Raw genomic sequence first — 144,179 nt, forward strand, 5'->3', positions numbered from 1 at the left:
TTAATTTTTGAATAAATTAACTATTGTCCTTCTTTCTTTTTCAGTCAACTACTCACCACATTTTATACACTGCAGTGCTAGCTAGCTGTAGCTTACGCTTTCAGTACTAAAATCATTCTCTGATCTTTTGATTGAGTGGACAACATGTCAGTTCATGCTGCAAGAGCTCTGATAGGTTGGAGGATGTCCTCCGAAAGTTGTCGTAATTACTTTGTAAGTCTATGGAAGGGGGTGAGAGCCATGAGCCTCCTAGGTTTTGTATTGAAGTCACTGTACCCAGAGGAGGACAGAAGGTAGCTGTCCTCTGGCTACAACATGGTGCTACCCTACAGAGTGCTGCTGAAGCTACTGTAGACCTTCATTGTAAAACATTGTGTTTTAATCAAACATTTGGTAACATGTGAACATTTTTGTTGTATAGTTTTATCTAAAAATTAGAACTTTTTTCATTCACAGAGGAGGATGGTCCTCCTCTTCCACAACTGAGGAGCCTCCACTGACATACACACAAACACCTTCTCATGCCCTATCCAAGCCAAGTATGTAATCTAGTGAACCACTGCTGCTAGGTATCCCTATGGAGCCACTAAATTTGAGTAACAAAGTCAACATTATCATTTTAGAGCCCTATCCATTTTCATTACCTCAATCTTCCATAAGAGTCACATCCCAAATGGTACCCTATTTCCTTTATAGTGTACTAATTTTGACCAGGGCCTATTGGACTGAAAATAATGCACGCAATAAGACACAAGATACCGTTTGGGACACAAGCCAATCTTCCATTATATGTCCCAAACTCCCTTAGCCCCTTCAACAACATCACTCATTTACAGGCTCAAGGATAGATGCACAATGCATTAAAATTACATTATCCTTCATACTTTTAAGCAAATATATTAAACAATAGCTTTCCACTGCAGTGTTACGAACAGGAAAGTCCAGAGGGAGTGATGTCATGGGTTCAGCAGTGGACCTCACAGAGATGTTTGTTGGTTCATTTCCCAGACACATCAGGCATTCATTCCCACAGCTGGAATGTTTTTATTAACAATGAATACCAATTAAAACCATTTTCCCCACTCAACCCAGTGTTAGTGTTTCACTACTTTCACTAGGAATGTAAAGTATGCCTATGCAGGAAATGTATCATAAACTCTGACTGAACCATTGTCTCACTTAGATGAAGGTCAGGTATTATAATTTAAAATAAAAAAGTGAAGCCAAGAATAAAGAAATTCATTGTAAACAAGAAACTGACAAATGGGAAGAACATTGATAAAAAGCCAGGCAAAGGACCACCTACCTTGTGTCACACAAGGTGGCTCTCGCTACACATCAGAAGTGCTGAACAAAATGTTTATTTTTTCACATTTCCTAAGAATTAAACAGAACGGTATTTGTCATAAAGTAGATCGAGTAGCAGTAATTGGCTATCAGAGGGCGTATCAATCTTTCAGAAGGTTGATCGATCTATTAAAATTGAGAATAGCGCGGTGGGAGAGTCTTAATTTGGTTTAGTAGGAAGACTACGGACACATTGTTCCCAGCTAGCACATAACGTTCTGAGAACCATATGTTTCTTAGAGCGTGGTTGGCCTATGGTTATTTTGCATCAGTGGAAGCTGGTGGGAGGGGCTACAGGAGGATGGGCTTATTGTAATTGCTGGAATGGAATTAATGGAATGTTTGACTCTTCCATTTATTGCAGCCTGTCCTCTTATAGCTCCTCCACACCAGCAGCCACTGTTTTGCACACAACCGTCCTACAGCATTCTGGGAATGGTGCGGGATAGTTGCTTGGCTTTGGAACATTCTCAGCACATTTAAGGAACTTGAAATATTTTCTTTGTATTTCATTACTTTAACATAACATTTCCTAAAAGTTCAAACATGGATACATGTATTTTACATTTGGTAATGATCTAGGAATGTTTTACAACTGGTTTGACATTGGGAATGGTCTCAAATAGTTCAGAGAACATTAAGAAACAACGTTCTTGTGTGGGATTTTCAGTAGGCTACTTTCGCGTACCATTTCCTATACGTTTTCATCATGGTTCGGTTTAAAGTCATGTTCTCAATTTGCTCCAAGAACGTTAAGAAACAATGTTCTTCTGTGCGAATTTCAGTACTTTAGCAAAACGTTTCCAACAGGTTTCCTCATGGTTCTATATAAAGTCATGTCCTCAACCTGTTCTGAGAAAGTGAAGACAAGTTCCTATAAAAACCACAAGAAAAATGTTGTAACGTTCAAAGAATATTCTACAAATGTCATTTAAAAACATACATTCTGTTCTCAGTATGAACAAAACTCTCTCTGTCATCTATTTTGTTAAGTGTGTTCAGGTATGTTGGCCGCGCCCACTAATTGGCCACACCTGAGTGCATGTTTCCTCTGAAATGGGGTCTGTTTGAATAGACTAAACTCACATGGCATGCTAGCTCCATCCTGGAGCAGTGGACTAATTCCATGGTTAGAAAACTGAAAATTATAGGTTTGAATCTCACAGATACTGTGTCAAAACAAATGGGTTCGCCATTATTAATGCCTAAGGAAATGAAATTGCATGTGTTCAATCTGTGCTTGAAGTTAAAAAGAGAAAACTCAAAATAAGCTAGCAGTGTTTTTAAAAGTTTTATTGAAACATTCAGTGAAAGTTTATGGAAGTTATTTAAAAACCTTACAAATAGCTTATAATTTCCGTTATCAAACCTCCCAGGAAAACGTTCCAAGGAACCATCACTGTATTCAAAAAAAAAAAACATTCCCAGAACAGGTGAATTTTCACTTCTGTTCCCAGATTAAATTTTTTAAAATAGGTTAAAAGAAATATTCAGGTTTACCAGTCAGGAAACATATGGCTTCGTTACCACAAACAATGTAAGACCAAAAACATACGTCCCCACAACTTCTAAGGAACCAAATCTGCTAGTTGGGTAACCACATACTAAACGGTCTTTGCTGTCACCACTCCGTGAAGTCGCCAGAATTTCGCAATCGCTGCCAGTCCAGTCTAGTCTTTGCTCGTTCGGAGGAGACAGAGCCCAGGTACAGACAGACAAAACTATCAAACAGACACTGAAGCCGAATGTGGATTGCTGCTGTAGGCTACTAAATGCATACATGACAAACAGCGGATATTAAAGGTGAGATTAAGATTATATTGTTGTCGTGCATATTGTAATGTATGGTAGGCTATATTGATTCTGTAAACAATATGTCTACAAATGTTGCAATGCCTAGGCTATCAACATTCGGCTAGGTGAGACAATGTTAGAAAGAAATATCATACGCTCTGTCTCGAGCCTGCAGCGCTCTGTTGGCTTGGTGCGTTGTCCTTTCTCCGATAATAATGTTAAAGGAAATGTTAACCATACGTTATCAGACCGATTGCGAAAATAAAACATTCATTGCCCTCTGATGGACAGACATCCTTATTTTTTCCCACAAATAATTTAACCTAGATTTCAAACTTTACGTTTTTTTGCGTAGATTTCAATTTTGTTTACACATACGTTTATAATGCAATGCATTGATAGGTGAGGTCAAAATGAAACTAAATCAATCGTTTTTTTTTTAGAACGCTAACAACTTATTCGAATGTTCTACCCTGTTCATAATTTGATGTAATAATTGTGTTATGCAGTTGATTTACAGTCTTTTTGTAGTTGCTTGTAGGCTATTTGACTTCAGAGCCCACTCCGGTCTATATCCTCATTTCGCAGACAGAGAGAAAAGAGAAAGAATGTTGTCCCTTGCAATGTGTAGGCCTAAGTGTTTCTAACTTTTATCTAGTCTTTGGAGGGCAAAGAGTTTACACTCCTTTCTTTACGCACACCGGCAATGGTGCGCGGGTCAGCTGTTTGTTCACCCGCACCCACCCGCAATTGCTAATAACCCATCTGCAACCGCCTGACTAAGCCTATACAGTGTATTTGAAAAGTATTCAGACCCCTTGACTTCCACATTTTGTTATGTTACAGCCTTCTTCTAAAATGTACTAAATTGCTTTTGTCTCATCAATCTACACACAACACCCATAATACCAAAGCGAAAACAGGTTTTTAGAAATAAAAACAGAAAATATACATTTACATAAGTATTCAGACCCTTTATTCAGTACTTCTTGAAGCACTGTTGGGAGCGATTACAGCCTTGAGTCTTCTTGAGTATGAACCCTACAAGCTTGGCACACCTGTATTTGGGGAGTTTCTCCCATTCTTCTCTGCAGATCCGCTCAAGCTCTGTCAGGTTGGATGGGGAGCGTCGCTGCAGGTTGGATGGGGAGCGTCGCTGCACAGCTATGTTCAGGTCTCTCTAGAACTGTTCGATCGGGTCCAAGTTTGGGCTCTGGTTGGGCCACTCAAGGATATTCAGAGACTTGTCCCGAAGCCACTCCTGCGTTGTCTTGGCCGTGTGCTTAGGGTCATTGTCCTGTTGGAAGGTGAACCTTCGCCCCAGTCTGAGGTCCTGAGCGCTCAGGAGCAGAGTTTCATCAAGGAACTCTCTGTACTTTGCTCTGTTCATCTTTCCCCTGATCCTAACTAGTCTCCCAATCCCTGCCACTGAAAAACATCCCCACAGCATGATACTGCCACCACCATGCTTCACCATAGGGATGGAATCTTGTTTATCATGGTCTGAGAGTCCTTTAGGTGCCTTTTGGCAAACTCAAAGCGGACTGTCATGTGCCTTTTACTGATGAGTGGCTTCCGTTGAGCCACTCTACTATAAAGGCCTGATTGGATGAGTGCTGCAGAGAGGGTTGTTCTTCTGGAAGGTTCTCCCATCTCCACAGAGGAACTCTGGAGCTCTGTCAGAGTGACCATTGGGTTTTTGGTCCCCTCCCTGACAAAGGCCCTCCTCCCCCGATTGCTCAGTTTGGCCGGGAAGAGTCTTGGTGGTTCCAAACTTCTTCCATTTAAGAATTTTGGAGGCCACTGTGTTCTTGGAGACCTTCAATGCTGCAGAACATTTTTAGTACCCTACATTTCTAATACCCTCGACACAAGCCTGTCTCCGAGCTCTACGGACAATTCCTTTGACCTCATGCCCTGGTTTTTGCTCTGAAATGCACTGTCAACTGTTAGACCTGCATGTCTGTGCCTTTCCAAATCATGTCCAATCAATTGAATTTAACACAGATGGACTCCGATCAAGTTGTAGAAACATCTCAAGGATGATCAATGGAAACGGGTACCTGCGCTCAGTTTCGAGTCTCATAGCAAAGTGTTTGAATACTTATGTAAATAAGGTATTTATGTGTTTTTTATTTTTAATAAAAGTGCTAAAATGTTTAAAAACATGTTTTGATTTGTCATTGTGGGGTATTGTGTGTAGATTGATTATATATATTTTTTGTTAATACATTTTCGAATAAGGCTGCATCGTAACAAAATGTGGAAAAAGTCAAGGGGTCTGAATACTTTCCCGAATGTGATCAATTTAGATGTTTCTGCTTATAATCTCTGACATTTTTGGTAGGTTATTTGTTAGTCAACTTGTCTATAATTAGGTACATGCAGCTTCTCTTCTGTCATTATACGTTGCCCCTTCACTTGACATGCCATAGGCCTATTTGAAGTCCTGTCTTGTGACTGTCGAATTTGCATAACGCCTCACAATCGTCACACATAACATACACTCTTAGAATTTGTATTGCATTTTTTAACACGTTCTTGCGTCTAGCTTTGGATGGCATGTGCTACTTTAAACACAATCACTGTGATTTGTGTACATTTTATGTACATTTTTCAACACATTTTGTGTCGATTCCTGCAAATAATGTGTTAAAAGCTGAAAAACATACAACACACACTAGATGTCATATTATTGACCAATCGAATTGCGGATCCGAAGTCAACATGTGTCTATGCTGTGGCCTCACACCCTGGCCTTCACACATCTTGAAAAGTGAAGTGACAACTGACAACCTGCAGTGATTCTCAGCCAGCCAGCAGAAGGAATATGAAACATGAAACAATGTAAACGTATTATTTATCTGAACGGCAACAGTTTAGCCTTGATTTCTAAAAATATAATGTGTCTCAGACGAGTTTTCAAGAAGTTAGGACATTTAGGCAAATTTCTACCGTAACTGTTATCATATCATATTTCCCAGCATGTTCTACTGCAGGTTGATTTAGAAAAATAGTTTTTTATATCTGTGCTTTTGCATGTACATTGTTTGAGTCATTAATCTTATGCTACGCTAAGATAAATAACATAATTTTTTTCTAAACTAATCCAATCAGTTAGTTTTTGCATTTGTTACTGAAATCATTGTTCCAGTCTAAATGGAATGCGTAGTCTCCTCCCAATGTTCCTAACCCTGGCAGTCATTCTGAATGCAGGTTGCAGGGGAATAAAAACCCCAACTGTTGGCTGTTCTAACGCTGGCTGGATTCCAATAGGAATTATACATCACTTTGCATAATGTGACTTGCAGGCGGGTTTGCAAAAATCTGGTAATGTTCCCAAAGGTCCCAGGATTTTCACATATCCCAGTTGAAAGCTTCGTGGAAACTGGAGGGAATATTCAGGAAACCTCGACTCCTTCAACCACGTTTTCCATTAAAGATACTAGAGTTCTCCAATGCTATTTGCAGACCTGATGTGGCCTGTAAAACCAATAGTTTCAGGCCACTGTATCAGCTAATCTATTTTTAAAAGTAAGGCCTTACAAGATTTGAATGAAACCACTCACCTAGAAACTCAATTGGTGATAAGCACAGGTTTGAATAGAAACAAATTCAATAACCATGTCTGTATCACTAACATGACTAACTAGTCATGGCTGGTAATACTACAATTCCCTCGAAAAGTCAAGGCACACTGGGAAATTATATTGGAGGCGTGGCTTAGTGGGAGCTTGGCTTTCAGTTATTGCCTCTTGGCCACCTGTGAGTAGAAGTGTCGTACCAGTTTAACTGGTCTATGGTAGAGGGTTATTCAATTGGAGGTGTGGCTTAGTGGTGGCGTGCCATTCAGTTCGACATTTTTGGCCACCTGTCAGTGGAAGTGTTTTACCATTTACCTGGTGTATGATAGATTTTTAATGTTTGCCTCTGACAAGGAATAAATGGCTACCTTATCGAGTCTGTTCTCCTGTATCTCATCTATAAAATTTCCCTGGACAGCAAATCTAACTGGCACTAAAATGTTTGAAGTCTTTCATGAAGGATATTTTGCATGTACAGAATGTAAGATTTTGTATATGGAGCACTCACTGTGTTAAATTTACAGAATGTTAAAGTGGATTACAACACACTATGTGTAAAAAAAAATAATAATACATTTTTTTCACACATCCGTGTGTTTAGTTCGGGATGACATATTGTATTACTTTCACATAATCACTGTGTTGAAAAATTTACAAAAATCATGTGTTAAATGTGCCAAAACGATGATTGTGTTAAAATAACACTTGTTTTTTTTAATACATTTGTTCTTAGAGTGTAGATCCACGATGACTTCGGATCAGCAATGTGATTGGTCAATAATCTAACACATCTTGAGTGTGTTGTATGGTTGTCAGCTTTTAACATTAATTGCAGGAATTGATTCACAATGTACACAAATCATGTTCGGTCAACATGTCCTCCCTAACTAGACACGCGGATGTGTTAAAAAAAAAAAAAAAATCTCTAAGAGTGTAGGCACTGCTATCACCATCCTCATCCCTTCTCTTTATTTTCAACTCTCCATTTCGCAGCTTTTGTCTTATTGAAGTGTACGATATTGTCCTCTTTGCCTCAGTGGATCATCAGCAACTTTTTCTGCCGGTTTCCAAAAGCAATTGGTGATTGGCGTATAGGCTATTTGCCGCTTGTAAAGTTAGGCCCTAAAGTTTAGGCTTACACACTAATGGCAGATAAATGATGAGAGTAAAAAACAAAATGCAGCCTATAGATATAAATTGCACAAGAATGATACATTTATGGATTTTTAGGTATTATTTTCTCGTTAATCAACCCCTCTGGATATAGCCGTGAGGATAACTCGCACATCACCAACACACACATTTGCTTTGTTATCCTTTTGGAGACAAACATTTATTCCCATTAAAAATCCTATTTACCCTAACCCCTTAACCGAACCTTAACTCCAAACCCTAGTTGTAACCACTTCTTTGGGACCTCTGGGACCCGCAAGGATAGTACAACCACACCCACACACAAAGTTTTTATTTTCCTATCATTTATTGATATGCATACTGAGTGATATGTGCACTTTGAGGTCAAATATACTTTAACATATTATATTGTAAATAGCAGGGATACTGTGGTTTGGGATTTGTTGTAATCTAGCCTTCTGTATGGACCAGAGGGAATGTCCCATTCCCCATTTAGGCAGCCTTGAGCTTGGCTTTCATGGCTTTTAGCCTGTACTGCTTTGAAAAAATAATACTGAATAATTGAAAGCCTGTTTAAGCTAGAGATATCTGTAATTTTGTATGGGCTCAATCCACCCCATCCGCCTATGTCGGCCTTCCACATCTGCGGTGGAAAGTGGCAGAGCTACAGGGCTGTTAGTAAGACCAGGAGACATCCTGAAAATCTGTCTTTTAACGAAAACGTCTGTAGCGTCCGAACTAATATGACCCCTCTATGTAAAGATGAGACTCTCACAAACACGATGGTGTTCTCCGTTTTGTTCTACGACTTGTCTGAAAGTAACTCAGTACAGGTTTTAAAAAAAGAATGGAAGTGTGGAAGTTGTTCTGTGCCCCCCCCAAAAGGGGGTTAAATATGTGTACTATCTCCTAGATATAGGACAGACGCTTCAAAACCTTATTCCTTATTTGTGTTTCTGCCATTTATGAACGTGCTATTCAATGTGTTTTTATATTTCATCAAATCATTTTTAAATATTTTTTTGATACCTACACGGGTTCTAAAATAGAGGTTAAACAGTAAAGGATACTCCTACAAACTGTATATAAGAACCATGGAGGGAATTGACTTGTGAGCATAATCAGAAGTGACAAGGACAGCAGAACAAGAGGTGGTTTTCAAAACCAGATGTCTTAGAGACCCATACATGGCAGAGAGAGGCCACATTTTTGTGGAGAATTTCACTTTCAACATGTATTTAGCCCCATCCCTCGGCTGTTTATCAAATTAAAGGGTGTGATGAACATTTTGTTGTATTTCCCATCGCATATTGCCCCTCTAAAGATCCACTCCAGTTAGGTATTAGGTGAAGATACAGTATATGTTTCTTTAAATCTCTCCCTTTCATTTAAACCACAGTTTTCTGTGAATGATCACCCAGTAGCTTGATTAAGCTTCAACAAATTTAGCTACAGTTGTGTTTGCGTTGTGTTTTAATTCATCTGATTTGTCAATGTTCTACTATTTTAAGTAAGGTTTTGTGCTGCTTTCGGATAATGATTCTGGGGATAGCAACAAAGTAAATACATCCTTGAAGTTGAGAGGGAGAGAGGAAGAGAAAATAAGAAGAGAGACAGAGGATGAGAGAGGAGAGCTTTTGACAGATCTGAGGCTTTGAAAATTGTCATTTGGAGTTTAATGCTCTATGGCAGGTTATTTTGGGGAGGTTTTCTACCTGCTTTTAAGGTGAATGGGAGAGACATTTGAAATCAGTCTGGAAGCTGTGATTGTGGCGGCAGAAAAGGTTAAAGCTTTCCTCTAGATGTGACCGCAGCTGCATCCACCTGACAGGTGTTTGATGATCCAGTTTTGGAGGTGTCGCTGAATGTGCAAGGATGTGGAATTTTAGTTCAACCTACTTTCTTTAGGATAAACATGAATAGGTGTATAGTATGCATCTTTCTTTTAACTGTGTTTGCAAGTATTTTCCAATAAAACATTTAAAGACTGTGAGGCAAGAATGATGCTGGTCTGTATTTGTGAATGTTCACAAAAGTGGACATGGCAATTTGGTCAATATTTTTGCCTAGTGGCCTTTCTAAAGACAAGATGCAGCTATACGTTTTGCGTGAAAACATGGCAATACATAGTAGCTGAGGCAGTGGGAGTACCTTTTTGTATTTTTCTCCACTATCAATGGATCAGTGATTGACACCCACACTAATTTAATCAATGGGTTGGAAGGAGGAAATATGACTATTATAGAATACTAACTACATATGGGTTTCAAAATGAATATGCCTCTGTTGATTTTACAGTTGGATAATCTTATGAATAAATAGAGAAAGATTCAATGCCGGGAGTTATTACAATCATACATCCTTCTACGTTCACACCCTTCAGGTGTGTGTTTGTCTAAGATCTCTTGGGATCCATCCATCCTCACTTTCTCCCCTCCTCCTCTTGCTTCTCCTCTCCTGTCTTCAATACAACACTTTCAACACACCTCTCTCTTTCTCATCACCCACCCTCTCTCTCGTTCTCTCTCTCCCCCCTCTCTCGCTCTCTTTCTCTTTGTTACGTTTTCCAAAACTGCTCCTCCACCTCTGCTGTCCCCCTAATTAATTTCTACTTTCCCAAGATGGCTTTCTCAGGTCCTCTCTTTCCTCCTCTCTTCATCCCCTCCCCCCTCTATTAATTTGCATCCTGGCTCTACGCTCCATGTGGCTGGCTGCCCAAGTGTTTCTCCTGGAGTCAGCTGGCTAATTGGGTCCCATCTGTTGGGAGAGAGAGAGGTCTGTGCCGAATCCAGGCTAATTTGTGTCTGGATTTTTACCATATTGACTGAGTTCTGCTGGGCCAATGGCACCATGTTCACCGTTTCAGTGGTCTTAGACTCACAAACACCTAATAGTTTTTTTTTTGTAGTTGCTCATGGACTCTGTGCCATAGACTGACTGGGCAGAAATGTTCCAAGTATTGCTCCTTCCATATCCCATTCTGTATGCTAATATTTTGAAGGTGTAATGACGAGTTGTGTGGGTAACCTAAACCTTCAGCTTGAAATGCCTCCACCCGCTCCATGGAATTACATTTTTTTCCGGTATCATAGCTGGGCAAGACGATGTCAAGAGGGTGGTCATGCGTGTTTGCGAGGCAGAAGACGCAAGATCAATCCCAATAGTGTACTTGTGATTGTGGAAGCTATACTGTTAAACAAGCAACACGAGCCACATTACATAAGGACTAGGCTGAAGTGCATACAGATAAAGGCTTCATCACAGCTGTGTTGTTGCTATGTTATTGTTCCTGTTCTGTTCTGACCAAGTAAAAACCAAACGTACAGTACTTCCTCCCACATGCTCTCTGCACTGCCTTTAATCTCACACTGATTGCATCAAGCCTCAGCAGCTCAGTAGCAGGATGCAAACTACCCACAGTACTGAGGAAGTGGTGAGGTCTTAAGCTTGGTGATGATCTGCAGTTGGCATGCTAGCACCCTTAACAACAAGAACTTAAAAGAGGATCGCAAAAGACGCACAACACAAAGGTGCCTGTTCACACAAGCATGAGAGAAATGGCTGTCCCTTTTAACCAAAGAGTTAAAACTTCTAACAGGTAAAATAGAGGGGATAGCCTATGTCCAAAAGGGCCCTGGTCAAAAGTAGTGGGCTATAAAGGGAGTAGGGTGACATTTGGGATGCAGACGTAAAGTTGGTGCTACAGGCTACCTAGCTACGGATATTCTATTGGTAGTTCACCCAGTGCAGAGGCAGTCTATTGGATCACTGCCACTGTGCACAACTTATCACACTGCAACTCTTGAATGTTCAATAAGACCATATGCTGTGTTTGGCTTTCATTTATGTTCTGTTCTTATTAATGCGTAGTATGACTCCCTCGGGTTCTCTTGTAAAATCAAACACATCCAACCTGTTTAAAAATGTGTTTGTACCAGTCATCTGTGAATCTGCAAGATAGATAGTTTGTGTGTTCTGTTTTTTTCATGCTTTAATTATATTTAGCCTGGGTTACTATGGACCGTTACCAGTCTAGATGTTGGAGTTGACACATATACCCTGTCACTTTATCTTCCACATCATGCTGACCCATCTCTCTCTCATCTCTCTATCTTGCTCTCCCTCTCTCCCCCCTCCTTCTCTCTTTCTCTCTGTACCTGATGACTTTGTGATTCATCATGGTTCTCATCTCCTTCCCCTCTGTGAGGGCTGTTTGTAATAACTGTGTTTTATGCATATAAAAAAAAAAAATCAGACAATTGATGGGGTGCCAGCAATGACCTTCTATAATGATGGAACGTCTTTGTATCTTCCATCTGAAAAATGAGTGAAATTTATTTTGCAGAGGTAGGGTGAACAGGCGGAATGAAACAGGGTGTAAGATATTTGGCCCTGTTATGTTACTTCTCCTTTCTCAGCACAAAAATAATAAAGAGAGAAGGGAAAATGTCAATAGTGATATTGAGATGGAGAACTTTCATAGTAAGAGACCACAGGTTACCCGCCCGGTTTTGAGAATTGAGACACAAATTGAGGCTGAATGGCCCAGGGGACTGGACTGGTGTCGTTTGATGTTTTCCTTCATGTACTTTTTGGCACTTATTTGAATTTAGGTTATATTGAGGAATTTAGGGACATTTTTAGAAGTGATAGTCCAGGTCCACAACCTGTTAGTGAGCAGATATTGGTGTGTATGTGTTTGATTCTTTGAGTCTCTAACCGACATTCATTTTGTTTTCCCGCCCTATCTAAAATGAGCTTTCCATGCATACAAACACACAGGCATATTGATACACCGGGCAGCGTCCCAAATGGCACCCTATTCCCTATATAGTGCACTACTTTTAACCAGATCCCAGGCTCTAGTCACATACACCAGATAAGTGCAGTGAAATGTGTTGTTTATCAGGGTCAGACATAGTAGTACGGCACCCTTGGAAACAAATGAGGGTTAATTGCCTGGCTCAAGGGCACATTGATAGATTTTTTTCCCGAACCAGCAACCCTTCAGTTACTAGCATTTTAGATGCATAGACTAGGCCATCTATCCTTAATGACATTTTTAAATGCATTTCCGAGGCCTTCCTTGATCTCCAGTATTTAAATGCTGTTTTTCTTTCGTTCACCTACTAGTTTTGCTGCAATGTCTTCAAATTAGATCACTCACCATCTTCCAGGGGTTCCTGTTTCAGACGACATCTCTTCCTGTTGATAAATTCTGTTATTTCTAGCTTCCTGGATGTATTCTAAATTGGGGCTGTGTTTGAAATGGCACCGTATTACCTACATGGTGCACTACTTTTTGTCTAGAGCCCTATGTGAACCCAATGGGACCTGATCAAAAGTAGTGCACTACATTGGGAATATGGTGCAATTTGGGACGTAGTGTCTAATGGCGACGGTGAATGCATCCATTTTTGTCAGATGAAAGTGATTTACTATGCTTCAAACCAGCCATTAAAGTTACACTATGCAGAAATGGCTCCGCCATTTCCTGGTTGCTAAAACGCTAATAGTCTGCCTAATTTCAGTTTATGTGAGAAAATAAGCTAGTATAGTGTAGAGAATCATTGTACCATCTAATTCGCTGTGAAATATTTTTTCCATTACCAAAAATATTGTTGTTTCAGCTGTTTGAAGCTGGTGTACAAAACCGAAGGTAAAAGATGAAAAAACAAAACATGAGAACGTGACGCATAGAAATAGCGCACATAGAACAGATCTACCAATTCTTAGACTTGCTTTCAAGTAGAATGATAGATCTATAACCATATAACATATCTAGGAGAATTTGTTCAAGTCTCCCAAAAAGTTACACGTAGCCACTTGAAGACGAGAGAAGGCAGTGATTATTTTAGCATTTAGCTGCAGCTAACCCATCACAACATTGAAAGGTGAAAGAACGCATAACCACACGCACGGTTGTTTTCATAGAAAAGTTTCAGCACACAGCACAGCATGGCTTCACAGCACACGTGGTCTTCTGTTACATTTTGGTTTGTATTGAACAGACCTTGTTATTGTAGTATAGTGTGTACAACCCCCCCAGAATCAAGCCACCTAAAAGACATGTGAAGAAGAGATCATCTTCGACCTTGAGGGATTGCTGATGAGTGGGTAGTTAGCCAGTGTGTGTGAGAAAATGCGGTGGCAGTTGTGGCTGGTGAATGAATGGAATGGTTTGATAGCGTTCCATTAATTTCACTTCAGCCACTACTAGGGGCCATCTCCCCCTTACCAGCCTCTATTGTGTGTTTGGTAGATGAATGGTGATCTCCAACAGAGTGTGTAGAGGGTACAGAGGTGAACAGTGTGTGTGGTGAACTGAGTGGTTCCCTGGAGCTCTCCAGGCTCTTTCAGGGGTGACTTATTTTCCTCCTTCGTCAGACCAGACAGTCAGGCAGTCAGTCAGTCTGGCCCCTGACACGGCTCACTGTTCTTATCAATACTAAACGCCTCAGGATGGTGTTTCCTGCTTGTTTTAACACATACTCAGAAAAGTCCGGACAACTCTCAGGACAGACGGTGGTAGTTGTCCTTTCATCCCCATCTGTATTTGGGCCATATGGGAAAATCTGTGTGTACCATCATGCCAACCCATTGTCACTTATTTTCATGCCAAACAATGGAGTTGGCAAGAGAACAAACTGATCTGGGACCAGGTTAGGAAACCAGTATAAAGGACTCAAAATGGAAGGATTTTAGCGTTGATTGGGTTGCTCTAATGATCATCATCATTACCTTGAAGGAAGAGGCTTTTATTTTTGTTCGGGAAACATTATTTGTCAAATAATCCAGAAACGATTGATGGATGGAGTGTGTGATGGAAGGAGGACGGTTAACATACAACGGTTGGAGAAACAGACCTTGAAGCTAGTACGTAGCTGTCAATGAGGAATTTGTCATATGATAATTGAATGTTCATGTTGACTGGAACATATTTCACTTCTGAAGAGTCACTGTCGATTACAGCATATGCCGAAGAGAAACTGGAAAGTAAGAAGAGATATTTGAAGCCCAGAGAGAGAGAGAGAGAGATGAGCGAGAGAAATGAGAAAGACAGAGAGAGGGTGATAAATGCCTGTCAGAGTAAGATTGATGGTTACAGTGTAATATCTCTAGAGCATCAAACTATAGAATGATGTTGTGACAGAGAAGAGAGATATGACCCCTCAGAGAGCATAATTTCTGCTTCCCAAATGGCACCCTAATTCCATTATAGGTCACTATTTTTTACCAGGACTCATAGGGGTCTAGTCAAAACTAGTGCACTATAAAGGTAATAGGATGGCATTTGGCACTCATGCAGTGTCGTTTACTAGGTACAGTCGTTAATGTGACACTGCACATGTCGACCCATGCCATTTCTATTGACCAGATGATGAACTGCAGCCAATAGACTCATCAACCATGGTTCACAATGGCTTATTTTTTTTCACCCTTGCTCCTTCTCTCTTTCTCTCTTTCTAGTGCACTACGTAGGGAGTAGGGTGCCATTTTGGATGCAGCCTCAGTCTGCCTGACAGGCACTCACTCTCACATCACATCAAATCAAACGTTATTTGTCACTTGCTTCGTAGCAGTGGTGTGTTTGAGACCACCTAAACCAAGACCGATTCAAGACCAAGACAGGAACATATCGAGTCCGAGTCAAGACCGAGAACGAGATGTGGGACACGGGGTCAGAGTCAAGACCGAGACCAGAAAAATGCGAGTCCAATTCAGGACATGATTGTAATTTTGTCAAATCACCACCATTATAAAAGTAAAAACTGTTAAGTATTTCTGTCTTCACATTTCAGGACAACTTATGGATTCTTTAGACATTTAGAAAACTGAAAAAAATAATACTCTGGTAAAAATAGAGCACAGTGGGGAACAATGGGCCTTCTACTCCTTCAGAGAAGGGCTAAGGATTTATATAAATTAGGATTATATTATTATTTTATTTAAAATTATGTTCTGATTTAATCTCTTCAGTTTTTGTTGGAAAGGAAAGGGTTAACACAAAAGATTTAAAAAAGTAACCAATCAGGATTTTTCATTGCTGGTCTCAGGGGAGATAAATCTGGCTAGCAAAGTCAGCCATTGGCTAGGCCATCAGAAGCCAGATAAAGGCATCTGCTATTCAACTGTATTAGGGCAACATTTTTGGAGTGACAGTGGAATCAACCAATCACGTTTTGACTTAATGAGTGGGACCATTTTAACAGGCAACAGGTCACTGCGCAAGAGCGAGCCGTAGTTTTCCCACGGTCTAACTAGCTAGCTTTTGTTGTCGGCTAGTTTGCAGTTTGAACCTTTACACCGGGGTTCCTCAAAAGCCTTTTCTGAGGGGTTACTCAAGGATCCTTTTCAATTGGAAAGGTTCTGCCGGTGTGGCCACCCAAAAGGTTATTCCAGGCACCTTTACTTCTAAGAGTGCACGGTAAATTTAGCATATAGTCTTCTGGAGGTTAGAGGCCCTTCCAAAAATGCACACTATTCCCTATGAAGTGCTCTGCTTTTTACCAGAGCAAGTACACTACTTTTGACAAAAGAAAACAACTAGGAAATAGGATGCCAGTTGGGATGTAAATGAACTTATGCATGAAGGAGGGATTTATAAATTGGGATGTAAGTGGGGTCCTGTTTTGTTTCTCCCTCCTGCCCTCTGTTTGCTGGCCAGGTAGCTAGATATTTTATTATTTCTCTCTTTCCTCAATCTGCCTGCCTAGCCATAGGCATCTCATTTTACTTTCAGATTTGACTCGGGGAATGAATCTGAAAGTTATTTCCCCTACCGAAGAATTGTCTTGCTGTGGTGGTGGCATGGTTGTGCTGGAGTCAAACAGGGTAGGGTTTCTTGCTGGGTAGGACTGACTGAGTCTGTGAGGCTGGAAACGAGGGGTGGGGTTAGGGGAGTTGTCAACAGGTTGTTATCCCGAGAGGGAAGTGTGTGTCTGTGTGTGTGCATGCATGCATGTGTACATGTACAGTACCACTCTAAAATTTGGACATACCTACTCATTCAAGGGTTTTTCTTTTTTTTAAACTATTTTCTACACTGTAGAATATCAACTGTATGAACTGTATGAAATAGCACATATGGGAATCATGTAGTAACCCAAATCAGAAAGATTTTAGATTCTTCAAATTAGCCACCCTTTGCCTTGATGACAGCTTTGCACACCCTTGGCATTCTCTGTGTCCAAACGTTTGACTGGTACTGTATGTGAATTTGTCCCAATACTTTTGCTCCCCTAAAATGGGGGGATTATATACAAAAAGTGTTGTAATTTCTGAACGGTTAACCTGATATGGATGAAAATACCCTCATTAAAGCTGACAATCTGCTCTTAAACCTCATAGTCATTGTTTAATTTAAAATCCAAACTTTTGGAGTATAGAGTCAAAAGAAGAAAAAATGCTTAATTGTGCCAATAATTACTGAGGGCACTGTATTTTGAGCACAGAAAGGCTTCATAATTCCCAAAGGATGTTAACTGACTGATAATATCTCAAAGAATAAAACATATAAGATATCCCAAGCCTGTGTTAACCTCAGACCTTATTTTCGGCATATATCTCAAAACCCAATTATTTCCCCCATTTAATATCTCCAATAGGAATGGCCAACATAGGCAGGTAAACACACAAAAATGAATACAGCATGTACACAGCACGCATTGATTTCAAGAAATGTTGCGTCATTTTTTACGTTGTTGCGTCATATTTCTTTGCATACTTTCCGTTGAAGCTTGCGTCAAAATATTTACAACCGGAGTACGCATTCGAGAAGTGCCCTCTGTGCTCAGTTTTGTGTCTTCGGAGTACAATAGTATGCATTTTGAGAAACACCCAGTGTTTTTCACCTCCAACAAACAAAACACCAAATTATGACATTTTTGGTGGAAGAATGGTGTCGTATACTTCTAATAAAGTTCCAGACACTTGTAGAATCTATTCCAAGCTACATTGAAGCTGCTCTGGCAACTCATGGTGGCCCAACGCTCTATGAAGAGACGTTTTTCATCATGAATCTTGTTCTGGAGGCAGCTCTGCACAGTGGTCACTCGCTAGCACAGCCACAAAGTCATAAAATTTGATTTTAAACCTAACCCTAACATTAACCCTAAACTAAGCCACACTTCTAGTTGTAAAGCCTTACCCTAACCTTCAATTAAGACCAAAAAGTACATTTTTGTTTTCATGAATTTTACAATTTAGCTAATTTTGACTTTGCAATCAGCCTATCTAGCGGAAATCACTCAGTTCTGCCTCCAGGCAAAGACTCATGCCAATAAAAGTTGACATTTTGATTGTTTTTCGTTTTTTTGGGCAGTTACCTGTAGGTCGTTTATTTTTATGTAAGGCTTGTGAGCCGTGTACAAATGCATTTATAATGATTTGGACTGGAATCTAATACCTACCACAGTGTATTTGAGAGTTTACCAGCACCATCATCAAAATACCAAATTATGACATTTCTGGTGGAAGAATGATGTTGCATCCCTCCAATAGAATCCCAGACACATGTACAATGCCTTTGGAAAGAATTCAGACCACTTGACTTTTTCCTCATTTTGGTATGTCACAGCCTTATTCTAAAATGTAATAAAAAAAAAAAAACGTTTCCCTCATCAATCTACACACAATACTCCATAACGAAAAAGCAAAAACAGGTAAAAGAATTATGGAAATATAGCATTTACAGTTAAAGTTGGAAGTTTACATACACTTAGGTTGGCGTCATAAAAACAATTTTTTCAACCACTACACAAATTTTTCTTGTTAACAAACTATAGTTTTGGTTCTGTTAGGACATCTACTTTGTGCATGACACAAGTAATTTTTCCAATTGTTTACAGACAGAATATTTCACTTATAATTCACTGTATCACAATTCCAGTGGGTCAGAAGCTTACATACACGAAGAGCGACTGTGCCTTTAAACAGCTTGGAAAATTACAGAAAATTATGTCATGGCTTTAGAAGCTTCTGATAGGCTAATTGACATCATTTGAGTCAATTGGAGGTGTACCTGTGGATGTATTTCAAGGCCTACCTTCAAACTCACTGCCTCTTTGCTTGACATGCTACAAGCTTGGCACACCTGTATTTGGGGTGCTTATACCATTCTTCTCTGCAGATCCTCTTACGCTCTGTCAGGTTAGATGGACAGTGTCGCTGCACAGCTATTTGTCTCTCCAGAGATGTTCAATTGGGTTCAAGTTCGGGCTCTGGCTGGGCCACTCAAGGACATTCAGAGACTTGTCCCGAAGGCACTGCGTTGTCTTGGCTGTGTGCTTAAGGCCGTTGTCCTGTTGTAAGGTGATTCTTCTTCACAGTGTGAGGTCCTGAGCGCTCTAGAGCAGGTATTCATCAATGATCTCTCACTGCACTTTGGTCTGTTCATCTTTCCTTCGATCCTAACTAGTTTCCCAGTCCCTGTCGACGAAATACATCCCCACAGCATGATGCTGCCACCACCATGCTTCACCGTAGGGATGGTGCAACGTTTTATCCAGAAGTGACGCTTGGCATTCAGGCCAAAGAGTTCAATCTCGGTTTCATTAGACCAGAGAATCTTCTTTGTCATGTTAAGAGAGTCCTTTAGTTGCCTTTTGGCAAACTCAAAGCGGGCTGTCATGTGCCTTTTACTGAGTAGTGGCTTCCGTCTGGCCATTCTACCATAAAGGCCTGATTTGTTGATTGCTGCAGAGATGGTTGTCCTTCTGGAAGGTTCTCCCATCTCAACACAGCAATTCTGGAGAGTCTTAGAAGTTCATACTTCTTCCATTTAAAATCAATGGAGGCCACTGTGTTCTTGGGGACCTTCAATGCTGCAGAAATGTTTTGGTACGCTTCGCAGATTTGTGCCTCGTCACAATCGTGTCTCAAAGCTCTACAGTCAATTCCTTTGACCTCATGGCTTGGTTTTTGCTCCGACATGCAAAGTCATCTGTGGGACCTTATATAGACTGGTGTGTGCCTTTCCAAATCATGTCCAGTCAATTGAATTTACCACAGGTGGATGCAATCATGTTGTAGAAACATCTCAAGGATGGTCAATAGGAACAGGATGCACCTGAGCTCAATTTTGAGTCTCATAGCAAAGGTTCTGAATACATATGTAAATACGTTTTTTCAGATTTGTCTTTTTAATACTGTAACGACCCGGTATTGTGTTCTGTGTTTGTGGGTGTGTTATTGTTCTCATGGCTACTAGCAGGGGTTGAATATGTCAGGACAGATGGAAAGGTTGGGGGGGTATGATGGGTAATACCGCGGGATTTGGAAATGCATAAATAGGGATTACTGTCTCATTGTTCTCTCTCTTCTGTTCGTGCCTTGATCTGTTCCTATGAGAGTGACTCTTGACCCGACAGGGTAACATTGTGTACGTTCGGCATTTAGCGGCGTGGGTTGTGGCCGGAACAATAGCCCAGTTTATGAATAAACCTGTGTTCTGACCTGCACACCTAGAGTCCGTCTCTTTTCCCTTTATGACCCAGCCGGGTCATTACATTGGTGTCAGAAGTGCTTTCGAACTACGGGATCGTGACTAGGCGAGTTAGCTGTTCAGTATAGGCCGGGTTGGCTTTAGCGTGACTCGCATCTACGGTCATGTCGCTTGGGGCGAGGCGGAAAATTAAGGAAGAGTCGGACAAAGTGTCCGTTGTGGGCTCGGGGGTACCCGGTCGGGAGGGTCAGGCGGCGACTGCCGTAGGGAAGCTGGAGAGCCACATGGCGGGAGTTAAATTGTCAGTCAGCAAGATGGCAGAACTGGCGGGTTTTCCTTCGCATCGCTCGAGAGCTGACGTCACGGCGACGGGGATATCGACGTCACCGGGTGCGGAAATGGCTGGGCCTGCTAAGGTAAACAGAGATGGCGGCGACCTATTGCCATTAGCCACGGTAGCGGCTAAACTACCAAAGTTCAATGGACAAGGTAAATGGGAAGTTTTTTTCACTCAATTCGAGTTGTTGGCTAGAGCCGGGAGGTGGTCTGACGAGACGAAAGCGTTACAGCTTGCCCTGAGCCTGGCGGAGGAGGCGTCGGAATGCCTGCTAACGCTAGCCCCGGGCGATAGGGGCGACTACGGTGCGCTAGTGGAGGCATTGGGGGGCCGTTTCGGCAGCGACGCGCAGCCCAACATGCTGCGTATTGAACTGTGTAACAAAAAGAGACTTCAGGGGGAATCATTAAAGGCGTTGGCAAGTGGTATTCTGAGCCTGACCAGGCGGGCTTATGCAACTATGCCGATTGGGGTGCAAGACGAGCTGGCACGGGACAGTTTTATTAGAGCGCTCTCTTCCACCGAACTGGGTAAGCATGTTCAGATGGCGGACCCACCATCTCTGCAGGCTGCAGTGGAGATAGCCAGGAAGAGGGAGCTGATCTGGGGTGAGGGAGTGAGAGTGGAAGTCACCAGTCAACCAGAGGTGAGAGCAGCGGTGGCTGGGGTGCCAGGGGTCACAAAGCCAGAGTGGGTTGACGAGTTGGGCGGGCTGGTCAAGACTGCTTCGCTTGTCATGGAGAGGGGCTCAAGGCAACGTCGCAGTGTCAGCTCAACTCCTATTGTCTGCTGGGGTTGTGGCCAACCTGGCCACATTCAGCGGGAGTGTGGCAGATTCCCCCGTCACCAGGGAAACGACAACGGGTTCTCGCGCAGGGGGCAGCGCGGATCCACCCCCCCGCCCCCGAACCCACTGTAAGCAAAGGAGGTACCCAGCAGCGCAGACAAGAGGGTGGGGTCCTGCTCCCCCAGGGTGTAGCTGCCGCCGTGTTTCCTAGTCCGGTAGTTGTGGTGGGACGTACCACCGTTGGGGACTTCTGCAATGTCGTCGTCAAGGTAGAGGGGGTGGAATGTTTGGCCCTGGTCGACACGGGCTCTACAGTAACCCTGGTGAGACCAGACATACTACCTGTTGGGGTGCGGGTGGAGCCGACCCATGTCCAGCTACGGACTGTCACGGGGGAGCTAGCCCCCATGTTAGGGAAGTGTCAGCTATCTGTGACTGTGGGGGGGAGAACTGTGGGGTGTCCGGTGTGGGTAGCAGCGGTGCAGGACCCCTGTATACTGGGAATGGACTTTTTGAAAAACTGTGGGGCTCAGTTGGACTTAGCGTCAGGTACTTTGAGGCTGTCGGGGGGGCCCACAGTGGGAATGTCGCCTTCGGGAGGGCCAGCAGGGGGCAGGGCTGTTCCTCCGTCTTCCTCCAAGCTTGCAGAAACTCCACCGGTCATCCCGGCTGCTCCCTTGGTCGTTGTGCCATCCCAGCAGCTGTCTCCGGCGGCGACGGCCTTCACTCCCCATCATGGTGCAAGCACAGGCAGCCCAGTAGCCCAAAACACACTGGCCCCTTCAACCCATCAGCCCGACGGGGGGAAGGAGGAAGCTATCGACGCCGTCGAGGCTGTGTGGCTGAAGAACTGTCAGGGTCTGGATGAGGGACAACAGAGACAGTTAAAGCAGCTGCTGTTGGACTTTAAAGATAGCTTCGCTTGGGGGGAAGATGAGGTAGGACAAACGCACCTAGTTCAGCACGAAATAGACACTGGGGACGCCCGACCCATTAAAATTCGGCCCCGTCGTATTCCCCTTGCCAGGAGGGAAGCAGCAGACACAGCTATTGTTGACATGTTGCGGGCTGATTTCATTGAGCCATCAGATAGCCCATGGTCCGCGCCGGTCGTCATGGTGCCTAAGAAAGGGGGTAAACTTAGGTTTTGTGTTGACTACAGGGGCCTAAATTCTGTCACCACTAAAGACTCTTATCCCCTACCGAGGATTGATGAGTCGCTAGACCACGTGAGAGGGTCCTCGTGGTTCTCCTCCCTTGATCTGCGCAGTGGCTACTGGCAGGTGCCCCTCTCGCCAGGGGCACGTGAAAAAACGGCCTTCTCCACAGATAGGGGCCATTGGCAGTTCAAGGTGCTGTGCTTCGGGCTCTGTAATGCTCCTGCCACCTTTGAGAGGCTCATGGACAGAGTGCTGGCGGGGGTTCCGAGAGACGAGTGTGTTGTGTACCTAGACGACATATTGGTGCACGGCACATCGTTTGAGGGGGCACTGGGGGCAATTAGGCGAGTGTTGGAGAGAATCTCGGGGGCGGGGCTAAAATTACATCCGGGAAAGTGCCATTTCATGCAAAGGGAGGTGGCGTTCCTGGGGCATCAGCTGGGTGGTGAGGGCATCAGCACGATGCCAGACAAAGTAGAGGCTGTGAGGGGGTGGCCAGTTCCAGGGGGAAAAAAAGAGGTTAAGAGCTTCCTGGGACTGGCATCCTACTATCGTAGGTTTGTGAAGGGGTTTGCGGGGATAGCGGCTCCTTTGAACCAGCTACTCAAGGAGGACACTGTTTTTCAGTGGGCCGAAGAGCACCAGCGGGCGTTTGAGGCCCTCAAACGGGCCCTGATGGAGGCCCCTGTCCTGGCCTCACCAGACCCGAACCGTCCGTTCATCCTGGACACCGACGCAAGCAATGAGGGGTTGGGGGCTGTGCTGGCTCAGCGGGGTCCTGATGGGGAACACGTAGTAGCTTATTACAGCAGGACTTTTGATAAGGCTGAAAAACGCTACTGCGTGACAAGGAGAGAGCTTTTGGCTGTCGTGGCAGCAGTACGCCATTTCAAGTACTACCTGGGGGGCCTGCCGTTTGTGGTCCGGACGGATCACTCCGCCCTGCAGTGGCTTCTCTCCTTCAAAGAGCCAGAGGGTCAGATTGCCCGCTGGCTGGAGGAGCTACAACCCTACGACTTCCAGGTGGAGCACAGAGCCGGCCTTCGCCACAGCAATGCAGACGCCTTGTCCCGCCGCCCGTGTGCTGAGGATGGCTGTGGGTACTGCGCCAAACGGGTGGAGCGAGAGAGAGAACTGTGCAGGGAGGAGGGAGTCACCGCCACGGTGAGTCAGCTGAGTGTGACAGAGTGCCGGGAGCTTGAGGCTGTGGACGTTGGGGAGTGGAGGCGTCGCCAGGAGGAGGACGCAGAGCTGCGTCCTGTGCTGCGGTGGGTGGAAGAGAGAAGACGACCGCCGTGGGGGGAAGTAGCCCCTCTATCACCAGTCACCAAAGGACTGTGGGCTAAATTCACAGTCCTTAGAGTGGCTGAGGGAGTGCTCCAGAGGGGGTGGAAAAAGCCAGCGACTGGAGAAATTACGTGGCAGGTAGTGGTGCCCAAAAGGCTGCAGGGGAGCGTGTTACAGCAGCTTCATGGGGGAGTAGGCGCAGGGCATTTTGGGGTCTCCAAAACGTTAAAGCGCATGCGTAAAGGCTTCTATTGGGCAAGGCACAGGAGGGATGTTGAGGACTTTTGTAGGCAGTGCGACGAGTGCGCTGCTAAAAAAGGACCTCCAGGTCAGTCACACGCCCTCCTACAACAATTCCCAGTAGGGGAGCCCATGGAGAGACTGGGGGTAGACATAGTAGGGCCGTTTCCAATCACAGACAGCGGTAACAGGTGGATTCTAACCGCCATGGACTACTTCACCAAGTGGCCGGAGGCTTACGCTCTCCCAGACCAGGAGGCGGGGACAATAGCTGATGCGTTGGTGGGGGGAATAATCAGTCGGTTTGGGGTGCCACAGTCTATTCACAGCGACCAGGGAAGAAACTTCGAGTCACGGGTGTTCTCAGAGTTGTGTAGACGGTTGGGCGCGGAGAAGACGCGCACTACTCCGCTTCACCCGCAGAGCGATGGGTTGGTGGAAAGATTTAACAGAACATTAGCACAGCAGCTGGCCATCGTTACCTCAAAACACCAGAGAGATTGGGACACCCACTTACCGTTTATTCTTATGGCGTGTAGGTCGGCTGTTCAAGAATCGACTGCGTGCTCCCCAGCACTACTAATGTTAGGTCGTGAGTTGCGCACCCCAGCCGAACTAACGTTTGGCCACCCTCCTGATAATGACGACGGGGTTTTGCCTGGCCCGAACTATGTGTGTCGTCTGCAGAACCGGTTAGAAGCGGCTCACACCTTCGCAAGAGAGCAACTCGAAAACGCAGGGGTGCGCCAAAAGCGCCACTACGACTCGCGCGCTAGGGGGAGGCACTTTGGAGCGGGAGAATGTGTGTGGCTTCACAACCCCACGCGCAAGAAGGGGCGGTGCCCAAAGCTGGACAGTGCATGGGTGGGGCCGTGTCTGGTGATAGAGAGAGTGGGGGAGGTGACGTACCGGGTGGAGGTTCCCCCACGGAGCAGGAAGGTGGTGGTCCACCGGGATCGATTGGCACCCTACAGAGGGAGGAAAACGGTAGGGAATGGGAGTGAGGGCTCTGATGTGAGCCCACGGGAACAGTCTAACGAGGAGACTCTAGCACAACCTGAGCCTGGGGAGGGGGCTGCTTCTTCGGAGGGCGCTGGAAATGACATTGGGGCAGAGGAGCGTTCTGGGGGGCCACCGCTGAGAGTCACGGGGAGGCCCAAGAGACTGATGCGACCTCCGGGTCGTTTTAAGGATTTTGTTGTGTAACCCTAGGGGCTAGGGTTTAGAAAGGGGGGGGGCTATGTAACGACCCGGTATTGTGTTCTGTGTTTGTGGGTGTGTTATTGTTCTCATGGCTACTAGCAGGGGTTGAATATGTCAGGACAGATGGAAAGGTTGGGGGGGTATGATGGGTAATACCGCGGGATTTGGAAATGCATAAATAGGGATTACTGTCTCATTGTTCTCTCTCTTCTGTTCGTGCCTTGATCTGTTCCTATGAGAGTGACTCTTGACCCGACAGGGTAACATTGTGTACGTTCGGCATTTAGCGGCGTGGGTTGTGGCCGGAACAATAGCCCAGTTTATGAATAAACCTGTGTTCTGACCTGCACACCTAGAGTCCGTCTCTTTTCCCTTTATGACCCAGCCGGGTCATTACAATACATTTGCAAAAAAATGGCTTCATCATTATGGGGTATTGTGTGTAGATTGATTAGGAAAACATTTAATTTAATACATTTTAGGATAAGGCTGTAATGTAACAAAATGTGGAAAAGTCAAGGGGTCTGAATACTTTCCCAATGTGCTGTATAATCTATGCCAAGGCGCATTGAAGCTATTCTGTTCTGTTGGCTCGTGGTGGACCAACGCCCGATTTAAAGATACTTTATGGTGCTGTTTCCTTTATTTGTATGTACACTCTTGGAAAGATATTGCCATCTAAAACCTAAAAGGGTTCTCCGGCTATCCTCTTAGGAGAAGCCTTTGAAGATCCCTTTATTGGCTCGAGGTAAAACCCTTTTGGGTTCTTTGGAAAAAAATCTTTCCCCAGAGGGTTCTACATGGAACCCAAAAGAGTTCTATCTGGAACCAAAAAGGGAACCCTTTTTCTAAGAGTGTATAGTAAAGCTTGTGAGCCATGCACACACGCAATTAGAATTAATTGGACTGTAATCTAATAACTAACACATATCTCTATCCCAAATGGCACTACATTCCCTATATTCTGCAGTATATAGTGAATAGGGTGTCATTTGAGACACAGGCCCTGTCATTCTGGCTACAGCTGTAAATAAATTTATATAGCATTTTAATCTGAATACTAAATGTTATTATTAAAAGCTTTTCCTTCCCTCCCTGGTACAGGACAGTGTTTGTGTCCCAAATGGCACCTTATTCTCTAGATAGTGCCCTACTTTTGACCATAGTACTATGGGCCCCGGTGAAAAATAATGCACTACATAGTGAATAGGGTGCCATTTGGGACACACGCTGGGAAAGTGTATACCTGGTAATGAGGAGAGCACCCCAGGGCTTATTGCATTCATTGTGCAGCAGGCAGCAACTAGAGTGGTATAATTCAGTAATGAATTGCTTTAGTGCCTGGACAGCACTGTAATGGTTTTGGAGATGAACAATTAGGCTTACCTGTATGTACAAGGTGTGTGTGCTGTGCTCTTTTTCTCTCTCTCTGTCTCCCTGTACTCTCTCTCTGTCACGTCCTGACCACAGTGCTTATGTGTTTTGCTTGTTTTAGTGTTGGTCAGGACGTGAGCTGGGTGGGCATTCTATGTTGTGTGTCTAGTTTGTCTGTTTCTGTGTTCGGCCTAATATGGTTCTCAATCAGAGGCAGCTGTCAATCGTTGTCCCTGATTGAGAATCATATATAGGTGGCTTGTTTTGTGTTGGGGATTTGTGGGTGGTTGTTTCCTGTCTCTGTGTTTTGTCTGTACCAGCTAGGACTGTGACGGTTAGTTTGTTTGTTATTTTGTATAGTGTCTTGTCTTCGTGTATATTAAATCATGGAAATTTACCACGCTGCACATTGGTCCTCCGATCCTTCTCGCCTCTCCTCGTCCGAGGAGGAGGAAGAGCTAAACTGCCGTTACACTCTCTCTCTATTTATCTACCCCACCCTCTCTCTCTACCTCCAGACAGACAATCAGTAGGGGATGAAAAAATTCAAAAATTCCAACTGCACTTCACAGAAGGTTCGAAATCATTGAGCTCTAGGTAGCAAGAGCCGGGAAATGTTAGATCGAGGCTAGCCAGATCTGGCTGGCCGTGTCTAGACTTGACAGTTCATGAAGCTCTAGTAATCTGATCATACAGTTCTGATCATGGAATTCTGAATGCGTCAAGCATCTACACCTACAGTTGAAGTCGGAAGTTTACATACACTTAGGTTGGAGTCATTAAAACTCGTTTTCAACCACTCCACAAATGTCTTATTAACAAACTATAGTTTTAGCAAGTCAGTTAGGACATCCACTTTGTGCATAACGCAAGTCATTTTCCAACAATTGTTTACAGACAGATTATTTAACTTATCATTCACTGTATCACAATTCCAGTGGGTCAGAAGTTTACATGCACTAAGTTGACTGTGCCTTTAAACAGCTTGGAAAAGCCTAGAAAATTATGTCATGGCTTTAGAAGCTTCAGATAGGCTAATTGACATAATCTGAGGTGTAACTGTTGATGTATTACAAGGCCTACCTTCAGAATCAGTGCCATTTTGCTTGACATCATGAGAAAATCAAAAGAAATCAGCCAAGACCTCAGAAAAAAATTGTAGACTTCCACAAGTCTGATTCATCCTTGGGAGCAATTTCCAAATGCCTGAAGGTACCACGTTCATCTGTACAAACAATAGTACACAAGTATAAACATCATGGGACCACGCAGCCATCATACCGCTCAGGAAGGAGACGTGTTCTGTCTCCTAGGGATGAACGTACTTTGGTGCGAAAAGTGCAAATAAATCCAAGAACAGCAGCAAAGGACCTTGTGAAGATGCTGGAGGAAACAGGTACAAAAGTATCTATATCCACAGTAAAACGAGACCTATATCAACATAACCTGAAAGGCTGCTCAGCAAGGAAGAAGCCACTGCTCCAAAACTGCCATACAAAAGCCAGACTACGGTTTGCAACTGCACATGTGGACAAAGATCATACTTTTTGGAGAAATGTCCTCTGGTCTGATGAAACAAAAATAGAACTGTTTGGCCATAATGACCATCGTTAGGTTTGGAGGAAAAAGGGGGAGGCTTGCAAGCCTAAGAACACCATCCCAACCGTGAAGCACAGGGTGGCAGCATCATGTTGTGGGGGTGCTTTCCTGCAGGAGGGACTGTTGCACTTCACAAAATAGATGGCATCATGAGGACGAAATTCATGTAGATATATTGAAGCAACATCTCAAGACATCAGTCAGGATGTGTAATGGCTGTCCTCGCTGACAGAAGAAGAGGACCAAAACGCAGAGTGGTTAGTGTTCATTATTTAATGAAAATAGACTGAACACTTCAAAATACAAAACAACAAACGTGACAACCGCAAACAGTCCCGTGTGGCACGAACACTGACACGAGATACAACCACCCACAAAAACCACGTGAATCACTGGCTGCCCAAGTATGATTCTCAATCAGGGACAACGATTGACAGCTGTCTCTGATTGAGAATCATACCCTGCCGAACACAAACATCCCAACATAGAACAAACACATCGACAACCCACCCCAACTCACGCCCTGACCAACTAAAATAATACAAGAGAAAGGAAAAACAGGTCAGAAACGTGTCAGGATGTTAAAGCTTGGTAGCAAATGGGTCTTTCAAATGGACAATGACTCCAAGCATACTTCCAAAGTTGTAGCAAAATGGCTTATAAAAAACAGAGTTAGGTATTGGAGTGGCCATCACAAAGCACTGACCTCAATCCTATAGACATTTTGTGGGCAGAACTGAAAAAGCGTGTGCGAGCAAGGAGGCCTACAAACCTGACTCAGTTACACCAGCTCTGTCAGGAGGAATGGGACAAAATTCACCCAACTTATTGTGGGAAGCTCGTGCAAGGCTACTAAATGGAATGCTACCAAATACTAATTGAGTGTATGTAAACTTCTGACCCATTGGGAATGTGATGAAATAAATAAAATCTGAAATATATCCTTCTCTGTACTATTATTCTGACATTTCACATTCTTAAATTAAATTGTTGATCCTAACTGACCTAAGACAAGGAATTTTTACTAGGATTAAATGTCAGGAATTGTTAAAAACTGAGTTTAAATGTATTTGGCTAAGGTGTATGTAAACTTCCGACTTCAACTGTACATTTACATGTGTCCACAGTGTGTCCGGATTCCTTTTTCCCGTATTGTATTCAAATGCCAGTATGCATTCTACAAACGGTTGAAGAGGTCAAATTTGAACTGCTGTAGCTCTAACAAGCCAGCAAACATCTGTAGCTTGCCAGCAAGCTAACAAGCAACGCTAAAGGGATTGCAAACGGGTTAGCATAACTCTAGCCAGACCCCAAAAAGTTTTTCTAAATAATATTAGCTAGCTGGCTGGAGTTTGAGGCCAGCGAACATGTTCCTCACACGCTAGGATTGTATTACCTCCAACGTTATAATGAAAAGGTGCCTCTCGGTCGCAAAACACACGTTTTCTGGAGACTTGTGGGAGGAGTGCTGATGATGTCATCCACTGTATGATCTTTCGGTAGCCTGTTTGCATCCAGACTGAGGAGAAAATCGTCACACAATGCACCCCTGAACATCTCCTGAAGAGGTCAGCCAGATCTGAACACAATCAGAGCACAAACTGACTTTTGTGCATCGAGACCCATCTTTTCAATTTGATCTTCTTATTCTGATAGCAGAAGTCGCATGTTAGTGTCAAGTGTAGACACGACCTATGTGGTTCAGCTAACTCTTCTGGTGTTGATTGTCATTCCAAACATGTAGCCAGAAAGACAAGGACGATTGAGGAGTTGGCTGGGGCACAAATAGGCCTAGATCTAGCAGGATAGGGAAATCAAATGTACCTTGGTTTTGTGATAGAATTCCTTCCCACAGAAGGTCCAACAATCATTCTGCTACAGGGTCTTTTTCTCTCTCTTCTCTCCCTCCCCTTTCCATTCCGTCTAATCACTACAGACAGCTGGGCTGTAGAACCAAAGCCTATTAGACAATGCAGATGACAAGAAAGAGATGGAGCAAGAGAGGGAGGAAATGAATGAAAGAGAAAGAGAGCAGCAGAAAGGGAGAGCTGAGAGAAAGGGAGAAAATTTGCTGTGGAAAGGAAAAGGCCAGGGACGTAGAATAAGCCATGTCTGGCTTGTCTTAACATTTCTGTGTCCCAAATGACACCCCATTCCCTACATACACTGTAAAACATTTCCTGTAATTTTTTACAGTAATTTACTGGCAGCACAGTAGCCAGTAGGTTACTGTACATTTACAGTAAAATACTTGCAGCACAGAAGCCAGTACATTTCTGTAGATTTAGAGGACCTTTACTGAAACACAAATTTACAGCATATTACTGTAACGCCTGACTAATGCAACATACTGTATATCTAGAATTTACAGTGCATTACTGGAAGCATAGTGGTTAATAAACTGTTTCAGATTTACATTGCAGGCAGCATTTCTATTACATATATTTGATATAGGTATTTCAATAGTTTCAATACCTATTTTGTAAATTGTAATTCACTGGCCTGAAGCACAATTCATGTATTTTGTATTTTTTTTATTAGAATACATTTATTTTGTATTTTCTAAGTAGCCCGCTTAACTACACTAACATTCTTGGTTACAGTAACATGATCTTTTTACTTGTTATGACTGTTATATATTCTTGTTTATATACCTTAGTTCAATTCACTGACTGTAAGTTGCTTTGAATTTGAGCGTCTGCCGAAACAAGGCCAAATTTGATCAAAATTACAAGTAATTTGAGGGTGGAGCTCACTAGAATAATACTCAGCAGTGTGCTTCACAAGTGTTCATGTTTACATTTATATTTTGGGCATTTAGCAACATTTACATTTTGTCCAGAGCGATTTACAGTCAGCATTAATTTAAGGTTGATTAAAAAAACACATCTCACAGTTTCTGTAACCATTACTGAGGATGTTGTTGTAGTTAAAGCAGGAAGCCACAGGTTGTTTGCAGCCCTATGTTGTCAAACATTTTCTGTAGAGTTTTCTAGTGATGGGGAAATTAAGCTTCCTGAAGCATTGAGGCTTTCCAGCCAATTGTCTTGAAAATAATTTAGAGAAGCAAACTTATTATTGAAGATTTCAATAAGTAGCCTTTTTTTCCCTCTACTAAACCAATACCAAACCAATCAGTTGGTTATTCAACGAAACAAAGCTTCAAACGTCATTGTTCACATGCTTCTGATAAAGTGATAAAGGAATCGGCACACTTCTTCGAAGGAAACTGCTTAGCGACTTCGACGCATGCCTCGGAGCTCTGGTTTCAAGCGTAACATCACTAGTGTTTTCACTTTGAACGAAAACAAGGGGGTTGAGCCCTGAGCCACCTTGGGCTGACCTCCTGGGCAATGTTTGTTTTTGCGTTAAATCCCACCTCGTCGAATGACCCTGCTGCCCGGTGCTGGAGAGGAAGTGAAAGTCACTTGTATGCTAACATTATAGCTGCCATTAACAAAAACAGAGCAGACGAAGCCAACAAGCTAGCTAACTTGTTTGCAGATAAACTGCTGGGGGAAAAAATGCTGGGTTAAAAACAACCCAATTTGGGTAAATATTGGACAGAACACTTTGACCCAGGCAGTTGGGTCACAACAACCCATTGTTTTCTTTAGGTTGGGTTGTTGATGCTGGGTTATTGAGCTATGATCCCCCAGGTCAGATCAGAATACTTTGGAGGGGTGTGGCTTTCAGATAGTTATTTTTGGCCAACCATGAGAGTAAATGTCATTCTGGTTAATCTATTCTGTTGTCAACCCATGTTAAAATTGACCCTAACACTTTTGGTAGTGTACATTAATTGTACACAAGTGTCTAGACATGAGTTTAAGGACCCGGGAGTTCACAAGCTCCTTGGTGGGCATCATGTTGATCCTCTTCCAACAGCTCACCAGTATCAACACCATCATGTTCTATGCTGAGAATATCTTTTAGGAAGCCCATTTTTAAGAACAGCAACGTTGCTACGGTGGTAGAAGCAGCAATCCAGGTGGTGTTCGCTGCTGTAGCAGCATTTGGTCATGGTCTGCGCTGGAAGAAAGCTTCTCATCCTCTCAGGAGTTTCGATGTGCCTAAGCACTGATGCCTTTGGTGTCTACTTCAAGTTGTCCAGTGAAACCCATGGTAACTCCTCAGGACTTTGCCTAGTAGAGTCCCCTAGCAGAGGACCTTGCGGCTGAGCTGTCCTGGCTCGCACTGCCCAGCATGGGCTTCTTCATCACCCCAAAAAATAGCTGGAAAAAGATTTGCTAGAGTAGTTCAGTTCACACATCACACTTGAAGATTCACAAAATATGTGTGCACCAGAGATATTTGTCAATTGTACTTACAAGGCTTGCATTTCATTATGTTTATGTATTTTTTTGTTTGTTTACAGTACAAGAACAGTTTAAAACATTTTAAAATGTGAGAGAACAATTAAGGCTATGTGCATGTAAGTAAGTATTTGGCCCATAATGATAATTAGATAGTTTACTGATTTTAATGTTCTCTTTGTACCATGAGGGTATACATTTGTAAATGTGCACAAATGTCCTGTTGGAATTATTTGTCATGTTTTTCTTCTGAAATAACTAAATGTTTTTACTAAAACATTTTAGAAAGGTGGAGAAAAGTAAGAATGGGGCTGTGTGAATACACATGCAGTATTAATGCACACTGTAATAAGTGGTATACTATTACCAGTGCCAAAACATTGAAACTGAATGTGCTACACTAGTGAATGGTCATATCATGCTAATAAAAGACTTGTCTATTTAAAAAAAAAAAGTGTCAAGGCATAGCCCAATGTTGGGATAGTTGTAATATTGAAATGTTATTAATTTTGTATTAAGAAACATACTGTGCAGATCTTTTGAAGGAAAATTGAGAACTGCAGTGAACAAACTTAACATGATGAACATGAATGACATTTACTCTCACGGTTGGCCAAAAATGAACTATATGAATGCCACGCCCCCAACAGGTCACGCATTTGGATTATCCAAACATGGGATAATTTAACCCTCAATTGGGTTTTTATTCACTTTCATGCTGGGTTGACCCAGCATATGGGTCTTTTTTTAAATATAATCCATAGGTTATTTTCAGGAGATGTGGTCTATTGGGGGTGTGGCTTTCAGATGGGTCTTTATGGACACATTCTTTGCAGTATTACTTCATTGCCTTGTTGCAAACACGATGCATGTTTTGGAATATGTTTTATTCTGTATAGTCTTCCTTCTTTTCACTCTGTCAATTAGGTTAGTATTGTGAAGTAACTATAATGTTGTGGATCCGTCTTCAGTTTTCTCCTATCACAGCCATTATACTCTGTAACTGTTTTAAAGTCCCCATTGGTCTCACGTTGAAATCCCTGAACAGTTTCCTTCCTCTCCGGCAACGGAATTGCCAATCTACCAATAGGTGCCCTTCTTTGCGAGGCATTGGAAAACCTCCATAGTCTTTTTGGTTGAATCTGTGTTTGACATTACCTGCTCGACTGAGGGACCTTATAGAATCTCTGGGACCTTACAGGGTCATTCTAAAATGATGTTAAACACTATTATTGCACACAGAGTCCATGCATGGGACTTGTTAAGCAGGTTTTTATTCCTGAACTGATTTATTAGGCTTGCCATAAAAAAAGGGGTTGAATACTAATTGACTCAAGACATTTCAGCTTTTGTAAACATTTGTCAAACATAATACTGCTTGACATTATGGGGTATGGTGTGTAGGCCAGTGACAAAACATCTCTATTTAATCCATTTTAAATTCAGGCTGTAACACACCAAAGTGTGGAAAAAGTCAGCGGTGTGAATACATTCTGAAGGCATTGTGTAAGACACCAGGGATAGTATAGATCAGGATTTATAGACAGAGAATGAGAGAAAAAGACAGAGGGAGGGGGAGAACGAAGGGTAGGGGGGAGGGGGAGGCATAGGGAAAGAGAGAGATAGATAGAGGTTGGGGGCAGAGAAAGGAGAGTGAGAGAGAGAATTGAACTGTACATTGAATTGAGAGAGAATGAGAGAGTGAGAGAGAAAGAGAGAGAGCGGGTGTTTTTTTTATCTCTCGATTCCTCCTTCCAGTCCACCAAAGCACCAACCACCGTCGTCTCATCGCCTCATATCATACAGCTACAGATGCACCGCTGTCTCACAAAGGATAGCATATCTATCAGGGTGTTCCTTCTTATCATCTTCCTGTGTGAGTATATATTTCAATTGCCATTTGCGTTCGAATAAATAGTAAACCAATCTGCCTGCTCCGCTCCATCTGTGGTTGTAGCTGACCACCCAAAGAATCTGCAGATAACCATCAGCTTTCTGTACAAGTTCTTAACCCTGTTTGTAACACATACAGATTTTTTTTTAAAACATTGGGAGTACATGGGGCTTTTACTAAAGAGGATATACCTATTTTATTTTGCTTAATAAGTCATAGAATTGATCAATCTGAATTTTTTGGGGGGTGTCTTGTTACCATGACAACGACTGCTCCAACCGCCAGGAGCAATTGAGGTTATCTGGAGTCCTCTGACCCCAGGTTCAGTTTTCAGATTCAACCTTCGATTTGAATATATATCTCCTGTGTTATATCCCCAAGAGAGACATAGCTAGGATATAATTAGGCGTGTTTCTATTGTGACAGACAGCAGCTGGACTGGGATGTATGACGTGTGTGTGTGTGTGTGTGTGTGTGTGTGTGTGTGTGTGTGTGTGTGTGTGTGTGTGTGTGTGTGTGTGTGTGTGTGTGTGTGTGTGTGTACCTGACTGACATAGTATGACTTCCCCCTCTGATTATGTGTGTGCCGCTGCTCCACATTGATTGGCTTTGCTGACTGTGCATTCTATAGGTCCTCTATGTGTCTTTCATTGACTGTGTGTGGGCTGCGGTGTGTGTTTTATTGACTCCTCTTAATGTGTTTTTGCCTGGCTCTTTAAAGACCAGCTCATAGTGTGTCATTCCCATTGATTAGCCCACTAAATGCTTTTGTTACTATGCTGATTTCTGTCTCTCACACTGCGGAAGTGTGTGTGTGAACGATGGGTAGCGTACAGTGGAAACAGAACATTCGCCGTTCTCACTTTACATTCATTAGGGTCCATTCAGACTGATGCTGTGGTTGCTTTCAAAATGGCACTATATTCTCTATATAGTGCACTGCTGCTACTACCAGCAGTACTACACCTACACCTGTCGACGACACAAGTTGTTCTGCTTCCACGAGCACATCCAATGCTAGCATTAGTAATTCTACATTTGTTGTTAGCCCAGCTGGCATGGACACTGACAGTTGTGAATCTGATGCAGCCGAAGAGCTACTGCCCCCTTACCCGGGAAAGCACCATCGAAGAAGCGCAAATATGATTAGAAGTACTTTGATTTGGGGTTAACTTATATTGATAGTAGTGCCTTTCCTCAGCCACAGTGTGTTATATGTGCAAATGTACTATCTCACAACTCGATGAAACCTTCACTCTTGTGCAGACATTTAGAAACAATGTATAGAAACAAAAATAAGCCACGGGAGTTTTTTGAGCCAGAATTAAGATGACTTCGAGTAGTAAGACATGTATAAAAGCAACAGATACCATTAATAAGAAGGGTCTAGATGCGTCTGAAATGGTGAGCTACCGAGTGGCTAGGACAGACAAGCCCCATACTATTATGGAGGACTTAATTATTCCTGCTGCCACAGATATGGCTGGGACAGTGCTGGGGGGAAAAGGCCGAAAAAACTATACAGACAATGCCTTTATCAAACAACACTGTTTCATGACGCATCAGTGACATATCAGGATATATTTTGAAACAATTAATGCTTCACATATAAGCCAGTGAATTCTATGTGTTACAGCTGGATGAGTCAACAGACGTGGTGGGCCTGGCACAGCTCCTGGTATATGTTCGTTACGTTTATGGGGGGTCAATTAAGGAAGACATCCTCTTCTGCAAACCACTGGAACCCAGGACAACATGAGAGGATATTTTTAAAGTACTGGACAGCTTTGTGACATCAAATGGACTTTGGTGGTCAAGATGTGTTAGTATCTGTACTGATGGCCATGACAGGGAGACATAGTGGAGTGGCAACGCGCGTGCAAGCAGTTGCTCCCGAAGCTCTTGCTGCTAAGGGAATGCCTGACAGACTTTTTGGACACTACAGTGAAAATGGTTATCTTTGTTAAAGCAAGGCCCCAGAACTCTCGTGTATTTTCTGCGCTATGCAATGATATGGGCAGCGACTATGTACCGCTTTTACAACATACAGAAAGAAGTGTGCTGGTTATCAAGGTGCAAAGTATTGATATGATTTTTTGAATTGAGAGACGAGCTTAAAGTTTTCTTGATTGATCATCATTTTCACTTGTCTGACCGCGTGCATGATGCCCGAGTTTCTCACGTGACTGGCCTATCTGGGTGATGTTTCTTCTCGCCTGATGACTCTCCGCAACTATGTTCAATGTGCGGGACAAAATTGAGGCTGTGATTAAGAAGTTGGAGCTGTTCTCTGGACAACAGACAGGTCTTTACATCATTGTATGATTTTTTGTGTGCAAATGAACTCAGGCTAACGGACAATGTCAAATGTGATATAGCGAGCACCCGAGTGAGATGGCTGCGCAATTACGCAGGTACTTTCCCAAAACGGATGACACAAACAACTGGATTTGTTATCCCGTTCATGCCCTGCCTCCAGTCCACTTACTGATATCTGAACAAGTGAGCCTCATCGAAATTGCAACAAGCGGTTCTTTGAAAATGTATTTCAATCACAAGCCACTGCCAGATTTCTGGATTGGGCTGCGCTCAGAGTATCCTGCCTTGGCAAATCGCGCTGTTATGACACTGATGCCCTTTGCAACCATGTACCTACTGCTGAAGTCGAAAGTTTACATACACTTAGGTTGGAGTCATTAAAACTCATTTTTCAACCACTCCACACATTTCTTGTTAACAAACTATAGTTTTGGCAAGTCGGTTAGGACATCTACTTTGTGCATGACACAAGTCATTTTTCCAACAATTGTTTACAGACAGATTATTTAACTTATCATTCACTGTATCACAATTCCAGTGGGTCAGAAGTTTACATACACTAAGTTAACTGTGTCTTTAAACAGCTTGGAAAATTCCAGAAAATGATGTCATGGCTTTAGAAGCTTCTGATAGGCTAATTGACATAATTTGAATCAATTTAAAGTGTACCTGTGGATGTATTTCAAGGCCTACCTCCAAGCTCAGTGCCTCTTTGCTTGACATCATGGGAAAATCAAAAGAAATCAGCCAATACCTCAGAAAATGTTTTTAGATCTCCGCAAGTCTGGTTCATCCTTAGGAGCAATTTCGAAATGCCTGAAGGTACCACGTTCATCTGGACAAACAATAGTACGCAAGTATAAACACCATGGGACCACGTAGCTGTCATACCGCTCAGGAAGGACACGTGTTCTGTCTTCTAGAGATGAACGTACTTTGGTGCGAGAAGTGCAAATCAATCCCAGAACAACAGCAAAGGAACATGTGAAGATGCTGGAGAAAACAGGTACAAAGTATCTATATCCACAGTAAAACGAGTCCTATATTGACGTAACCTGAAAGGCCACTCAGCAAGGAAGAAGCCACTGCTCCAAATCCGCCATATTAAAGCCAGACTACGGTTTCCCACATGTGGACAAAGATCATACTTTTTGGAGAAATGTCTTTTGGTCTGATGAAACAAAAATAGAACTGTTTGGCCATAATGACCATCGTTAGGTTTGGAGGAAAAAGGGGGAGGCTTGCAAGCCTAAGAACACCATCCCAACCGTGAAGCACGGGGTTGGCAGCATCATGTTGTGGGTGTGCTTTGCTGCAGGAGAGATTGGTGCACTTCACAAAATAGATAACATCATAAGGATGGAAAATTAAGTGGATATATTGAAGCAACATCTCAAGACATCAGTCAGAAAGTTAAAGCTTGGTCGTGAAAGGGTCTTCCAAATAGAGAATAACTCCAAGCATACTTACAAAGTCAAGGTATTGGAGTGGCCATCATGAAGCCCTAACCTAAATCCTGTAGAAAATATGTGGGCAGAACTGAAAAAGCGTGTGTGAGCAAGCAGGCCTCTGTCAGGAGGAATTCACCCAACTTACTGTGGGAAGCTTGTGGAAGGCTACCCGAAATGTTTGACCCAAGTTAAGCAATTTAAAGGCAATGCTACCAAATACGAATTGAGTGTATGTAAACTTCTGAACCACTGGGAATGTGATGAAAGAAATAAAAGCTTAAATACATCAGTCTCTCTACTATTATTCTGACATTTCACATTATTAAAATAAAGTGGTGATCCTAACTGACCTAAGACAGGGATTTTTTACTAGGATTAAATGTCAAGAATTGTGAAAAACTGAGTTTAAATGTATTTGGCTAAGGTGTATGTAAACTGCCGACTTCAACTGTAGCTGTATCTTGATATTTGCATTGTTACTTAGTAAACCTCCAATTCTTCTCCACCATTCCACCTGCTAAAACCTACACCTATCCCAAGTTGGGTTGTCGTCCCAGTGACCGGCAGACCACCCCGGTCCCCCCGGATCCCAGGGCCCCCAAGAGACCTGAAACCTATCCTTCAAAAATAGCACACAGTGCCACCCACAGAACAGAAGCACATTAACTGCCAAAAGAATTTCCAACAGCCTCACCTCAATTGTATTATATACAGTTATTTAAAACAGATACACCACCGGTCAAACGTTTTAGAACAACTACTCATTCAAGGGTTTTTCTTTATTTTTACTATTTTCTACATTGTAGAATAATTGTGAAGACATCAAAACTATGAAATAACACATATGGAATCATGAAATAACTAAAAAAGTGTTAAACAAATCAATATATATTTTATATTCTTCAAATTGCCTCCCTTTGCCTTGATGACAGCTTTCCACACTCTTGGCATTCTCTCAACCAGCTTCATGAGGTAGTCACCTGGAATGCATTTCAATTAACAGGTGGGCCTTCTTAAAAGTTAATTTGTGGAATTTATTTCCTTCTTTATTCGTTTGAGCCAATCAGTTGTGTTGTGACAAGGTAGGGGTGTATACAGAAGATAGCCCTATTTGGTAAAAGACCAAGTCTATTTTATGGAAAGAACAGCTCAAATAAGCAAAGAGAAAGGACAGTCCATCATTACTTTAAGTCATGTCAATACGGAACATTTCAAGAACTTTGAAAGTTTCTTCAAGTGCAGTCACAAAAACCATCAACATCTACAGTGGGGCAAAGAAGTATTTAGTCAGCCACCAATTGTGCAAGTTCTCCCACTTCAAAAGATGAGAGGCCTGTAATTTTCATCATAGGTACACTTCAACTATGACAGACAAAATGAGAAAAAAAATCCAGAAAATCACATTGTAGGATTTTTAATGAATTTATTTGCAAATTATGGTGGAAAATAAGTATTTGGTCAATAACAAAAGTTTATCTCAATACTTTGTTATATACCCTTTGTTGGCAATGACAGAGGTCAAACGTTTTCTGTAAGTCTTCACAAGGTTTTCACACTGTTGCTGGTATTTTGGCCCATTCCTCCATGCAGATCTCCTCTAGAGCAGTGATGTTTTGGGGCTGTTGCTGGGCAACACGGACTTTCAACTCCCTCCAAAGATTTTCTATGGGGTTGAGATCTGGAGACTAGGCCACTCCAGGACCTTGAAATGCTTCTTACGAAGCCACTCTTTCGTTGCCCGGGCGGTGTGTTTGGGATCATTGTCATGCTGAAAGACCCAGCCACGTTTCATCTTCAATGCCCTTGCTGATGGAAGGAGGTTTTCACTCAAAATCTCACGATACATGGCCCCATTCATTCTTTCCTTTACACGGATCAGTCGTCCTGGTCCATTTGCAGAAAAACAGCCCCAAAGCAAGATGTTTCCACCCCCATGCTTCACAGTAGGTATGGTGTTCTTTGGATGCAACTCAGCATTCGTTGTCCTCCAAACACGACGAGTTGAGTTTTTACCAAAAAGTTCTATTTTGGTTTCATCTGACCATATGACATTCTCCCAATCTTCTTCTGGATCATCCAAATGCTCTCTAGCAAACTTCAGTCGGGCCTGGACATGTACTGGCTTAAGCAGGGGGACACGTCTGGCACTGCAGGATTTGAGTCCCTGGCGACGTAGTGTGTTACTGATGGCCAGCAGCATACCACCCTGCATACCACTGCTGGCTTGCTTCTGAAGCTAAGCAGGGTTGGTCCTGGTCAGTCCCTGGATGGGAGACCAGATGCTGCTGGAAGTGGTGTTGGAGGGCCAGTAGGAGGCACTCTTTCCTCTGGTCTAAAAAATATCCCAATGCCCCAGGGCAGTGATTGGGGACACTGTCCTGTATAGGGTGCCGTCTTTCGGATGGGACGTTAAACGGGTGTCCTGACTCTCTGAGGTCATTAAAGATCCCATGGCACTTATCGTAAGAGTAGGGGTGTTAACCCCGGTGTCCTGGCTAAATTCCCAATCTGGCCCTCAAACCATCATGGTCACCTAATAATCCCCAGTTTACAATTGGCTCATTCATCCCCCTCCTCTCCCCTGTAACTATTCCCCAGGTCGTTGCTGCAAATGAGAACGTGTTCTCAGTCAACTTACCTGGTAAAATAATGGTAAAATAAAAAAAATAAATGGTAGGCTTTGTTACTTTGGTCCCAGCTCTCTGCAGGTCATTCACTAGGTCCCCCCGTGTGGTTCTGGGATTTTTGCTCACCGTTCTTGTGATCATTTTGACCCCACGGGGTGAGATCTTGCGTGGAGCCCCAGATCGAGGGAGATTATCAGTGGTCTTGTATGTATTCCATTTCCTAATAATTGCTCCCACAGTTGATTTCTTCAAACCAAGCTGCTTACCTATTGCAGATTCAGTCTTCCCAGCCTGGTGCAGGTCTACAATTTTTTTTCTGGTGTCCTTTGACAGCTCTTTGGTCTTGGCCAAAGTGGAGTTTGGAGTGTGACTGTTTGAGGTTGTGGACAGGTGTCTTTTATACTGATAACAAGTTCAAACAGGTCCCATTAATACAGGCAACGAGTGGAGGACAGAGGAGCCTCTTAAAGAAGAAGTTACAGGTCTGTGAGAGCCAGAAATCTTCCTTGTTTGTAGGTGACCAAATACTTATTTTCCACCATAATTTGCAAATAAATTCATAAAAAAATCCTACAATGTGATTTTCTGGATTCTTTTTTCTCATTTTGTCTGTCATAGTTGAAGTGTACCTATGATGAAAATTACAGGCCTCTCATCTTTCTAAGTGGGAGAACTTGCACAATTGGTGGCTGACTAAATACTTTTTTGCCCCACTGTATGATGAAACTGGCTCTCATGAGGAACGCCACAGGAATGTAAGACCCAGAGTTACCTCTACTGCAAACGATACGTTCATTCGAATTACCAGCCTCAGAAATTGCAGGCCAAATAAATGCTTCACAGAGTTCAATTAACAGACATCTCAACATCAACCGTTCAGAGGACACAGTGTGAATCAGGCCTTCGTGGTCGAATTGCTGCAAAGAAACCACTACTAAAGGACACCAATAATAAGAAGAGACTTGCTTGAGCCAAGAAACACGAGCAATGGACAATAGACCGGTTGAAATGTGTCCTTTTGGTCTAGTCCAAATTTGAGATTTTTGTTTCCAACAACTGTGTCTTAGTGAGACGCCGTGTGGGTGAACGGATGATCTCTGCATGTGTTTTCCCACCATAAAGCATGGAGGAGGAGGTGTTATGGTATGGGGGTGCTTTGCTGTTGACACTGTCTGTGATTTATTTAGAATTCACACTTAACCAGCATGGCTACCACAGCATTCTGCAGCGATATGCCATCAAATCTGGTTTGGACTTAGTGGGACTATCATTTGTTTGTCAACAGGACAATGACCCAACACACCTCCAGACTGTGTAAGGGCTATTTTACCAAAAAGGATAGTTTAAAAAAATGTTATTGAACCTTTATCTAACTAGGCAATGGATTGCTGCATCAGATGACCTGGCCTCCACAATCCCCCGACCTCAACCAAATTGAGATGGTTTTGGATGAGTCGGACAGCAGAGTGAAGGAAAAGCAGCCAAAAAGTGCTAAGCATATGTGGGAACTCCTTCAAGACTATTGGAAAAGCATTCCAGGTGAAGCTGGTTGAAAGAATGCAAAGCATTTGATGTCTTCAATATTATTCTACAATGTAGAAAATAGTAAAAATAAAGAAAAACCCTTGATTGAGTAGGTGCTCTTAACTTTTGACTGGTAGTGTACATTAACAAAATCTTGCTTATCTTAATTTCCACAATTAATGAACAATATGCGTAATAATGTAGACAGTTCATGTGAAGGATTGCTACCTATAACCAGGATTGCCATTACAAAAATTACATTTTTGGCAAGCAATTATTATTTTAGAAAATAATTATTGTGATTCATCCTATATTGTCCCTAACATCTTTACCCCATAGCAACAGGTGTGGGATACACACACACACACACACACACACACACACACACACACACACACACACACACACACACCCTTGTAAGAGTGTGACACCCTCCCCATGGGTTAGTGCAGCTAGTGTTGCCAGCATTGCCACTACCTGGGTTGGGGCACCCCACCGGAATCCCCACCAGCTAGGTTTAAGGTAGACAAGGTTCTCATTAGCAGCTTTGAGAAATTCCTTGTATATTATGCTCACCCATCTGGAGGCTTTGGCTCTGTTAGGACCAACTCTGCCAGGCAGGCTCAAGATCTTGAGGGTGCGGTACTGCTTTAGTGGGTCTCTGACTGCATTTATCTTTCTGTCATGGCTGCATATAGAATACTTCATCTAACAATGAACTTAGCCTTATTATGCTTTTGGGAAACTGGGCCCTTAACTGTTTCCCAGAAGGGAGTTTTTGGAAGAGGGGGTTGAAGGGGTCAGGAATGATCTTTCCTTGTACGCTTCCTTTCCCTGGAGTCGTGCAGGACCTCGATGGAGGGCAGGTGGCAGCTGATGAACCTCTTAGCAGATAGGACAATCTGCTGCAGTTTGCCCTTAGAGCGGGCTTACTCGTTCCCAAACGAGGAGGTGAGGATGGACTTGATGATCTTTGTGTAGAACCGAATCAGTATTGTCCGCGAGAGTTCGAATTTCTTACCTGTTTGGGTTGGTCATTTCTTCAGAGTTTTGCTGGGATATCTGTCAGGAAGCGCATTGCTTTGACGTTGCTGCTTTGTGCCTGTTGTCGTGCAGTTTGGAGAAATCACGAACATCACAAAGGCCACCTCATCTGTCAGAAGAGAAGAATAGACGGCGCTCATTTTTCAGCGTTTGAGTTTGCCAGAAACGAGGGGGGATACGAGATGCGATGAGGGGGTAGAGGAATATTAAAGGCTGTTGACTTGCCAACATCTGGGAATGTTTCCAGTGGGAATGAAAAGGAAGAGAAACGCTTGATAGCTGACTGTCCTCAAAAAGGAATGAATAGCTGCAGGGTCCCAGAGGGTGGAGGATTTAATGCGCTAGCAAAGCTAATTTATTGTCACTATATATCAATGTTAGCCTTTTTCTACGTTTTTCCATTTCACTTACAGAGACCGTTCCCTCTGGAAAGATATAAGTGGTTTTCGTAGCTTTCATCACTGTATTTTCATGTGCGTACTAGGGTGGATAGAATGTGTACCCAAGGATCTAGGAGGGTGTTAAATAGCGTGTGTGTGTTTGATACTGTGTGTGTGAGTTGGCCTACATAATGGTCGTGTGTGAAGTTGATTGAGATGAGAGAGGGGGTGAGGGGGGTGGGAGGGGGGGGGGGGGGCATGAGTGTGTCCCATATTGATGGATGAATTTCAGTCAGTGCCAGTGAGTGTTTGCATCCCATATGGCACCCTATTCCCAAAGGGCTCTGGTCACAAGTAGTGCACTACATAGGGAATATGATGCCATTTGGGACGAAGATGGAGTGTCTGGGCTGCCCAAGGCCCGGGATTGTCGTGTGGTGCCAATCATCTCATCGATCTGTTTGTGTTTTCACTAGCCAGAGCTGTCCACCGCTGCACGCCAACGAGTCAGATGAAATATCTCTCTCCTTTCTTCACCTCAATATATGAGAGAGAGAGAGAGAGAACTATGATCCACTCATAATGTCATACTAGACATGCATAGATTTATGAGCAGAGAGTTACTGTAATCCAAGCTATTCCATATACAGTAGCAGTGCTCTTTAAATCTATTTCTGTGGCACCAAGTAAAGGCAGAACGCATGTGCGAAAGCTGAATGTTGTTAGCTCATGATTTGATTCGTGTTTGTCAAGAGAGCCTTACTGAGAAAATGAAACTCTTGAATTAGGGTTTATAATTGGTTTATACTCAAAGAATTATCAGCTATTTTAACTTAGAAGAAGACATATACTGTAGTATAGACACATTTTTCCCCTTGAAATTAAGGACTGTTTTAGAATGTATTTGTTTGTATGCACACAGGGACAAGCTGGGAGATTTTCCGACTGAAATAGCCATTTATAATCCACTCAGTGAGCTAACAATCCGGTCGCATTGACTGATTAGTGACCAATCAATGCTGCTATTCCATTGATCCCCATTGATGGTGTAGCTGGGTCCTAAATGGCACCCTATTCCCTTTATAGTGCAGTACATCTGGTCATGTTGCAAAGAAACTTTCCTGCAACTTTCCAGGAAATGTAAAACTCGTAGTGTATTTGATGATTTTATATTACGGAAAATGTATCAACCCCCCCCAAAATTGCCATTTGGAACGTAGGTGTAATTCTTTGAAGCCCACGGTAAGGCCCTTCCTTAGTAACTAATGACGGGATATAGCTGTAGCCTGCCATTGTTTGCCTCTGAGCTAAGATAAGCCTTTGTCTGCATCCCAAATGGGTTGCGACCCTATCTATGCTCTACGTAGTACACTACTTTTGACCAGAGCCCTATGGGGCTCTATGAATATAGGGTGCCATTTGGGACATTACATTTAACTATATTATCTCTGGGTGGTTGGCTGTTGATTGGTTAGTAAACTGGCTAGTTGTTAAGTAAATAATGTCTATGGGTGGCTCTCTTTACATGATAGGAGGCTCAGTATTCGGTACACAGAGCATGGATTTTATCTCTAGTAGCTAGCTACCTCTGCACCAGTTTCACAACACAAGGATCTATGGTGCTTTTGCTGTCGCTGTGCTACAGTAAAGAGAGAGAGAGAGTATTAGCACAGTAGACAGTACAGTATACATATATAAAACAGTATCAGCACTGCCTATAGCGGTATTCAGGGTATACACAGTACAGTGTATAGCAGTAGTAGTCAGGGTCTACGTGATACAGTTATATATGACTGTTGTCAGCGTATGCATGATGCTGTTTAAACCAGCTCTGCAGCCCTGGGGAAGAGCTAAGCTGCTCAGGTAAGGTTCTCATATGAGATTATACTAAAACTCTCAGGCCTGCCTAGGTTTGGCTGTTTTTCTCTTTTCCACTGCCTGGCAACAGAGACGTGTGTGCGTGCGTGCGTGCGTGTGTGTATAGAGAGACCTGACGGGAAATAGACATTTTTGATGTGATTGTTTAAGCGGACGCCCTCTACTTTCACCATACATGTCCCTTGACAACATGTATAATCTTGATTAAGCTTGATATCTCTGGCAGTGTTATTTCAAAGATGGTATGATCTTGAAATATCCCTGTGGGCAAAACCTGGTTGAAATGACATATTTCAACCAGTTCTGCCCACTATGATAGTTTTACACTGACGAGGGACTCGCGAAGGGTTAAGAGTTGTAGTATGTGTTACTGTTACTATGATTATAATGACAAAGTAGCTGGTGTTGATCTTGATAAGGTGACAAGAAACAGGTTTCAGGGCAGGCAACTCTAAAAATGTGCTACAATATCCATTCTCTCTCTCTCGATAATAGATCTTCACTTCCTTTCCATGAACCGCCAGCAACATTACACTCAAGTAATGTGACAGTTCTTGTCTTTGAGCAATGAGTTAGATCTCCGCTCCCTTCCCTCTGTTTCTAGATATCATCTGTTTGACTTGACTTGCTGAGGAAAGTTTTGCCTCTAGGGGATCTTATTGAACACTAGAATAGATGATGTGTTAATGAAAACAAGTGTTGAAGGGGGGGGGGGGGGTGGTGTTTGAAGACCTAAAGTTTGTGTGTGTGTGTTAAAAGCGGTGTGCGTTTGAAGACTGTCTGATAGCGGAGTGCGTCAGAAAGACATTGAGAGATCAAGCATTAGTAGAGCATCGAGTGTATGTAGTCTTCTCGCACTGTAGTGCTGTGCTTGGGGTAAGAAGCTCAAGCTGTCTCTTTCAGTGTTTGTAAGCGTGCACGTGCGCATTCAGTTGTGCAACTGATTAGGTATCCTCTTCCCATTCACATACACTATTGCTGCGTTGTCTGCCGATGTGTGAATGATGTCATTCCCAGTCCTAAGTGTGTGTGTGTGTGTGTGTGTGTGTGTGTGTGTGTGTGTGTGTGTGTGTGTGTGTGTGTGTGTGTGTGTGTGTGTGTGTGTGTGTGTGTGTGTGTGTGTGTGTGTGTGTGTAGAATACCCGCTGGTTAGCAGCAGAATGTATGCACTTTGTTAAAAATGGTGGTGTACACACGAGGAAACTACAACCCTTATTCACATTTTTAACAGATATGGTTCATGCTTAACGGTCAGCAAAATTTGAGTCAAAAACTGAGTTAATTTCTAATAGGATCAACTTTTTCCAAGCTGTTTGGTTCAGTTGTATTTTCCTTCACATCTCCACAATCAGTAAATATGTCTGGCAGATAGTAGATAGAGTCACCAATCCTCTCCTTTCAACTGTTCATTTAATCACAGAGATAATATACCTACTATCTCTACTTCTCATCAGTGCTGTCTAAACTTGCCTTGCATCATCAGACAAAGGGATTGCAATGCTGTTGATAAATAGGATGCTTTAGGCTGTTATTTCATCATAGAACTGGTGGATGCCATTGCATGTAGAAGACAGAAACATTATATCATCCGTTGGATCTGGTTAGATATTACTAGGATATTTATTATTTCAGTTTCAAAGACATACAAAAATGGCAATCTTGATTGCTTGTAAGCTATGACTGACATCAAGGAAAGGATACTAAACATGGATGTATTTCACAGAGTTCACAACATTAAGGCTGGGATTCAATCCGGATATGCTTTGTCAGCTATGCACCTGTCAAAGGCAATGTTCCCACGTTCGTGGAGACCTCATTCACAGTGAATGTTGCATATCTTGGAAATTACCTTTAAATGTCAAACCTGCTATAACGCGGATCTACCACTGATCGGATTTAATCCTGACTTGAGAGACCTTGAGAAGAAAGATGAGTAGTTATTTTATAGGGGGATTTAGACTCCAGCTTGCCTTGTTTTACTTCTCTGCACAACACACAACCCAGCTCACTGTCATGACTGAAAGCATTTTGAACAGTCAGCAGGCTACGATTCTGAGTAGACATGAATAGACATAATGCTATAAAGGGCTTTGAATTGGTCTGATTTAACAAAGATTATAGATATTTGTTTGGACAGCACAGTTGATAACATTTGTTATGCTCTTGGATGCATAGACAACACAGAAAGACCCTTCTCTCAATTGATTCATGTCACTTCATCACTATTTCTTCCTGTCATGATATCTGTATAGAGACTGAGTGTACAAAACAGTAGGAACACCTGGTCTTTCCATGACAGACTGACCAGGTGAAAGCGATAATCCCTTATTGATGTCACGTGTTATATCCATTTCATTCAGTGTAGATCAGTCGGGGCTTCTGAGGGCAAGAATGGATCAAATGGAATGGCATCAAATACCTGGCAACCATGTGTTTGATGTATTTGATACCATTCTACTGATTCCGCTCCAAATAGTCTGGGTAGCCATTTGACTAGATGTTCAGGAGTCTTATGGCTTGGGGGTAGAAGCTGTTTAGAAGCCTCTTGGACCTAGACTTGGTGCTCCGGTACCGCTTGCCGTGTGGTAGCAGAGAGAACAGTCTATGACTAGGGTGGCTGGAGTCTTTGAGGGCCTTCCTCTGACACCGCCTGGTATAGAGGTCCTGAATGGCAGGAAGCTGTCTGTACTGGGCCGTTCGCACTACCTTCTGTAGTGCCTTGCGGTCGGAGGCCGAGCAGTTGCCATACCAGGCAGTGATGCAACCAGTCAGGATGCTCTCGATGGTGGAGCTGTAGAACCTTTTAAAGATCTGAGGACCCATGCCAAATATTTTCAGTCTCCTGAGGGGGAATAGGTTTTGTCGTGCCTGTCTTGGTGTCACAACTGTTTTGGTGTGCTTGGACCATGTTAGTTTGTTGGTGATGTGGACACCAAGGAACTTGAAGTTCTCAACCTGCTCCACTGCAGCCCTTCGATGAGAATGGGAGCGTGCTCGGTCCTCCTTTTCCTGTAGTCCACAATCATCTCCATTATCTTAATCACATTGAGGGAGAGGTTGTTGTCCTGACACCACATGGCCAGGTCTCTGACCTCCTCCCTATAGGCTGTCTCGTCATTGTCGGTGATCAGGCCTACCACTGTTGTGTCATCGGCAAATTTAATGATGGTGTTGGAGTCATGCCAGGCCGTGCGGTCATGAGTGAACAGGGAGTACAGGAGGGGACTGAGCACGCACCCCTGAGGGGCCCCCGTGTTGAGGATCAGCGCGGCGGATGTGTTGTTACCTACCCTTACCACCTGGGGTCGGCTCGTCAGGAAGTCCAGGATCCAGTTGCAGAGGGAGGTGTTTAGTCCCAGGGACCTTAGCTTATTGATGAGCTTTAAGGGCACTATGGTGTTGAACGCTGAGCTGTTGTCAATGAATAGCATTCTCATATAGGTTTTCCTTTTGTCCAGTTGGGAAAGGATAGTGTGGAAGTGCAATGGAGATTGCATCATCTGTGGGTCTGTTGGAGTGCATGCAAGTTGAAGTGGTTCTAGTGTGTCTCGGATGATGGTGTTGATGTGAGCCATGACCAGCCTTTCAAGGCACTTCATGGCTACAGATGTGAGTGCTACGGGTCGGTAGTCATTTAGGCAGGTTACCTTAGTGTTCTTGGGCACAGGGACTATGGTGGTCTGCTTAAAACATGTTGGTATTACAGACTCGGACAGGGAGAGGTTGAACATTTCGGTGAAGACACTTGCCAGTTCGTCAGCGCATGCTCGCAGTACAGATCCTGGTAATCCGTCTGGTCCTGCGGCCTTTTGAATGTTGACCTGTTTAAAGGTCTTGCCCACATCGGCTGCAGAGAGTGTGATCACACAGTCTTCCAGAAAAGCTGGTCCTCTCATGCATGTTTCAGTGTTATTTGCCTTGAAGCGAGGATAGAAGTAGTTTTGCTCATCTTTTAGGCTCATGTTACTGGGCTGCTCTCGTCTGTGCTTCCCTTTGTAGTCTGTAATGGTTTGCAAGCCCTGCCACATCCGACGAGCGTCAGAGCCAGTGTAGTAAGATTCGATCTTAGTCCTGTATTGACGCTTTGCCCCTTTGATGGTTCGTCGGAGGGCATAGCAGGATTTCTTATAAGCTTCTGGGTTAGAGTCCCGCTCCTTGAAAGTGGCAGCTCTAGTCTTTAGCTCAGTGTGGATGCTGCCTGTAATCCATTGCTTCTGGTCGGGGTATGACGTACAGTCACTGTGGGGACAACGTCATCAATGCACTTATTGATGAAACCAATAACTGATGTGGTGTACTCCTCAATGCCATCGGAGGAATCCCGGAACATATTCTAGTCTATGCTAGCAAACAGTCCTGTAGCTTAGCATCTGCTTCCTCTGACCACTTTTTTATTGATCTAGTCACGGGTGCTTCCTGCTTTAATTTTTGCTTGCCAAATGGAGGGCGAGGGAGAGCTTTGTGACCAGCCTATGCATCCCTGTGTGTGGGGTATAGGTGGTCCAGAGTTATTTTTCCTCTGTTTGTACATTTAACCTGCTGATAGAAATATGGTAAAATGGATTTAAGTTTCCCTGCATTAAAGTCCCCAGATACTAGGAGCGCCTCCTCTGAGTGAGCGTTTTCTTGTTTGCTTATGGCGGAATACAGCTCATTCAATGCTGTCTTAGTGCCAGCCTCTAACTGTGGTGGTATGTAAACAGCTACAAAGAATACAGATGAAACTCTCGAAAAGGTCGTGTGGTCTGCAGCTTATCATGAGATACTCTACCTCAGGCGAGCAATAGCTCGAGACTTCCTTAGATATCGTGCACCAGCTGTTGTTTACAAACATATATAGACTGCTTCTTACCAGACGCCACTGTTCTATCCTGCCGGTACATCGTATAACCAGCCAGCTGTATGTTAATGTTGTCGTCGTTCAGCCACGACTGATGAAGGGGAGAGAAAGGTTACACCCTTAGAGCCGATGTCCGCGCCCCCGCTGAAATCGAATTCGCATAATAAAGGAATCCCCATGAAATCCGCCAGTTTAAAGAAGGATTTTTAAGCCTTGAGGTGCCAGGTGCGCCAGTTTCACTGCAATGCTGCTGGGTTTGTATCAAGAATGGTCCACCACCCAAAGAACATCCAGCCAACTTGACACAACTGTGGGAAGCCTCGGAGTCAACATGTGCCAGCACTCAGTGTATATCCCAAATCAAAATCACATGCGCCCGAATGCAACAGGTGTAGTCCTTACAGTGAAATGCTACTTACAAGTCCTAACCAGCAATGGAGTTTAAAAAATAAGAGGCTGCCAAATAAAGGAACACTTGAGTAAATGAGGGCTACAAAGTATATTGAAAGCTGATGCTTCCACACTGGTGTGGTTCATGAGTTAATTAAGCAATTAACATCCCATCATGCTTAGGGTCATGTATAAAAATGCCCAGTTGCCCATTATTTTGGCTACCATGGCTAGAAGAAGAGATCTCAGAGACTTTGAAGGAGGGGTCTCAAAGGAGCGTAGGGGATGTTAATTGCCAAGAGTGTGCAAAGCTGTCATCAAGGCAAAGGGTGGCTACTTTGAAGAATCTCAAATAGAAAATATATTTTGATTTGTTTAACACTTTTTTGGTTACTACATGATTCCATATGTGTTATTTCATAGTTTTGATGTCTTCACTGTTATTCTACAATGTAGAAAATAGTAAAAATAAAGAACAACCCTTGAATGACTAGGTGTGTCCAGACTTTTGACTGGTACTGTACATCAAACATAATGATCCTCCACTTTGACAATAGATATGATTTTTATGAGATGGAAATGTGAAGTGCACATGGATGTTTGGCTTGCCTGTATGACATCAAAGCGGAATTTATTATAATCCTCAATGTCTCATCTTTCAAAATACATGTACAGCATTTCTCGCACTCAGACAACAACACATTTGCAAAAGTTGCCCAATTAGCTGAAGGCATGGGGGATCTTCTTGTTCCCCCATCCCTCCTTCTTGTCAAAACCCATACAGACAGAGCCTGAGGTCATGTATAGCATGTTACTCTACAGCCACTGCGTTCCAGTTTATGCACTTGTCAATGCCCAAATCAACCATTTTCAACGTGTATACAGGTACTAGTGTAAAGGGCTACAACACTTTATGTTTGTGTTTCCTTTATTTTGGCAGTTACCCGTATCTATGATAATGTAGCCAGCTGCTAGATAGACATTGATTAAGACAGAACAATGTGAGGTGTCTGTGTTTCAGGATCAGGGAAATTCAATCAGTAAGTCTGGTCCTAGTGTTGGATCTATTCTCTCCAGTTTTCCACTATGGTTTGTTGATAAGAAAGGAAAGGTAGCCAAGGACGTGGTCAAATATTGGCTTTGGAGATTGAGATGCAAGCTCCTCGAGAGATGTATGATCGCCTCCCTCTACAGGTCACACACACACACACATGGACACACATACTCACACACCTCCCCCCTCAGCTGTGTTCCTGATGTATCCGAGAGGTACTGGATTGTGTGTTTGTTGGTCACGCTCATGTGGGTGTGTGGGCCAGAGTTTATAGTACTGCTGCCTGGCAGCACGTCTGTGGATGGGGACTGTGTGCGTGTGTGTGTGTGTTTGCTGATGGGGACTAGGTCCTTAAGATGGAAATTGCCATAATGTGTCCTGCAGCAGTCTGCTGCACAGGCCTCTGGACACACATGGCACACACACACACTTTTCATCATCGAGATACACCTTTCTCAAGGGCAAATATGGTCTTCTCTGTTCGCCTGTGTGCTTCACTTACAATGTATAATAAAAATGTTGTCTAATTGAGATTAATTGTTGAGTGGAGGATTAACTAGGAGTGAGTGTGGAGCGTAAAAGTACTTGGCAACTTAGTCAAGGGTTTGTCCTAGACCTAGCCTCATGCCATGTAATGTCAATTAACCCCTAGTTTCAATTTACACAGGAACTGTTTCTGACTGTGCCAGAGTTTTTAGCCTTAGTACTGGTAAGTGGCCACCCGTGTAAATTGTGTAATATCAATGCCTTTTCATGCATACATGTACATAGTAATGACTTTTTGTGAAAGTCTATGTTATTTTGTAGGAGGCCAGCCTTTCTTTCAGAAAAGTGAACTATTTAGTTTTGATGCATGTCTAATGTCTAATTCTACATCCCAAATGACACCCTATTTCCTATTTAGTGCACTACTTTTGACTGGAGCCTATAAGGAAATAGGGTGCCATTTGGGACTCGGCCTTAGTCCTCAGTATCTGAAGGTAATTTTTATTTATTGATTTTATTTAACCTTTATTTAACTAGGCACGTTAGTTTAGAGCAAATTCTTATTTGCAATGACAGGTGTTAACCTGTGTTTCTGTTCCCTTTCTCTCCTCTCCTCCTTTGTCTTCCAACTCCCCTGCTACTTTTTACCCCCCTCTCTGACTTGCTCCAACCAGTTTATCATTTTTGGGAGTGTGTGTGTGTCCTTTCCTTGGTTATTTTTAGCCGCTGTCTTTAAGGAGGAGTGAGCTTTTTCCTTCGGCTGATTGTGTGTGCTGTGGAGCGAGGCAGGGGAGACTGGAGGGACAGAGAGTGTGTGTGTGTGTGTGTGTGTGTGTGTGTGTGTGTGTGTGTGTGTGTGTGTGTGTGTGTGTGTGTGTGTGTGTGTGTGTGTGTGTTCCAGTTACGCTCAGAGGAGGGAGTGTGTCTGTCCTTTCGGATGGTCCCAGGGGGCCAAAGGGGCTCTGGACAGGGATAGGGGTGCCAGTAGGGAAGTCACCATCATTACTTAATCATATTCCCTTCCTACGGTCATATGATATGACGGACCAAACCTTGTATTAAGACTTTTTTGAATTCATTCACAGTTGCTTTTAAGTGTTTTATAGAGGATGTTCAGAAATCAGATTTGCTGTACCTCCTATAGTTCTGCTCAGTGACAGTGAGGTGTGTTTTCTCTCCCACACTAGGTGAAATGTTGAAATGGGTCACAAAACTATAATGTGAAAGAGAGAGAGAGAGAGGAGTCACCTAAAGAAAGGTAGACAGACTAACAGTCGAGAAATGTATTTAGAGAGAGTAAATAACAGAGGATGGAGGGGAAGAGAGTAAATTATAAAGGAGGGAAAGAGAGGAGCATGAAATAATGAGTGTATGGGAATATTGAGCCACAAAGCATTTTTTGTCAGATCAAAGCTAATCCTTATCTTATGAAGGGTTTTTACTAATACCCCTGGTTGTCTTACCCATCAGGCAGGTCTCTCTCTCGCTCTCATTTTCTCTCTTCATCTGCCTCCCTTTCTTTCTCTCCCTCTTTCTCTCTTTCTCTCTCCCTCTGTATCTTCCCCCTCTCTCTCTCTCTCTCTCTTCCCCGTAACTAAAATGACTGCATTTTACTTGACTTTGAAATGGTGGAAGAGAATGCAGAAGGGTTTAGAGAAACTAGGTCAAGCGGAGAGTGAGGAGTGAAGGGGGTATCACATCAGAACCAAAACAGAAAGATACATTTTGCCTGGGGAGGGATAGAGGGAGAGAGGGGAAGGGAGGAAGTGGGTGAGGTTCGGATGTGTGTGGTGGAGACGCTAAACGCTGCAAATGTGTCGCATTTACAGTGGATTTAGAAACCTAGCACAAGAAATAGATGTTTCTGTCCCAAAAGGGAAAGGGACAGTGACATGGTACCCTGTTCCCTAAGTAGTGCAGTGCTTTTGGCCAGGACCCATAGACAATAGGGAGCCATTTGAGACACAACCCGGTATGTCACATGGATGTCTTCACTATGGCTGCAAGTCCATTACAACGTGTGATCAAACAGCTGTGAGAGCTGAGGAGTTTAATTGACAAGATGTCATTTGACAATACTGTTGACATGAATAGTATCTATGGTCACCTTGAAAATAAAAAGGTTTCACGGGTTGTTCCATGTCACTGTCCCTCTGTCAGTCAGTTACTAAGACATGTGACTACCGTACAAGCTACGGTGTCCCTATAGGGCTTAGAGATGGAAGAGGAAAGAAACATCTTGCCTTGCTTTGAGTCCAACTCTCCATTTCACACTCCCAGCTCACAGAAAAATAAAGAGTAGGAACGTAATCAGAACGTAATCACCTGTAAATGTGAGAGTGTCATAACGGAGATTCTACGCGGATTAAGGTCAATTCCACATTAACGGAATTATGCTAATACTTTTTATTTTACTTTAAAATGATTGCCAAACAAAAAACCATTGATTTCAAAATTTAACAAACCATAGATAAATACAAACATCTGGAAAAAGTGTGCAACGTTTGGTAACAGAATTACGGTAACATCTTGTTAAAGTAGTCCTTGTGCATAGAGCTGTGTGGTTTGTTAAGCTTAGACATCAGTGTTTTTTGTTTGGTTTACATTTGAAGTGAAAAATCTTGAGTCTGGGCGTAATTCTGTTCCAATAGAATTGCCCTAACTAAAATGGCTGATATGATTATGTAAAAAGAAGAGTGGGAGAACAAACATTCACAGAGCCTGTGGCTAACTAATACGTATGTTGATTTTATGTATTCTGTGTACAGTGTGATGACCAAAATTAATTTCCTACTGGGGCTGAAGATAAAAAATAATTAGCAATATTATGAGCTTCCTCACACGTTTCTGAAATGTTAGTTATTTCTCTGTCGTGTGTCTGATGAGAGCTAACTGTGTGTGTGTGTGTGTGTGTGTGTGTGTGTGTGTGTGTGTGTGTGTGTGTGTGTGTGTGTGTGTGTGTGTGTGTGTGTGTGTGTGTGTGTGTGTGTGTGATTCCTTTTGATGTTAAAGCCAGGCGGGCAGGCAGAGCTTTGATAGGGGCAGGGCAGCTAACTGATATATCTGTGTGAAAATGAATGCGAGAGATCCAGGCTGATGAGCCAGCCCCAGGGGGATTGAGGGGGACACAGGCTACACCCTAATCCCCATAGGGCTCTGGTCAAAAGTAGTGCACTGTATAGGGAATGGGGTGCCATTCGGGACACACACAAAGCCTACGTGCCTGGCGGCCCGCTACACTGCCCTGGCCATGCCCCTGCTCCTATTTCTGCTCCACTATCAGTGTTGATGCGCACTTCTGTACATACACACACATACACTCTCTCTGCCCCGTGAATCTATTCAGCCCGTTAACACTCCGGTCTTCTCTCTTGTTTCACAGATGAACCACCATGTGACCTCGATCATCCTGTGACATCACACCGACACTGAGACGGCCAGGTGGGTGGAAGGACACCGAGCAGAGGCTATGAACTCAAACAGCACAGCTTTGCTCTGAGGAGGATTCAAGTGCCTTGTAGATGGTCTGGATATCATTTAGCTTCCTGCTACTACAGTCAAATAATAAGAGGCATTCTTCTTTGTCATCCTGGTTTGTGTTGCAGTGCACAAAAACAGCCAGTTACATCAAAGGGTTACAAGCCCTGTTTCACTTGTTTACGCAAGAGGATAATAATTGAGCACGTTCTCTCCCTTCTCCTGAAACTATAAAGCACCTAGCCTTGTGAAACCACCCTATTCTCGTGATTGCTGACATTCTCACAAGTGAAGTGAACGGAAACGTGAACGCTACTATAAAGGACCCATAATAACAATCCATAACAAAATGGAGACTCGGTCTCTCTCGCAGGACTCCATCCTGGAGTGTCAGATCTGTTTTAACTACTACAGCCCGCGAAGGAGGCCCAAGCTGCTGGACTGCAGACACACGTGCTGCTCTGTGTGCCTGACCCAGATGAGGTCCAGCCAGAAAGAGATCCGCTGCCCCTGGTGCCGTGGCGTCACCAAACTCCCCGCCGGCCTCTCCGTCTCCCAGCTCCCCGATGACCCTGACATCATTACCGTCATCGCCATCCCGCACGCCTCCGAGCACACGCCCGTCTTCATCCGCCTGCCTAGCAATGGCTGCTACATGCTGCCCCTGCCCGTCGCTAAGGAGAGGGCGCTGTTGCCTGGTGAACTGGGCTGCCGCTTCCTGCCAGGTGGCAGCGGGCAGCAAAAGGTGGATGTGGCGGTGGTGGCCATGCCTGAGCTGCAGCCCCTGGGGATGAGTCTCGATGGCCTGGAGGAGGCAGAGAGGAGGGGAGCCGGGGGAGGAGGTGGTGGGGGGGGGAAGGGCTCCACGTGGTCCGGGGTGTGTACAGTGATCCTGGTAGCCTGTGTCCTGCTCTTTCTCCTGGGTATCGTGCTCCACAACATGTCCTGCATCTCCAAACGTTTTACTGTCATCTCCTGTGGCTGAGGGGAGGGGCCAGACATCATGTCAATCACCATGTTCCCTCCCACTCCCCACTGCTGTAGCTCCACCACCCTCCTCAGCCTGGATTATGATGAGGATAAAGGATTTTATACCTATCATAGATGGCCAAGAAAACAACAAACAGACCGAGACAGAGAGAGGGGGGGTTTGCTACAAATAAACTGGGGACTGAAACTCATTTGCTCCTATTATTGATTTGGAGATATTCCGAAGACACAAAACACACACCCCTTTTCGTCAACTTGATGCACCCCTCTACTCCCCAAACACCATTACCCTGCCCCCCCCCCCCCCCCCCCCCCATCAGAAGGAGGGCCTCAGCCTCATGGAATTCTCGTGGAAATTTGAGGTATCCTAATTTGGGGACCCCTGTGCCCCTGGGGACTGGTGGTGTCAGTACTGAGCACATACAGTATATTCCAGCTGGAGCTGCAATATACAGTGTTTGGACCTCTTGGTAGACCTGGGATCAAATACAAAAATTCGAATCTTTTCAAATACTTTGAGTGTTTGGTTAAGTCTGCCTGGCGTGCCAGATGGGTGGGGTATGACGTTTTGGGACTTTTCTATTGGTTTATTAAGCCAGGCAATTTTAAACAGATAGGTATTTCAATTGATTTTCCAAGTATTTGAAACCCAGGCCTGCTTTCTTTATTTCTGACCTCAGTGCTGAGGCGTAACAGCCAGTGAATCCAGTAATTACTGCATGTGGAATCCACTAAACCACCTCTAGCCAAGGGTTGTTCCTAGAGGGACTGATCAATCAATACTGGTGGTGGTTGTTCGCTGTGTTTGTGTCCCAAATGGCACCCTATTTATTATATAGTGTACTATGTAGGAATCGGGTGACATTTTGGGGAAGCGCTTGCTGTGTTCCACATTTTGTCAGAATCTCTCTGATGGTCTAAAAACAGAATGCTTACCTAGTGTTGCTCCAATATATAATGCAGCACTGTATGTATGTGGTAGTATTTTGATCAATAATGTTTTAAAAACAAAAACAGGGAAATATGTGATCTCTGTGTTGTATTATATACTTATAAACCAGCCTATATTTGATAGAAAGCACATACTACATGTCTTCAGTAGCCAGCCAGCCTAAAGTAATAATGATTGATGTAGTGTTGCAATGATTTGTCTAACCCCAATGCCCTTCACTGAGAACAGATGGTCGTTGCTTTTAATATTGAGGTCTCTGGTCAGTATTAACATGAAGGGCAGATCAGTGCGAGAGAGAGCATGTGGGTGGGCGTCCGTGATAACCAGGTCTCAGGTCACATTCTCTATCTCTCACACTGATCTCCCTTCATGCTAATACTGTCTTTGATCTTCATATGGGGCTGTGAGGGTGCTGGGAGGGGTTAGGAGTGGGCGGGCTTGAGGGTCCCACTCTTAATGCTAATCGCATTGATTTACGAAGAGTTATAAATATTTTCTTCTTCTTCATGTTTGTGTCCCAAATGGCACATTATCACCTATCTAGTGCACTGCTTTTGACCAGGGCCCATAGTGACCTGGTCAAACTTAGTGCACTATATAGAGTGCAGGGTGAAATATGGGACACAGTGTCTTTGCTGTTGTTGACACAGTGTCTTTGTTGTTGTTGACAAAATGATTATGATCCGGTATCTACTGTATTAAAGCAATTGAGTGTAATCACAAACAAACAGGGTGAACTGTTTTGTATAGCAGCCGTGTACAGAAGGATTGTATTTATCCTTGTGGTCATTCTTTCTATTTGTGTTTACATGTTTACTTCTGTCTGTCTGTAATAGTAGCCTGGTCTAGAATCAGTTCTTATTGCAGCAAGTTAGAAACCTTGGTGGACAGTGTGAAGATGCGTTCAGACTGGTCTAGGGTCAGTGCTCAAGACAGTGGGTTTGTTAGGCTCTTTGTTAGGGTTGCAGAATTCTGTACATTTTTCCAATATTCCCCAATATTCCCAGAAATCCTGGTTGCAACCAATCACAGCCGGAGAGGAGGAGGTTGTAGAAATGAGAGATTCCAGGTTTCGTGGGGATTGGCTGATCAGCGCTTACCTACAGATAATTGCACTGGGTCTGGCTGCTATCAAACTGGTGCTGGAACCACCAACGGTCAAGATGGAGCCTCTGCCCAAGCATTCTGTATGCTTCCCAATAGTGCACGATATAGAAAATAGGGTGCCATTGGTCACAGGCTCTCTCTATCCCCACCACCCTGTAAAAAAATCTAACAGACCTGATGGGCTGCCACTGTGATCGGCACTAATGTAACTCAATATTGGACTCCTTAAAAAGGCAGTCAGTGAGTGAGAAATCTCAGTTTGATAGCCACAATTATCCTTAGGTAAGAGCTGAACAGCCAATCCCCAGAACAACTGGAGTGTCTCATGTCTACAACCTTTTCCTCTCTGGCTGTGATTGGTTCCAACCAGGATATCTGGAAATATTGGGGAATGATCTAAAACTATATATGCCACACTGAGTATTGTTATATCAGACAAACACTGAAGATTTCATTTTTTTAAAAGTATGTACATTTATTTGTGCCAATAAACCAGACTAGTCCAGGTACATTGTCTGTAGATAGATACCACAGTAAACAGCAATAACAGGGGTTAATGGGGATGCAACCGAAAATGGCACCCTATTCCCTATAATGTTATAGTGCACTACCTTTGACCAGAGTCCTATGGGCCCTGGTCAAATGTAGTGCACTATTTACGAAATAGGATGCCATTTGGGAAGCAGTTGTCTGGCCCTAAAGGGTTTCTTTAGGTCAGTGGTAGGTGGTGAGGGGAGGACGGCTCATACACTGGAATGGAATTTATTTGAACGGTATGTGTTTGATGCCGTTCTATTTATTCCATTCCAGCCATTACGATGAGCCCGTCCTCCGATTTAAAGTGGCACCAGCCACCGCTGCTTTAGGTCAATGTTATTTTATGTATTAATACATACAGCCAGTAAAATGATTTGAACCGATGGACTCAATGTGTTTGAAACCCCTGTTGTACTGCCAATAGATCCATTGTTAAAAGATGCTTGATGTGATTTTGCTTGGATGGAGTCAGTAGAGGATATGGTTTTATATGCAAATGACGGTACAGAGGAATGTCAAATAGTATAGTTTAAAAGGTGTCTGTGCACAATGAAGCTATGAAACATTAGAATGGGGATTTGGGGATTTTTGGACTGCGTCCCTGGGTAGATCTATCGTGTTTCCCAAATTGACCCCTATTCCGTATATAGTGCACTACTTTTGAGCAGGGCCCATAGGAATAGCGGGTGCTATTAAGGACAGCGCTAAGATGTTTCTTTCCATGCTACAGTAAGCCTGTTTTTAAACTGGAATCATTTTCAGAGGACACTGTTTACTCTAAACAACAGTCCATGTACAAAGCCAAGGACTACATAACCTTTTACTGCAGTGGGCTAAATCAGGGTCACACTGAGTGTTTCTTAGTAGTCTTAAACAAATCTACTTTGAAACAAAAGTATACACCTCACACACATGGTTGTGGGCTTAAAAAAGAAGACATCTGTACCATGTCAGACATAGAGTTTAAATGTATTACATTTTGAGTTTGCATCACAATATTACACTTTATATACATCACAGAAGACTGAAAAATATAAAAACCCGTTTTGAAATAGAAACATTGGATGCATCACAATATTACACTTTATATACATCACAGAAGACTGAAAAATATAAAAACCCGTTTTGAAATAGAAACATTGGATTTTCAGAGTTTAAAAAATTGTTGTTTATTAATTATGAAATTGTGAAAAATATTAATAACATTCCACCCATGAGGCCACTAACTCATTTGACTGCAGGAAAGGGCTATGCTGCGATTCAGTCCTATCATGCTTTTTCGGCAATGCACTTTTTTTTTTTAATTGTTTTTTTTTAAATAAATTTTACCCCCTTTTCTCCCCAATTTTACTTTTTTTATTCCAGTGTTTATTTCATGGCTCTGATCGTTTGAAGCGCCCTCTATTTTACTTAACAGACACACCAAGTGGCATTTGAATATGGGTCATTTCGTAAGAAGACTAACAAGGAATGTTTTTGAATTCCCATCCAGTCATGCCTGCTGCTCCTATGTCAGAAACGCAAAGTGCGTCCCAAATGGCACCCTATTCCCTATATAGCTCACTGTATAGAAAATACAGTGCCATTTGCAACACATTCACCGTTCTATCTCTAGAACACATGTTATGTATGAGTGTGTATGACAGAGAGAGAAGAAGTCCAAGGGTTGTCAAGTCTGTGCCTGTGTGTTTGTCAGTCAGTGATGTAAATTTCCAGTAGTAGTTTCTGTTTGTGTCAGGTTCGACAGACACACACAGCTGTTTCAGTGATCTATTAAATAAACTGTCTGAAATTCACCTGCAGTCTTTTTGAGTAATTTATTTTTTCAACAAATACTTGTTATTTTAAACCAAATAATACTCTTATTAAGAATAACGGACCCAGCAGTCTAGTTAGTTGGATTTTGGAGCATACATTTGGAGAGCGGACGGAGTAGCGTGGAAAAAAAAGTTTGTGTAGGCCCAAAGTGCAAAAGTGATGACGGAATCCATGGAAGAATGGTTGTAGTTAAAAACAAAACGTATTGACAAAAAAATCGACATGAACAAAAATTATCCAAAATACTTAGGCTACGGTAGCAAGATAATGGATACAAAGTTAAAACGCCCAAACACTGCAAAAACTGCAGAAAGACTCAAGTCTAATACCTGAAATCTAAAGCAACAGCAGCACGTTGTCTAAATACTTCCAGCCCTCTCGACCAACCAGAATAAAATGGCTCAAATGGGTTAAATAGCCTGAAACCGGAAATGGTGACGTAGGCCTACCAATGGCAGGGCTGTTGAGTCCAAAAAAAAGTGTGCAACATTCACTTCTGTTCTGAACAACCAGTTGAAAAACGGTGAGGGGTTGGGTTGTGTGTTCAAAATGCACCTTTGCCCTTTATATATGTCACTCATTGCTTCAAGCCACACCCAACAAATAGAGCAAACGTACCTCAAAGTCTGTTCAAGAACTCTGAAAAACGTTTTGGGGGAACGTGTCATTCAGTACATACAGTCAAGCCACTTAGCAAACATTGAACTGAACGTACTCCAAGTGGAACCACCCATGAAACAAATGCACCTCAAAGCGAGATAAAATAAATATTTATTTCAAGTCAACAAACATAATAGTAATTGGAAATAGTGTAATGAATTTGAATGATCACAAAATGTAATATTATGTCACTGACATTTTAGAATGGATTATCCCAAACAATCTCCACACTTTTTTCAAACAGTACATTTATATTTTCCAACGGGGCTATACATTTGGGTGAGGTTTTTTTCTTGCCTGAGTAGCCTCGTTTCACTGCCCATTTATTTTTTAACCATCTAGTGTTCAGCGAAATAACAACACAATGTCAAACTCAGGTAGCCTAGTCAAATAATTAACATCCAATCACATTAACCATTACTCTCCCGTGGGAAACCTTCACTCTTGCACAGACATTTAGAAAAGAAACATGACAATTTTTTAAATAAGCCACAGGAGTTTTATGAGCAAGAATAAGGACGACTTTGAGTAGTAAGACATGTATAAAAGCAACAGATACCATTAATAAGAAGGTGCTAGAAGCGTCTTATATGGTGAGCTACCGAGTGGCTAGGACAGGCAAGCCCCATACTATTGTGGATTACTTAATTCTTCCTGCTGCCACGGATATGGCTGGGACAATGCTGGGGGAAAATGCCAAAAAAACTTTACAGACAATGGCTTCATCAAACAACACTGTTCACGACACATCAGAGACATGGCAGGAGATGTTTTGAAACAATTACCGCTTCGCATACAAGCCAGTGAATTATATGCCTTACAGCTGGATGAGTCAACAGATGTGGCGGGCCTGGCACAGCTCCTGGTATATGTCCCTTAAATTTATGGGGGGTCAATTAAGGAAGACATCCTCTTCTGCAAACCACTGGAAACCAGGACAACGTGAAAGGGTATTTTTAAAGTACTGGACAGCTTTGTGACATCAAATGGACTTTGGTGGTCAAGATGTGTTGGTATCAGTACTGATGGCGCTAAAGCCATGACAGGGAGACATAGTGGAGTGGTAACGCACGTGCAAGCAGTTGCTCCCGACGCCACTTGTGTACACTGCAGCATCCCCTGAGGGGCTCTTGCTGCCAAGGGAATGCCTGACAGCTTGAAAGACGTTTTGAACACTACAGTGAAAATGGTTAATTTTGTTAAAGTAAGGCCCCTGGACTCTTGCGTATGTTCTGCATTATGCAATGATATGGCTAGCGACCATGTAACGCTTTTACAACATACAGAATTGCACTGGTAATCAAGGGGTAAAGTATTGACACCTTTTTTTTTATTGAGAGACGAGCTCAAAGTTTTCATTACTGACATCATCATTTTCACTTGTCTGACCGCTTGCATGATGAAGAGTTTCTCACACGACTGGCCTATCTGGGTGATGTTTTTCCTCGCCTGAATGATCGGAATCTAGGATTACAGGGACTCGCTTATAATATTTATTGATTATTATAATGTTATTATTTGTGCCCTGATCCTATAGGGCTAGGCGTCCCGTCAGCGGGACACCTGTCGACAACTTCCGGGGAAATAGGAGGGCGGCAATTCAAAAAATTATGGATATTAAACATCTAGGTACATACAAGTGTCTTATATCAGTTAAAAGCTGATATAAGATAAAATAAATGTATATTTAATCCTCACCAACCCTAAAATGTAATTAAACTATAATATTTCATACAGAAAGAAGTATGTTCAATAGAAAAGTAAAATTAGCAAGTGCACATCCTCTTCATCGCGCGCGCGCAGACTGATTTCTAACTCTGACTCCCAGAACCAAAACTCAAAATTCTGCCTCGTTTGGGAAGAAACAAGCCTGAAACCTTTAACAAAGACTTCTGACATCTAGTGGAAGCCATAGGAATTGCAATCTGGGAGCTGGAATTGCATTGGACCATAGTTTTCCATTGAAAGAGCATCGGCTCTCACAAAACAAAAAGAATTCTGGTTTGTTTTTCTTTGGATTTTCTCCTACCATATCAATTGTGTTATAGTCTTGTTCATTATTTTAACATTTCTACAAACTTAAACGTGTTTTCTATTCAATGGTACCAATTATATGCACATCCTGGTTTCTGGGCCTGGGTAACACGCAGTTTACTTTGGGCACGTCAGTCATACAGGAAGTGGAGAAAAATAGACCCTAGACTGTGTCACTTCCCACGAGCCGTGTTTTGACAAAAACTCACACTCATTCTTATGTTTAATAAATGTATCTTAGAGTGTGTGTGTGGCAGGCTTACACTGATGGCAAAAAACAACATTTGAGAGTGCGCTGGAGGGGGTATGCACCTGGAGGTTGAACGTTTGAAGGTGTACGGGACTATAAAAAGTTTGGGAACCACTGCTCTAAAACAACCAACATGAGACCCTCAAGATGTTTTAAGTTGCAGTATAAATGTTACAAACTGGTTTTGGGGCAAACTAAGGAACTTAATGACCCAATCCAAGCGTGAATATAAAGAAGTACTATTGCTAACAAATACAAATGTGAGTTCTTATCTGAACATGAATAAATATGCAACTTTAGTAACATGTGACCGTGCAACCTCAACATAGGGATAGACGTAACATAGTAAATATTAATCTGTCTCCCTCCATTTAGTATGATATGTCACGTTTCGCATTGGTATGGATTCATTTGTGGATGTTCATCCTCCATTTCACCATATATCCATTTCACCAAAGATACCATATATCTACAACACAAAATCTATGTATACATGTGTCTGTAGTGTGTATGTTATCATGTGTGTGTGTATGCATGCGACTGTGCCTGTGTGTGTCTCTTCACATATTTGCTCTTCGTACAATATGTGACGAATATGGAATCCGTGTGTTGCTAACATTAGCTAGCTAAGTTACATTTTACTTTATGGGTTGGTTACTGTATGTAGGCTTCTTGTAACCTATTGCTTTCTATTATAGATAATAATATGATTGGGCTATACAATATCTTTACATTAAAAACCAGTCTGTTAGATGTCCAGTCACTCCAATTAATTGAAAACCCCTTGATCTTCAAGAATAGGACTTGGAAATATAAAAATATACATTTGCCAAATACTTTTACCTGGGCATAACCTAAAATCTAAGAACTTATTAGCCTACTATGTTGTTTATGATTTTGTTGGCATGGAGGACTGATTGGGTTCAATGCTTCAAGTAGAAACATAAATTCTGCTCTCATGGAGTGGCATGCTTTGAGCACGAACAGAAAGTGTTTTTTATTATGTGAAAAATTCCATGCCATGTGCTGCATTTCCTATAGGCCTATTGTTCACGTTTACAAACTGCTTCAATTCAACCATTATTGGGTTAAAATACACATACATTTGTGAACAGCCATCCATAACAACCACAATCCTTAAGCCGCAAATAGCTAATTGAGAGAGCAGCAGTGTGATTCACATCAATGTGCTGAGTAGATATCAATAAAAGGGATATCCGTATAGCTCGTAGGATACACCACTACTGTCATCCTTACCTCCAAGCGTTTATTTAAACTGGATAATCTTTGGATGCTGACAGCAGTCACACTATTGGAAGACATAACTTGGACTGTAGCCTACAAAAGCCTATTACTGCTCTTTCCCCCGCGATCCACCAAATGCATTTGGTGTGTCAACATAGTGGTCTCTGACTTGTGCTCAGGTGGAACAAACTTAAACTTGCGTCTTTTTTCAAAGATGATTTGAATGTTAATGAGAAAACAGAAAGGTGTCAAATCATTTTTTTCGCAAACAGAATTTCTGAATAATCCTAGAAGTAATCATCTAGTTTTTCAAAAGTATCTGTAATCTGATTGCAATATTTTTTGCTGGTAACGTGTTGCATTACAGTTACATTTTTTTTGTATTCCCTTACTCCCCAACCCTGGCTAGGGGGTTAGAGTTAGGGCTAAGGTTAGGGAGAGGGTTAGCTAAAATGCTAGGGAGTTGCAAAGTAGGTAAAAAATTGTAAGTAGTGGCAAAGTTGCTAATTAGCTAAAATGCTAAAGTTGTCTGTGATGTGATTGGAACACACAACCTTTGGCTTGCTAGACGCTTGCGTTATACAACATCCCCCCCTTTCATGTTTGCCTTAAGTAACCTTCTGTCTTCTGTAACCATACAGATTTAGGATCTTCATTTGATCACATTTTTATTGCTGAGGATTTTCCTGCACAGCAGTAAATGCAAACTTGTGGTATATTCGAGGTTTAAAAAGGCTTCTAAAGTTTGTAATTTCCACATTCAAATGTTAGACTTGATTTGCCATAACGAAAAAATGGATCAACTCCTACAAGAAATGTCCATTAATTATAATTCACATTTCCTGTTGCTGCAGGATTGTTACCTGCTGTAGCAAACTGGTTTAAATTAAGATCCTTACTCTGTACCAAACGTAACATATCATACTAATTTGATTGTCACAGATTTCCAAACGTAACATATCATACTATTTTGAGTGTCACAGATTTCCAAACATATCACACTAATATGAGTGCCACAGATGTGCGTTTACTATGTTATGTCTTTGAGGCCAGGCTGGACAGGGCGAGATAATAACAAACAATACTTTTGTGGGAAAACTCAAATCATCACAACTCTAGACACACTACCACATTCATAGAAGAGATGCACTCCTCTCCCAGCGCACATTTGTGTGCTGTAATCCTTCAGAGTCGTCACTAGCTTCCATAACAATCTGTTCTATACCCACAAAGTCATAAACCCCGCCCATTTCTACACTCAGAAAATATCTCAAAAATGTTTTTTTTAACACATCCGTGTGTCTAGTTAGGGACGACGCATGTTGTGTTACTTTTAACACAATCACCTTGTTGGCACAACATGATTTGTATGCATTTTTCAACACATTTTGTGTCAATCCTGCAATTAATTTGTTAAAAGCTGAAAACCATACAACACACCCTAGATGTGTTATATTAATGACCAATCACATTGCAGATCCAAAGTGTATTTAACATGCAGCCTACATTTCCGGTATGGCGGTCGAGCTGGCCTAGCTGGTCTTATATTTTAACAACCCCCCCCCTTTCTCTCTGAATTTAACCAAGAAAAACAAAATATACTGGCTATTTACTATGGATTCAAATTAGTGAAACAAACAGGTCTGATTAGTATGTTTTTCTTGGCTCACATCCTTCCATTTTCTGTTCTTTTCACCTCAAATATTTATTAACATTCTGTCAGGAAGGTAATTAACCACCTCCATTTGTTCCATTAAAACAGCTCTTTCCCTCAGAGAGAGAGAGAGACACAGAAAAAGGGAGAAAGAAAGAAAGAGAGAAAAAGACAGTTAGCCCCTAATCATGTCCACTGCTTAGAGAGGCACGGAGAGGGCCTTTCACTTATGACACACATCAACAACCACAATGGAGCCAGTTAAAGCTGCACTGCATAACTATGTGTGTACAGGGGGTTTTGAAGACCCCTCTGGCAAGAATGCAGTATTTTTTCTAGATTTGAACATGATTTCCCAGAAGCCACCGCTCTCATGGGTAGTCGGCTGGGAATGAAGTAGTACAGCAACATCCTCTCTGAACAGTCTAGGCTGCGGGAAATTTGGGAGTACGGACAAGACCTTTGTGAAATAGACAATCATTGATAAATGTGCAACAATGGTATGAGTATGATGTAGCCCAATCATAGACAACATTACATTTTATTTTATATTTATCAATAAGTACTGGATTTTATTTGGTATATACAAGTGGTTATTTCATTAGCTCCATTGTTTATCAATATGTTATGTAGCCTATTGACTGTAGAAGTACAATACTTGACCCTTCTGCATGAAAACCATTATCAGTCATACCTTCTGTAATAGATCATGTACAGAAAATTACAATACATTCCCAAGTAACAATGTTGTTTACATGTGTTTTCACTGTGGGATTCCAGTTTTGAAGAGCCGCAGTCCTCATTCAGGGGAAGCTATCACAGGATCTCCATACATCCCAGACTGAGGACAGCCCCGTTGGTGCACCTGCCTGAATTGCCAGGAGATGGCCACTGACCTTGAGAGGAAGTGCAGAGGTGCATGGAAACCTTTTGCCTGGAGGAAGGGATTTTGCAGCTTGTCCGGTCTACCAGAAATTACATGTTGGCGTTTGGCTGATCTGCAGGATCCAGGCAGCGATCACAAGGAGTAGAGCCATGCAGCATAAAGACAGTATGTTGTTTGGCAGTATGGAACACTGGCACAGAACAGAGTGGTGATACCTAGCTGTTGTGACTGGCATGTTCGAGACAAGTATCCGGATCCTGTAGGGCAATACAAAGGCTTCATTCCTAATAGGCTGTAGAGCTCTGATGTCCTCACTCCAGATGACAGCACAGTACAGCACAGTACAGCACAGAAGACAGCACAGAAGACAGCACAGAGCACAGCACAGTATAGGGTGGCAGGTAGCCTTGCGGTTAGAGCTTTGGGCCAGTACCCGAAAAGTCACTGTTTCAAATATCCGAGCTGACAAGGTGAAAAATCAGTCGATGTGGACTTGAGCAAAGCTCTTAACCATAATTTGCTCCAGGGGTACTAGTATGGTTGAACCTATCTGCTGTATGTGACAATAAAAATAACTTCTGGCCCTTTCACAAGAAAGCTTCTAACAACATGGACAATACCATTTACTTTCCAGCAGTACCACCAGACAGCTCCAAGTTCTGCTGCCATTTCACCACTGCACTCTTCTATTTATTTATTACCAAGTAAATTTACATAACAGTTGAAGACTTTCCATGACTACACTGTACTTTATTCTTCATTTGGATCCCAATTAGGAAAAAATATTCAATTTGGTTGTCACGGATCCCTCTGGAACATTCATCTGGCCCCCATTCCCACTGATTGTATTTGTATATATGTGCCCTTTGTTCACCATGGTGCTGTTGATTATTGTTACTATGTCTGTTGGTGAGTGTGAGTACCTGTGATGTGTGTTTTGGGCTTTTGTGCCCTTGTGGATTGTGCATATGATTACGGGTCTCGTCCCGTGTGTTAATCACCGACGTGCGCGTGTGTTATTTATTTAAGGTACTCCTCGCTCTTTTGTTTGGGTTTCAACCCCGTGTTTTTGTTACGTGATTGTTTGGTCTTCGTCCCCGGCACATTGTAATTTGAGCTAAATTAAAAAAATATATTATGCATTCCTGTGTCTGTCTCCCGATCCTTCATGCCAACGTGGCATTTGTAAGTACACTGTAAAAGCATAAAACGTGACATCTTTATAACCTAAACAAATGTCATTGTTTAAAACTGAAACTTTAGGCATTTAGCTTTGCCAATTAAGTGATATAATCTTAAACACATGTGTTTAGAATACAAGATTAAACATGAAAGTCATCTTTTTCCAGTCAGTTTCCAACCAGGACAACACCTACGATATATCTCCTGTGTTCAGATTTTAAACGTGTTTACTTCCCCATCGTTCTTTTTAGAATACATTTAATCATTAGAAATGTATGTGACTTTCCATGCCTTTTATTCAGATCAGCATTAGGAACGTTTGTCACCTTACCTACATTTCAGCACAAATGAACAGGACATATAATTCAAGAAAGCATTTTTAATCCATGATGTTGTTTCTCAACTGTTGAGACTGCTAAATACTTCAATCCAAATACACACACACACACCTTACAACACACAATATGATTTGCAGAGTTCATTTCCGTTAACCCTCTTAGAGTGAAAAGGATGTGGGAGGGGCTAAATTATCATATTTCCCAGCATGCTGTGTAGCAAGTAGATTTTTATAACAGTTTGTTTTAATATCTATCTCATGCACATTGGTTGATTAATTGATCATATACTTTACATCAATCTGTGAGGGGTTGGATTTATTGCACCCGTTACTGAGATGGGTGTTCCATTTTAGGTGGTTAAGGTAGTCTAGTTTTTAATTAAGTTAACATAATAGCCAAGCATTGTGTGTGCTGTTGAAGATAAATTATTCAAATTGTTGGCTAGGCTCCCAATGGCTGGAATCTGACAGGAATTACTATTCACTGCATATACCAGTTTAATATGACTTGCAGGTTTGTTGTTGCCCATGAACCAGGGGCAACAACTTTAAGACTATAATGTTGAGGACAACTATGCCATAACTGAAGTCATAAGGAAATCTGAACTCAGCAAAAAATTGAACGTCCTCTCACTGTCAACCGCTTTTATTTTCAGCAAATTTAACATGTGTAAATATTTGTATGAACATAGCAAGATTCAACAACTGAGACAAACAGAGACAGTTCTAAAGACATGTGACTAACAGAAATGGAAAAATGTGTCCCTGAACAAAGGAGGGGTCAAAATCAAAAGTAACAGTCAGTATCTGGTGTGGCCACCAGCTGCATTAAGTACTGCAGTGCATCTCCTCCTCATGGACTGCACCAGATTTGCCAGTTCTTGCTGTGAGATGTTACCCCACTCTTTCACCAAGGCACCTGCAAGTTCCCGGACATTTCTGGGGGGAATGGCCCTAGCCCTCACCCTCCAATCCAACAGGTCCCAGACGTCCTCAATGGGATTGAGATCCGGGCTCATCGCTGGCCATGGTAGAACACTGACATTCCTGTCTTGCAGGAAATCATGCACAGAACGATCAGTATGGCTGGTGGCATTGTCAAGCTGGAGGGTCATGTCAGGATGAGCCTGCAAGAAAGGTACCACATGAGGGAGGAGGAATTCTTCCCTGTAACGCACAGCGTTGAGATTGCCTGCATTGACAAAAAGCTCAGTCCGATGATGCTGTAACACACCGCTCCAGACCATGACAGACAATACACCTCCAAATCGATCCCGCTCCAGAGTACAGGCCTCGATGTAACGCTCATTCCTTCGACGATAAACGCGAATCCGACCATCACCCCTGGTGAGACAAAACTGCGACTCGTCAGTGAAGAGCACTTTTGTCAGTCCTGTATGGTCCAGCGACAGTCGGTTTGTGCCCATAGGTGACATTGTTTCCGGTGATGTCTGGTGAGAACCTGCCTTACAATAGGCCTACAAGCTCTCAGTCCAGCCTTTCTCAGCCTATTGCGGACAGTCTGAGCACTGATGGAGGGATTGTGCATTCCTGGTGTAACTCGGGCAGTTGCCATCCTGTACCTGTCCCGCAGGTGTGATGTTCGGATGTACCGATCCTGTACAGGTGTTGTTACACGTGGTCTGCCACTGCAAGGACGATCAGCTGCCGTCCTGTCTCCCTGTAGCGCTGTCTTAGGCGTCTCACAGTACGGACATTGCAATTTATTGCCCTGGCCACATCTGCAGTCCTCATGCCTCCTTGCAGCATGCCTAAGGCACGTTCACACAGATGAGCTGGGACCCTGGGCATCTTCCTTTTGGTGTTTTTCAGAGTCAGTTGAAAGTCCTCTTTAGTGGCCTAAGTTTTCATAACTGTGACCTTAATTGCCTACTGTCTGTAAGCTGTTAGTGTCTTAACAACCGTTCCACAGGTGCATGTTCATTAATTGTTTATGGTTCATTGAACAAGCATGGGAAACAGTGTTTAAACCCTTTACAGTGAAGATCTGTGAAGTTATTTGGATATTTTACAAATTATCTTTGAAAGACAGGGTCCTGAAAAAGGGACATTTCTTTTTTGCTGAGTTCATAATATGTGGTCATAAAGGGTGTACTTTAAATTTAAACACATTCAATTAATCGGCGGGTGTCATACTCATTCAATGGAGGGCCTAGTGTCTAATGGTTTTTGGTTTCTCCTTTCAATTTACACCTACACAACCAGGTGAGGGGTGTTCCTTACTGATCAGTGACCTTAGTTCCTCAATCAAGGGAAGAGTGAAAACGCGCAGACACTCGGCCCTCCGTGGCATGAGGTTGACAGGTGACTTAGGCAGTCACTTGGTGAAGGCTTCAGAAACAGAAATGATTGAATACAACAACCATGTCTCAGTCAGCGGTGGGCATCTCTCACATTCACTTGAAAGGCTGAAAAGTGTGTGTGTGTCAAGCATCGATTGATTACCTAAAAGTTTACTTAGTTAGCTTACTTACTTTGTTTACAATGGAGATTGAGCTCATTGATTCTGAGATGTTTTCAGACGAAGTTCAACATTCTCCATTATTAGGGACACACAATCTCAAACCAGATTGTTGCAGTCCGTTGTCTCAGTCCCCCGTTACCGTTCCAGGCCTCACGAAGAAGGCTGATCTCTCCACCGCCCTACCCACCGGAACTCACCAGCCTTTCCGCATGCGTTGATGGCTTGGTCCTCCACCATCCCACCCATCTACAAAAGCTCTCCCCTCTGCTTCCGCTACTAGCACTAAGGCATCCAAATCCAGGCGTCCAGTGCTGTCATACTGGACCATTTCCAGGCTACAGAAGAAGTAATGACAACAAGGCTGAGCTGTTTTGCCTGTATGTGGGTTCCCTGGGGGGTAAGCACATGGCTTCCACCCAGAAGCAGCCAGTAAACTCCTGGATGTCGTGGCTCTGGCCTTCCATCTCTCACTTTGTCATGTCCTTTTCTACCTTATCGTCAGCTTTTCCCACTCTCCACCCCTCCCTCCCTGCCCTTGTCTCCTCCTCTGCCAGTAGTGCCCTCCCCACATTGTTTGTCTGCTCTGGCCCCTTGGCTTCCTTGCCTCTTGCTCCTACTTATCTCTCCAGCCTCACTGGCCCTGTGACCACTGCCTAGGCAGTGTATCAACCACTCTCTATGCCAGAGATCACCTCTCTCTCAGTAAACTGCTTACCCCCCTCCCACCTCTCACGCTCTGTCTCTGCCAGTGTCGCAACTGGTTTTCCGGATGCCCGCTCTGGTCTCCTGGCTACCTTGCCTGCACTATCTTCACAGCCTCTGGCTCTCCTCCCCACTTCAGATCCCGCTGGCCCCGTGACCGCTGATCCAGTAGCAGCTCACCCTCTCTCTCTGCCAGTGTCAACCGCTTTCTTTCAGGTCCCGCTGAAACCACTCTTTCTCTCATGTCACCTTGTCTCTTTGCCAGCATTCCCATGGGACCGCTGCCCTCCAAGCTGCAACCCTGTTCCAGTTCAGGAAACCAACTGCCTCTCTATTCCAGTCTACACTGCCGACGGTATCCTAGCCCCGCCCTCTGGCCCACCACTCCCTCTCTACGGCCACCCCTGCTCATCCTCCACCCAACGCCAGGATCTTCAATCTGCCTCCCTTCTCTTCCCCTCTCTGTCAGCAGATCCTACAAGGTGCAGATGTAAATCTTGCTGCTCTCCTCACTACGTCTTCTCCACAGGCATTACACCGCATCATCAACTGTGGCTTCTTCCAGGTGCCCCTGCGCTCCACTGACCCTCACCACTCCAAGGTTCTCACTGTCCCAGAATTTTTCACTACAGAGACTTAATTTTGTTAGCCCGTCCTTCTCGCCTTCAGGAGTTGGACGACTAGCAATCCATCATCATGGATCTGGCTGTCTGTTTCAGGGACACATCTTTTACGACTAGCATCGTAGGTTCTCGGTAGCCGCCCTAGACGTGGAGCTTTACTGTCGCATCATCGCTGGCAAAGTGTCCCACTCCTGCGACTTCTGTGGCTGCCCACCCTGCACACCATGTCTGCCCTGTGCTCCGCGGCCCCTGAAGCTTCATCTGCCCTGCCTCTGCTTGCTGTTCCGCACTAACCACGTCCTCCTTCTAGACAATGTTCTGCCTCCTCCGGGAGGAAGGACCGCCATAGTCAATCTGTGCTTTTCGTCGGAGAATGCATGATCTGCAACTATTTCAATAACTACGGCTGCATTGCTTCCACATGCAAGCTCAGCACATTTCGTAGTGGTGCCCACGCCCGCACCTCAACACCTCAAAATAAATTATTGCTTGCCAATTTCCCCATCAACATCACTGCCATGGCTGCAGACTTGGACCTTCACCCTGACCACTAATTTGTTCAATATTTGCTTGACGCCCTGAATTTTTTTTTTTTCTCCCGGCCTCATCTCTACTCCTTACTTCTGCTCCAACCTTCACTCTACACATGACAAGCCAGAAATCATCTCCTCCCTCCTGGCCAAGGAGGTGAAGCAGGGGTTTTTGATTGGCCCCTTCCCCTCTCTACCATTCTCCACCTACCGCATCAGTCCCCTCGGAATTGCCACCCGTAAGAATTCTGGCAAGAAGCATATCATCCATCTCTCCACCCCCCCACAAATCTTCAGTCTCCAGTATCAACAGCCTCATCCCCAGTACTGACTTTTTGCAGTATGACACTGTCAATCATGCCCTCACTCTCATGAAACGTGCTGTCTGGCTTGCCAAGGCTGACATCATGTCCACCTTCATGGTGCTTCCCCTCAATCCCGACATCTCTTCGGGGTCTGCTGGGAGGGGCGGTACTACTTCTCTGTCCGCCTGACTTTTGGATCCAAGAGCAGCCCTCAAATATTCGACACCTGAGGCCCTCTGTTGGATCTTGCTCAATGATGGTTTGCTCACTATTGGCGCCCCTTCATCCACTCCTGCCTCTCCACCTTCTGCCATCTTGAAGTACCTTTTCACTGAGAAGAAGACAGAAGGGCCCTTCACTCGCCTCAAATTTCTCGGGATCATGCTGGACACAGTCTCCTTTCAGGGGTCCCTGCCTCTCAACAAACTTTCAGTGCATTTCTCTCCTGTCAAATTACTTGGAATCTCCCCCCTGCACTAAACGTCAACTGCTTTCACTGCTGGGCTACCTGAGTTATGCCATCAGGAACATCCCTCAAGGCCGCTCCTTCCTGTCCTACCTTCTCTCTCTGGCCTCCTCCATGCCTTCCCTGCTTCACACTGTGGTCTTCAACCCCTCATGCCTCTCGGAGCTCCGGTTTTGGCACCGGCTTTCTCCTAAGTCATTGGAACGGTATCACCTTTTTCTATGATGACGGTTTCTTCTCCTAAATACTTACAGCTGTTTACCGATGCTGCCCCTTCCATCGGGTGCTGGGGTTCCTACAGCAGTTGTTGGTTTGCTGCTACATGGCCTCCCGAACTCTCCTCCTCTCCTGTGGCAACATTTACATTTACATTTAAGTCATTTAGCAGACGCTCTTATCCAGAGCGACTTATAAATTGGTGCATTCACCTTATGATATCCAGTGGAACAACCACTTTACAATAGTGCATCTAAATCTTTTAAGGGGGGGAGTTAGAAGGATTACTTTATCCTATCCTAGGTATTCCTTAAAGAGGTGGGGTTTCAGGTGTCTCCGGAAGGTGGTGATTGACTCCGCTGACCTGGCGTTGTGAGGGAGTTTGTTCCACCATTGGGGTGCCAGAGCAGCGAACAGTTTTGACTGGGCTGAGCGGGAACTGTACTTCCTCAGAGGTAGGGAGGCGAGCAGGCCAGAGGTGGATGAACGCAGTGCCCTTGTTTGGGTGTAGGGCCTGATCAGAGCCTGAAGGTACAGAGCGCCTCCGTGACACAGAGAAAAGCAGTCTCAGTTGAATGACTAGTCTTGAAACCTGACTGATTTGGATCAAGAAGGTCATTCTGAGAGAGATAGCAGGAGAGCTGGCCAAGGATGGCACGTTCAAGAGTTTTGGAGAGAAAAGAAAGAAGGGATACTGGTCTGTAGTTGTTGACATCGGAGGGATCGAGTGTAGGTTTTTTCAGAAGGGGTGCAACTCTCGCTCTCTTGAAGACGGAAGGGACGTAGCAAGCGGTCAAGGATGAGTTGATGAGCGAGGTGAGGTAAGGGAGAAGGTCTCCGGAAATGGTCTGGAGAAGAGAGGAGGGGATAGGGTCAAGCGGGCAGGTTGTTGGGCGGCCGGCCGTCACAAGACGCGAGATTTCATCTGGAGAGAGAGGGGAGAAAGAGATCAAAGCACAGGGTAGGGCAGTTTGAGCAGAACCAGCGGTGTCGTTTGACTTAGCAAACGAGGATCGGATGTCGTCGACCTTCTTTTCAAAATGGTTGACAGAGTCATCCGCAGAGAGGGAGGAGGGGGGGGAGGGGGAGGAGGATTCAGGAGGGAGGAGAAGGTGGCAAAGAGCTTCCTAGGGTTAGAGGCAGATGCTTAGAATTTAGAGTGGTAGAAAGTGGCTTTAGCAGCAGAGACAGAAGAGGAAAATGTAGAGAGGAGGGAGTGAAAGGATGCCAGGTCCGCAGGGAGGCGAGTTTTCCTCCATTTCCGCTCGGCTGCCCGGAGCCCTGTTCTGTGAGCTCGCAATGAGTCGTCGAGCCACGGAGCAGGAGGGGAGGACCGAGCCGGCCTGGAGGATAGGGGACATAGAGAGTCAAAGGATGCGGAAAGGGAGGAGAGGAGGGTTGAGGAGGCAGAATCAGGAGATAGGTTGGAGAAGGTTTGAGCAGAGGGAAGAGATGATAGGATGGAAGAGGAGAAAGTAGCGGGGGAGAGAGAGCGAAGGTTGGGACGGAGCGATACCATCCGAGTAGGGGCAGAGTGGGAAGTGTTGGATGAGAGCGAGAGGGGAAAGGATACAAGGTAGTGGTCGGAGACTTGGAGGGGAGTTGCAATGAGATTAGTGGAAGAACAGCATCTAGTGAAGATGAGATCAAGCGTATTGCCTGCCTTGTGAGTAGGGGGGGAAGGTGAGAGGGTGAGGTCAAAAGAGGAGAGGAGTGGAAAGAAGGAGGCAGAGAGGAATGAGTCAAAGGTAGACGTGGGGAGGTTAAAGTCACCCAGAACTGTGAGAGGTGAGCCATCCTCAGGAAAGGAACTTATCAAGGCGTCAAGCTCATTGATGAACTCTCCAAGGGAACCTGGAGGGCGATAAATGATAAGGATGTTAAGCTTGAAAGGGCTGGTAACTGTGACAGCATGGAATTCAAAGGAGGCGATAGACAGATGGGTCAGGGGAGAAAGAGAGAATGTCCACTTGGGAGAGATGAGGATCCCAGTGCCACCACCCCGCTGACCAGAAGCTCTCGGGGTGTGCGAAAGCACGTTGGCAGACGAGGAGAGAGCAGTAGGAGTAGCAGTGTTATCTGTGGTAATCCATGTTTCCGTCAGTGCCAAGAAGTCGAGGGACTGGAGGGAAGCATAGGCTGAGATGAACTCTGCCTTGTTGGCCGCAGATCGGCAGTTCCAGAGGCTGCCGGAGACCTGGAACTCCACGTGGGTCGTGCGCGCTGGGACCACCAGGTTAGAGTGGCAGCGGCCACGGGGTGTGAAGCGTTTGTATGGTCTGTGCAGAGAGGAGAGAACAGGGATAGACAGACACATACTTGACAGGCTACAGAAGAGGCTACGCTAATGCAAAGGAGATTGGAATGACAAGTGGACTACACGTCTCGGATGTTCAGAAAGTTAAGCTTACGTTGCAAAAAATCTTATTGACTAAAATGATTCAAATGATACAGTACAGCTGGCTGGTGAAGTAGGCTAGCTAGCAGTGGCTGCGTTGTTGACTTTGTTTGAAAGTGTAGCTGGCTAGGTAAGCTCAATAACTGGCTAGGTAACCTCGATAATTACTCTAAACTACACAATTATCTTAGATACAAAGACAGCAGAGACAACTATGTAGCTAGCTAACACTACACTAATCAAGTCGTTCCGTTGTAATGTAATAGTTTCTACAGTGCTGCTATTCGGTAGAAGTTGGCTAGCTGGCTAGCTAGCAGTGTTGGCTACGTTAGAAGGACGAAAATAGCTGGCTAGCTAACCTCGATAATTACTCTAAACTACACAATTATCGTTGATACAAAGACGGCTATGTAGCTAGCTAAGAAAAATTGCTCAGATCAAACAAATCAAACCGTTGTACTGTAATGAAATGTAATACTACCTGTGGAGCGAAGCGAAGTGCGACTACTCGCTCCAACCCGGAAGTAGATGATCTACCCGGAAGTAGATGATGGCCACCTCCTTCACCCTTTAGTGAGTTGTACCCAAATGTCATAGCAGCCACTCTGGGGGTGTGAATGGTCTATACTCATTCATTCCGACCTTTCGTTGGCCCTTGTTAATGATGCATACAATCTGCCTCCCTCCCGAGGAGTTTCCTAAGACGTATAACCTGGCTTTTCGTCACCCATTCGTTCCTTCTCAGAGCTGCACAAGTATCCGGCCAATTTAATGCCATCGCTGATTCTCTGTCCCATCTCCAATTTCAGAGATTCTGGTGCTTGGCCCTGCATGCAGTACCCATACCAACCAAAGGCCCTCCTTATTCCACGACAAACTTCCTGTGAACCATCCATTCCTGCCATTCACGTCACGCCACTTCATCCTATCAGCCGTTGCACCAAGTCCCTGTTCTCTTGCTGGCCAGCCTGGAGATGCTTCCAGCATTTCCATACCATTTTATCACCTGCCTTTTCCCTCCAATGACTTGGTCACCATGTCCGCCTGTCACCCATGCCAGCTCATCCCTTTCCATGTGGACATCCTCCATCCGGACGTACCTGGCCGGGATCAACTTTTTAAAGTTGCTTACTGGGTGTCCATGTTCTTCCTCCTCTCGCGTGCAAGTCTCCCTTCTCCTTAAGGGCCTCCAACGCACATAAGTCCACCACCCCCCCGCCACCATCACACTCGACATTCTGTCTGGTTACATCTCCAATGCAGTCTCTACCACACCAGAATCAATGCCTTCACCACAGCAGCCTAAATACTGAAAGTCTACCTGAGACTCCAATCCAAACCCTAGAGTCATCCCCTCAAGATCCTTCATCTGCAGCACCTGGCTTTATGCGGTCATAAACATGTTTTGGTGTTTACTATCTAAACACTGACATGTTTTCATTGAAATTCTAAATGCCTTGCCGCGTTTAAGAAACGTAAGTGTTTAGTTAGTCTTGGCTTATTTTTTATTTTTTTAAGTACTGTTCAGATCCTAAAACACATTGTTTTTTAATGTAGGTTATTTTACAGATTTTGGTGGTATCAGTTCAGTACTCTAGTGGTTGGAGCATTGGGCCAGTAACTGAAAGGTAGCTAGATCGAATTCAGAGGGGTTGGGTTAAATGCGGAAGACACATTTCAGTTGAAGGCATTCAGTTGTGGAACTGACTAGGTATCCCCCTTTACCAGTTCAGTACTTCATCAGAATGTTTTCCTTACACTGTTATTTTGAGATTAGAGACTACCTTGTATTCTTGTTTATCTCCATAGTAAACCTTTATTTGACCTGATCTGTGTAATCGGACCATCTTGGTTTGTACTGTATTTACACCAGGGTAGTACATCCATCTTCCTGGATATCTACCATCCTGTAGGTCTGCTAATTTGAAGTGCAACCCGTCAAGAGCACAGATATCTGGGAATCGTTTAGTAAATCATTCTTAAACCATTCCTAAAGTCCAATAATAATAATAATAACAATGCCTATATAAAATAACGCACAAATATTAATTTTTTCACCCAAGTTTGTTTCTCACTTATTTACATATGATTTATGTTTGATTTTAGGGGCCCCCCTCGTTCAACATATCTGAGTACTTTGCACTCAAAGGTATGCTAACTGCATCCTGTGTTGCGTGGCGACGTCTAATCGAAGTTGTAGTAGCGCAATCTTTGCTGGTGGTGGCAATTCAGGGAGTCTTGCATAATCTAATCTCAGGATCATTCTCCTTGTTAGCCCCAATTGAGAGCCCATTCTTCTCAGCACTGTTCTCTGAAGTTTTGGGATGTATGTGTAGTCCTTTGCAGTTTTTCAATGGATAGACACTCCACCTTCATGACTTGTTATTGTAGAGCCTTCTGTACCTGGAGGAGGGAAAGCAAACCGTGTACATGAGTATGTGGTTCTGGACGGTATCCAGCTTGGATGCAGACCTAGATAGACAACAAATCAAACATTCACTATCAATCCTAATCTGGAATACAATTTTACCATTTAACAACTATGACAGAATTGTATTTGATGACCATCAGTCGTAAATGCATTCAGTTTAAAAAGACTCCCTTCATGCTAGATAATTGGAGAAGGAGGCTATTAGGCAGAATGAACAATGAATGTTTGCATCAGGCTAATCTTTTGGAATGCATCATCAAAACTAATGTAAAACCTGGTAGTTCGTTGTCCTAAACCTCTTAGCTACAAACATTCCTAGCAATATAAGATGTCTACTTTATAATTAGGTAAAACGTTATTGTTCTTGGCCAGCTAGGGGAAATACAATGTGTAGTCCACTTGTCATTCCAATCTCCTTTGCATTAGCGTAGCCTCTTCTGTAGCCTGTCAACTATGTGTCTGTCTATCCCTGTTCTCTCCTCTCTGCACAGACCATACAAACGCTTCACACCGCGTGGCCGCTGCCACCCTAACCTGGTGGTCCCAGCGCGCACGACCCACGTGGAGTTCCAGGTCTCCGGCAGCCTCTGGAACTGCCGATCTGCAGCCAACAAGGCAGAGTTCATCTCAGCCTATGCTTCCCTCCAGTCCCTCGACTTCTTGGCACCGACGGAAACCTGGATTACCACAGATATCACTGCTACTCCTACTGCTCTCTCCTCGTCTGCCCACGTGTTCTCGCACACCCCGAGAGCTTCTGGTCAGCGGGGTGGTGGCACTGGGATCCTCATCTCTCCCAAGTGGACATTCTCTCTTTCTCCCCTGACCCATCTGTCTATCGCCTCCTTTGAATTCCATGCTGTCACAGTTACCAGCCCTTTCAAGCTTAACATCCTTATCATTTATCGCCCTCCAGGTTCCCTTGGAGAGTTCATCAATGAGCTTGACGCCTTGATAAGTTCCTTCCCTGAGGATGGCTCACCTCTCACAGTTCTGGGTGACTTTAACCTCCCCACGTCTACCTTTGACTCATTCCTCTCTGCCTCCCTCTTTCCACTCCTCTCCTCTTTTGACCTCACCCTCTCACCTTCCCCCCTACTCACAAGGCAGGCAATACGCTTGACCTCATCTTTACTAGATGCTGTTCTTCCACTACTCGGATGGTATCGCGCCGTCCAAACCTTCGCTCTCTCTCCCCCGCTACTCTCTCCTCTTCCATCCTATCATCTCTTCCCTCTGCTCAAACCTATCTCCTGTTTCTGCCTCCTAAACCCTCCTCTCCTCCCTTTCTGCATCCTTTGACTCTCTATGTCCCCTATCCTCCAGGCCGGCTCGGTCCTCCCCTCCTGCTCCGTGGCTCGACGACTCATTGCGAGCTCACAGAACAGGGCTCCGGGCAGCCGAGCGGAAATGGAGGAGAACTCGCCTCCCTGCGGACCTGGCATCCTTTCACTCCCTCCTCTCTACATTTTCCTCTTCTGTCTCTGCTGCTAAAGCCACTTTCTACCACTCTAAATTCCAAGCATCTGCCTCTACCCCTAGGAAGCTCTTTGCCACCTTCTCCTCCCTCCTGAATCCCCCCCCCCCCCTCCCTGTCTCCTCACCACGTGCTCTCACCACTGGTGTCCCCCAGGGCTCTGTTCTAGGCCCTCTCCTATTCTCGCTATACACCAAGTCACTTGGCTCTGTCATAACCTCACATGGTCTCTCCTATCATTGCTATGCAGACGACACACAATTAATCTTCTCCTTTCCCCCTTCTGATAACCAGGTTGCGAATCGCATCTCTGCATGTCTGGCAGACATATCAGTGTGGATGACCGATCACCACCTCAAGCTGAACCTCGGCAAGACGGAGCTGCTCTTCCTCCCGGGGAAGGACTGCCCGTTCCATCATCTTGCCATCACGGGTGACAACTCCATTGTGTCCTCCTCCCAGAGCGCTAAGAACCTTGGCGTGATCCTGGACAACACCCTGTCGTTCTCAACTAACATCAAGGCGGTGGCCCGTTCCTGTAGGTTCATGCTCTACAACATCTGCAGAGTACGACCCTGCCTCACACAGGAAGCGGCGCAGGTCCTAATCCAGGCACTTGTCATCTCCCGTCTGGATTACTGCAACTCGCTGTTGGCTGGGCTCCCTGCCTGTGCCATTAAACCCCTACAACTCATCCAGAACGCCGCAGCACGTCTGGTGTTCAACCTTCCCAAGTTCTCTCACGTCACCCCGCTCCTCCGCTCTCTCCACTGGCTTCCAGTTGAAGCTCGCATCCGCTACAAGACCATGGTGCTTGCCTATGGAGCTGTGAGGGGAACGGCACCTCCATACTTTCAGGCTCTGATCAGGCCCTACACCCAAACAAGGGCACTGCGTTCATCCACCTCTGGCCTGCTCGCCTCCCTACCTCTGAGGAAGTACAGTTCCCGCTCAGCCCAGTCAAAACTGTTCGCTGCTCTGGCACCCGAATGGTGGAACAAACTCGCTCACGACGCCAGGTCAGCGGAGTCAATAACCACCTTCCGGAGACACCTGAAACCCCACCTCTTTAAGGAATACCTAGGATAGGATAAAGTAATCCTTTTAACCCCCCCCCCCCTTAAAAGATTTAGATGCACTATTGTAAAGTGGCTGTTCCACTGGATATCATAAGGTCAATGCGCCAATTTGTAAGTCGCTCTGGATAAGAGCGTCTGCTAAATTACTTAAATGTAATGTAAATGTAAATGTACAATGATGGAACAGACAACATTGTCAAAAATACCTTGCTCAAGTTTGTGCTTACTGATCTGATTCTGCTCCAATACTCGACAACGGTGGAGCTGGAAACACACTACACTTGGTAGGTGTCGATGTCGATTGATACCTGTAATAACTTAAATATATATTTTCTAGCCACTTCTATGATCTCAAACAATGATAATGGCTAGCTAAATTAGCTACACTAGCTAGCTAATTTAGATGCTACCACGGATTGAAAACAATAATCCATAGTAGCTATAACACTTCCATACATAATTACAACAACACTGAACAAAAATATGAACACAACATGCAACAATTTCAAAGATTTTACTGAGTTACAGTTCAAATAAGGAAATCAGTCAATTTAAATTAATTCATTAGGCCTTAGTCTATGGATTTCACATGACTGGGACTACAGATATGCATCTCTTGGTCACAGATACCGTAAAAAAAAGTTAGGGGTGTGGATCAGAAAGACAGTATCTGGTGTGATCACCATTTACCTCATGCAGTGCCACACACCTCCTTCGCATAGAGATGATCAGGCTGTTGATTGTGGCCTATGGAATGTTGTCCCACTCCTCTTCAATGGCTGTGCGAAGTTGCTGGATATTGGCGGGAACTGGAACACGCTATCGTACACGTGTGTACATATTCTTGCAACATGGGGCATTATCATGCTGAAACATGAGGAAAATTCCCAATCTGGCCCTCAAACCATCATGGTCACCTAATAATCCCCAGTTTACAATTGGCTCATTCATCCCCCTCCTCTCCCCTGTAACTATTCCCCAGGTCGTTGCTGCAAATGAGAACGTGTTCTCAGTCAACTTACCTGGTAAAATAATGGTAAAAAAAAAGAAAGAAAAAAAAAAATGGCGGCAGATGAATGGCACAAAAATGGTCCTCAGGATCTTGTCACGGTATTTCTGTGCATTCAAATTGCCATCGGTAAAATGCAATTGTGTTCATTGTCTGTAGCTTATGCCTGTCCGTACCATAACCCCACCACCACTATAGGGCACTCTGTTCACAATGTTGACATCAGCAAACTGATTGCCCACAAGACACCATACACGTTGTCTGCCGGGTACAGTTAAACCTGGATTCATCCATGAAGAGCACACACTCCAGCGTGCCAGTGGCCATCAAATGTGAGCATTTGCCCAAAGAAGTCGGTTGCGATACCGAATTGCAGTCAGGTCAAGACCCTCTTGAGGACAACAAGCACACATCAGACAGTTTCTGACAATTTGTGCAGAAATTATTTGATTGTGTAAACCCACAGTTCATCAACTGTATGAGTGGCTGGTCTCAGATGATCCCGCAGGCCAAGAAACTGGATGTGGAGGTCCTGGGCTGGCGTGATTACACACGGTCTTCGGTTGTGAGCCCAGTTGGAAGGACCTCCAAAATCTTTAAAACAACGTTGGAGGCGGCTTATGGTAGAGAAATGAACATTACACTTTTGTGCAACAGCTCTGGTGGACATTACAGCAGTCAGCATGCTACTTGCATGAGGTATCAAAACCTGAGACATCTGTGGCCTTTTATTGTCCCCAGCACAAGGTGCACCTGTGTAATGATCATGCTGTTTTATCAACTTCTTGATTTGCCACGACTGTCAGGTGTATGCATTATCTTGGCAAAGAAGAAATGCTCACTAACACGAGTGTAAACATATTTGGGTACATAAATTGAGAGAAATATGCTTTTTGTGCATATGGATTTTTCAGATTTTCTATTTCAACTCATAAAACATGAGACCAACACTTTACATGTTGTGTTTATATTTTGTATTCAGTGTAAATAACCAATGTGACATCACAGCAAGGTATAGTAGCTATGTCTTACCTTTTAAATGTGGAAGACACATTTCAGTTGAATGCTTTCATGGGGCGGCAGCGTAGCCTAGTGGTTAGACTGTTGGACTAGTAAATGAAAGGTTGCAAGATCAAATCCCCGAGCTGACAAGGTACAAGTCTTTCATTCTACCCCTGAACAAGGCAGTTAACTTCTCTAGGATATGTGGGATGCTGACATCCCACTTGGCCAAAAGCCAGTAAAAATGCAGAGTGCCAAATTCAAATATATTACTATTAAATCTAACGTTCATTAAATCACACATGAAAGATAACAAATTAAAGCTACACTGGTTGTGAATCGAGCCAACATGTCAGTTTTCAAATAGGCTTTTCGGCGAAAGCAAACAATGCTATTATCTGAGTTAGCATCATTGTAAACAAAGAGAGATAAGCATATTTCAATCCTGCAGGCACGACACAAAACGCAGAGATAAAAATATAATTCATGCCTTACCTTTGACGAGCTTCTGTTGTTGGCACTCCAATATGTCCCATAAACATCACAAATGGTCATTTTGTTCAATTAATTCCATCGATATATATCCAAAATGTCCATTTATTTGGTGCGTTTGATCCAGAAACACCGCTTCCAAACTGCTCAAACGTGACTGCAAAATATCTCAAAGGTTACCTGTAAACTTTGCCCAAAAAAATCAAACTACTTTTGTAATACAATTTTAGGTATTTTTTTACGTTAATAATCGATAAAATTGTAGACAGGATGATCTGTGTTCAATACAGGATTAAAACCAACTATAGTCAGCTTTCTGGTCACGCGCTTCAATCTAGCAGGACACTTAATGTGACTCTTGTTCAAGATGGCCGTACTTCTTCATTACACAAAGGAATAAGCTCAACCAATTTCTCAAGACTGTTGACATCCAGTGGAAGAGGTAGGAACTGCAAGCAGGTCCCTTAGAAATCTGGTTTCCCAATGAAAAATAATTGAAAATAGAGTGACCTCAAAAAAAAAATCTGATTGGTTTGTCCTCGGGGTTTCGCCTGCTAAATAAGTTCTGTTATACTCACAGATATGATTCAAACCGTTTTAGAAACGTCAGGGTGTTTTCTATCCAAATCTAATAACAATATGCTAATCTTATCTTCTGGGGATGAGTAGCTGGCAGTTGAATTTGAGTATGCTTTTCATCCAAACGTGAAAATGCTGCCCCCTATCCTAGAGAAGTTAACCTCTCTAGAGTATGTGGGACGCTAGCGTCTCACCTCGTCAACAGCCAGTGAAACTGCAGGGCGCCAAATTCAAAACAACAGAAATCCCATAATTAAAATTCCTCAAACACGTGTTTTTTACACAATTTTAACGATACACTTTCCAATTTCAAATAGGCTTTACGACGAAAGCTAACCAAACAATTATGTTAGGTGAGTGCCCATTCACAGAATAACACAGGCACCTTTTCAGCCAAAGAGAGGAGTCACAAAAAGCAGAAATATAGATAAAATGAATCACTAACCTTTGATGATCTTCATCAGATGACACTCATAGGACTTCATGTTACACAATACATATATGTTTTGTTCGGTAAAGTTCATATTTATATCCAAAAATCTCAGTTTACATTGACGCGTTATGTTCAGTAGTTCCAAAACATCCAGTGATTTTGCAGAGAGCCACATCAATTTACAGAAATAGTCATCATAAATGTTGATGAAAATACAAGTGTTACACATTGAATGTTAGATGCACGTCTCCTTATTAATGCAACCGCTGTGTCAGATTTCAAAAAAACTTTACGGAAAAAGCAAACCATGCAATAATCTGAGTACGGCGAGAGGACAAATCAACCCAAAGAGATATCCGCCATGTTGGAGTCATCATAAGTCAGAAACAGCATTATAAATATTCACTTACCTTTGATAATCTTCATCAGAATGCACTCCCAGGAATCCCAGTTCCACAATAAATGTTTGTTTTGTTCGATAATGTCCATCATTTATGTCCAAATTCCTCCGCGTTCAGTACACAATCTAAACACACGACGCGCGTGCAAGTCCAGCGGAAAGTACGGACGAAAAGTCCAAAAAGTTCCGTTACAGTCCGTAGAAACATGTCAAACGATGTATAGAATCAATCTTTAGGATGTTTTTAACATAAATCTTCAATAATGTTCCAACCGGAGAATTCCTTTGTCTCCAGAAATGCGATGGAACGCAGCTAACTCTCACATGAACGTGCATGGTCAGAGCATGGTCAGCTCATGGCACTCTGGGAGAGACCTTACTCAATCTCCTCTCATTCGCCCCACTTCACAGTAGAAGCATCAAACAAGGTTCTAAAGACTTGACATCTAGTGGAAGCCTTAGGAAGTGCAACATGACCCTATTTCCACTGTATCTTGGATAAGCAAAGAGTTGAAAACCTACAAACCTCAGATTTCCCACTTACTGTTTGGATTTTTTCTCAGGTTTTTGCTTGCCGTATGTGTTCTGTTATACTCACAGACATCATTCAAACAGTTTTTGAAATGTCTGAGTGTTTTCTATCCAAATCTACTAATAATAACCTGAGTAGCAGGCAGTTTACTCTGGGCACGCTTTTCATCCGGACCTGAAAATACTGCCCCCTACCCCAAAGAAGTTAACCCACTGTTCCTAGGCCTTCACTGAAAGTAAGAATTTGTTCTTAACTGACTTGCCTAGTTAAATTAAAGGTAAACTAAAACTAAAATAAAAATTCAGTTTTACAACTGACTAGGTATCACCCTTTCCCTTTTCAGCAGGTTGATGTTGAATCCCTTAGCGAACTAGTTAGCTAGCAAGCTCTCTGTGAATGTAAATATGACTATCGTCTTGGCCCTGGCTCTTTCGTTTTCACTTTTAAACTGTTGACTATCCAAAGTTCCCTTTTTCTTTGGGTTAGATGTGGACCTGCTGGGACTATTGAGCTATAAAAGAACGGGACAGGTTGTGTGCTACCCACATCACCCAGCAGCTCCATTTAAGTACTTCTGGCCTTGAGCTGTTCTTGTCTGTTAATGCTCTTTATTATGTAATGTTTCATGTTTTTTGTGGACGACAGGAAGAGTAGCTGCTATCGCAACAGCTAAAGGGGGGTCCAAATAAAATACCAAAATCTGCCATATCTTTGGCGGATAAGGGAATGTGTGGTGGTTAGTGTAGATGGTCCTCGTGCATGGCAGGCGATAATTTATGATGTTATCGGGTACCGATGGGGGGCGGGGGGGAAAGGAGGGTGTACTGTATATAGACATAATCTGTCAGACCCTGTCACAGACCGGTTCTGTCTCAATGGAAACCACAGCAGGGAGAGCAGAGCTAGGGAACAATATGTGTGTTCCTATTACCTATATAGTGCATTACATTTAACCAAAGCCCTATGGGCTCTTTATCAAAAGTAGTGCTCTATATAGGTAACAGGATGTCATTCGGAACGGAGCCTATAGGTCGGTCAGTCAATAAATGGACAGAGAAACAGCCTAAGTATCCTACAGACAAATACAAGCTACTGTATGTATCCTATAGACAAATACAAGCTACTGTATGTATCCTATAGACAACTACAAGCTACTGTATGTATCCTACAGACAAATACAAGCTACTGTATGTATCCTATAGACAACTACAAGCTACTGTATGTATCCTATAGACAACTACAAGCTACTGTATGTATCCTATTGACAAATACAAGCTACTGTATGTATCCTATATACAAATACAAGCTACTGTATGTATCCTATAGACAAATACAAGCTACTGTATGTATCCTATAGACAAATACAAGCTACTGTATGTATCCTATAGACAAATACAACTTACTGTATGTATCCTTTAGACAACTACAAGCTACTGTATGTATCCTTTAGACAACTACAAGCTACTGTATGTATCCTATAGACAACTACAAGCTACTGTATGTATCCTATAGACAACTGCAAGCTACTGTATGTATCCTATAGACAACTACAAGCTACTGTATGTGTCCTATAGACAACTACAAGCTACTGTATGTATCCTATAGACAACTACAAGCTACTGTATGTATCCTATAGACAACTACAAGCTACTGTATGTATCCTATAGACAAATACAAGCTACTGTATGTATCCTATAGACAAATACAAGCTACTGTATGTATCCTATAGACAAATACAAGCTACTGTATGTATCCTACAGACAAATACAAGCTACTGTATGCGTGAGTTGTAATAGATGTGTGGCACTCCAACCATCATTTTTGTATAGAAAGTCAATATGTACTTATTCTGTTTCACCTCATTCTTATTCTTGAATTTCTCAAGAGTCCCAATCAGAAAAAAATAACCTTGTCCTTTCCACACGCCCCCCCCCCCCCACACCCTCTAATCTTTTCAAATATTTAACTTTTCAGCAACCTGACATAGCATAAGAAATGTTCTTTGAAATATTGATATTGCTTTTTTTTCACCTCGTTGCGTAATGTCACCCAACACTGCTTTCAACAAATAGATATCAAGAAGCACTCTCCTCTACATCTTCCATATTCCAAAGATAGATTGGTAAAATGTATCTATATGCCATGAACCATCATACATATTCAACAACTCCTGCCAATGTGACATATAACTACAAAGGAGAAATGTCACTATATTGACATGTAATGAGACCATGTTAAATATGCTCAAATACAAACACCAGATAACAACTGACATTTACAAAGAACTTCAAAGACTCCTGATAGCTGTTCACTCAGCCACTGACCTCACACAACACACACACACACACACAACCACACACACACACACACACAACCACACACACACACACACACACACACACACACACACACACACACACACACACACACACACACACACACACACACACACGCACACACACACACCACAGAAATCACATAAACCATTGTTTGAAGGCAAAGACATTAAGGGGTCCATGTTTTCACTGCTTTATTGCTTCCTTATCAACTGTGAGTGCCGCTGCCTGCTTGGGAGCACTTGTTGCTTCCCCTATGGCACCGTATTCACGATATAGTGCTCTATTTTTGACCAGGGCCCTCTATGGCAGCATAATGGTCAAAAAATATGTGCTATTAAGGGAATAAGGGTGCAATTTGGGACACAAATATACTCTTAGAAAATATGCATTCTTTTTTTAACACTGTCAGATAGATTGGAATAGTACTTGAGCTTCTGTGTGCGCTCTTCATTCTATTTAATTACATTTACATTTATATTTAATGCAGTTATAGATACAGCCCTGCCATCAGTTGAAGGCTGCCAATCCAATAGTTTCAGAAAAGTATCTCACTTTCTGAGATCTGTATTCAAATAGTTTTGAAAAGTAGTCACTTTCTGAGATCTGTATTCAAATAGTTTTAAAACCTAGTCATTTTTATACATTTATATTCAAATTGTTGTAGTCGCCTCCAAAGTAACGGTATTTTGACGTCTGGATGAAAAGCGTGCCAAAAGTCAACTCCCTGGTACTCAGGCCCAGAAGCTAAGATATGCATATAGATTTGGATAGAAAACACTCTAAAGTTTCTAAAACTGTTACAATAATGTCTGTAAGTATAACAGAAATGAAATGGCAGGCAAAACCCCAAGGACAAACCACCCCCCCCCAAAAAACATTTTCATCCTACCACTGATTTCAATGGCTGGCACTTTTATAATAGGGCGAAATCGTGCCCGATTGCAGTTCCTAGGGCTTCCACTAGATGTCAACAGTCTTTAGAAAGAGTTTCAGGCTGTTTTTGGAAAAATTATCCAGAAATTGTAGTTTTTCTAGGTGGCTCCCATTTTGGCTGCTGTGTTTCCAAGCACGTGAATGAGAGCGCGTTCTTTGGTATTTTTCTCCGGTAAAGACAATAACGATTCTCCGTCTTAAATTTGATTGTTTATTTGTGCATTAGGGTAACTAAGGTTTGATTATGAACGTTGATTGACTTGTTTGGATAAGTTAATTGGTAACGTTTGGGATTAATTTTGTATGCATTTTGAAGGAGGGAAAACGAGTGTATTATTGACTGAAGCGCGCCAGCTAAACTGAGTTTTTATGGATGTAAAGAAGAAGTTTATCAAACAAAAGGACCATTTGTAATATAAATGGGACCTTTTGGAGTGCCAACAGAAGAAGATTTTCAAAGGTAAGGCATATATTATATCTCTATTTCTGACTAACATGTCGCAACTCCCTGTTTGAAAATGATTTGTTATGCATTTGTATGCTGGGCGTTGTCCTCAGATAATCGCATGGTTTCGCAGTAAAACCTTTTTGAAATCTGACACGGCGGCTGGATTATCAACATGTTAAGCTTTATTTTGATGTATTGCACTTGTGATTTCATGAAAGTTTAATATTTATAGTAATTTAATTTGAATTTGGCGCTCTGCACTTTCACCGGATGTTGGCCAGGTGGGACGGTAGAGCAGTCTTGCAGTCTTGCAACTGGTTTGGGAACTATCTGGCAGACAGGACACAATGTGTGCTTCCTGATGGTGTCAAGTTACTACAATATTACTAAAAGTGTAGGGCTCGATTTTGGGACCTGTCCTCTTTACTGTTTCTATAAGTTATATTGGTCTATCTGCAAAAACCGGTAACATTCATCTGTATGCAGGTGACACTGTTATGTACGCTATTGCCCTTAACTGACCATGCTATGTTGGAGCTGCAATCAGATTGTGTTGCCTTGCAGAAAGTCCTTGTTGATGTAAAATTGGTACTTAATGCAGGAATAACTAAATGTATTCTATTTTCTAATTCTCTTCGAGAAGGTTCCCGCCTATAAACATCTGGGCTTTTGTATTGACAATAGTTTGACATTTAAAAAACATATGGTTGAGCTAGTTAAGAAGCTGATATTTAAGGTAGGCTTATTTTATAGAAATAGATCATGCCTCTCCTTTAACAGCAGGAAGCAGATTGTAAAGTCAATCAACTTTCCTGCCAATTCTTGACTATGGTGACACCATTTATCGGAATGCAGCAGCCATTACTCTTAAACCTTTGCATGCTGTCTACCATAGCGCCCTTCGCTTTATCAAAGTGACAGTTTTAATATGCATCATTGCATCCTGTATTGCCTGGTCCTCATTAAAGTCCCGTAGGTCACTTCATTACTCCCTTTTTGTTTACAAAGCTTTATTACACAAGCTTCTGACCTACCTCACTTCACTGTTAAAATGTTTAAATATGAGACAATAAACCTGTTCACAGGGATGGTTAACTCTTGAGGTTCCACTAGTACATTCCAATCTAGGTAAATCTGCCTTCCGTTTTTAGTGCCCCCCATTTTTGGAATAGACTACAAAACTCCCTACATCTTGAAGTTTAGGACTTTAATGTTGAATGAATTTAATGAGAATTGCAACTGTTTGGATTGAATAATAATTGTATTTGTGGTGTTTGAAGCGGTAGTGTTGATTCTGTCATTTGTATTTTATTTTATTTTTATTGATCATTTTGATTTTGTTGTATTGTTGTCCTCGGGGCACCATTGTAAATGAGACCCTGGTCATAATGGGTTCCCCTGAATAAATAGAAGCAAAATAATAATAATAATTTGATCCAAGAGTACCAGTGAAAACAAAGTATCTGATCACGTTAGTTTTTGGTTTACAATTTGTTTTTTAATTTTTTTTATTATCATGATTTATTCAAACAGTAATGTACAATTGACCAAAAATAAACCAACCCATGTCTATGTGTGTGCAGTGCAAGTAGGGCCTATACACTGATTATACCCAACATTAGGAACTAATATTGAGGTGAACTAATATTGCTGGCCCATGTTGACTCCAATGCTTCCCACAGTTGTGTCAAGTTGGCTGGATGTCCTTTGGGTGGTGGATCATTCTTGATACACACGGGAAACTGTTGAGTGTGAAAACCCAGCACTGATATCTCAAAGTGCTGTACAGAAAACCAGCCTAAAACCCCAAACAGCAAGCAATGCAGGTGTAGAAGCACGGTGGCTAGGAAAAACTCCCCAGAAAGGCCAAAACCTAGGAAGAAACCGAGAGAGGGACCAGGCTATGAGGGGTGGCCAGTCCTCTTCTGGCTGTGCCGGGTGGAGATTATAACAGAATATGGCCAAGAGTTTCAAATGTTCATAAATGACCAGCATGGTCAAATAATAATAATCACAGTAGTTATCGAGGGTGCAGCAAGTCAGCACCTCAGGAGTAAATGTCAGTTGGCTTTTTTAGCAGGTCCGGTGAACAGGTCAGGGTTCCCTAGCCGCAGGCAGAACAGTTGAAACTGGAGCAGCAGCAAGGCCAGGTGGACTGGGGACAGCAAGGAGTCATCATGCCAGGTAGTCATGAAGCATTGGTCCTAGGGCTCAGGTCCTCTGAGAGAGATGAATCTTCAGTAAAGCGAGTCTGCGTCTCTCACATGGGTAGGTAGACCATTCCATAAAAATGGAGATCTGTAGGAGAAAGCCCTGCCTCCAGCTGTTTGCTTATATATTCTAGGGACAATTAGGAGGCCTGCGTCTTGTGAACGTAGCGTACGTGTAGGTATGTACGGCAGGACCAACTCGGAAAGATAGGTAGGAGCAAGCCCATGTAACGCTTTGTAGGTTAACAGTAAAACCTTGAAATCAGCCCTTGCCTTAACAGGAAGCCAGTGTAGGGAAGCTAGCACTGGAGTAATATGATCAAATTTTTTGGTTCTAGTCAGGATTCTAGCAGCCGTATTTAGCACTAACTGAAGTTTATTTAGTGCTTTATCCGGGTAGCCGGAAAGTAGAGCATTGCAGTAGTCTAACCTAGAAGTAACAAAAGCATGGATTAACTTTTCTGCATCATTTTTGGACAGAAAATTTCAGATTTTTGCAATGTTACGTAGATGGAAAAAAGCTGTCCTTGAAACAGTCTTGATATGTTCGTCAAAAGAGAGATCAGGGTCCAGAGTAACGCCGAGGTCCTTCACAGTTTTATTTGAGACGACTTTACAACCATCAAGATTAATTGTCAGATTCAACAGAAGATCTCTTTGTTTCTTGGGACCAAGAAAGAACAAGCATCTCTGTTTTGGCCATCCACTGCCTTATGTCTGAAACACAGGCTTCTAGCGAGGGCAATTTTGGGGCTTCACCATGTTTCATTGAAATGTACAGCTGTGTGTCATCCGCATAGCAGTGAAAGTTAACATTATGTTTTCGAATGACATCCCAAACAGGTAAAATATATAGTGAAAACAATAGTGGTCCTAAAACGGAACCTTGAGGAACACCGAAATGTACAGTTGATTTGTCAGAGGACAAACCATTCACAAAGACAAACTGATATCTTTCCAACAGATAAGATCTAAACCAGGCCAGAACTTGTCCGTGTAGACCAATTTGGGTTTCAAAATCTCTCCAAAAGAATGTGGTGATCGATGGTATCAAAGGCAGCACTAAGGTCTAGTAGCACGAGGACAGATGCAGAGCCTCGGTCTGACGCAATTAAAAGGTCATTTACCACCTTCACAAGTGCAGTCTCAGTGCTATGATGGGGTCTAAAACCAGACTGAAGCAGTTCGTATACATTGTTTGTCTTCAGGAAGGCAGTGAGTTGCTGCGCAACAGCTTTTTAAATTTTTTTTGAGAGGAATGGAAGATTCGATATAGACCGATAGTTTTTTATATTTTCTGGGTCAAGGTTTGGCTTTTTCAAGAGAGGCTTTATTACTTCCACTTTTAGTGAGTTTGGTACACATCCGGTGGATAGAGATCCGTTTATTATGTTCAACATAGGAGGGTCGAGCACAGGAAGCACCTCTTTCAGTAGTTTAGTTGGATTAGGTTCCAGTATATAGCTTGAAGGTTTAGAGGCCATGATTATTTTCATCATTGTGTCAAGAGATATAGTACTAAAACAGTTAAGTGTCTCTCTTGATCCTAGGTCCTGGCAGAGTTGTGCAGACTCAGGACAGCTGAGCTTTGGAGGAATACGCAGATTTAAAGAGGAGTCCGTAATTTGCTTTCTAATGATCATGATCTTTTCCTCAAAGAAGTTCATGAATGTATTACTGCTGAAGTGAAAGCCAACCTCACTTGGGGAATGCTGCTTTTTAGTTAGCTTTGCGACAGTATCAATACATTTTAGATTGTTCTTATTTTCCTCAATTAAGTTGGAAAAATAGGATGATCGAGCAGCAGTGAGGGCTCTTCGATACTGCACGGTACTGTCTTTCCAAACTAGTCGGAAGACTTCCAGTTTGGTGTGGCGCCATTTCCGTTCCAATTTTCTGGAAATTTGCTTCAGAGCTCTGGTATTTTCTGTATACCAGGGAGCTAGTTTCTTAAGACAAATATTATTATTTTTGTATGGGTGCGACTGCATCTAGGGTATTGTGCAAGGTTAAATTGAGTTCCTCAGTTAGGTGGTTAACCTCTAACGAGCCTCTACCCCAGATCCGGGAGCACCCCCCACCCCCCCCCCCCCCCACACTGATTAGCATCGCTAGCATAGCGTCACAATTAAATAGTAGCATCTAAATATCATTAAATCACAAGTCCAAGACACCTAATGAAAGATACAGATCTTGTGAATAAAGCCACCATTTCAGATTTTTTTAATGTTTTACAGGGAAGACAGAATATGTAAATCTATTAGCTAAACACGTTAGCAAAAATCACCATTTTTCTTTGTCCACCATTTTCTCTCAACACCAGTAGCTATCACCAATTCGGCTAAACTAAGATATTGATAGCCACTAACCAAGAAAAAACCTCATCAGATGACAGTCTGATAACATTTATGGTATAGGATAAGTTTTGTTAGAAAAATGTGCATATTTCAGGTATAAATCATAGTTTGCCATTGCAGCCAGCATCACAAATCTCACCAAAGCTCCTAGAATTACTACAGACAGCAACGTGTATTACCAATTTACTCATCATAAAACATTTCTTAAAAATACACAGCACATAGCAATGGACAGACACAGATCTTGTGAATTCAGACAACATTTCAGATTTTCTAAGTGTTTTACGGCGAAAACACAATAAATCGTTATATTAGCATACCACATACGCAAACGTTAACCGAGCACTGATTCTAGCCAAACAGAGCGATATCGTATCATCGCCAAAATATATTATTTTTTTCACTAACCTTCTCAGAATTCTTCAGATGACACTCCTGTAACATCATATTACAACATACATATACAGTTTGTTCAAAAATGTGCATATTTAGCCATAAAAAAACGTGGTTATACAATGAAAATAGTAGCAAAACAAGCCTGGAAATGTCGGTCGCCATCTTTGAGTGATCTAGTTTAATCAATAGCTAATCATATACTTGACTAAAGAATACAGGGTTGACAGGAATCGAAAGACAAATTAGTTCTTAATGCAATCGCTGATTTACATTTTTTAAATTATCCTTACTTTTCAATACAGGTTGCGCCAAGCGAAGCTATACAAAACAAAATGGCGGCGTAAGCGTTTAACATTTTTCGACAGAAACACGATTTATCATCATAAATTGTTCTTACTGTGAGCTGTTCTTCCATCAGAATCTTGGGCAAAGAATCCTTTCTTGGGTCTAATCTTCTTTTGGTCGAAAGATGTCCACTTGTCCGTCGAAATGCCCACTAACGTACGACCGGGACCCCGAAATGTGCCCAGCGCGTCAAAGTGCACAACAAAGCAATGCCTCAAAATCGCACTAAAAGGATATAAATTGCTATACAACGGTTCAAATTAACTACCTTATGATGCTGTTAACACCTATAACGGGTAAAAACATGACCGGAGAAATATTACTGGCTAAACTAACGCTTGGAAGGAGGCGAGTCCGATGTCCTTCGCGCGCAAGGCGCAGGCAGCAAAGGGAAGCTACTTCCGCTATTTGGTGTCTTATAGAGAAACTGATTGCGCAATCGACACCATTCAAAGCGTCATCACGCACTGACATCCAGGGGAAGACGTAAGCAGTGTCTGTTTCTCCATAGCATTTACAGTGAGCTTTAAACTGACTCCAGATCAGTGGCCAAAATGTTTGAAATCTCACTCCCTGTCATGAAAAGTGCTGTAGATTGAGTTCTGTTTCACTCAGAGACAAAATTCCAACGGCTATAGAAACTAGCGAGTGTTTTCTATCCAATAATAGTAATAATATGCATATTGTACTAGCAATATTTGAGTAGGAAGCCGTTTAATCTGTAATGCAAATTATGCTAATGAGAAAACAGCACCCCCTATAGTCGCAAGAAGTTAACTGATTTTTGTCCTCTGACGTCCTTGGGTAGGCAGAAGGAGTCTGGAAGGGCATCAAGGAATCTTTGTGTTGTCTGAGAATTTATAGCATGACTTTTGATGCTCCTTGGTTTGGGTCTGAGCAGATTATTTGTTGCGATTGCAAACGTAATAAAATGGTGGTCCGATAGTCCAGGATTATGAGGAAAAACATTAAGATCTTCAACATTTATTCCATGGGACAAAACTAGGTCCAGAGTATGACTGTGGCAGTGAGGTCTGTGGACTTTTCCATGTGAATATTAAAATCACCAAAAAATAGAATATTATCTGCTATGACTACAAGGTCCGATAAGAATTCAGGGAACTCAGTGAGGAACGCTGTATATGGCCCAGGAGGCCTATAAACAGTAGCTATAAAAAGTGATTGAGTAGGCTGCATAGATTTCATGACTAGAAGCTCAAAAGACGAAAACGTCTTCTTTTTTTTGTAAATTGAAATTTGCTATCGTAAATGTTAGCATCACCTCCGCCTTTGCGGGATGCACGGGTTGAGTATATGATTGTTGAGTTGCGATTGTCAGTGAAAAGTAGAGGCTGAGCTAGGCATATGGCAATATTTCATCACAGTTTGGAAAGAAACTCGCTATTGCTGTATAAAGAAGACAGTGAAAATACTCTAATCTGTCTTTTAAAGTTATCAAAATTCTCAACTGAATTTCTTGAACAGTATATATCTTATTTGCACCAGTGGAGACCATCGGACATATCCCTGGTGAGTGCGCATATTCATTTTATCATTAGCTAGGTTTCCATCCAATTGGCGACAGATTTTCATGCAGATATTCTATAAAAAAATACTGTGTGTGCATTTTTCGAACCGGTGGTATCCCAGCTAGCAGAGTGGATCTGGGCCGATTCCGGCTGAGAGTCGGGGCACTCGGCTGAGAGTCAGACTCGGCCGACGTCTTGTGGCCCGAGTCTGGGCTGCCTCAGGCAATATTACTTATGGCTAGGATGTGGGGATTGAGCTCAAACGATTCAGGTGTGCGTTATCTGGCCCAAATATATTACTTGGGTCCCGGGCCGATTGGGGCAACTCTCTGGCAGATGATTACATGGGCTGCTTTATATAATTAACATTTCATTATTTATTTATTTATTCATATTCTCTCATTGTTTCTGTGATCAAAAAATACAATTAGCATTTAAATTAAATTCTTTAAGAGTCCTGTTTAAGTTGTATTTTAGTATTTTTATACTTTGTGCAGGGCTATTGATAAGCATTAAAAACTTTGGATGGAGCCTCCCGAGTGGCGCAGTGGTCTAAGACACTGCATCGCAGTGTAAACTGCGTTGCTACAGATGCTGGTTCTAGACCTGTCCCGGCTGCGACAGGGAGACCTGTGAAACGACACACGGCCAGCGTCGTCCGAGTTAGGGGAGGGTTTGACCGGCCGGGATGTCCTTATCCCTTCGCACTGCAGCGACTCTTGTAGCGAGCCAGGCACATGCACGCTGACACGTTCACCAGGTGTACGGTGTTTCCTCCGATATACATTTTTTTGGGGTGGATGGGTATAATTTGTATGCATAACCTTGAATACACTACAAGTGGTAATAGCAATATTTAAAATGACTAAAATCGGGTAATTTTGTATACATTTATTTAAATTTGCATCGGGCCGCTTCTGGGGGGATTCTGGTAAGATGCCGGCAAAGTCGGATGAATTCCAGTAGACGGAACGCCCCCGGAAGAAGGCTGCCGATTCCTCATTGCTTGCTGGGATGTTTCAATCAAATTGACTTGTTGCAGATAAAAAAAATCAGTGCTGATGATGTAGTGTACACAAAATGTACTTTTTCACTTACGTTTTCATGTACCAAAGAAAAATCTAAAGTTTGATGTGTTTCCATCGCATTTTCAACTCTATTGATAGTTTTGTCACAGAAACGGTTGCGTTAAATAGCTAACGTGCCTACTCTGGTCTTGGCACCTGCTCTCTAGCCAACAGCTTGCAGATACAGTGCTGGTAGGATGTGCAGGTTGTCGAGTATACGGTACATGAAGAGATTATTATGGATAAGAGAGAGGATATGTTTATTTGTCAAACGGCAGTCAATCATAGATCATCATGTCACCAGGATTTATGGAGGGGAAAATTTGCACCATTTCATTTTCATTAATTTTGAAGTAGAAAAGTAACTGCCTTTCTCACAAGTGTGGTAAAGGGTACAAAAATAAGAATAATGGGTTTTGACATTTAAATGTAATTAAACAGTCAACTGTCAAGAGTATCGCTCTTCACACCCTCTATCTAGGTTTGACTACCATTTGTGACGCAGTCTAAATCTGGTCCTTGTCAAGCTTCAGTCCTTCAACACCCTCTCCTGATGGCCCTCAGTCATACTGACTTGTCCTCTTCACTTCCCATCCACGACTGGATGTCACCACACACGCCCATGGCCTCAATTGTCTCACAAATGTCATCTCTTGATTTCTCTGTCCCTCCTTCCCTCCCTCTCGCCTATCACTAGAGAGTGATACTGGTCTCTTGGAGTGACCAACGACAATACACTACATGGCAGTCTTTGTCAACTGACAGGCTTGATAAATCCTCCCTGTTTTACATTTACAGTTGTTTAATCTTGATTTGACCAGTTTCTCAAAGCAGGAAAATAATCCTGCAGCAGCAGGACATGTGAGTTATATTGTGGATTATAATTCATCTAAAAAAATTGTAATGGAAATTAGAAACTTTGGAACCCTTTTTAAACCTTGAATACACTACAAGTTTGCATTTCCTGCTGTATAGGAAATGTCCCGCAACAACAGGGTGGCTAAATTAAGATCCTACATCTGTACAACTGCAATGCTTGATTATCTTTCTGTTCAAAGCCTTGAATGTCACATTTAATTTCGTCCACCTTCTGAATACAGAAGTGAATTGGAAGCACAAGATGGACAATATTGATTGTATGCTACTCAGTCCCTAGTGGATTGTCTAAATTAATTTAACAAGATGTAACCAACACACCTAATCCCAATTAGATTATTTCTTCATTTAAAATCTGATGTGGCAAAATTACTTCCTAAGGGAAAAATGTTTTCTTAGGTGCAATCAGCTGACATTTTTCATTGTATTAACATGTTATTTACATTAACCCATTTGTTTCCAAATTTTTCCCAGACATGCAACAATATACATTTTATGCCATTTGTAAGCCTAAAATGTAATCCATATTGCTTTTCTTTTTTATATATTGAAAAAAACACTGTAAAGGGGTTACCGTGAATTTGACGGTAGCTTACAGGTAGCTCGGTGACATGTACAATTCTGTATTTTATATTACAGCACACCTACTGTAATATACCGTGCTTTAGAAAGTATTCGTTACCACTTTACTTATTTCACATTTTGTCGTGTGACAGCCTGAATTGAAAATGTATAAATGTATGTATTTTTGACATTACACACAATACCCCATAATGACAATGTCACGCTCGTCGTACGAACTGGAAGCATACTTGGACCAACGTGCAGCGTGATCTGGTTTTCACATCTTTTTTTAATGAAACACACAAAAGAATAACGAAACGTGACGACAATGGAGTGCTGACATACAACTACCCATAAAAAAAAATATATCCCACAAACACAGGAGGACTTAAATATGATCCCCAATTAGAGACAACGATTACCAGCTGCCTCTAATTGGGAATCATACAAATCACAACATAGAAAACAAAACTAGAACCCCACATATAAAATATAAACTAGACTAACCCCCCAGTCCCGCCCTGACCTACTCTACCATAGAAAATAAGGGCTCTCTATGGTCAGGATGTGACAGACAAAGTGAAAACATGTTTTTTGAAATGTTGGCAAATTTATAGAACATTTTATACAGATATATCTCATTTATCTAAGTAATCACAGTTGTGTACAGTTCTTATTTAAGTAGTTTTTTGGTGTATCTGTACTTTACAATTTATATATATTTTTTACAACTTTTACTTTTACTTTGCTACATTCCTAAAGAAAATAATGTACTTTTTACTCAATACATTTTCCCTGACACCCAAAAGTACTCATTATATTACCTCTGATCTGGCAGACTCACTAAACACACGTTTCGTTTCTAGATTGTGTATGATTGTTGGAGTGTGCCCTTGGCAATCAGTAAATAAATAAATAAATAAAATGTTGCATCTGGTTTTGTTAATATAAGGAATTTGAAATGATTTATACTTTTAATTTTGATACTTAATATATTTAAAACCAAATACTTTTCGACTTTTACTCAAGTAGTATTTTACTGGGTGACTCACTTTTACTTGAGTCACTTTTTATTAAGGTATCTTTACTTTTACACAAGTATGACAATTGGGTACTTTTTCCACCACTGACTATTCACACCCCTGAGTCAATACTTTGTAGAAGCACCTTTGGCTGTATCAGATTTGCACATCTGGATTTGGGGATTTTCTTCAATTCTTTATCTCAACCTCTGCTAAATTAGATGGGGAACGGCAGTGAAAAGCAACCTTTAAGTCTTTCCACAGATTTAAATGGGGATTCAAGTCTGGGCCCTTGGCTGGGCCACTCAAGGACTTTCACATTCTTGTTCTGAAGCCATTCCAGCGTTGCTTTGGCTGTATGCTTAGGGTCATTGTCCTGTTGGAACCTAAATCTTTACCCCTAGTCTAAGGTCATTTGCAGTCTGAAGCATGGGTGAGAAAAAAAATCTATTTAATCCATTTTGAATTCAGGTTGTAACACAACAAAATGTAGCATAAATCAAGCGCTATGAATACTTTCTGAAGGCAATGTATATACGATATCAAAGCAAGGTGTAATGACACTCAGTACAATGTTGTAAAATTGACTGTATTATACTGCAATTTCTTTTAATGCTATCGTAATCAGAATGAATGAATGAATGAAATTCAGTGAGGGAAGGGGTTTGCATTTCACAGCATTTTGGGAAGAGATTGGTGCAAGCAGGTTGGCTGCCTTTAAAAGTGTAAGCTAACATATAGAATTGTTTTGAGATTGTCATACCGTGGATCATTTAGCTATTTGAGTTAGAATTTTAGGACCTCTGCAGGTATCCCAAAAATATGTTTTTATTGTTATATATTGAATTTGGCCTTTACTACTATAGCCCATAGACACACAATAAGAAAAAAAAAATGGTAAAACAGACAGTCAAAAAATAAATCATAAGTAATAAGGTTTTGAAGTATCTGTCCTATATCTAGGAGATATAAGAAACCTCAGGAAATATTTAAGTTTTTTGCACAGATATTTAACCCAATTTTTTGGGGAGCACAAAACTACCTCAATACTTCCATTTTTTTTTTTACCCAGTACCGGTTTACCTTCAGAAGAGTCCCGTGACACCTGTGGGGGTTGTAGAGCAAAATGGAGAACACCATAGTGATATTAGTTTGTTGCCAAAACGGTTCAGATCCCACTCTATTATACCACTTTAAAAATGATGTTTACATATCTTGCGTGACCCATCCCATATATACATATTGTATTTTATACCGTCTATTGCATCTTGCCTATTCCGCTAGGTCATTGCTCATCCATATATTTATACAGTTGAAGTCTGAAGTTTACGTACACTTTTGTTGGAGTCATTAAAACACGTTTTTCAACCACTCCACAAATTTCATGTTAACAAACTATAGTTTTGGCAAGTCGGTTAGGTCATCTACTTTGTGCATAACACAAGTCATTACCCAGCAATTGTTTACAGACAGATTATTTCACTTATAACTCACTGTTTCACAATTCCAATGGGTCAGAAGTTTACATACACTAAGATGACTGTGCCTTTAAACAGCTTGGAAAATTCCTGAAAATGATGTCATGGCTTTAGACACTTCTGATAGGCTAATTGACATAATTTGAGTCAATTGGAGGTGTACCCTCCTCAGTGCCTCTTTGCTTGACATCATGGGAAAATCAAAAGAAATAAGCCAAGACCTCAGAAAAGAAATTGTAAACTTCCACAAGTCTGGTTCATCCTTGGGAGCAATTTCCAAACGCCTGAAGGTACCACGTTCACCTGTACAAACAATAGTACACAAGTATAAACACCATGTGACCACGCAGCTATCATACTGAAAAGCAAGAAGTTGGGGTATCCAGGAGGAAAGCATGACCAGCCATAGAGAAATGCTTATTGAATTTCTCGATTATCGTGGATTTATCAGTGGTGACAGCGTTACCTCAGTGCAGTGGGCAGCTGGGAGAAGGTGCTCTTGTTCTCCATGAACTTAACATTTTCCCCAAACTTTTTGGAGTTAGAGCTACAGGAAGCAAATTTCTGTTTGAAAAAGCTAGCCTTTGCTTTTCTGACTGACTGTGTATATTGGTTCCTGACTTCCCAGAAAAGTTGCATATCGCGGGGACTATTCGATGCTATTGCAGTCCGCCACAGGATGTTTTTGTGCTGGTCGAGGGCAGTCACGTCTGGAGTGAACCAAGGGCTATATCTGTTCTTAATTCTACATTTTTTGAAAGGGGCGTACTTATTTAAGATGGTGAGGAAATTACTTTTAAAGAACGACCAGGCATCCTCGACTGACAGGATGAGATCAATATCCTTCCAGGATACCCGGGCCAGGTCGATTAGAAAGGCCTGCTCGCAGAAGTGTTTTAGGGAGCGTTTGACAATGATGAGGGGTGGTCGTTTGACCGCGGACCCATAGCGGATGCAGGCAATGAGGCAGTGATCGCTGAGATCCTGATTGAAAACAGCAGTGTGTTTGGAGGGCGAGTGTGTCAGGATAATATCTATGAGGGTGCCCATGTTTACGGATTTTGGGTTGTGCCTGGTGGGTTCCTTGATGATTTGTGTGAGATTGAGGGCATCTAGCTTAGAATGTAGGACTGCTGGGGTGTTAAGCATATCCTAACAGAACGAACTCTGAAGATAGATGAGGAGCAATCAATTCACATATGTCCAGGGCACAGCTGGGCGCTGAGGGGGGTCTATAACAGGTGGCAACAGTGAGAGACTTATTTCCGGAGAGATTCATTTTTATAATTAGAAGCTCAAACTGTTTGGGCATAGACCTGGAAAGTATGACAGAACTTTGCAAGCTATCTCTGCAGTAGATTGCAACTCCTCCCCTTTTGGCAGTTCTATCTTGACGGAAAATGTTGTAGTTGGGGATGGAAACCTCAGAATTTTTGGTGGCCTTTCTAAGCCAGGATTCAGACACGGCAAGGACATCAGGGTTGGTGGAGTGTGCTAAAGCAGTGAGTAAAACAAATTTAGGGAGGAGGCTTCTGATGTTAACATGCATGAAACCATGTTAACATCAAGACAAGTGTGCTATATCAAGAAGCTAATTAAACTAATTAAAGCTAATTAAACAGCTTGATCATTACATGGGTGCGGACAAGGCCACTTTAAAATGTAGAGTTTTGTCACACAACACAATGCCAAAGATGTCTTAAGTTTTGAGGGAGTGTGCAATTGGCATACTGACTGCAGGAATGTCCACCAGCGCTGTTGCCAGAGAATTTAATATTAATTTCTCTTTAACGTCAATTTAAAAAATTGTCTGTCCATCCAACCGGGCTCACAACCAGTTGGATGGGGGGGATTGCAACCACCTTTCTATGGCTGGTTTTAAAAATAGAAAAATGTGGAGATTCTTTCATTTTCAAATAACCCGAGAGTGAGAGGTTGTAATCTGAATAAAGATAAAGAGGCTATTTTTTAACACAGGGTGAGACATTCTTACTAATCTGCTGGAGAACCAGTTCAGATTTAAGTATCTGTGAGGGTGTTGATGAATGAAAAAATGCGGAGTCAGGCGCGGCACACAGATATGAGTATAGTCCGAAAGTTTACTCAAAAAATAAAGATAAGGTTCCAACAAGGAAAACACAAATAATCCATAGAACACAAACCCACATGACAAACAATAACACACAAAACAGAGAGGGAAGCCAGAGGGTTAAATAAGGAACATAATTAATGGAATAGAAATCAGGTGTGTATGAAGAAGACAAAACCAAACGAAAATGAAACATGGATCGGTGGCGACTAGAAAGCCGGTGACGTCGACCGCCGAACGCTGCCCGAACAAGGAGAGGGACCAACTTCGGCGGAAGTCGTGACCGTATCACTTGTGTATGACTGAAACCTTTAACGAGAGGTTCACTGCTTTAATATTTAAAACTTTTGGCCCTCTGAATTCATATTCATTATATAAGCAGACAGTTTCATTTTGTCAGGCTCTTTGTTCCAAAAAGCAAGTCGTTCGGTGTAGGCATGGCTGTGATATGACTAAAGAATTAATCAGGTTATTTTTTCCACAAATAGACAGATATTTACCTTTCCATGGTAGCAAGAATCTTATCTATTTTTGTTAACTTGAATGGGCAAACTTTCTATTAAAATGTATCGTAGTGAGATCATTTATTTCTTACGGGATATGTAAAAGTTGTATTTTTTTGCAATCCAATACGTAATATGATGTATTTTACTCTTGATAATACAAAAGAGTACCATATAATTGACATTTTTCCATTAGAGTGTATGTAAAAAAGTATGATTTATGACCTATTTACAATTGTGACCGATGGGAACATACTGTACAGTGCTCTGCCTATAATAAAATGAACAGACATTTACCTCTATTCCTCAGCCCCAATACCTCAGCCCAATTACCCACACATCCCAGCGATATTACCCCCATGCTCTAACTCAAACACCCACATGCCAATACCCTAATATTGATATGATCAAATACTAATACACCCATATCCTAGCCCTAAATGCGCTCTTTGTTACTCATAAACCCCAGTTCCTTTGCCAATACACCTCACCCCTGTTACCCGCTTTGCCTAGGCCTGTATACCCCAAGTCACCAACAGTGACCTACAGTACCTCCAGCTATTTTCTGCACACCCATGCCTTGTTATTAGCATACAGTATCTTAGTCTTGTGACATCTGTACTCTAATCATTTCATAGATGAACTCATTATACAGTGGCATAACACGTGGATCCAGACCCACTTCTTTCTAACCACAAGCTTGTTGCAAGAAAGGATTTGAATGGGCAATAGACATCCATCCAGACCAATTACCTGTATGAGCCTTGTGTATCACTACACCCCATTGCTCATGTAAACAAGGTAAATTCATGGGCATTCTCATACAAAACAGGTCTACCCTAGTGCCCAAGCCTCAACATTCATACAAACCAGGTCTACACTTGTACTTCAGCTCCAATATTTTTACAGACTAGGTGTACACCTGAACGTCTAACCCAATATTGACACCAAAGGCAGGTCTACTGCTACTTGTCAGCCCCGATTGTCATAAAATAAGTGTTCTTCATTTCAGCACCAATATTCTAAGAAACTAGTTCAACACCTGTACTTTAGCTCCAATTTACACATCTACAAAGTCTACACTTGTGCTTCAAACCAATTAGTCAACAAAGCAAGGCATAAATGTGCTGAAGCCTGAATACTCATAAACTGTAAACCAGGTCTACCCTTGCACCTCAGCTCAAGTACTCCTACACCTTTCAATGAGTCCCAATATTAATATAAACCAGATCTACACCTGCATCTTAGCCCAATACCCACATGAACCATGTTCACTCCCATGAATATGTCCCAAAACTCTGATAAACCAGGCCTACCCTTGTGACTATTCAGGAAAACTCACATAAACCAGGTCCACCATTGTGCGCGAGACATTAAATATATGTTACGTTATTACACTAATTCAGTTTATGGGTCTATACATGGCCAAATCCCCCTGAAATAACTAAATATGATGTTTTACACACAGTAAATTCTCCACTGAGAGTGTTAAATCAACACTGAAAGACTGGGACCATCATACACACTAGAACCATTGTTAAGAAAAAATATTATTTAACAGAATACCATAGATATACAGTGCATTTGGAAAGTTTGCAGACCCTTTGACTTTCTCCACATTTTGTTATGTTACAGCCATGGATTTTATGAACATTTTCCTCATCAATCTACACACAATACTCCATAATGATGAAGTGAAAACAGGTTATTTACATTTTTTTACAAATTTACTAAAAACAAAAACAGAAATACCTTATTTACGTAAGTATTCAGACCCTTTGCTATGAGACTCGAAATTGAGCTCAGGTGAAACCTGTTTTAATTGATCATCCTTGAGATGTTTCTACAACTTGATTGGAGTCCACCTGTGGTAAATACAATTGATTAGACATGAGAGATCCGAGACAGAATTGTGTCAAGGCACAGATCTGGGGGAGAGTACCAAAACAATTCTGAAGCATTGAAGGTCCCCAAGAACACAGTAGCCTCCGACAGTCTTAAATGGAAGACGTTTGGAACCACCAAGACTCTTCCTAAAACTGGCCACCCGGCCAAACTGAGCAATCAGGGGAGATTGGCCTGGTCAGGGAGGTGACCAAGAACCCAATGGTCACTCTGACAGAGCTACAGAGATCCTCTGTGGCGATGGGAGAACCTTCCAGAAGGACAACCATCTTTGCAGCACTCCACCAATCAGGCCTTTATGGTAGAGTGGCCATTCAGTAAAAGTCACATGACAGCCCACTTGGAGTTTGCCAAAAGGCACCTAAAAGAATCTCAGACCATGAGAAACAAGATTCTCTGGTCTGATGAAACCAAGATTGAACTCTTTGGCCTGGGAGTGGGAGACTGAAGTACAGTAAGATCCTTGATGAAAACCTTGTCCAGAGTGCTCAGAATCTCAGACTGGGGCGAAGGTTCACCTTCCAACAGGACAACGACCCTAAGCACACAGCCAAGAAAACGCATGAGTGGCTTCGGGACAAGTCTCTGAATTTTCTTGAGTGGCCCAGCCAGAGCCAAGAATTGAACCCGATTGAACATCTCTGGAGAGACCTGAAAATAGCTGTGCAGCGACGCTCCCCATCTAACCTGACAGAGCTTGAGAGAATCTGCAGAGAAGAATGGGAGACTCCCCCAAATACAGGTTTGCCAAGCTTGTAGCGTCTTACCCAAGAAGACTCAAGACTGTAATTGCTGCCAAATACCCAACAAGATTCAAGGCTGTAATCGCCGCCAATGGTGCTTCAACAAAGTACTGAGTAAAGGGTCTGAAATAATTTTGCTTTGTCATTATGGGGTTATTGTGTGTAGATTGATGAGAAAAATAAGACTGTAACGTAACAAAATGTGGAAAAAGCCAAGGGGCCTGAATACTTTCCGAATGCACTGTATGTATGTGTGTGTGTGTGTGTGTATGTGTGTGTGTGTGTGTGTGTGTGTGTCTGTTTAAGTATACGTTTGTGAAAGAGAACATCAGAACTGTGTGCACAGCATTGGTTGATAGGCATAGGTTGAGGAGGGATTTTCTCTTTCTGTATCCCTGTCCTGGCAGAGGCCATCGCTGCCCTCTCTTGGAATGCAGGAAGTTGTGTGTGTGTGTGTGTGTGTGCGGTGCGTGCGTGTCCGCGCTTGTAGTAGGAAGTAGTGTGGCGTGTTTACTAGTTTCCTGTCTCATTGTTTACAAAACACACAAGGGAACATACCTCTATTCCAGGCCTGGTCAAACACGTCCCTAATTACTCTCTGTTCTGAAAACACAATCGGGAACATGTAACACAAGGCAGACAACAGAGCATTGGCGATGGCACGCAAGTCATGGCAGGGCACCAAGAATGACGTGTGTGTGTGGGTGGGGGGTGGGTTGGCCTGCATGCGAGCATATGAGTACTGTCCTTATGTGTGCATCCTGCTGCCCTGTCGTGTGTGAGAGATGCACAGCTGGTGAACATGAACACGTGGTGATTGTCAGTTCATGGCTGTTGCAACTCATGCCATGCCTCCCCTGCCCTGTTACAGCTAACATGTTCCCAGGTGGGCCCATACAGTTTTGGCCTGACTAGCACCTAGATGGCTCTGTATACTATATTATATATTATACAGTATATCTCTATGGTATGGCCCACATGGGCTAAGGGCCTGTTGTTGTATATGAGGGACAGAATATGAGAGAGAGAAACAGAGAGGACTTAAGAAGGCTAGAGAATGCTTGAAAATGCATGAAAAGGTAGGCGTCAGCCTTCCACATCAATAGTGTTGTTTCTCTATCAGATTAGTGTTTTTTTTCTCTATCAGATTTATTGTCTCTTTTTGCAATATGAGATGCACTTGACCCTATTGGCCACCATGTTTGCCGTGTCTATTTCTACCTGTGCCAATGGATGGCCATCGATCTGTTTATGCCTTCAGAACGGAGCATTAATGAATGCACAGGGGAGACTGGGGCTGTGAGCCATGCACAGGGGAGGCTGTGGGAGCTGGGGGTGACAGGCTGGATTAAAGGAGGTCACGCTCATAGCAAATGCACCTAATCCTGGGAATACACATTGTGCTGCTCTGTGTACTCGGCCCTGACAGGATGCTCTGTCTTAAACGCTGTGTGTGTGCATGCGTGCATGTGTGTGTAGCTCTTCTCACCTGTTATGTTAAGCCAATAAGTTATCCTATCTGGGCCTAGATGTCAGTGTTCAGCTCTGACACTCCAGATAAAAGCTGTTTATTGGAATAGTCTGGCGAGGTAATTCACCTTGATAAAGTGTGGCTATTATATTCATTAATTGCCAATTATACGCTGTGTGTACACAATGGCTGCACACGGTGACTTGTCGTCTGATAAGTACTCAACACATGATTATAGAACAGACAACACCTGAGGGTAAAAAGGGGAAAATCTATAATTAACTTGTTTTTCTACTCAATCTTTTATTAAATTAGTTTTTTTCATAACCAAAACAAGCCTTCAACACACGCTGTATAATGATGTTGATTTAATGACTTATAGCCAGTTAGTGAATAAGAAAGTATTTATCACATACAGAGCAGTAGTTAAAGCCTACTGTTTTTAAGAGCTAAATATATCTAAACAAGTCATAGCCCACTGTGAATGAGTAAACTATAATACTGTCATCGGAATGACGTCATTTCCTCTAGTTTTGTCCACCTGGGTATTTGTTATTTTTTGTGCAGAGGTCCAGTAATTTTCCTTTTCTGCCCATTTGAAATCTGAGTCCGAAACCTTAGAGAGAGGCCACATGAGAGGTGTGACATGACACAACCCAGCATCACTGACCACGACTCACAGCGGACCCAGGAGTGTGTGTGAGTGCACAAGTGTGTATGTCAGGTTGTACCCAGGGGTGTACTGTATGTAGGGTGTAATGTCAGGGAGGTGAGACGAGATGGATCACTTCACTTGTTTCACAGACCCGAGAGAGAGAGAGAGAGAGTAGAAGAATATCTAATAATTGTCAAATCAAGAACAAAAGAGGAAAGTATAAAAACATTGCCTAAAATAACATACATTTACACACTGAGAACTGAAATATGATTCTATTTATGGTCTCTCTCTTACGCTGTATCTCGTTGGATGAGCGCTGTCACGTGTGCTGACATGACGTATTTCTGGTCTGCAGTGACGTGTTGAGTTCAGGCCATGCTTTCTCAGAAACAATCCTGGAGTCATCATGACCAGTCTCTCGCACGCCTCAGTGCCTTCTGAGCCCGGGGTGAGCCCTCGGCCCCGACCTCCCCCTTACCCGTCCTCACCTCCTCCCCGACCTCCCCTCGCCTCACCACTTCCATACCCCTCCATCACCCAGCTAAACCCCCAACGATGAAGATGATCTTGTCACGAAACAACCTCTGCTGCTCGATCCACAGTACGGGGAAATGAGTTTTACATGTAGGTCCCAAATAGCACCCTATTCCCTATGGGCCCAGGTCAAAAGTAGTGCACTATGTGGGGAATAGGATGCCATTTGGGACGTAGAGCGTGCCCCATAGAGAAAATCCCAGTCGTGAACATCATCTTGACCTGACTTACTCATTCTGACACATTTAAGGAAAATGAGAGGAACAGTAAAGCTACTACAGTATGTTGAATGATATATATATAGAAGAGGAGACGTGAATGGAAGAGGTTTTCTCTTCTTCAATGTCATATACTGTTAAAAACATAAAACATGTCAAACGGTTATAACCTAAACATCAGTGTTCAAAACGTAAACATCAGTCATTTAGATTTGTCAATGTGTTCTCATTTTAGGCATTTAGAATGAAGATCAAACATGGTAGTCAGCTTTTCCCAGTCAATTTCCAAACAGGAGAACACCTATATCTCCTAAGTGTTCAGATTCTAAACACTAGTGTTAACTTTCCCATTGTCCTGTTTAGAGTGCATTTAGTCATTAGAAATTGTTTTTACTTTCCATGCCTTGTATTCAGATCAGTGTTAGGAATGTCTGTCACCTTGTTGACACAACTGAAAAGGACTTTTGATTCAAGAAATCGTTCCAATCACGTGGTGGTTGTTGTTACTCGACTTTGTTTCTGTTAACTCTCTTAGAGTGGAACAGACTTGGGAGTGGCCTCATTGTCATAGTTCCCAGCATTCTTTGTTGCAGGTTGATGTTTAGAATAGCGTAAGAACTGTCCATGGTCCTGGCGCTGGTGAAGGGAGAGGTACTTTCCAGCGATGCAGACAGAAGCGATCTCTGGACTGCTCAAACATGAACCCCTGTCCACTTTCCTTGTGCCTCTCGCTTGGGGTCTTTGTGGTTCTTGGTTTGCTCGTTATACGGCGTTATACGTCATTGTAGCACACTTCATATAGTTTACATTTTTTTTCATGCAGAATGAGTTGTGCTTTAAATCTTTGCTTCCCTCATTGCCTTTTCTCCCAAAGTGGAGTTGGATATCAAACCACACTTTTTTGTCTAGCCCCGCAGGCGTGTCTGTGTCTACTGCACTGGAATTCTTGATCTTATCATAGTCCTGCTGACTGATGTATGCATGATGTTGTGTTTTGTCCTTCCCCTGTTGCCACAGCTGTTTGACTTTGCCCACGAAGACATTGTCGGACGTTGTGAAACCAGAGTCTTTCATAAGACACCAGGAAAGGCTTAGAGGAGGGATGTTCAACTCGGCACGGAGACCCATGGAGCTAATCAGAACGTACACTTCCCCCTTCGCATTCCTTGCACTCCCATAATACTCGTGCAGGACAGCATTTAACCCTTCCTTTGTCATTGTCTCAGACTCAAAAGAGAAGGCTATCCCCTTTTCTTTGAGACAGTCAGAGAAACATTTCACTGCCCAGTTAGTCTGCTTTACTGTGTAGGCTTCATTACGACTCTTTTACAGGGAGTCCAGGGTGTTTTCCTCCACCTGTGCGTGTTGGCTGGTTGTTGTGGGATTGTAGCCCCCTCCCATATCCTGTTCCCACCACTCATTAAAATCCATGTCTCTCTGAAGATTAAAATGAACGTTGAACTCCTCTTATATTATTATTATTTTTTTATATAGATTAGTAGCTGCACTGCACTGGTTAATGAATGAATGAAATTATGAGTGTTTACGGGGAATTATTAGTTTAATGCTCATTCTTGTAGTAGCCAGCCTACTGGCATGGGAGAGATCGCATTTGTATAATGATACATTATTGCACAGGTCGTGGAGGCAGACAAGTAGGTTTATACAACCCCCGAATGTTTTGCAAACCAAATGGTAGCATGGGAAAATAATGTCAATGATGAAGTTTATGGACTGCCGGAGAGTGGAATTATGACAGTAACACATCATGGTATTTTGCTGAAGTCGTTTTCCCACAACAAGAAATGTATAATATGGGGTAATAAAGGGTTTACTTTTAATTGAAACACATTCACTTAAATAAGAATTGCCTAGTTTTAAATAAGGATAAGAGAATAAACGTTCTGTTGTTTACAGTCTAATCACTGTGGCACCTTTTCATTGACATTTTAAATACCTTGATCCATTTAAAAAGTGTTAGAGAAAAGTGTTCAGATCCTAAACACTTGGTCTTACAGTGTAATGAATGTTTGGTTTTGTTTTGTCTGCAGGTGTTTCTGCAGGAGACAAAAATATTGATTCTGTAGAATGCCAAACATTGGCAGAGCTAACACAGAAAAAACGTTGTCACGCAATCTTCCACTTCCTGCACAATCATAGACAGGCAGCCTATTGCTAAAGAATATGTGACGACAGAAGAAGCTAGATGTTTCCATAACTCCAGCCGATATCGGAACATTGCCTCGGGAGGAACGGGAGCAATTGATTTTTCTGGAAAAAAGACACGAGAGGATAAGAGGAGAGAAGTGCAGAGGAGAGGAAGGGACAGAGGAGAGAAGAGTGGAGAGGAGCTCGTAATAACACCCTCACAGAGACGGGCAGGTTTATTTCACTCTTCTAGATAACCATCAGACAGAAAAACATCCAGGCCCACCAACACAAGCCCCTGCCGCTGCCACGGACGGACTGACAAAATCAAGAAGCACCAACAAACAAATGCTTCTTCTGGCAGAGGGCTTTATGAGATTGGCAGCTCAATAAAAACATTATTCGGTGTGCGCTGCATACATACCCAAAGCTGAACACTGAGCCATATCCTAATCTAACACACTGTAACTCATAAAACTTGAGAACAAACACTCCCGCAGCCACAGATTTCTCTATTTGTTGCAGTTTTCCTCCACTGCTTTTCTATTTACAGGGAAGTAGCATTCAGTCGTTAGGGGAGTTGGATATTTTTCAGATTCTGACATCAGAGAGCAGGAGAGATGGAGAGAGTGGTAGAGGAGGGTCAGAGGGCAATTAGATATCTGTTTAATTTACCCGTCTCTGACAAAACCCGTAGTCTCTGACAAATGCAGTTAATGCCCCACATATCTCTCTCTTTCTCCCCTTCCCTTCCTCTTCTCTTCCACTCCTCCTTTCCATGCACTTACGTGGCGGCAAGATAAAGGTGTCTGTGAACAGCATTATAATTAAAAGTGTAGAACTGGTACTGGTACGTCCTCCACTCTTCTGGGAAGGCTTTCCACGAGATGTTGGAACATTGCTGCAGGGACTTGCCTCCATTCAGCCACAAGAGCATTCGTGACATCATTCACTGATTTTGGGCGATTAGGCCTGGTGTTCCAATTTATCTCAAAGGTATTCGATGGGGTTGAGGTCAGGGCTCTGTGCAGGCAAGTCAAGTTCTTCCACACCGATCTTGATAAACCATTTCTGTCTGGATCTCGCTTTGTGCACGGGGACATTGTCATGCTGAAACAGGAAAGGGCCTTCCCCAAACTGTTGCCACAAAGATGGAACCGCAGAATCTTGTAGAATGTCATTGTATCCTATAGCATTAAGGGGCCTAGTCCGAACCATGAAAAACATCCCCAGACCATTATTCCTCCTCCACCAAACCTTACAGTTGTGACTATGCATTGGAGCAGGTAGTCCTCCTGGCATTCACGAAACCCAGATTCGTCTGTCGGACTGCCAGATTCATCTCTCCGGAGAACACGTTTCCACTGCTCCAGAGTCCATTGGCGGTTAGCTTTACACCACTCCAGCCGACACTTGGCATTGCACACGGTGATCTTAGGCTTGTGTATTTGTATTTATTATGCCAAGGCAGCAGCTACTGCTCCTGGGGTACAGCAAAATTAAGGCAGTTATACAATTTTAAAAACATTACAATACATTCACAACAGATTTCACAACACATTAAGTGTGTGCACTCAGGCCCCTACTATACTACCACCTGCTGTATCTACAACACAAATTCCATGTGTATGTTTGTGTACAGTGTGTATGTTATCGTGTGTTTACATGCGTGTCTGTGGCTGGTTGTGTTTCTTCACAGTCCCTGCTGTTCCGTAAGGTGTATTTTTACCTGTTTTAAAATCAAATTTTACTGCTTGTGGCATCCTATGATGGTGCCACGTTGAAAGTCACTGTACTCTTCAGTAATGCCATTATACCGCAAATGTTTGTCTATGGGGATTGCATGGCTGTGTGTTCGATTTTATACACCTGTCAGCAACATGTGTGGCTGAAATAGCCAAATCCACAAATTTTAAGGGGTGTCCACATACTTTTGTATATATACTTTACAGTGCATTCAGAAAGTATTCAGACCTCTTGACTTTTTCCACATTTTGTTACGTTACAGTCTTATTCTAAAATTGATTAAATCGTATTTTCCTTCATCAATCTACACACAATACCCCATCATGACAAAGCAAAACACTTTTTTAGAAACATTTGCAAATGTATAATAAAAAATAAAAAATCCCATATACATATATATATTCAGACCCTTTACTCAGTACTTTGTCGAAGGACCTTTGGCAGCTATTACAGTCTTGAGTCTTTTGGGATATAACGCTGCAAGCTTGGCACATCTGTATTTGGGGAATTTCTCCCATTTTTCTCTGCAGATCCTCTAAAGCTCTGTCTGGCTGAAGCATGCATGAGAGCACCAGCTGTTTTGGATGACTGTGTGATCACACTCTCCGTAGCCGATGTGAGAAAGACATCTCTGGGATAGGGTCTAGTTTCCTGAATTTCCGCCTGACTGACGTGCCCAAAGTAAACTTCCTGTTACTCAGGCCCAGAAGCCAGGGTATGCAAATAATTGGTACATTGGATAGAAAACACTTTGAAGTTTCTACAACTGTTAAAATAATGTCTGAGACTATAACAGAATTGATATGGCAGGCGAAATTCCGAAAAAGAACAACCAGAATATTTTTGTTTGTTTGATGTCCCAGGCTTTTATAATGGAAACCTACTGTTCCTAAGAATTTTTTTCTTTTCCTATGTCAACAGTCTTTATTCAAGTTTCAGGCTTGTTTTGATAAAACAAGCAAGAATTTTGAGTTTTGGTTAGGATACCACCGAAAGAATATCAGTCTTTCGGCACGCGAGGGAAAGGGCGCGCTTACTAATTTTGCTTTCCTATTGAACATACTACTTTCCGTATGAAATATTATAATTTATTTACATTTTACAGTACCTGAAGATTAAATAGAAATGACATTTGACTTGTTTGGACGAAGTTCAGCAGTAGCTTTGTCTGCATGTTGAACGAGTGGATTACTGAAATCGATGGCGCTAACTAAACTGACTTTTTGGGATATAAAGAAGGATTTTATCTAACAAAATGACTATTCATGTTGTAGCTGGGACCCTTGGGATTGCACACAGAGGAAGATCTTCAAAAGGTAAGTGATTTATTTAATCACTATTTGTGATTTTATGAAGCCTGTGCTGGTTGAAAAATATGTTGATATGGTGTGCCGTCCTCAGACAATCGCATGGTATGCTTTCGACATAAAGCCTACTGTAAATCAGACAATGGAGTTAGATGAACAATAATTTAAGCTTTTAAATTATATAAGATACTTGTATGTTCATGAGTGTTTAATTTTACGATTATTCATTTAAATTATGCGCCCTCCAATTTCACCAGATGTTGTTGGCTTGTTATCCCGCTAGCGGGACACCTATCCCTAATTAAACAGGTCAACATTCATCTAGGCGGGGCCAGATGGATTACCAGGACATGTACACAGAGCACGCGCGGACCAACTGGCAAGTGTCTTCACTGACATTTTCAACCTCTTCCTGACCGAGTCTGTAATACCTACAGTACATATTTCAAGCAGACCACCATAGTCCCTGTGCCCAAGAAAGTGAAGGTAACCTGCCTAAATGACTTCCACCCTGTAGCACTCACGTCGATAGTCATGAAGCGCTTTGAAAGGCTGGTCATGGCGCACATCAACACACATCAACACCGGGCAACCCTAGACCCACTCCAATTCATATACCGCCCCCACAGATCCACAGATCACGTAATCTCAATCACATTCCACACTGCCCTTTCCCACTTAGACAAAAGGAACACCGATGTGAGAAATGTTCATTGACTCCAGATCAGAATTCAATACCATAGTGCCCACAAAGCTCATCACTAAGCTAATGACCCTGATACGAAACACCTCCCACTGCAAAAGGATCCTGGAATTCCTGGCTGGCTGGCTGCCCCCGGTGGCAAGAGTAGGCGACAGCACATCTGCCACGCTGATCCTCAACACTGGGGCCCCTCAGAGGTGCGTGCTTAGTCCCCTCCTGTACTCCCTGTTCACCCACAACTGCGTGGCCAAGCACAACTCCAACACCATCATTAAGTTTGCTGATGACACTGACAACGATGAAATAGCCTTTAGGGAGGAGGTCAGAGACCTGGCAGTGTGGTGCCAGAACAACAACCTCTCCCTCAATGTGAGCAAGACAAATTAGCTGATTGTGGACTACAGGAAACGGAGGGCCGAACAGGCCCCCATTATTAACGAGCTGCAGCCTTCTTCGTTCCCCTTGGACCGCTCGATGATAAAGTACATTATTACACTGATGTCCAGGAGGGCACTCGCCTGAGCCACGGTGGTGTGGGAGCAACAATCTGCCGTCTGCCTCAGTCTGGAGGTATTCGTGGTGGAGATGAGTAAAGTTCTCTAGGACCCGTGGTCCGGGTGAGAGGCTGCCTGGAAGTTACTCCAGCTTCGGCAGGACTCCCTCAGTGTGGCAGACTATGCGGTTGATTTCCGCACGCTAGCAGCGGAGTGTACCTGGAAGCGCTGTTCGACACGTTCCTGTACCGATTATCAGAGGAAGAAAAGGACGAGCTTGCAGCCTGGGAACTACCAACGGATCTCGACTCACTCATCGCCTTGACCATCCGGATCGATGGACGGCTACGGGAAAGTAGGAGGGAGAAGAGGTCTGATTGTGGTCCCAATCGCTCACTCAAGGATCCCACCTTGCATCTGATGAACTCCGGAAAGCCCTGCCGTCTATGTCCCCGATAGGAGTCAAGCTTCCCCGAGTTCCTCCAAGAGCCTCAGAAGTCTGCCGATTTACCTCTTTCCGAGCTGATGTAGCTCGGGAAGGGCTAGGCTGTCTCGAGCCGAATACATATGCAGACTTTACACCCAGAGTTCTGTATTGCAGTACTACCGGTAATTATGTGTCTACCTGTCCCTTCAAGAGACCTAGCTCATTGGTAGGAATGAGTACTCTGCTGGATCTCAAGGCCAATTTTGCTTCTCCCCTTACTCGCCCCCCTCTCCATGCCACCCTGCTGTGAGGTGACCAGTCCAGATACTCCGACTCAGGGCCGATATGAGTCTTATGGACGTTACCCTGGCATCCGAGCTGGGCATCACTACTCAACCCCTCTCCATTCCCATGAATTTTAGAGCTCTGGACGGGCGCTCTATAGGCCGGGTCACCCACCATACCACCCCCATCAACCTACGAGTGTCAGGGAACCACAGCGAGATGATCCAATTCCTGCTAATTGAGTCTCCGCAGGTTCCTGTGGTTTTGGGATTCTCTTGGCTCCAGTGACACACTCCCTTGATTGACTGGTCTACTGGTGCCATTGTGGGCTGGAGCCCGTTCTGCCACGCTCATTGCCTGAAATCAGCTCTGCCTGCCCCGGGACTTCTTCCTGGGGGCTTGGAAATTTCCCCGAAACTCTCCGCCATTCCCACGAAGTACCAGGACCTCCAGGAGGGGTTCAGTAAGGCCTGGGCCACTTCACTTCCGAAACACCGAACGGTACCCAAGAATGTTAAGCCGGATGCACTGGCACGCCTCTATAGCCCCACGGCTACACCCCCGGAAGCCGAGACCTTTCCCCCCTGCTCCAAAATCATTATCCCCTCTGCTGTTCATCCTCTGTTGCCCCATACCCTCCATACACTTCCTACTTTTCATGTGTCAAGATGTAAACCCATGTCTCCCAGCCCTTTGTCTCCTGTTTCCAGTCCCACCCCTCTCCCCCGTCTCATCGACGGCCAACCGACGTACAGGGTGACACGTCTCCTGAAGATTCAACCTCGGGGCAGGGGATTCCAGTACCTGGTTGACTGGGAGGTTTATGGCCCGGAGGAGAGGTGCTGGGTCTCCGCTAGGGACATCCTGGACCCAGGACTCATCTCAGAATTCCAACTATGGCACCCCGCTCTTCCAAGTATGCGCCCAGGTGGGACGCCCTGAAGGGGGTACTGTCACGCCCTGATCTGTTTCAGCTGTCCTTGTGCTTGTCTTCACCCCCTCCAGGTGTCGCCCATCTTCCCCGTTATCTCCTGGGTACGTTTTGTCTCAGCTCCTGCTTTTCCCTAGTCTCTCTTTTTCTCACACTCCTGGTTTTGACCCTTACCTGTCCTGACTCTGGGCCCACCTACCTGACTGCTCTGCCTTACCTGAAACATGATACCACCTCTATATAGCATCATTATTGTTATTTTATTGTGTTACTTTTATTTTATTTTTTACTTTAGTTTGTTTAGTAAATACATTCTTAACTATTTCTTGAACTGCATTATTTGGTTAAGGGCTTGTAAGTAAACGTTTCATTGTAAGGTCTACACCTGTAATATTTGGTGCATTTGACAAATAACGTTTGATTTGATTTGGATGGGGAGCGTTGCAGCACAGCTATTTTCAGGTCTTTCCAGAAATGTTTGTTCGGGTTCAAGTTCGGGCTCTGGATGGGCCACTCAGGTACATTCAGAGACTTTTCCCGAAGCCAGTCCTGCGTTGTCTTGGCTTTGTGCTTTGGGTTGTTGTCCTGTTGGAAGGTGAACCTTTGCCCCAGTCTGAGGTCCTCAGTGCTCGAGAGCTGGTTTTCATCAAGAATCTCAGTAAATTTATCCGATCATCTTTGCCCTGATCCTGACTGGCCTCCCAGTCCCTGCCGCTGACAAAAATCCCCACAGCATGATGCTGCCACCACCATGCTTCACTGTAGGGATGGTGCCAGGTTTCCTCCAGATGTGACGCTTGGCATTCAGGTCAAAGAGTTCAATCTTGGTTTCATAAGTCCAGAGAATCTTTAGATGCTTTTTGTCAAACTCCAAGCATGCTGTTGTGCTTTTTACAGAGGAGTGGCTTCCATCTGGCCACTCTACCATAAAAGCCTGATTGGTGGAGTGCTGCAGAGATGGTTGTCCTACTGGTAGGTTCTCCCATCTCCACAGAGGAACTCTAGAGCTCTGTCATAGTGACCCTGACCAAGGCCCTTCTTCCCCGATTGCTCAGTTTTGCCAGGCGGCCAGCTCCAGGAAGAGTCTTGGTGGTTCCAAACGTCTTCCATTTTAGAATGATGGAGGCCACTGTGTTCTTTGGGTCCTTCAATGCTGCAGACATTGTTTGGTACTCTTCCCCAGATCTGTGCCTCAACACAATCCTGTCTCGTAGCTCAATAGACAATTCCTTCGACCTCACAGCTTGGTTTTTGCTCTGACATGCACTATCAACTGTGGGACCTTATATATAAATAGGTGTGTGCCTTTCCTAATCATGTCCAATCAATTGAATTTACCACAGATGGACTCCATTCAAGTTGTATACATATCTCATGGATGATCAATGGGAACAGGATGCACCTGAGCTCAATTTTGAGTCTCATAGCAAAGGGTCTGAATACTTATGTATGTAAACATTTCTAAAAACCTATTTTAGTTTTTTCATTATGGGGTATTGTGTGGATTGCTGAGAGTCATATATCAATCAAACGTATTTATGAGGCCTTTTTTACATCAGCCGATGTCACAAAGTGCTGTACAGAAACCCAGCCTAAAACCCCAAACAGCAAGCAATGCAGATGTAGAAGCACAGTGGCTATGATTTTTTTTTTAGAATAAGGCTGTAATGTAACAAAATGTGGAAAAACGGAATACTTTCCAAAGGCACTGTAGTGTAGCTGGTAGGCTTGTTTGTTGTCATTGTTGGGAAGTAATTCATATGAATGCAAAGAGAAAGCTTTCATTGGGTTAAAGTCTGGGGTACAGAAGAGGAAAATGTGTTCTCTTCTTGTACAGCCAGTACTACAGTAGGAGATAGTCCTTGTAGAACAAGGAAGGTACATATTTAATTATCAATGTGTTCTTTTTTTTCGTTGGGGGTTACTTAGATATAAGTATTTATCATTCAAATCAAATTACAAAATCAAAAAGAAAATAAACGCAGTATGTAAATGGAAAAAACTAAAAGCGAGCCTCCACCCCCAACCTCTCACCCCATTCCCCCGAACCCCACCCATCCAACATGTCCCCATCCAACCACTGTTAAACCATGTCTTTCACCCCTTTCCACCCCCGCTAGCAACCAGGGTTGCTTGTCAGTCACCCAACATTTATACTGTATGTATGTTGGGTTTAATAGATAATTTATTTGTATGTGTTGGGCTTTAGCTGAGAATATTCTTTACAGAGTCAAATGCATTTGTCCAGGCCTCAATTCTTCCTTGACTAGCACCATTCTTTCTCACTGTCAATAATTCTAATGTTATAACTTCTAATAGCAACTGTATCCACTGGCGAATTGGAAGAGAGTGAGGTGATTGACATCTAAGAGCCAACATCTTGATTGTAGCAGTGCTGCATGGCCAGCAGTAATGGTCTCTGAGTAATTGAGAGATTTAAGAAGCTATTAGGATTAAGTAACATAGTAGATGCAAAGCATTGCATTTTTTTTACTTTGTCCCAGAAGCATTTAACTGCAGGGCACTCCCACATCATATGAAGGAATGTGCCTACCTGATTTAGGGGACACAGTGAACAGTTGGGAGTTGGGGCCAATTTCATCTTAAAACATTTCTTTGGGTTTACATACAGTCTGTAAACAAACCAAAAATGTATAAATTGATGGTTCGGATTACGGGATGCGAAGGTCATATTTTTCCATATTCTGTTCCAATTAAAGGGTTGATCAGATTCACATAGATCTGTGGATCATTCTTTTTTAATGGCTAGCTCAGAATATGGGCTTCCCAAAGTTGTTTAAATATTATAGAGACCTGTTGTTTTGGGAGCCCAGATAATTTATTTATAAATCCCATCACTGGATGGTTCCGTATTTGGGCTTATATGTGTATTTTAAATCTTGGAATGTTCTCAAACCATTACAATTGTCACGTTCGTCGTATTGAGGAGACCAAGGCACAGCGTGATATGAATACATTCTTCTTTTAACTTCTTATGGCTGCAGGGGCAGTATTGAGTAGCTTGGATGAAAGGTTAACAGAGGTGCCCATAGTAAACTGCCTGCTCCTCAGTCCCAGTTGCTAATATATGCATAGTGTTATTCGTATTGGATAGAAAACACTCTGAAGTTTCTAAAACTGTTTTAATTATGTCTGTGAGTATAACAAAACTCATACGGCAGGCAAAAACCTGAGAAGTTCCACTTCCTGTTTGAATTTTTTCGGAGGAGGCAGATTTTCAACCAAGCTCTCAATGAAATTACAGCGAGATATGGATGAGTTTAAACTTCATACGGCTTCCACTAGATGTCAACAGTCAATAGAACTTTGTCTGATGACTCTAATGTGAAGGGGGGCCGAAGGAGACAGGAATGAGTAATCACTGCCACGAGCTGAGCATGCTTTCACCATGCGCCTTCACATGAGGAGGACCTCCGTTCCACCGCTCTTCTGAAGTCAGTCTAATTCTCCGGTTGGAACGTTATTCAAGATGTATGTTAACAACATTCTAAAGATTGATTCAGTACATCGTTTGACATGTTTCTACTGACTGTTACGGAACTTTTGGACATTTCGTCACGTTATAGTGGAGGCGCAATGTGACTTTGGAATTGATTACCAAAGGCGCTAACCAAAGTAGCTAATTGGACATAAATAATGGACATTATCGAACAAATCAAGCATTTATTGTGGACCTGGGATTCCTAGGACTGCATTCTGATCAAGTTCATCAAAGGTAAGGTAATAGGAGACACCATATTTCTCTCTATACTCAACCGGTGGTTGGGTGAAATGCTAGTGAATGGAAATACAATTTAACGTTTGGTATGGATAGTCCTCCTACGTCTTTCCCTCTTTGTAAGTTTATACATTTTATGCAGGACCTTGCCATATACGTTTTGAAAACGCTCTATAAATGTTATCCCAATATCCAGAAAGGGGGAGCCATGGGAAGCTTTGGACTACAGAGATTCAGCCGTGGCAATATATTCATTTTGACAATAGATTTTCTGCCGGTTAAAGCTACTGGGAATTTTTTTCATCTACTGAGGACGGATTTAATTGATTTGAGCATTCTGTTAACGTTTCTCGCATTGGTTTTATCTAAGGAAGGAAATATATCTTCTCCCAAATATGTAAAAAGGGAAACGTTTGAGATTCCATAAGTAAAGGAGGAGTCGTCCAACGGGGTCTTGAGAAGCAGTAGGGCTGATTTGATTATATTAATTGTTTAACTTGAAATTAAGATGAATTTGGGAGCGATTGAGATATGGTAAAATATTGTCTGCATATAATGAGATGAAGTGAGTAGATTTGAGGTAAATTGTTATTGCCTTGATTGACGAATTGACCGGCCCAGTTCTATGGATAATAAGAATAGCTAAGGTGAAATTGGATCACCTTGTCTGCTGCTTCTAATGATTCTGAATGGAGCAGAGCAGATATTGCCTGTTATAACTATGGTTGAGGGATTGGCATATAGTATTTATCATATTCACCTTTTATTGCAAAGGGCTTAATCAGGGTCACACAGGGTGTTTCTTAGTAGTCTTAATCAGATCTACTTTGGAAAAAAAAGTATACACCTCACACACATGGTTATTGGCTTAAAAAAAGAAGACACCTGTACCATGTCAGATATATATTTGAAATGTATATCATTTTGAGTTAGCACCCAAATATTATACTTTATATACATCACAGAAGACTGAAACATAACAAAACCGTGTGACATACAGTCAAAAGTTCGGAAACACCTACTCATTCGAGGGGTTTTCTTTATTTGACTATTTTCTACATTGTAGAATAATAGTGAAGAAATCAAAACTATGGACTTAGTCTGGATTTGTGTGGATTTACAATCAGAGGTGTATAGTTCTTTATAGAAGTGGGAGAATCTTTGCATTAATTTGGGGTCTGATAGTAATTGTTACTCCTCAGTCATTTTATCAGAGTATGCAGCAAGGTTTAAATCCATCCATGAGACACGAGAAGTCCCTTGAACTACATTAACTGTTTGGGGTTATTCTGGGTACACAGAGAGCACAAAGAAGAGTTCATTGAAGAGATCACACAGCATAGTTAAAACGAGAGGGCACATAGGACAGTGAAATGGAGAGAGAGCACACTGCACAGTTAAATAGTGAGAGCACACTGTGTAATTAAACACAGAGTGCACTGCACAGTTAAATGGAGAGAGTGCACAGCACACAGGACAGTTAAAGGATAGGCAGAGAGAAAGCAAGAGAGAAGCAGGGGAGAAAGAAGGGAGAGAGCGATAAAGAAAGGATCTGTCGGATGTCAGTCGTGTGAGTCTGTACTGTTCTGCTCCGCTTTAAACTCCACATGTCAAATGTGTTGGAGCTGCTCCCCCCACTCAGTGTCTCTGTCTCTGTCACTCCCTATCGCTCTCTCATACACACACTCTCTCGCTCTCCCTCTCTCTTGCTCTCTCTCTCTCTGGGGCATGATAGTTTGCCTTGCCTCCAGTTGCAGCCGAGTGAGAGAGTTTGTGCCTTTTTCTACAGCATGGTATTAGAGGATGATTCAGTGTGTTCTGCTCTGCTGTTGGTGAGTTTACCCTGGGCAGGATTAGTGAACGGAGCCAGCAGGGTTCTTAATAACTTGTGCTGCAGTTTGAAACCCTCTCATGGGAGACAGCGTACTGAGGCTTAAGACAAATTACCCCTGACGACTCTGGATAACACTGGGACGTGTGTGTATGTGTGTGTGTGCTAGAGGCGGTGGCAGCAGTGAATGAGGGGTAAGAAGTAGCAGGGAAACCACAGTAAATGGCACTGGAGGATGCTTGAGACAGGGGTTTAATGCAGTGATTTATGTTTTATATGCTCTTGATAATGGATTTTTTTGCAAGAATGATTAATAAGGAGGTTAATCATAACACATAATTTTAGTCATTTAGAAAAGAGAGGATTAAGGGGAGATTTGAAGTTAACTTACAGAGTAGTAATACCTGCACGTTTTTTATCGGTCAAAACCACTTCTCGTTTTAAACTGGTTGACAATTTGCATAATGCTTACATTACCTGATGAATTATATAGACTGGTTGATTGTTTAGCAACACAATCGATGCGTGCGCAACTATGGGGTAAAATAGACAGGGTTGGCTTAGAATGTTGACAACATGTAAACTATGTTTCTTCTTTAATGTGTTTTGTCTCTCAAATACATCGTTAACGTTGTTGTAGCTAGCGAATTTGAACCATATATGCATTGGCAGGAAATCAGTCCAAACACCTCAAAACAAGTCACTGTATCACGAACAAGATGAAACAAGTCACTTACGATTCCCCACATGGAGGTTCTTGTCATTGTGGGTAGCTATCTGGCCATCCAGAATTACAACAACTCACGGGCTTCTGCCCCATTGAAGCATGCACATCTTCTTTGTGACATCAGCTAATCCATCAATAGGGTGCACTGTATGTTACCAGTTGGCTTCAAACTTCTCATCTTCCATGATCCGTGAAACTCCCATGTTTTCCTCTTCCTTTCTTGTTAACATGTTTTAGATGCTTAAAAAGATACATAGCAAATTCTCTAGCGTTAAATCAAATCATATGATTGTGCGTTTTGCATCATGTGGTGATTTTTGTATTTTGAAAGTTACATATCTTGAAAACCTGATTGCCTGACAAGCAAAACATTTCGGGACTATGTCAACAATGGACTAATGAAACAAATACCAAAATATCGTTTCTCGGTGAAGTTTTCATTTAAGGTACCACACTTTCTGTGGTAATATGGATGCATATAATGCATGAATGTGTGCAACAGTTATCATAAAATAGAGCTGAAAGTACAGACAAAACAAAACCATTTGTGTGTAATTTGAGTTTTCCACTGATATTTACAGTATGTATGGTACAGTATAGGTAGTGGCTTAAGTTTTAGGAATATTTGGCCCATTGTCTGTGTAATTTCACTCTTGAATGCCACCCAGCAGGTGAGCAAAAGCCACAGGCTCATTTTTTAATTGCAGTTATTTATTTAATTTTTTATTTTTCGCACTTAATTTTGCATCTCAATTGCTATGAAAAACAAGCAGTAGAAAATGTTGGGAATCATTTTTGGGTTACAAGCTCCTCTCCTTTCCTATGACAAGGATATCATAAATGTATTGAGGTAATTTCAAGCGGGAGGAGCGTCACAGTACATAGTAGTGTATCATTGTCTGTCTGTTGCAGGGGTGACTGGTGGGCAGATACTGTGTACCAGAGGAGGGGTTCATTGTAATAGCTGGAACGGAATACCTGAAATGGTATCAGACACATTGAAACCACCAGCCTCCTCTGGTCTGTTAAATCGTTAGACACAGACACCATACGTCAACGGTAATTTTTTACAAATGATTTTCCTTCTAAAAAGGGACATTAATTAGAATATATAATTAACGTGAACTCTTTGTTTTTATATTTACACAATTAGGGTTGAAATGGATTTTCATAGTAAGAGTTTTACCCGGGAAGATTTTCTGTATAGGTGCTGTGAAAATAATGGCATACAAGCCTTCCTCAGTTGCCTCTGAAGCTTTAGGTACAGGTATTTGTTTGCCTCCAAACAAAAAAAGTCAAGCAAATGAAGTTCTTTAAGAGGGAACTGTAATGAAAATGAAGTAATCTGCAATAACACTTTGGAGAACAATTTAGCATATGATTGCACATTTTAAATAGCTGCTTTATCTTTTGAAAGGCTTACACTTCTGTCATGCTTCAGGGAAATGCCTAATGTTCCTTACAGGGGAGAGAAGTAGTTGATTATTTAAAAGTATGCTCCCTCTCCAAAACTAAAAAAATACATTTTCTGGAGTAAATGTGTGTGTGCGTGCTAGTGTTTATGGTTGTGAAATGTAGTGGTAGTGACTGTATTAGTAATGGTAGTTAATTAGGGTTTTCATAGGCTATAGGTTAGTTATAGTGACCTATTTTGGGGTGGTTTCTAGGTGGAGAGTTATTATAGTTGGCTGGTATAGTAGGCTAGAGTGAGTATTATAGCATCATAAGCCATAGAATGTGTTTTTTTTCAAGCTTTAGTTAACAGGTGAACGTTTTGTGGCAGTGATTTCAGTTTAGAATTTTAAAGCCTGCATCCGCCATTGAAATGAATGTGAAGAACGAATGGTAGTTTATGAAGTATAAATGGTAGCAAAAAGCTCTGTTGATACAATCTAAGTAGAGTCAGTCTGCACATGTCAACGTTGACTTGGTTGTTGTAGCTGAAATGGATCAAGAGGAGTGGCTAACCCACATTTTGCCTTTTGAAGTTAAATTTATAAAAGTACACATTGTTGATACTCTCTTTTGACAAACAACCTATTCCAGATCAGACTGCACGTTGTAAAGTTTGAATAGTGTTTCTATCTGTAAGGGGTGCGTAACTGGTGGCAGGGAAGTCATACGCAGGAGAGCAGAACTAGGTAATAGCCGGAGGAGTTTAATTGCAAAACCAACGGCATAAAGAAAAACAAAACGTGGGTACAAAACCCGTCGCTTACCAGTCAACATTTGCACAAGCACTTACAACAAACAACTCCACACAAAGACATGGGGGGGAACAGAGGGTTAAATACACAACAATTAATGAGGGAAATGAAAACCAGGTGTGTAGGAAAACAAATGGAAAATGAAAAGTGGATCGACGATGGCTAGAAGACCGGTGACGCCGACCGCCGAACGTCGCCCGAACAAGGAGAGGAACCGACTTCGGTGGAAAAATCTTTAAATCTTAAATGGTGGAAGACTAGTAGTGACCAGAATTTTTCTATAGACATTAAAATGCATTGGGTTTGATGCAAAAGTGGTTGTAGTTTGAAAAGGCTTAGTAGTATCAAAACCTTTTTTTTCAACCAACCTGAAGTCAGTCAGCCTGCATGCTTTAAAGTTATTTTGATGTTGGTAGCTTTTACAGTTTGGGTCTACAGGTGGCAGAGGAAGGAGTCTAATAAGTATGTCGGATATCTAAAGTTGCTCTTGCTTTCAGCAAGCTCCCCAAATGAATGCCAAAATACCTAAAAGGCACAAAAGTAACAAAACAGCTTTATTTAGCACTCAAAACCCGGGAATCAATCAAGTACACAGCGCTTAACATTTAAAAGGTCATTTTCACTTCAGCCAGCATCTGCAGTGTTTACCATGAAAGCGATCTCTGCGAATGTCGACAACAGGTTTTATTTTTGTATTTTATTACCAAGTATACAAAACACATTTACATTCAAATACCACATACTGTAGCGTAACTGACACCACACATATTTCAAGTAGATTCCACCCAATCAGAAATTATCAAAATATAATTTCACTCGTTTTTTCTTTTTTGGCGTTCTGAAGTGTTTTTTTTTACTTCTTCTTTACATTTGGCACATAAAGAAGCAGATTATCAAAGTCCACTGTTCGGAATGTGAGGGTTGAGATGAAGCCACAAAATGTGGAGGAGTAGGCCTAGATGATGCGGTGGACAGTTTGGTTTCTCCAAAAGGGCAGATGAATCATGGTCTCAGACCCCTCCCCCCCATTCGCACCCCTGTTCATGGCTGATACCCTGATGAAATGGTTATTTCATAAATCTCCTGTTTGTGTTCATCCAGGTGTGTTTGTGATGTTGACTGAGAAGTTGATGGTAATTTAGCATCATCAAATCAGTTACTGTAATGTCCCCCAGTCCTGCTGTGGTGTCATGGACAGTATATCTCAAAACAAGAGCTTAAATATTGTTCCTGCATCCCAAATGGAACCCCATTTCTTATATAGTGGGCCTCCCGTGTGGCGCAGCGGTCTAAGGTATCACTACAGACCCGGGTTCAATCCCGGGCTGTATCACAACCGTTCGTGATCTGGAGTCCCATAGGGTGGCACACAATTGGCCTAGCGTCATCCAGGTTAGGGGAGGGTTTGGCAAGGGCGGTCATTGTAAATGAGAATTTGTTCTTAACTGACTTGCCTAGTTAAATATAAGAAATAGTGCACCATTTTTGACCAGGGCCCATGTAGGAAATATGGTACCATTTGGGACACACATAATGTCCTGTTGAATGCATGTTCATGCTCCTAACCAGCAGCAAAACAACAAAGTGTTCATACTAACCAAATATGGATTGACACATTAAACAAATTAACTTTAAAATCCAAACAGGATTACTGAGTTTACATCTCCCTTACTCTGTCTGAAACCAGACACTGAGAAACACACACAACAGAAATGCAATTAGACGCCATTGAAACATTTATGTTACATGACAACGCTTGAACATATTTGATCATATTTTATGCCGATCCCACAACCTTGGGATAACATCCAACACAAGTCCAGTGTTTGTTTGGTTCCCCAAAAATAAGTTATACTAAATATAAGGACAGCATATTAAAAAAAAGTATTAATTAATAAGATACGGCCACATAATGGAGCTACCGGGAATAAATAGTAGTTCTCAAATCAAAATCTCTGCAACAATAAGGATAAAACTTTTCATCAAATCATTTACCTTAAAAAAATATTGTCACATAGTGGCTTAGAATAAAAAAAAACTAAAGATTTTTTAAATCGTCAAAACAAACTGCCAAAATAAGTCAGCGTTTCAGAGTTTGTTTGTCTCCTGCATACATGTGTATCGGCAGGTAATGTATTCTGAGTTCCACATTTGCCCTTCGCTCCCCTATCTTGTGTTCTTCTGAGGGGAATCGGACGCTTTGGACCAAAGAGCTGCTGGCGCCTGTGGCTAGGGCCTGGGTCGGCCACGGGAGTTAACTAACATGTGCTTTGAAGCTCTTTGCTTTGAGGGTCTCGTTGTGCTAGCTGTCTGTCTGTCAGTCAGTCCAGGCTCCTCTAAGCCTCTTCCTATGTATGGGGAGGGATTGTGATGATAGCTAGGAAGCTACACGGCTCCAAGGCTGTGGAGAACAGGCGATGCTTAGCTGTGCAATCACGAGTGCTACAGTTATATGGCGAGCACAGCTTTCAAACTCTCAGTTTCTCTCTCTAGTCATGTGTCTCTATATCTCTTTGTTTCAGCCTCTCCGTTTGTCACCGTTTCAGTCATTGTCTCTCTGTCTCTGTTTCTTCTCTTTCTCTAAGCTGTGTGTATGTAGGGGGGAGTCTCTCGTTCCTTCCTCCCCTCTACCACATGGGAGGGTTGTTCGTCTCTAGAACCCCGTACATCTCTGCCAGTTTCTTAAATCTGGGCCCCCAGTCATTGAGATAGTCATACTCATGATCAGTATTGGAGCACCCAGACTGCAGCGAGCTCAGGGACTCGGCCACCGATCCCTCCCCCTCGTAGGCGTACGTCTGCAGGGAGTCGTAAGGCGGGGCGCAGGGGTTCAGATCCGTCTCCAGGAGCTTGGCTAGCACATACCCCTGGACGTTGCTGTCTCCACCACCACAACCGCTACCCGGCCCGCCTACTGATGCTAAGGGAACGTAACGCGACAGGCTCTCAATCTCAGGCAGCATGTCCTGACGTTGCTTCCCCACTAGGTGGGCCTCGCGGGGGTTCCACATGGCAGCGATGTCGAAGGCCTCGGTGTCCTCTTCTCCGCCCCCCTCGTCATCGTAGCGGACAATGTTCTCGTGGACGTTGTCTTCCTCATCGTGCAGGTAGGGCTTCTTACGGTGGCTCTGGAGGGACAACATGAGCAGGACCATCACTAGAAGAGAGAAAAGAGACATGGTCAAATACAACAGAAGCTGGAACTATGGGAGATTATTAATGGTTGCTTTAGTCCGGTAAATCAAGTAAATTCACTAAGACATTCAAAAGAAAAAGCATAGATACGGTAAAAGAGGGTTTGTCTAGATTGGAATCTGATGTTCTGTATATAAATACAATATGAATCTACAGTAGCTTGTGAAGTAAGATTAAAGCAGATCAACAGTGTAGAAAATCATTCCGTAGAAGAAAAACAAGAACCAGATCATGACTTACCGAGCAGGACGAAGATACATGCCAGTATGGCGATGAGCGCCCCTCTGCTCAGACTAGCCGGGAGGTGGTAGGCCTCAGCATTACAGGACATAACGTTGCCCTCCACATCGCAGCTACACACACGGATGGTCAGGGTGCTGGTGCTGGTCTGGACCGGCTGCTCTCCATCTGAGATGAAGATAGGAAGGTAGTAGACTGACTGATCCTGCTGAGACCAGCCCCCACGACGCGTCAGGATCCATGCTGTGTTGTCTAAATCAGGGACAGAGAGAGAAGCCTGGTTTGATACAGTATGTCATATGATACATCATTATTAATATCCAGGTGTTGTCTGCAATAGGACAGAGAAAGCGAGGCCTGGTTAAGTGTCTTCAAAAATTCATACCCCTTGACTTGTTCCACATTTTGTTGTGTCTGAATTCAAAATGCATTAAATATGTGTTTTTCTCACTCATCTACACATAATGACGAAGTGAAAACATGTTTTTAGAAATTGTTGCAAATTTATTGAAAATAAAATACAGAACTATCTCATTTACATATGTAAATACTTTTTAGAAGCAACTTTGACAGTGATTACAGCTGTGAGTCTTTCTGGGTAAGTCTCTAAGAGTTTTCCACAACTGGTTTGTGCAATATTTGCCCATTATTCATTTCAAAATTCTTCAAACTCTGTCAAATGTGTTGTGAATCATTGCCAGACAATCGTTTTCAGGTCTTACCATAGAGTTAAGTCAAAACTATAACTCGGTCACTCAGGAACATGCACTGTCTTCTTGGTAAAGCAACTCGTGTAGATTTGGCCTTCTGTTTTAGGTTATTGTTCAGCTGAAAGGTGAATTCATCTCCCAGTGTCTGGTGGAAATCAGTCTTTGGCAAGTTTTAGGGCTTCCTCTGACACAGCCTGGTAAATAAGTCCTGGATGGAAGGAAGCTTGGCCTCCGTAATGTACTGGGCAGTACGCACTACCCTCTGTAGTGCCTTGCGGTCGGGGGCCGAGCAGTTGCTATACCATCATTGCACACAGAGTGAGTCCATGCAACTTTTTATGTGACTTATTAAGCATATTTTAGGCTTGTAATAACAAAGGGGTTGAATAATTATTAAGACATTTCAGCGTTTCATTTTTTATTAATTTGTAAAAAAAACAAAACATGAATGCCATTATGTGGTATTGTGCGTAGGTCAGTGACAAAGAAATCTCAGTTTAATCAATTTTTAATACAACAAAATGTGGGAAAAGTCAAGAGCTGTGAATAGGCACTGCATAACCGGGGTTCCAAACCGGGGATCCCTTTTGTGAAAGCATATTCATCAGGGACCCCCTTATAACTCGAGTGAGATAAACGTAGCATACACAGAGTTTTACTATGTTTTTGCAGTGCAAGTCTCGGGCCCTGGGAAGGAACATTTTAAAGACCGACCTCTTGGCATCGGAGAGAACATTTTGAGGTTTTGAAGCAAATTTCCTGGAAGTCTACACATTTTGTCATGGGGCAGAGAGAAAACTCTGTTTAAAGCTTTAGTCCTTAATTGAAACAATAACAAAGTATATATACACAGTACCAGTCAAACGTTTGGATAAACCTACTAATTTCAGGGTTTTTCTTTATTTTTACTATTTTCTACATTGTAGAATAATTGTGAAGACATCAACACTATGAAAAAACACAAATGGAATCATGTAGTAACCAAAAAAAGTGTATGAAAAATATATTTGAGATTCTTCAAAGTTGCCTTGATGACAGCTTTGCACACTTGGCATTCTCTCAACCAGCTTCATGAGGTAGTTACCTGGAATGCATTTCAATTAATAGATGTGCCTTGTTAACTTCTCTAGGATAGGGGGCAGCATTTTCACTTTTGGATAAATAGCATGCCCAATTTCAACTTCCTTCTACTCATCCCCAGAATATAATATATGCATATTATTAATAGATTTGGATAGAAAACACTTTAGTTTCTAAAACTGTTTGAATCATGTATGTGAGTATAACAGAACTTATGTAGCAGGCAAAACCCTGAGGACTAACCATTCAGATTTTCTTTTTTTGGTCACTGTCTGTTCAATGAGTTTTCATTGGGATACTAGATTTCTAATCAACCTGTTTGCAGTTCCTACCGCTTCCACTGGATGTCACCAGTCGTTGGAAATCCCACATATCCCAGAGAGGTTAAAAGTTAATTTGTCAAATTTCTTTACTTCTTAATGCATTTGAGCCAATCAGTTGTATTGTGACAAGAGAGGGGTGGTATACAGAAGATATTTGGTAAAAGACCAAGTCCATATTATGGCAAGAACAGCTCAAATAAGGCTGGAGAAATGACAGTCGATCATTACTTTAAGATAATCTGGAAAATGAAGAAACTTTCAAAGTTCTTGACAAGTGCAGTCACAAAAACCATCAAGCGCTATGATGAAACTGGCTCTCATGAGGACCGCCACAGGAAATGAACACTCAGAGTTAACTCTGCAGAGGATAAGTTCATTAGAGTTAACTGCACCTCATATTGCAGCCCAAATAAATGCTATCACAAGTAACAGACACATCTCAACATCAACTGTTCAGAGGAGACTGCGTGAATCAGACCTTCATGGTCAAATTGCTGCAAAGAAACCACTACTAAAGGACACCAATAATAAGAAGAGACTTGCTTGGGCAAAGAAACACAAGCAATGGACATTAGACCGGTGGAAATCTGTTCTTTGGTCGGATGAGTCCACATTTGAGATTTTTGGTTCCAACCACCGTGTCTTTGTGAGACGCAGAGTAGGTGAACGGATGATCTCTGCATTTGTGGTTCCACCGTGAAGCATGGAGGAGGTGGTGTGATGGTGCTTTGCTCTTGACACTGTCTGTGATTTATTTAGAATTCAAGGCATGCTTGACCAGCATGGCTACGACAGCATTCTGCAGCAATACACCATCCCATCTGGTTTGAGCTTAGTGGGACTGTGATTTGTTTTTCAACAGGACAATGGCCCAACACACCTCCAGGCTGTGTAAGGGTTATTTGACCAAGAAGGAGAGTGATGGAATGCTGCATTAGATGACCTGGCCTCCACAATCCCCCGACCTCAACCCAATTAAGATGGTTTTAGATGAGTTGGACCCCAGAGTGAAGGAAAAACAGCCAACAATTGCTCAGCATATGTGGGAACTCCTTCAAGACTGTTGGGAAAGCATTCCAGGTGAAGCTGGTTGAGAGAATGCCAAGAGTGTGCAAAGCTGTCATCAAGGCAAAGGGTGGGTACTTTGAAGAATACAAAATATATATAATATATTTTGATATGTTTAACACTTTTTGGTTACTACATAATTCCATGTGTTATTTCATGGTTTTGATGTCTTCACTATTATTCTGCAATGTAGAAAATAGTACAATAATAAAGAAAAATCCTTGAATGAGTAGGTGTGTCCAAACTTTTGACTGGTACTGTGTATATATGTTTTTTATCTGGTCTGCAGATCCCACTTTGAGAACCCCCTGTTATATAAAGCAGAGAGATCTGCCACACATACAACAAGGTAGCTGTAATTATAGCTGCAAAAGACTGAGTTAGACAAATATTGCTGAATTGGCTTAGCAGTTGACGACAAATAATACCCACAAAAAAAGGTGATACATTGTGCAAAAATCTGTGTCCAGGAAGTGATGTGGGTTTACTGCTGTATAAAAAAAATATTTATTTACCTTGGTTGTCTCTAAGGGTGAAGTTGGGGTTGTTAGCTGCCTCTAGGGCCAGGCTGTAGTAGAAGTGATGACCTCCCAGAGGATCATCTGCGTCTACTGCCGTCACTGTCTGAATCAGCTGAGCTCACCGGACAATCAGACAACAGCCAGGGGAGGGGCGAGAGAGACAGTCAGGTCAGTAACCCTGAGACAGGCTGTGAGTGAAACTGACATAGCACAGAGATTCAAATTATGCACATATTTTGCACATATTTTGCTGCAGTATGTCATCATTTTGAGTTATTCTTCATATGATAATATTACAGGTCTGCAAATAATGGTTAGTGGTCTGCCTCTGTCCAGGTCCTACCTGTGTATTTACAGTGGGGCAAAAAAGTATTTAGTCAGCCACCAATTGTGCAAGTTCTCCCACTTAAAAAGATGAGAGAGGCCTGTAATTTTCATCATAGGTACACTTCAACTATGACAGACAAAATTAGAAGAAAAAAAAATTTAAGCAGGGGGACACGTCTGGCACTGCAGGATTTGAGTCCCTGGCGGCGTAGTGTGTTACTGATGGTAGGCTTTGTTACTTTGGTCCCAGCTCTCTGCAGGTCATTCACTAGGTCCCCCCGTGTGGTTCTGGGATTTTTGCTCACCGTTCTTGTGATCATTTTGACCCCACGGGGTGAGATCTTGCGTGGAGCCCCAGATCGAGGGAGATTATCAGTGATCTTGTATGTCTTCCATATCCTAATAATTGCTTCCACAGTTGATTTCTTCAAACCAAGCTGCTTACCTATTGCATATTCAGTCTTCCCAGCCTGGTGCAGGTCTACAATTTTGTTTCTGGTGTCCTTTGACAGCTCTGGTCTTGGCCATAGTGGAGTTTGGAGTGTGACTGTTTGAGGTTGTGGACAGGTGTCTTTTATACTGATAACAAGTTCAAACAGGTCCCATTAATACAGGCAACGAGTGGAGGACAGAGGAGCCTCTTAAAGAAGAAGTTACAGGTCTGTGAGAGCCAGAAATCTTGCTTGTTTGTAGGTGACCAAATACTTATTTTCCACCATAATTTACAAATAAATTCATTAAAAATCCTGCAATGTGATTTTCTGGATTTTTTTTCTCATTTTGTCAGTCATAGTTGAAGTGTACCTATGATGAAAATTACAGGCCTCATCTTTTTAAGTTGGAGAACTTGCACAATTGGTGGCTGACTAAATACTTTTTTGCCCCACTGTATGTGTGTGTGTGCATGTGTGTGTATGAAAGTGTGTGTGTGTATCTATGAAAGTGTGTGTGTGCCTCTGTACCTGTCCAGCGTTGGCCCTCTCACAGACAAAGGCTTCAAAGTACTGTGTCAGCAACGGAGGGTTATCATTCACGTCCAGAATCTTCACGGCTACAGACACACTCCCGATCATCCTGGGGTTATCTGGAATATAACACGCACACACAATTTCTGTATAAGACATGCATGCACACACACACAATACTGTATAAGACATGCATGCATGCACTCACACACACGCACGCACGCACGCACATTACTGTATAAGACATACGTAAACATTACTGTACACTGTAAAGCCCGTTTTTTTGCTCAAATACTTCCTGTAAGTTGAACTCAAAGTCAATGAAGTGTCATTATTACTTAAAATGTGTATGTGATACTGACTCAACTAAATAAGAAGTCACATCAACTAAAAGTTTTAAAGTTAAGAAAACAAAAAACCTTTTCCCAGCATGTGCCGGCTTTTTGGAATTGTTTTTAAGTAACTGTACACAGATATTTTAAGTGCAACGGGGATTCATTACTCACTCCACAATTTCATCAACAAAAAAAGAGTCAAACACCTGTTTTCAGTGGGAATTGACGAGCCTGTAACTGACTACAGTAAATAGACCCAGAAAAAAAAAAAAAAAAAATTCAGTTGACGAAAAATTGACTACTAAGTGGACTGGACAAGAGTTTTTGGAGAGATTGATAGGTTTTCAGTGATAAGCACAATTAAAATTAGCAAGTTCTGTTCAGCAGTGGGAAGGAAGCGCCACACCCAGTACACACAGCCTACATCAGCTAACTACACAGCCTACACACAGCCTACATAGACCGCAAAACTGAACTTATAGGGGGGGGGGGGGGGGGTCCGGGTGGGCCTCTACCCTCTGCTCCCTCCGCCTTTGTAGAGCTGAACTGTGGGTCAATGCCGGAGACCCAGTGCTGGGGACCGTCGCTGGAGACCCCGTGCTGGGGACCGTCGCTAGAGACCCCGTGCTGGGGATTATCGCTGGAGGCTTCGGAATGTGACACGCCGTTGGAGGTTCCGGACTGTGGCCCGTCGTTGAAGGTTCCGGACTGTGGCCCGTCGTTGGAGGTTCCGGACTGTGGCCCGTCGTTGGAGGTTCCGGACTGTGGCCCGTCGTTGGAGGTTCCGGACTGTGGCCCGTCGTTGGAGGTTCCGGACTGTGGCCCGTCGTTGGAGGTTCCGGACTGTGGCCCGTCGTTGGAGGTTCCGGACTGTGGCCCGTCGTTGGATGTTCCGGACTGTGGCCCGTCGTTGGAGGTTCCGGACTGTGGCCGGTCGCCGGAGGCTCCGGACTGGGTAACGTCGCCGGAAGCTCCGGACTGGGTAACGTCGCCGGAAGCTCCGGACTGGGTAACGTCGCCGGAAGCTCCGGACTGGGTAACGTCGCCGGAAGCTCCGGACTGGGTAACGTCGCCGGAAGCTCCGGACTGGGTAACGTCGCCGGAAGCTCCGGACTGGGTAACGTCGCCGGAAGCTCCGGACTGGGTAACGTCGCCGGAAGCTCCGGACTGGGTAACGTCGCCGGAAGCTCCGGACTGGGTAACGTCGCAAAAAATGTCTTGGGGCTGCCTCTCGGGCTTCCGTGCTAGCCGTGTCCCCTCATATCGTCGCCGTTCTTCCTGCGCTGTTTCTACCTGCCTCCATGGCAGAGTCCTGTCCCCTCGGTACTTCTCTTCGTAGTATTGCTGTTCCGCCTTCGCTGCCCCTATCTCCTCCTTAGAAAGGCGAATACTCCCCCGGCTGCATCCAGGGTCCTGCTCCATCCAGTATTTCTTCCCAGGTCCAATTTGTGGATAAAGCGCTGTTCCTCCTTTTCACGCTGCTTGGTCCTTTTTTGGTGGGTTCTTCTGTCACGTTCGTCGTATTATTGAGACCAAGGCGCAGCGTGATATGCATACATTCTTCTTTTAATGAAGAACGAACACTGAACAAACTAACAAAGTAACAAAAACAAGCGTGAAGCTATATAAAACGAGTGCTGACAGGCAACTACACATAGACAAGAACCCACGAAACCAAAATGGAAAATGCCAACCTAAATAGGATCCCCAATCAGAGACAACGATAAACAGCTGCCTCTGATTGGGAACCAATTCAGGCCACCATAGACCAACATAAGTCAATTGCGCCAACTAAACATACTTTTTTGGGATATAAAGAAGGATTTTATCTAACAAAACGACCATGCATGTTGTAGCTGGGACCCTTTGGATTGCAAATCAGAGGAAGATTTTCTAAAAGTAAGTGATTATTTAATCGCTATTTGTGATTTTATGAAGCCTGTGCTGGTGCCATCCTCAATCAATTGCATGGCATGCTTTCGCTGTAAAGCCTATTGTAAATCAGACAATGCACTTATATTGGTTAAAAGCTTACATTTTTGTTAATCTAAGACACTTGTATGTACCTAGATGTTTAATATCCATAGTTTTTACGATTATTTATTTGAATTGCGCGCCCTCCAATTTCACCGGAAATTGTCGACCGGTGTCCCGCTGACGGGACACCTAGCCCTAAGGGTGCCTAGCCCGAACCATGAAAAACAGCCCCAGACCATTATTCCTCCTCCAGCCAAACTTTACAGTTGGCACTATGCATTCGGGCAGGTAGCGTTCTCCTGGCATCCACCAAACCTAGATTCGTCTGTTGGCCTGCCAGATGGTGAAGGTTGATTCATCACTCCAGAGAACACGTTTCCACTACTCCAGAGTTCAATGGCGGTGGGCTTTACACCTCTCCAGCCGACACTTGGCATTGCGCATGGTGATCTTAGCCTTGTGTGCTGTCAGACAGGCAAACCCATTTCATGAAGCTCCCGACGAACAGTTATTGTCCTGAAGTTGCTTCCAGAAGCAGTTTGGAACTTGGTAGTGAGTGTAGCAACCGAGGACAGACAATTTTTTACACGTTACGCACTTCAGCACAAGGCAGTCCCGTTCTGTGAGCTTGTGTGGCCTACCACTTAGCGGCTCGGTCGTACTTGCGCCTAGACGTTTCCACTTCACAATAACAGCACATACACTGAGGCAGCTTTAGCAGGGCAGAAATCTGACGAACTGCCACGTTGAAAGTCACTGAGCTCTACATTAAGGTAATTCTACTGCCAATGTTTGTCTATGAAACTCACAGGACTGTGTGCTCAATTTTACACACCTGTCAGCAACGGGTGTGGCTGAAAATAGCCGAATCCACTAATTTGAAGGGGTGTCCACAATCATCCATATATATATAGTGTATTCTACGCTCCCGAGTGGCACAGCAGTCTAAGGCACTGCATTTCAGTGCAAGAGGTGTTACTAGAGTCCCTGGTTCGAATCCAGGCTGTATCACATTCAGCCGTGATTGGGAGTCCCATATGGCTGCGCACAATTGACCCAGTGTCGTCCGGGGTAGGCCGTCATTGTAATTAAGAATTTGTTCTTAACTGACTTGCCTAGGTAAATAAAGGTTAAATAAAAATATATACACATATATATATACTACAATTCATATATATGTTTGTCATATTTCTGCTGTTGGGAAGAGAATAGGATTTTATGATATATGTTGGTAGGACAAGTCTCTGTATATTAGTGCAAATGGCAGGGATTTATGTTTACTATAGGTTAATGAGGCAATACAAATGTCAAAGGGAATTTAGGTGACTAAAATGGCACATGTTTCTTTTCTTCATTTTGACAAGAGACTAAAACATTGTTCGAATGACAAAAATATGATTTCATGATATTTTAGTCAAAAAGACTAAGACTAGACTACAAAATGAACACTGCAGCGAATCCTGCTGAGCAGTCAACTCTGCCTTCTTTCCTCTTTCTTTATCGTGCCTCCACTTACAGTACACTGGGCCTGGGGTGCATTAGGTCGCTCAGAATAAGATTACAATTCAGTTATTCTCCATTATACCAATGGCCATTTGCATGCCTTAATCAGCTTTGAAATTGGCAATGGAAATACAATTAGCAGGCAGTAACTACTTTCTCAGGTTTCATCAAACGATCAATCACTCAATAGCTTGACTTTGGCACTGTCTGGCTGAGGGTAAATGGTTCTGTGCTGCCTCTCGGTGTGTGTGTGTGTAGACCCCAGTAAAAATGATCTCTCTCTCCATCTCACCCTGTGGCCTTACCAGTTACAACGCAGCCCTCCCAGCACGCTTGCTTTAGACTCAGAAGGCACTCATTCCCATTCCTCTTCTCTCTAATTTTGTCTCCCCTCACTCATTTTCTTTCTCCCTCAACCATTGTTCTCTCATTGTCTCTATCATAGAGATGTATAGAGAATTCTGGTGCCCAAAAGCCAGTTTTAGCATGGGCAGCGCTATTAAGGACTTTCACCACTTTTAAGTAGTCAACTGGGTGGGACTTCCTATGGGTTAACTTCTTATGGCTGAAGGGGCAGCATTGAGTAGCTTGGATGAAAGGTGCCCATATCAAACGGCCTGCTCCTCAGTCATAGTTCCGAATATTTGCATATTATTATTAGTTTTGGATAGAAAACACTCTAGAGTTTCTAAAACTGTTTTAATTATGTCTGTGAGATTAACAGAACTCATATTGGCAGGAAAAATCCTGAGTTGAAATCCAAACAGGAAGTCAGAAATCTGAGCCTGTGAGTAATCACCAGTCCCTAAAGAAATCCAATTGAGCTATTATTGATGTTGCACTGCCTTGGGGTTCCACTAGATGTCAGCAATCAACAGAGCCTAGTCAGAGCCTAGATTACTCTAATGTGAAGGGGGGTCGAATTAGACAGAATTTAGTATGAGGTCCCATGAGGTGACCATGCATTCCCCACGCGCGTTCACGTGAGAGGCAGCTGTGTTCCATCTCTCAATTGAAGTCGATGTAATACTCCGGTTGGAACGTTATTCAAGATGTATTTTAACTACATTCTAAAGATTGATTCAGTACATCGTTTGACATGTTTCTACTGACTAATGGAATGTTTGGACATTTCGTCACGTTATAGTGGTCTCGCTTTGAGACTTTGGTTAGGGTTTTGGTAAACAATTCGAAAGTAGCTAATTTGACATAAATAATAACAAATAAAGCATTTATTATGGACCTGGGATTCATAGGACTACATTCTGATGAATTCCTCAAAGGTAAGGAAACATTTATGTTGTATTTTCTGGTTTCTGTTGAGTCCAACATGGTGGCTAATTTGGCTAATCACCTGAGCGCCGTCTCAGATTATTGCATGGTTTATATTTCCGTAAAGTTTTTTTAAAATCTGACATAGCGATTGCATTAAGGAGAGGTATATCTATAATTCAATGTCTATAACTTGTATTATCATCTATATTTATGATGAGTATTTATGTTGAAACAATGGGCTATGCAGTCGCCTCAATGTAAACTCAGATTTTTTGATATAAATATGAATTGAATCAAACAAAACATGCATGTATTGTGTAACATGAAGTCCTATGAGTGTCATCTGATGAAAATAATCGAAGGTTAGTGATTAATTTTATCTCTATTCTGGTTTTTGTGAAGCTATCTTTAGCTGGGATAAATGGCTATGCTTATTGTGGTTTTGTGGTGACCTAACAATCGTTTGTAGTGCTTTCGCTGAAAAGCCTATTCGAAATCAGACACTTTGGTGGGATTAACAACAAGATTACCTTTAAAATTATATAAGACACATGAATGTCTGAAGAATTTTAATTTTGAGATTTCTGGTTTTTGAATTTGGCGCCCTGCACTTGGACTGGCTGTTGTCATATCGGTCCCGTTACCGGGACTGCAGCCATAAGAAGTTTTAAGGAGGGATCACATAATTCCATCCAGGTCATGAGGAGGGATCAGCCAATGAATTATCCTTGTGAGAAAACATTCCAGAACTGCAGATGGCAGTAACCTTGGCTTTATACTTGTTCAAATAACACACTCCAGGTGGCAGCATGCACAACTTCAGTTTGTTTACCAACTCATAGAAGTAGTAGAAAAAGAAAATTGACTCATTCAAAATAGAGATGTCCTGTGCACTCACAGACGCCATAGTGGGAAAGATACAACATTCTGGTTTATTCAATTAAGTCATTAATTAAAAGTAGCTCCCCTCGTTAGTGTTCCAAACAAACACAAACAAAACAAGATGACAGAAGGTGACTCTCCTGGGTTCTGAATACCAGCGGTGTACAGGTCTGATTTTAAATGATCACACAATGTAATATGGTGATGTCATTCAAAACAAACCAGATGTGTGTATGTACTGTATGTGTATGTGGCCTCATCCCAAATGGCGCCATATTCACTATGCAGTGCACTTTCTTAGGACTTACTCATCTCCATGGCCAGGACGGTGATGTTATGCCAGGAGAACTCCTCTCTGTCCAAAGGAAGCACTGTCATCAATGCCCCGGAAGTGATGTCAATGTAGAAGTATTTCCCCAGGTCAGTGTTCCTCTCTATGGAATACCTGGTGACGGAGGGAAACAAGGATAACCAATGTTGAGTAACACTCATCTGGTATTTATGTACATATCTTTATCTCATGCTGAGCTTAGTGTGTGTGTGTGTGTGTGTGTGTGTGTGTGTGTGTGTGTGTGTGTGTGTGTGTGTGTGTGTGTGTGTGTGTGTGTGTGTGTGTGTGTGTGTGTGTGTGAGCATACACGAGTGCAGATTAATACACGTATGTGTTAGCGTGATAAGGTGTTGTGGCAAAGGTTGGAGGTATGACATACTCCCTCAAACCGTCCCAGTTGTGATAAGGTCTAATCAGAGATATCTCTGCCCTCTGCCAAATGAAGCTAGAGACACACAGTCCTGCAGTACAGAGCTGGGGTGGGTGTGTGCCTGCACTGGGATTGGCTGTGCTGCACAGCCTGACTCATCTCCTGCCACAACATCGCTTTCCAAAAGCGCTCCTCAGAGAACTCCACGCAACAATGAGTAGACAGACAGAAACTCAGAGAAGAAGCCAGCTGAATAGAGAGGGGAGCACTACTTCCGGACACAGTTTAAGCCCATATTCATAGTTTCTCAAAGAAGGAGTGCTGATCTAGGATCAGTTTAGCCTTTTATATAGAAATTAATAATGTTACAAGGACAGGGGGGGTCTAATCCTACTCTGAGACCAGAGGACGCTGGTGGAAGGAGCTATAGGAGAACGGGCTCATTGTAATGGCTGTTATGCCATTCTATTAATTCCATTAAAGGCCATAAAAATGTGTATGTCCTCCTATAGCTCCTCTCACCAGCCACCTCTATCTGAGTCACTTTATGGGTCCAAAGACTATCCAGGTTTTCTACATTGGAAAGACCTGAAAGACCACATGTTTTCTGTGCATAGAGACCTCTCTCTCCCTCTCTAAAAATCTGTCGTTCTGCCCCTGAGCAAGGCAGTTTAACCCTCTGTTCCCCGGGCACCGAAGACGTGGATGTCGATTAAGGCAGCCCCCCGCACCTCTCTGATTCAGAGGGTTGGTTAGATGAGAACTAGTAGAGGCACATTGTGGGTGTTCAATTACACACTTTTGAAGTGTTTATGAGGATCACCAGAAAGTGTTGAATTTACCCTTTTCAAAGTGTTACCCTTTGAACACCGATAATTTCCAACACCAGTGGCATTAAAATGTTACACTAACTCACTGTTACGGCATTCACTAATACCTTTTGAAGCAAACTCTCCAGTGTTAAATCAACAGTGAAAGTGTTACATTCAAAACGGGTCCAGTTTGTGTACAGGTCCACACTTTTCAGTGTTAAATTAACACGCTGCTTAGTGTAAAGCCTTATTTGCATATTTCCAAGAGTGCCTTGCTTGTCATGTGAATTGTAGAGTTTACAACCCATGACTGTGTTTGTCAGTGACAAAGATATGGTTGTTGCATTCATCTATGTTCAGTCCCATGCCTTTTGCCAAGTGAGATCCTAAGTGAATATGTTATCATTTTAACCTTCAACAATACAACACAATAGAACACATAAGCCTTATTTTGAGGGCCTAGTTTTACCATAATAAAGTGGCCTGAATCTCATGGTTCTCAGGCAAAATAAAGACTGCAAGTCACAAAATGATGTGTAATTCCTATTGGAATCCAGCCAGAGTGGGGCTATCCACAATTTTGAATTGTCATTCATCCACAACCTGCATTCAAAATGACTGCCAAGTTGGGAAGACTAAGGTATGAGTCTACCATAAGCATATAAACTGGCACAACTATTTCAGTAAGGGGTGCAATAAGTCCATATAACAGATTGAATTAGCTTAGAAAAATGTATGTTATTTACATAAGCATAATGTGAATTAATCAATCAACATGCAACAACATAGATATTAAAACAACCAATTCTGAAAATCAAACTGCAATAGATTATGCCGGGAAATAGGATAATGATGGGTGTCGTTTTGGTTTACTGGTTATAATAGTTATTTTATACCAATGACTGTTAATTTAAACACTCACAGAGTTAATTTAACAACGTAATCAACACTAGAAATGTTACTGTTGATTTGATTGCAACACTGCTCTCTGCATCCAACTTTCACGACAAAGGTGTTTCAAAGAGCTGTCAGTCAAGGCGAGCACTTGAAAATAAGCTCCCCGCCCATCCAGCCTGTCTTTTCAAACTTCCTGGTATTTAGCCATGAGAGGAAAAAGTACTTTGAAGTGATAGTTTGACTTTCAAATCCGTTGTATTGGTGTATGGCCAGTGACTTTTATAGAGAGACCGCCAAGAATTATGATAGCTGATATGATAGATGATAGATGTGTTTGACAAAATCAACGGTACAAA

The 144,179-nt window shown here is 42.7% G+C and overlaps 2 protein-coding genes across 4 annotated transcripts in view; one reads left to right on the forward strand and one right to left on the reverse strand.

Moving 5' to 3' along the window:
* The first annotated feature begins 2,948 nt into the window (after nucleotides 1-2,948).
* LOC129822816 (E3 ubiquitin-protein ligase RNF152-like) lies at nucleotides 2,949-61,353 on the forward strand. Of its 3 annotated transcripts, XM_055881244.1 has the most exons (4): nucleotides 2,949-3,150; nucleotides 52,676-52,717; nucleotides 52,913-52,988; nucleotides 55,877-61,353. In XM_055881244.1, exon 4 carries the CDS (start codon nucleotides 56,321-56,323, stop codon nucleotides 56,954-56,956), a length of 636 nt encoding a protein of 211 aa, XP_055737219.1. In that variant the 5' UTR covers nucleotides 2,949-3,150; nucleotides 52,676-52,717; nucleotides 52,913-52,988; nucleotides 55,877-56,320; the 3' UTR covers nucleotides 56,957-61,353. The 3 variants fall into 3 exon arrangements, with proteins under 3 accessions (XP_055737219.1, XP_055737217.1, XP_055737218.1); XM_055881242.1 differs by lacking the exons at nucleotides 52,676-52,717; nucleotides 52,913-52,988; XM_055881243.1 differs by lacking the exons at nucleotides 2,949-3,150; nucleotides 52,676-52,717; nucleotides 52,913-52,988 and adding an exon at nucleotides 34,252-34,483.
* A 65,590-nt stretch (nucleotides 61,354-126,943) lies between these two features.
* Nucleotides 126,944-144,179, reverse strand: part of LOC129823305 (cadherin-20-like) — a 38,522-nt gene continuing 21,286 nt past the window's right edge. The window contains exons 7-11 of the mRNA XM_055882235.1: nucleotides 141,722-141,858; nucleotides 135,439-135,560; nucleotides 134,144-134,261; nucleotides 130,448-130,699; nucleotides 126,944-130,169 (exon numbers count right to left, since the gene is read on the reverse strand). Of these exons, the coding sequence (XP_055738210.1) occupies nucleotides 129,640-130,169; nucleotides 130,448-130,699; nucleotides 134,144-134,261; nucleotides 135,439-135,560; nucleotides 141,722-141,858 (1,159 nt within the window). The 3' untranslated portion in view covers nucleotides 126,944-129,639. The remainder of the gene's footprint in view (nucleotides 130,170-130,447; nucleotides 130,700-134,143; nucleotides 134,262-135,438; nucleotides 135,561-141,721; nucleotides 141,859-144,179) is intronic.

This window comes from Salvelinus fontinalis, chromosome 25, assembly GCF_029448725.1.
Source record: "Salvelinus fontinalis isolate EN_2023a chromosome 25, ASM2944872v1, whole genome shotgun sequence".
Lineage (NCBI taxonomy): Eukaryota > Metazoa > Chordata > Actinopteri > Salmoniformes > Salmonidae > Salvelinus > Salvelinus fontinalis.

Excerpts from the sequence above, each read along its gene's own strand:
- LOC129822816 (XM_055881244.1), top strand. The coding sequence starts at position 56,321 with ATGGAGACTCGGTCTCTCTCGCAGGACTCCATCCTGGAGTGTCAGATC.